We start from the raw sequence: 104,225 nt of genomic DNA on the forward strand, positions 1-104,225 counted from the left end.
ACAGGTGCTTAAATCTTTAGTTTGTGGATGCTGAGGATATTTGACTTGCAGTGCATAACTCATTTGTACCAACACTAGATGAAAACCTTTGTAAATATTACAAAATGCTACTATGACATTAAATGTAAAGAGACAATATAATATACCAGTCCCAGGAGTTAACATTTCAACAAAAATGTAATGGTTTGGTTGATAAATAATTGAGAGTCATTGATTTTTGCAAATGCCCTTTGAAAGCTTTGGACCTACTGCAGTGTTTTTTCCCACATCAATTGCAAATTAGTAAAAATGGTACCTTTACAAATAATTGCTATTGCTACAATATATATAGTCAATTGTCCTATGCCCGTGGGAATAGTGAGTGCATGTGATTTCCTAGTTCCCTTTTCAGTCACTTGGTTTGTCTATTCGCACTTCCATTTGCACAAAGATATTTTGCAAAGCAAAGCAACAAATGGGAGGATACACATGCTTGTTTTGATGAATTATGCAACCACATACAGTTCTGTTTTTTTTTTTTTTTTAATCAGCAAAGTCACTTACATACTAAAATTTTCATGTTTTTATGGAATTTTTCAGGTCTGCAATCTCAGTAATGTGTTGAATTTAACATTTAAACAATTTCATTTTAAAGAATTGAATAAAAAAAAGTATTATTTGCAGTTTCAAATCCATCTCACCACACAGATGTAGCTCCCACAAGAAAACTAGCACTCATTACAAGGTCTGTATGAACTGCAAGGACTAGAAATCATGTACAGCAGTTAAGATGTTTTACTACAGATGACTTCAAGTGGTCAGTATATTTTCTGCAGTGGAAATGCTGAAATATGGAAATATGAGAAGTAAGGTAACACAGACATTTAGGTATACTTGAGCATACCAACATGAGCATAACTTTGGTGTTCAGTTCATTTCCACAGAAATAAATTTAAGGTTTCCAGACACCATCTGCTCCTTTGTATTTCCATGGCTCAATTGAGTGTTCATCTATTTTTCTTCCATCTTTTTCATCTCTTATCATTACTGTATGTCCTTTCATATATTTAACATTACATTTATAGTTTAGTCCCCCAACATCTGCCCACCTCTTTGCCCATATACCACTTTAAATAACTTTACCTTCCTGGTTAAGTAAGACATACAACAAATACTGATTTCTTTTTACTGGAGGGAAAGGTGAAGCCATTGTGAATATTAACACAGTACAGCCGAGGTGTAAATTCAGAGAAATGCCTCTTCAAAAGTCTGCATTAAATATCAAAAGGCACATAAAATCAGCATGAACACAAAAGTCTCCCTGAATGATCAAATCAGAGGAATACATTAAAATATGCTGCCAAAAAGTTACCTGTAGTCAAATATGTTTAAACAAGTAGTTTGCAATTTAGTCCTCTGTAAATCACACTAGCTAAAAGTGTGAGAACAGCTTCTAATATTCTTACTGAAAATGCTTTTTGGAAATTTCCCATATATAGATTTCACTTTCCATATATATTTTGTATTCCATGATTATGCAGAAATCATGTTCAAGTCATATATACATTTATTGCATGGGATATGAAACCTATAAAACACCAAAGCACACATCAAAAAGATTCAAATATCTTTAAAATCAAACTCCACAGCTCGTAAAGAAAATCTGCTGCATGCAAATCAGAAAAGTAAACAAAGTTTGTGAGCTGTGTATTCAGAACTATGACAAATCAAAAACATTTTATCTTACAGTTGATACTTTCTTCTGTATTGTGCACTGCACATGCATGTGTTTGCATATGTTTGTGTGTGTTGTGTGTGAGGTAATATTATAAACACTCAAGACAAGCTAGATAACATGAGCATGTTCTAGACTGAACCAGTTTTACACTGGTTCACACATTTAATCATGTGTAATGTAAAGATTATTATGAGGTTAATGGTTATTGAAGTTATTTCAATAAAATCAAATGATATTTTGCCATATTTCTTTAATTTAAGGGAGAGAATACACTTGCACCAGTGAGTGTTTTCCACCTCAAGTTTTAAAATTATTTGAAAGTTAATGAAAGATTACAATACTAGGATCACAAAAAAATACCCTGAATAAATAAAAATTTAAATATTAAATGATGACTGAAATAGTGGTATGAAAACCATTTTAGTCAAAATCAAATCTAAGATCAGCACAGATACTGTGTGTGTGTGTGTGTGTGTGTGTGTGTGTGTGTGTGTGTGTGTGGGTGTGTGTGTGTGTGTGTGTGTGTGTGTGTGTCTGTGATTTCAGTGCTCTTTTTAATGAAGTTATATGCACATCTGTGATATGACAGTTCAGGCTCTTGAATCAAGCAGTCCAGGACTCCTTTAGTGCCAGTTCATATGGGTTTCTTGCAGCATTTCGGTCTTTCAGAATACCAGTCTGCTAATGGTATTGAAGCCCCCCCCTCCTCCTCCTCCTCCACCAGATGGACCACAGCTCCCTGGTGGGTTATTGTCATCTGAACCGTTGGGCCTGAATGAGCAGGAAGATGAAGGAGCCTGGAGAGCCTGGGTCCGAGCATTCAGCTCCTGTTCCTATTGACATTATGAAGGAAAGAGAAATGTTTTAATGTCAGTTTATTTCTAACTGTTAAAGTAGGAGTGTGAAACATATACAATAACAACAATGTCATGCAAAAGATTTGATACAGCATGTGACTGACAGGACATCAGTGCTGTCACTTCACACTATTACAGCTCCCTCTAGAGGTGATTTACTTTAGTTACTTATACAAGCGTGGTGGAATGTCAACCTAACACAGCACAGTCCAATGACTCGTGAAATTACACCTCATGTCTTATAACAGGACAGTTCAGATTACAGTTCAAGTGCAGTCAAAAAAGTCCCATACCCTGCAGGCTCTTAGTTATCTGTAAAAGTACGCTCTGTTTTCTCTCAGCCATTTTCCACCTCAGAGAATCTTGCACAGTCCTCGACTTTCATAATAACCTCACACTTAGGAGGTTTACTGGTAATGACATTATACGTCAAATGCACGTAAAACATGAAAAATAAGCACAATTTCAGCCAGAATATCCAATGAAACTCTTCGCAGCAGATTAAATACCTTCCCTAATGTGTCTCACCTCACAATTAGTCTGTATTTACTGGTATGAGTTTTAGGCACTGATAAATTAAATGTGTACCACAATGCCTACAAGTGGGAGAAGTATGTTTTCTTTTGTTCACCTTCACTTACCTGTAAATACAGCTTGTTGTCCTTGATAATTGCATCAAGCAATTCTTTCTGCAGGGGAGGTTCAGCATTCAGTCTCATTCCATTTGCCATCAGTCCCCCATTTATGTCCTGCCCTAGTAGCTCCTGTTTTCTGTACATAAGCACATAAGCTGTGTCCTTGGGAAAGCGATTAGTAATGTTTTGCACCGATTGGAAGGATGTGAATGTCACTCTGCTGTCGTTGAACAGCAGCCAATCTCTTGCCTCCTGGACACTATTAGGGACTGTGTCTCCTTGTTCGGGTGGAATTGAGAGAGCTGAGCAAGTGGAGAGGCTACACTCGGCCTGGCCGTTCCCCAAATCCTCCTTGAGGGCAAAGTGATTGGCTGGATGCTGTGTTCCATCTGCTCCGTTGATGTTATGGCCGTAAGAGTAGTAGTGGCCGCTCTCGGATGATATACCAGAATGCATCACCACTGAGCTGAGAACATAGGGCACTGACAGGACAGACATTTCTCCTCCTCCAGTTATCTGCTCTTTTCCATCTATCCTCTCCTTCTCCTCTTCCTCCTCATCTTTTTGAGATGGTTTGAGTTTCTTGGCCAGATTCTCACTGCTCTCAGGAGAATCCACTTGCAGGTTAGAAGAGGTAGAAGAGGAACATTGTACAGGCATTGAAGGGGCATGTACTGGAAGTCTCATTAGTGGTGGGATGGTGACATTTTCCAGAATCTTCCTCCGGACATGGCATTTGGCATCATATGAGAATCTCAGCAGGGTGAGGATCAAGTACTCAGGTGCTGACACCACTTTCATGGTCTTCTCTGCCCGCTGGAGGGAGCTGCACTTCTCGCAGAAATAAGCATTGTCTTCATCCAGGATCTCTGGAGCCAGAAAATAGTTCACCAGGTCAGGCACAGAGAGAGGAGGCTCATTTGTCACTGGCACAAAATGGACATTGCTAGCTGGGGCTTTGGCTGCGCCTGGATCAGGAATTTCACTGCCACCATTGACAGATCCCTGACAGAGAACCTTGGGCTCCTCTGATGGCCCCTCAGGCTGAGGGCGATACTGAGAGGTGGCAGAAGGACAGAAGGCCAAAGAGAGGTCTGTAAAAGGCTCCTCTTTCTCAGAGATGCAGTTGCACTGCATGCAGCGAATTCCTGTGATCAGTTTCCCACCAAACATCCTTTCTATCAAAGTCTTCCCATCATTCCCAGGTTTGGTTTCTGCAGGAGTCAAAGACGACTCTTCACCTTGCTCTGGAGAAGTCTGACCTGTTGGGTCTTTGCTGCTTGGGTCAACAACCTTTGGCTTAGCTGATTCCAGGACCTGAAGGGTTCTCTCCTCTTCATGTAACCTTGAGATCAGGAGACAAGGACAATCAACATGAGGACAAAATACTACTGTGTACTTATTATAATTTGTGCCACTGCTGTGATAGTGTACCAAATCCATTCTTTCTTTACATAGTTACAATAGAAAGTCATATTATTCAGTTCTAAAGAAAACACACAACACATTAGTAAGCTCCAATCATGCACATTCAACACTATCAATGTTTTAAATGCTTTCTGTTCTTAATAGCAATAGCTTTTATATTAACACTTTTTTACATTCTGCATTTAGTGATGCACAAATGATGCACCCACAGTGTATTATTGTCATTCATTTGGGATGGGAGAACAAAACAAGAAAAAACATTTTCTTACTTAAACAAACTTGACACAATCTTACTACACCTGATTCATCCAGTCTGCTTGGAGTGCTACAGTACCTGTCTAGAAGAAACCTGAGGTACTCAGAACAGTCCTGCTGAGAGCCCACATTGAACCAGGGAGGCCGAGATGCTTCCAAGAAGTTTCTGGGAGCATATGCTGCCCTCTATAGGACACAGAAAAACACACATGCATGACACACACACACACACACACACACACACACACACACCACACACACACACACACACACACACACACACACACACACACACACACACACACACACACACACACACACACACACACACACACACACACACACACACACACACACACACACACACACACACACACATACAGCATCATGGTCACCAATTTTTGCATTTCTTGTATCAATATTTTGTGTTATCACAGTTACACAGAACAACACTAACCTGAGTGTGCGCAAGGAAAGCAAAAAGCAGCTGAAGCTTTTTCATTAGTGTGTTGGAACCATTTAGTTGTAATGATAAAACATGCCTTCTGAAACTGGAAGAAATAGTTTGTATTTAATACTCATGTTTCACAAGAACATTTCACACAAATGCAACAACATGTGTATATGTGTGTGTGTGTGTGTGTGTGTGTGTGTGTGTGTGTGTGTGTGTGTGTGTGTGTGTGTGTGTAACTGACTCACTCTGTGGCCATGAAGAGGGTCTGGATGATGCTATTCATGTAACAGGTATTGCCCAGGTTAATCAGGCCTGTCTTGCCTGTCTCAGACTTCCCAGCTTGCCTCAGTAGACCAGACACAAATGAGTTGGACTGAGATGTCCAGGCACTTTGATTCAACACCAGTTTTATCTTTTCCTCTCCAGGTTTTGGAAGATCCTGACAGGACATATTAAAATAATTTAATCAGACGACATGGCAAAAAGTTTACATGCAAAATCAACATCAACTCTTGATAGGTTTTGGTTATTTATTCAGTGTTAAAAATGCACCCAGTTTGCCAGAAAGGACATTTCTAGCATGAGGTGTCCTGCACTTTTACCTTGATGGCCTCTAGTATGTGGTCATAGAGGTCAGGGAAGCCAGAGTACTGGTACATCATGCATTGTATGAGCTCGGTGAACTGCAACAAGAAAGCTTTACTGGTAGGGAGACCATCTGTCCTTAAGGATTGGACTAGGTCCACCACATGTGGAACAACCTGAGACGGTGAGGGAAGAAGAGAAGAAAAGAAAAATGATAAAGACAATGTGGTGCTGAAAAAACTGGAAGGTACTGCTAATATTGATCATACAAATCTGCAAGTCGGTCAGCCAGAGGGTAGCTGCACATAAGGAACCCCACAGAGGGTTCAGACTCATTTGCTGAGTATATTTGAGCCTATTCATGTTTTTAGATACTAATGAAATTGGCCAACTCAAGGGCCATTGCTCGGCATTTAAGTACTTCACACATCATTAGTGGGAGAGCGTTGCCGAGCCGGGGGTTCTGGGAGAAGAAGTCTATGCTTTGAAGTAATTTAAGCCAGAGGAGAAGAAAATGAGAAAACCAATAAAGTGGCCATATGAGAGGGAAATGGGCTGTGAGGAGACAGGGGACCCCTTACCAAATGGAAGGCCTCAGGAGAGTGCTGGAAACTCAGCAGCATATGAGACAGCACAGCTAGCGCCCCCTGCCGCACTATGGGGTACCACAGACGACTGAAAACCTGTGGGTTAAAAAATAAATCTTTATGCCATAAATACATTTATTTAAACTGGGGAAATGCCTCAATAATTCAAGTAAGTCTTTTTACCAACCTCAGGTATATTATCTTTGAGATGAATTGCAAGCAGTCTAGCTTAATTATTAGTGTAGTTTAACATCTGTGTAGATTTAGAAGATGCATACAATTTCTCATTCCTGAGATCAATAGTAATTAAAATAAGGAGTTCTCAGTACAAACCAGTTCAATCTTGAGCAGAGTGACATCAATAAGGATAGTGAACTTCTGAACTGCAGCAAGTCCTTTCAGTAAAGCGATGACCCAGGTATCAACATGCTGGGCCAGAGGCCAAGAAAGCCAGTCAATCATCCTAGACAGACAGAAAAAGGCCATGTGGAATGTAAATAATGTGTAGCAATATTGGCATTAAATAGATCTACAAACTGAATATACATTTAGGGCCAATGTGAAAAGAATTTAGACATGCGTACCTCCAGCTTATATATTTTATAGATGTAAGAAACATGAGTACATACAGACTGTAATTTGTCTAATTTAATTATCTGATTTATTTACAAAGAATTGAAGAAAAGACTCTGGCCCAGTCATTTATCTCAAAATACTGAATGTGTGAGGTAACCTGCAGAGTGCTTTAGTCATGCTTGCGTCTTTAACATTCTGGTCTGTGGTCAGGCTCTTGATAAGCACTGTGATCATCTGGATGGGGATGTGCTGGACCAGGCTGGCAAGGGCGATGGATGGGTCAAAGGCGGGGTCTGCGAGATGTCAATCACAATCAAAGTGGAATATAATTACACAACTGTCAATTTTTTACAACAACAACGATGAACATTTTAGACGTACTCTCTGATATAATGCAGTGCAACACCAACACAAACTCAAAACTTAAGACAACACTGTTGGTTTGAAATATCTCAAGCTTCACAAGTTTGTGTTCATCACAAGGCTGGTTATGTTATATTTTAAGTAGTTCCTGTTGCTAAGCCATTTGAAAATTCTTTCACTCTGGATGTCTTAATCAGGTTTTTAGCCCCCCCAGTCCAGTTCTTTAATACTGAGTGTTGAGTATCTGCCAATATTGAGTGAGAGTACAATGTTTATTTCTTCATACATAATACAGCTGCAGAGAGTACACTTAAGGTATTTAAATTGCTTTCACAGCTGCGCAACTCTGCACTTACAAAATATCTTGCATCACAGCTTTCTTTTGATATTTTCTTATAATATTTTGTATATATAATATAGTTTTTGGTATCTGTGAAGAAGAGTGTAGAGATGTGGATTTTTTTTTGTTTGAACAGGAGTCTGACAACATACCTACATACATCCCTACCACAAACAAAATACTGAAGCTACAGCACTTTAGAAGTGCAGTTCATCTGAAAAATGTCACTGAAATAGAGGCAGAGTGACCTTTTAACCCACTGAGGCTCTGCTCACATCGCTGCTCACTCACACACGCTGTGACTATTTAATTGAAACTGAAGCCTGCTGTTTGTTTATTTTGTGCTGATCCGCAGTTCAGTCACCAGCAACACAGCACAGTAGGCTCAGGACAACTCTGAAATTTACCATCAACAAAAGAACTGAAGCTTTGACTTCAGCTGAAGTACTGTATTCTGAACTCAACTACATCTTCACAGCAAATACTTTTCAGTATTTGTCCTAGAAGAAAATGCACTCCTTGAATCAGTGGATTTGAAGGTAATTGCGATAAGCAATTACAAGTGTGTAAAATGAGGTTACTACACTAAAATGAAAATAATGAGTGTGTCAATAATGGTGATGATTATTGTTTTACATCCAAAGAAGAAAAAAGGTGACTGTTCGTGGGTGCTTAATATTGTGCTAACAACCCTGCCAAGATTTATGGTGGAGGGGTTTTAAGTCATGGGTCTATGCTGCCAAATGCTAATACCCTTTTCTATTACTCATAGGCACATGAGTTCATATTCAATTCTTAGCCCTATTAAACCTACAGAAAAATAAAGACACTCTCGTGTCTAGAATGAAATAAGATTTTTTTTGTTGCGCTAAATTGTATTCCCCTGTATTATAGCCATTTTGGAGGGAAGGTGTCTCACCTGTTGAAGAGATGATGGCAAAGACTTCCTGCAGTGAGGGAAGGAGTGTGGCAGGCTCAGCCTTCCAGATGTTCTGCAGCAGTGTGCTAACCTTAGTCACCTGACGTACATACTCTTTTAGCTCCAGCTCTTGGCTAGAAAAGCAGTGGAAGTAACTGATGGTCCTGACCAGCTGCTGGCAGAACAAGACGCCCGACTTATCTCTTGGGATGCACTGCACAAAGTCAGACAGCAGAGTGCTCAGACGGGCACAAACAGCAGGCTCCGGACGTTCACACACCATCCTTAAAACCTCCACCTGGATCACACTGAAGATCTCCAACACTGAGGGGCAGCTGATGAGAAGCCGCAGGCAGCAGTGAATGTAGTCTATTATGGCTGGGTCTTTGCGGTCCAGCTGGCTGTAGCCCTGCTGGAGAAGACTGAGGACAAAGTCTTTACTGAAGAAACGCTCAAACTCTGGGCGGTGGTAGCGTGCATAGGCTTCCAAAACCTGGAAGCCAATCTGCTTCTGGAAGGCATCTTCACCGAGCAAGATGAGCCGGGTGGTGAGAGTAAACAGTGCCTGACACTGCTCCTCTGTCACCTCTTTCTCTGCTGCTTCCACTACCTTCTTCACAATGGCCCTCTTCACTGGAACAGAGTGATCGGAGCTCACGAGGCCCTCCAAAATCTTGTCCATGATGATGGTCTGTAGAGGGTAATTCAGGAAAGAATGAGTTGACACTAAAATAAAGGTGCATGTCACTTTTGTGATATCACAAATTGTCTATATTGTTTAAATCATATTGAACACATGGGAGAGATTTGTCCCATTGGTGTGCAGAGCTCTTTTCACTCCCAACTCTCGGAGTACACCAATTGTCTGCAATCAGTGGGTGAACACTGTCAGCATACAAACATAGAACATGTTTACTCAGCTGAACAGGCAGCGACAGGGACTGTTGAGTCGAAAATAGGCATTTTACACGTTTGACAAATACGCCAAAGTATTACACAAACACACAACATGATAGAAAACATCAAATAAAAGTGTTTTTGAGCAATGAATTTAAATTATGGACATTACTATTAATTATTTTCATACTTGACTAATATATTGATTTTATTTGTCTAATTATTTTTGATAAACATTCAAGAATGTGGAACCAGCAACTGTGGAACATTTTTGCTTGAAAAATTACTAGAAAGAGTTAAATGATTTTAGAAATTGTGTCAGATTAATTTTCTCTTATCTACTAATATTTTCAAAACCAATTCAAATGTATTAATGGAAAAAATGTAACGCAAAATAACATGTTTATTAAACAGTGATTATATTTCTATAGACTGAGCCTTAGACGCCAATTTAATCTATACACTGTTGACATTTAATTTTTAATCAAACATACATGTACAACATGTCAAGGTAGTTTAATCTGTCACAGAACTTTTGTCTCAGTTTTGGCCATAATTTTCTCTATGGAGATTTTTGTTGGGTTACTATAACTAAGAGTTTCTGCAGGTTTCACCAAATTAAATTTAAGGTTTTTTGATAAATTTTTAATACCACGTAGAACACAATTTAATGCCTGTTTCTTGGTCATACTGGTCATTGCATGAAAAATATAGGTGAATCATGTACTTAGCAAGTAATTCTACTTCTAGTTAAGTGCAATGAAGTTATCGCAATTTATATCACATTTCTGTCAGCAGTTGCAAGCAGAATAACAATAATTAATAATAATATAATTCATCATCAAACAAGACATGTACCTTGATAAGCAGCTGAAAATGGATGGATAGATAGATGACTTGAATAATCAATTAAAAAAATAACTTATATAAGGTCCACTTATGAATTGTATATAAATTCAGATGTCTGTAACAATACTAGTGGGGATTTAACAACCAATTTTAGCTACAGATCACATACTAAAACATTGGATTAGTAACATTGATGTCAACAGCAGGCTAGAAAAAAACATTAGAAATTAAATAAGACTTTTTAATACCTGCTAAGGCTTTTTCAAGGAACTAAAATCAGCTGTTCTGTATCAGATTAATCTGATATTTCATTGTTTGTGTGGCTCTCTCTCACTCTTCATATATTATAGTATAGTTCTAATATCTTATATTGCCACAAATGTACAGTGAATATTCAGCATAGTATAGTATGGGTCTGCCTTTATTATCAGAAACGTATATATTTTTTTAATACTTTATTTAGTCCATTTAGTTACTGTATATAATTCAGCCTTTATGCACTGTTTGTTACTTACCTTATTGTTTTTGAGATTTAAGTGAACACTGCAATTTCCCTTTGGACTTAATAAAGTACTTTATTTATCTATCCATCGATCTATGACCTGAAGAGTGCAAATTATGTGGTGTTTTTGTACAACTTTTTTAATTTTATTTCTTCACTCCAACATAATGACTCATCTATTAGTTATCTGCCTCAACAACGTCTAATCCTAGCAAAAAAAAGTATTATTTGGTTACCTGTATTTAACACCATTTACATGTTTTTTTTAACTCGACACCTGAGAACAGCGACGGTGCCGTAATAACGACCCCCACCGTGAAAAGCACCGGCTGCTGTCTGTGATTGTGTAGAAACAGGCGGCTAGCTTATGCTAACGCTAGCTGTAATGTTAAAGGAAATCTGTACGTCCGACAGTTAAAAACGTGGCACGGATGCTAAATACAACTATAAGCCCCTGGAAACAGTTCTCCCGTTCCATAGAGATAGCTGTTATTAACATTCTATAACAACAAAAATGAACAAAGCAACCAAACAGGCCTGACACTAGCCGAGTAACGTTAGGAGCCACTGACTTAGCATAAATACCGCTTATATATACATTAGCGCGATGCTGAGGCTTTATAGTGCGTGCTTACCCAAATAAAGCATGTCAACAGTATCCGACTTGAATATCCTCAACTGTCGGTCGGAGTTTAACGACTTTTAACAGATAAAACCGTGTTATTTTGGTCCATTTGTTCGCTCACAATCAGCTGATTAACCCTCCTCTAGCGTCATTCCTATGGACGGAGATGATGGTAGGACCCCTGAGCGAAGCAATCTTCGTCTTAACATTGCCTGTTTACGCAGTTGTTTAATTTTAAATAACAAAGTCAGAGGTCTTCTGTGATCAACGTTTCTGAACGTTTCTGAATGACAAGATTTAAATGCAGTCAAACCGCCGTTGAGATATTTAAGAACTTCTGAGAAGTTTGTGTACAGTCGATGTGCTGCATTCAAGTACTCCTCGTGTATCACCTCTTCAGTGGTACTAAGTACTAATACCACACGGTAAAAATGCTTTATCACAAGAAAAAACCCTGCATTCAAAATCGTACATAATTAAAAGTAGTAATAATATAATTAGGAAAATGTGCTTAAAGGATTAAAAGTAAAAGTACACAATGCAAAATTCGATAATACATACTGTATGTAAATATGTACATTTGTAAAGGCTGCATGCAGAGTGTGCACTGTTAAAACAAAAGTGGATGTGGAATTTTAGTGGAAGTATATTTCAGCTTTTTAAGATATCAAATCAAGTCAAGTCAATGTATTCATGAAGCATATTAAAAAACAACAAACGTTAACCAAAGTGCTTTACAGAGAGATTTTATTATGCAATTTGATTAATGATTACAGCCAAACAAAAACATAGGAATTGTCAAATAAAAACACAGACATAAATGAGAAGATAGCAAGTAAAAATGTAAGTAAAATAATATAAGTGTAGAACATCTGGATAAAATAACATAAACAGCATTGCACTAACAACAAATAAAATACAATCAATTAAAAGATCAAATTTAATCAGGAAAGAAGACACAATTTTAAAAAAAAATACAATTTGAATGTCAATGTTCATTTTTAAGACAGTTTATTAAATGAAGCACAGTGTGGAACTTATAACCAGGGGAGACAGGTATTGAGATACTAAAGAAAGGCTCTTTCCTGGAAAAATAATTTTGTCATTATGGATGACCAAAACTGGTGAGAAAGTGTTTCAATGCTGGTTTCACAGAAGGTGTCAATATACTTTTAGCATTTAAGAGGAACTGATTTTCTGTTTCTTCATTATCATCCCAGTATGAGACTACTGTAGGAACAGTGACAATATCATGTTGAAAAAGAGCTTTAATCTTCTTCTTCAAGGATCAGGGGAAGGAATGACAGTAAAATGAACATTAATGTCTTTCAACAACATAACAGCTTCGAGGGAATTAATTTCATCAAAAACAAGGAAGAAGTCTTTGTGTTGTTGAAACGGATGAATGAAAACATTTCCAACAGTCTCTGAAGGCAGCATCGCCAAGTCTCGCGATACAGTGCGCACACCGGGTAACGTTAGCGTCGTGTAAACGCGGGTGCCCGAGAAAAACCTTGCTAGCGCGGATGTGCTCTCTGTGACCAACCGGTGTGTCTTTCATTAAAAACAAGAGGGTAGTTGGCATTTACCGTGACAACGTTCGGGAAATCTTCAACTGCTGGTACACGGGATCACATTAGGCACCTGATAACGGACGGTATATCTGAATCGAAGAGGAAATTCGATTAAAAATGTCCGAAAGCGCAAACTGCGTGGAACAGCGGGAAGAGCAAACTGAACTTGAAGAAGCTGGAGGAGCAGAGGTAAGATGGTTTAAAATGAGCATTGTCTCCTTTGAACACCGTGTACATTCCTTCCAAACCTGTCGCATACGTCCATAACTTTGACCCCCACTCGTCTCTTAACTACGGGTTTCTCGAGTTCAGTTGTGTGAAACTTTCTCTTTGTCAAATCTAATGTGGGTTGTTTTAGCTAGTTAGCTAGCTGCGGCGGTGCTATCATTAGCTCTCGACAGTAGCAGCTATGTCCTGGAGACTCGGGACTGAAGCTAACGTTACAGCACGGAGCAGCAACTAAGCTAACCCGTTTCATAAGCGCTTATAGTACTACCCTAGCCCCGCTAGCTACCCATTGACCATGGCGTTAAAAGTCACGGAGTTCTTTTTGTTTACCGCCGAGCGAGCTTTTCCCGGTGAGTTGTTCGTAACTGCGATGTGGCTTTTGGGAAGCCTCGTGAAGAGTAGTAAAGAGCAGCACCCCGCTTAGCTGTCCCATCTGCTTCTTTGTTTTCAAGGGGGACAGTGCAATGGCTGTTGTTACTGAAGAGGGATGCTACTGAAGTGTTTCCTGTCTGCAACTTGGCTTTTGTTGTTTTTGGTGCCGGGTTTTTTACTAAGATGTAGTAATAATAATAATAATAATAACAGTAATGGATCATATCTAGACAAACAGTAGGATTTCATTTATCTTTGAAGGTCAAACGTTTAGACAAGGCAAACATTACTGATTCAGCTCAGACATACTAGACAGCATAGTATAAATTCTAGCATATAATGAATTAATGACTTTAATGAAACTCGAAGACAACACTGAGTATATTATCTACTAAACAAATTTGATGCATGAAAAGCAAAATTGAAAGTACTAAATACTGTAAACACCAACATAAATAATAACTATAAAGTGTATTAAGAGTAAAATAGAGACATATATGTTGTATAGAATACATGTAAACAAGCACCTTTTGCACTACTATTGGGTGGTGCTTAAAGTGTCCGCATAAAACATTAAAAGTAGTATTGACTGGACTTACTACAATAATGGCATCTAAAACTGTGTGTGTGTCTCATAATGCAAAGACAATAGCGCAAAAGCCAAACAACTGCTGAGCATGATTCACACTCGGTGGACACTTTTCAGGAAGGGTAAAGCACTTAAACAGAGCTGGTCTTCCATAACAGATTTTTTTTCCAGCAACAGCAGGCAGGAAAAAAAATTCAGAGAATAAATGAAACTTTCTGTTCAGGAGAAGTCAGACTCTTCAGATGCTGGAAAAGAGTCCTCCTCAGATGCTGGACAAGATGCATCCTCCTCCTCCTCATCCAAAACTAAAGATTCTGCTCCAGGTTATGAGGAGAAAGTGGTAAGGACACTGTATCTTGCATTGCATGGCACAACTCTCTGTTCTTGAGTAAATAAGTTAAAAAGTTTTTTGTCTTGTGTATGTGTGTAGCAAACTGACCGGACCAACAGATTTGAGTACCTGTTGAAGCAAACAGAGCTGTTTGCTCATTTCATCCAACCAGCCGCACAGAAGACCCCCACCTCCCCCTTGAAGATGAAACCAGGACGTCCTCGCATCAAGAAAGATGAGAAACAAAACCTACTGTCTGCTGGAGAGTGAGTACAAAATCACACAATACAGACTAATGAGATTTCATTAAGTCTGCTCCCTTTATGATGATGACATATTGTATAATTTCTTGGTATGACAGTAATCGCCATCGCCGCACAGAGCAAGAGGAGGACGAAGAGCTTCTGAACGAAAGCACCAAGACTACTAATGTCTGCGCTCGCTTTGATGAATCTCCCTCCTGTAAGCAGTAACCTGTTTTTATTTAAGCTTGAGTGGAAGGACCCTTTAGCACGTACATTTAGAAAATGTAGAAGTGATATTTATTTGTTTTCCTGTCTCTCGTCTAGATGTCAAAACAGGAAAAATGAGGGACTATCAGATCCGTGGCCTGAACTGGCTCATTTCTTTGTACGAAAATGGCATCAATGGGATCCTCGCTGATGAAATGGTCAGTACTTTCTCACAGTCAGAATTGTTACCTCTACATGTGGATATGTATGCCAGTTGTTTTCATTTTGTATGTTTATGTACTTTTCTGCCTCTCTTACACGCACTCTGTTTGCTGTTTTTAAGGGTTTGGGAAAGACTCTCCAAACTATTGCCCTGCTGGGTTATATGAAGCACTACAGAAACATCCCTGGTCCCCACATGGTGCTGGTGCCCAAGTCCACTCTGTACAACTGGATGAATGAGTTCAAGCGATGGGTGCCTTCTCTTCGTGCAGTCTGCCTGATCGGAGACAGAGATGAGAGGGTAGGCTTTGTCAAAATGTTGTGATTATCTGTAAAGCAAGATTTAATTGTGAGTTTTTATGTGTAGTATACATTACAAATGTATTTTTACTCAGTATGTGTCAAGGTGAGAAAGAAGAGTGAGAAGATGCTATAGATGTCAACAGCATGCACAAGATTCTCTTTGAGGCACTTAATCTGTCACTGAGTGCTATAGTTAACTTTAGCTTCACCAACGAAAAGTAACTCAATCACTCACTCTTATTTGGAAGTGATAATTATCTCTCCAAAACTGTACTTATGATTTGCGAGGCTAATGTGCAGAAGCTGCTGTGTGTAAATCTATGTAAGTATCACAGGTTACAAAACAAAATGCTTAACATTTTTGCTTCATCCTCAGACTGCCCTGATCAGAGATGTGCTGCTGCCAGGAGAGTGGGACGTGTGTGTCACATCCTACGAGATGCTCATCATTGAAAAGGCCGTGTTCAAGAAATTCAACTGGAGATACCTGGTTATTGATGAGGCCCACAGGATCAAGAATGAGAAATCCAAGGTCAAACAGCCACTGAAATAAAATTATTGTTTACATGCATCACAAGCACCATGTTTGACATGTAATGTTGCAAGATAGTCCAGAAAAGCTTAAGTTGCTCTTTGTTTTCCCGTAGCTTTCAGAAATTGTGCGAGAATTCAAGACCACCAATCGTTTACTGTTGACTGGAACGCCCCTGCAAAACAACCTCCATGAGCTGTGGGCTCTGCTCAACTTCCTGCTGCCTGACGTCTTTAACTCCTCAGAGGTGAGAATTCACAAGAAATGCACAAGATCAAGAGAGAATATTACTCGGATATATTGGCTCTCTGCTTTGAACTGAAAACATAACCTTCTTAGTTCCAGCTGTTTATTTAGCAGAGAGGTGTTTTTCCTTTCTGATACTAATTTAATCTTTCTTTTTTTTTTTTTTCCCTAAGGACTTTGACTCCTGGTTTGACACAAACAACTGCTTGGGTGACCAGAAGTTGGTTGAACGTCTTCACACTGTACGTATTGAATGTTCTTGATGGCATTCTGATATTAAATTATTCTTATTTGGATTAAAACACTCTTTTGACCTGCCTTTCTTTTCCCTTGGTGTAGGTTCTGCGTCCTTTCTTGCTCCGTCGTATAAAAGCTGATGTGGAAAAGACTCTGCTCCCTAAAAAAGAGATCAAGATGTATGTGGGCCTGAGCAAGATGCAGCGAGAGTGGTAAGCATCCTCAGTTGAGCTTTACTTGCTTAAAATTAGTCCTAAACGCCCCTTTTCTGCACATGGATACTGACATTAAATAGTTGGACAGAATTATATAATATTGACTCAACCCATCAGGTACACAAAGATTCTGATGAAGGACATTGACATTCTGAACTCGGCGGGTAAGATGGACAAGATGCGTCTGCTGAACGTTCTCATGCAGCTCAGGAAATGCTGCAACCACCCGTACCTGTTCGACGGAGCCGAGCCAGGTCCACCCTACACAACTGACCTCCACCTGGTGGTCAACAGCGGCAAGATTGCGGTGCTGGACAAGCTGCTACCCAAGATGAAGGCGCAGGGTATGTAGATCATCACTGGACTCTATGGGGTCTTTTTTTATTCTTTCATTCACTATCTTATTGAAAAAATGTTTATATCAGAATAGTGAGATATGATAGTTTGAGATTGTCTCCTTTGTTGAATCAAAAGGCGTTTCAGTGTATATTCTTTGCATCAGTTGAGACTTCAAGCGTATCCAGGGGTAATTAAGATATTCTATGCATTTAATTGACAGCCACTATCCATTCCTCCCAGGTTCCCGTGTGCTCATCTTCAGTCAGATGACCAGGATGCTGGACATCTTGGAGGACTACTGCATGTGGAGGAACTATGGATACTGTCGCCTGGATGGTCAGACACCTCACGAGGAAAGACAGGTGAGATGGTTACTTCTCAAACTGTATAAGCAGACAGGATTTATGAAAGAAAACTATTAATTCAGCCTAATAAGAGACACTTTAGTTTAATGTTTCTTTCTGTGTTTTCAGATCTCTATCAATGCATACAATGAGCCCAACAGCTCTAAGTTCATCTTCATGTTGAGCACCAGAGCTGGTGGGCTGGGTATCAACCTGGCTACAGCTGATGTTGTCATCCTCTACGACTCAGACTGGAACCCTCAAGTCGACCTGCAGGCCATGGTTAGTGCTCTGAAGCCTTGATCTCCTTGCTCCTTATGCAGTAGTAAAGGGATGGTTACTTGAACACTTTTCGTTTCAGAGGCAGGAAACATGACTAGTTTAATCTTTTCACTTCAGGACCGAGCTCACAGGATTGGTCAGCAGAAGCAGGTGCGCGTGTTTCGTTTCATCACCGAAAACACCGTGGAGGAGAGGATTGTAGAGAGGGCCGAGATGAAACTGCGCCTGGACTCCATTGTCATCCAGCAAGGTAATTCTTCTCACCTGTTGAGCTTTGTTTTAAGTCAGCCTAGCTGTTAAAGCATGTGTAGTATCCTTGTGCGCTGTTGCTGTTTCGGAGTGAAAGAACAGTTTGTACCTACTTTAATTAAAAGAAACTGATTTGATTAAGATTCAAAATGATGATCAAGAATTAGCAGCCACAGGTCACATTGTAGTACAGGATGGAAGACGGTGAATGTTTTAATGTATATGGTAAATAAAATAAGATAGGAGTTTTCCTTGTTTTTGTTTAACAGGAAGACTTGTGGATCCAAGCGCAAACAAGCTGGGAAAGGACGAGATGCTGTCCATCATCCGCCACGGTGCCACACATGTGTTTGCTTCCAAAGAGAGCGAGATCACAGATGATGACATTGATGAAATACTGGAGAGAGGTGAAAAGAAGGTGAGTTGGATGCATGAGATAAAAATCAATGAATGGCGATACTTTAGATCAGCTATTCCTAATAAATGAATATAAATGATAAAATAATAAAAAAAGATATAAAAAATATTGCCATAAAATTCACAATGATCTTGTCATTTTCTAGACTATGGAGATGAAGGAGAAGATGTCTTCCCTGGGTGAAAGCTCTCTGAGAAACTTCACCATGGATACAGAGAACAGCAGCGTGTACACATTTGAAGGAGAGGACTACAGAGAGAAGAAAAAGGTAGAGAGACTAACAGTGTCAGTATTTGGTTTGTAATTGCCTCATTCCAGCTACATGACCCTTAGAAGCTTTACCTTGTTCCCATCTTCTTTCTTCATTCAGGTCATTACCAACTGGATCGAGCCACCCAAGAGGGAAAGGAAAGCCAATTACGCTGTGGATGCCTACTTCAGAGAAGCCCTGCGAGTCAGTGAGCCCAAAGCACCCAAGGTATGGCCGAATCAGTCAAAAAACGCCCCCAGGATAACACACATTACTGCAACCGAATCTGTAACTACAATGTTCTTATGATGGATGGCATGTTAACCTGTTTGTGGCATGACATGTGTCTATTTGACTCCATTACCCAGGCTCCTCGTCCTCCCAAGCAACCAAATGTGCAGGACTTCCAGTTCTTCCCTCCGCGTCTCTTTGAGCTTCTAGAAAAGGAAATTCTTTTCTATAGGAAGACCATAGGCTACAAGGTACAAAGATATTATTCAGACGAGAGTGAGATTGTTATTAATGTCATTAGAAATGTCTCTAAGTCTGTCTGTGGCTTTGTCTTTTTAGGTTCCCCGTAATCCGGACATGCCGAACTCGGCTCAGGTGCAGAAAGAGGAACAGGCTAAGATTGATGAGGCCGAGGCGCTCGCAGAGGAAGAACTGGAGGAGAAGGAGAACTTGCTGCAACAGGTATGGATTATTCTCACTGTCAATTTATGGCTGAAATGCTGCAAATCCAAATCATTTTTTTACCTGGATTTCTATGGTGCATATTTTGATCAACTGTACCTTCATTGCAGGGATTTACCATTTGGAACAAACGCGACTTCAACCAGTTCATCAAAGCTAACGAGAAGTGGGGAAGAGATGATATTGAGAACATTGCCAGAGAAGTGGAGGGAAAAACTCCAGAAGAAGTCATGGAATATTCTGGTAATGATTCACTTTTCTTTTTCTCCTTTATCCAGAAAACAAACCCAAACTTTTGCCTTGCTTACATACTTAGTGATTTAATGTTTGTGTTCATTCTTGCAGCTGTATTTTGGGAGCGCTGCAATGAGCTGCAGGATATCGAGAAGATCATGGCCCAGATAGAGAGAGGAGAAGCCAGGATTCAGAGAAGGATAAGCATCAAGAAAGCACTTGACTCAAAGGTAGCTGACTGTCGGACATTTGGCTTTTCATTCTTGGTTTAAACTGCCTAATTAGCTACAGCTCATTAAATACTTTAACTTTAAATCTTGCCCTGATTCCTTAATTGTCTCTTCATCACATCTGTTCCTGATTAATTAACGGTCCAACAATGTGTTTCTCATCTTGTTGCTCAGATTGGTCGCTACAAGGCTCCCTTCCATCAGCTTCGCATCTCCTACGGCACCAACAAAGGCAAGAACTACACAGAGGAAGAGGACCGCTTCCTCATCTGTATGCTCCACAAGCTTGGCTTTGACAAGGAGAGCGTGTACGACGAGCTGCGTCAGTGCATCCGTAACTCGCCTCAGTTCCGCTTCGACTGGTTCCTCAAATCCAGGACTGCCATGGTGAAATTTGGCTTTTTTGCACCTTTTCTTGTTTTTTTTTTTCCCACGTGACGTTTTTAAGATGTTGCTTTATGATTAAAGTGATTTGTGATTTTGTTAAATAGGAGCTCCAAAGGCGATGTAATACCCTGATTACGCTGATAGAGAGAGAGAACATGGAGCTGGAGGAGAGGGAGAAGGCAGAGAAAAAGAAACGAGGCCCAAAGACTGGCTCGGTGAGTTAGGAATCCATTCTCATATTACAATGCGTCTGTCAATGCTACTAAAATTGTTTAAATTCAAAATAATTTTTGTCTAGAGCTGGGTATGTTGTCCAAGCACAAGCAGATGAACCTTGCCAAAATAACATTCATAATAAAATTTCGACGTGCAATCTAAAATTGGATACTAAATTCCAGCTCGTAAATCTTATCATTTTCTCCTTTCCCAGGCTCAGAAACGAAAGTCGGAGGGAACCCCAGATGGTCGTGGACGCAGGAAAAAGCTTAAGTTGTGAAGCTGTTCATAATCCACAATATCAGAATTCAAGAGCAGCAGCCAGCTCCGGTACCATTGGTTCTAGTGTCTGTGTTTGTTTTGCAGGCTGTGATAATGTACTGTGTAAAACTCCCTGATGGACTGATCTGGTTGTATTAGGTTTTAGGAAGTGCTCTCCTCTACAAGCCTGCCTTTGTTGTCACTGACCTAAACACTGCAGCTGTGCTGGTTTAGTTTTTTTGTTTGCTAGTCCTTTTTTACTAGTACTTAATTGAAATAAATGTATTTATGCCTGTTGTACTACATTCCATTGCTTGAAACAATATGTACCCCTTTTTTTAAGAAAGCATTTGTTCTTCCTATGTGAAGTAGAAAGTGTCTTTTTGAACGTCACAAATAAACGTCCCCTTTTTTAAAAAAAAAAAAAAAATGTGTGCACTCTGGTAAATTAAGACACTGTTTCAAAAAAGGACATTTATATTTGGCAGATGAAGTGTACAAACATCCAAACTCTTGAAATTGAAACAAATTAATAAGCCATAAGTCTCACAGTTGGCACATTAAAATATACTATCACCTGTAGAAGAATATTTAGAATTTGATACTGCACTTTTTTTTTTCAGAATCTGTTCTACAAACTAGAACGACGCATAGTTCATAATTTTTCAAGTTTCATCAGGTTGTAATAATACCTTTTTTCATAGTCCTGCATTGATATGTACACAGATTTTTTTGCATCTGATTTCATCCATATTAACCTGAAAAATATTAAAAAAGAAAAAAAAAGGTAATTCTGCATTCTCAAGACAAATGACGACATTTACAATCCCTTTCAGTGACACCATAGTGGTACTGGTAATTCAGCAGTGGGCAATTATACTGCAGGCTTTTTAAAGCACAACAGAAAAATACCAATAAAAATCATCTATCACATTATCATTCATTAAGGTCAGCTTCAACTAACATTCAGTCCATTTTGTGCTACTCTCCACAAAACAAAATAATGAACAGTGAATCACGGTAATAAAAAACGTAATTATCTTTAAAAGGAGGAACATAGGAAATTATTTCATGAAGTTTTAAAATGGTTGCCTTTTACTTGGTAAATAATTGCATTTTGGGATTTTCATGCATTTGCAAACATTGGATAAATGGATATTTTACAACTTGGCACCCAATGAAGCAGGTGAATATTTTAGGGGCCTCTACATACATCCATGATTCAGAATAGGCTGCAAAAAAGAAGAACCTATTGTACATTACAGCAAGAACTAACCATCATCAGAGATCAGTAAGCCTCAGAAAACTGGTGAATTCTCTGCATGTGGGCCCTAAGCACTGACTTGTGCTGTCCACAGGTTGTTCTGGGCTTCAGTGCTACAAGAGTTGGGCATTGAAGGCACAATGGTGGAGGAGACTATCAGTCTTTTTAGTAGGGGGCAGATGTTTGAGGTGGAGGCAGTCCACATCTAGACCTCAGAGCTGTCTGAACTGCTCCACATGCCCGCTGGACCTTGGCTGTAGCCACTGTAGGCAGTAGAGGAGGAGGTGGTGTAAGGAGGGAACTGGGTTTTCTTTTCCTTCTTACGCCGCAGCAGCAGAATGACGACGGTGGCGATGAGGCAGATGAGGAGGATCATACCTGCAAGGCCCACTAACATGGGCAGGGTGGAACTGTCAGCCGGCTGTCTGCCAGAACTCTCCAGCAGGGGGCGGTCCAGGAGAGGGTCACGGTTAGGGGACCAGGGTTGGCGCTGGCTGACCACCATGCGGTCTGCTCGGTCCAGAGCGATGTGCTGGATGTTGGTGCCTCTGTTGTTTTCGATACCGATGTCCTGGGTCAGAGTTGGAGAAGAGAAGACAGGGGCAGCACGGCGGTGGCGAGTGGCCATGTTAGAGATCTGGGGCTGCTCAACAGAGGATACACTGTGATGGAGGTACTCCAAACTGCGCTTGCCAATGTTGCGGTTGGCGTTTTCTCTGGAGCGGACAGTGTAGATAGTGTGGATGAACCATTCTCGACCAGCAGCCACCTGGAGAAGAAAGATATTTGAGCTCATTCCCTGTATGTTTATGTATTTATGCAATACATGAATATACTCTAATATGTATCAAGACCTGGAAAAGTGGAGATGAAGACAGCGTGAAGCCATCTGATCCTGGTTGTCTGACCAAAGGCAGGGCTCCAGCTGTGTCTTGGGCTAGTGTGGCCTTAAAAGCAACATCACCAAATGCTGAAGCTTGAGTCTCTGGCTGGGCCTTGTCCTGCAGAACCACACACACAAATCAGACATGAGCTCTACTTCCTTTCGCTTCATTACATACTACACTGAACAGTAATGTGTTTTACGTCTTACCAGGATCTTGAATCTGTAAAGCAGAGATGGAGCGTCTGCCAGGCATCCATACTCCTTGTTTGTGGGGTTGTATTTGGGAACATAACCATCTGCTCCTGTGCAGAGGAATACTTTCTCAATGCTGCAGGAGAAGGAGTCCCCCAGGTTCTGGACTGGGTCCACCATCACACGTCCATAGATCATGGAGCCTGAAGCAAAAGATGGATGAATAGTAAAGGGAACTGCAACATGGGCTTCATATAAGGTCATTGACCTCAGCTGCAATGTCACTTAAAACCACTAGATGGCAGTGTTGTAGTACCGTCTGAAAAAGCAGCATCAGTCCCCTCTCCAAAGCCCATGGAGCCATCTGACAACCACAACTCCTTCTTGGACAGCAGGAACATCTGAGTGTTGAGGCTGAACTCAGCTGCGACTGGGTCACTCACCTGGAGCACAGAAGAAGGGTTAACATACACAGAACAGATGGCAAAAAGTGTCCAACTTAACAAGTGATTTTGTAGTAAATGTATTTGTTAACACTGAAAATATGCCATTACGGTCAAGATAAGCTTGCCTTGATAAATGTAATAAACAGCCCCAAAAACAATAAAAGCATATTGATCTTATTTTAAAGTCTAAAAGATTGTTAATATGGTCTTTTTGCAAGTGTTCTTACTATTGTGAAAGAAATGAGTAATGCTAAGGCATTTTGTCAGGATATCCAGGCTAACCTGCTGGAAGCGAATGTCCATGTCAAAGGTAAGAGGTTCTCTTGGGTGGCAGACAGGAGGGATGCTGAACTCCCCATTGGGGGAGGCAATGCAGGGGCTGAGCTTCACTGTGTAGGTCCCAGAGTAGTCTCGCACCTACATGTCACACACAGACACACACACAGGAAAAATGTCAGTACTTTGTATTGAGTTTGTGAATTCTTTACTGCAGCAGGAAAGTTTTCATAGTATTTTCCCTATTAACTCACAGCAAAGTCTGAGACAAAACTCCACTGCTGCATGGGCTGGTTGTATGTAGGCTCAGTCCTGACCAGAGCGAGAGTGAACGTCAGCCCAGGGTGGTCGGCACACATCACCATGGATGACACGCTGGTTCCTGAAAACAAACGTGTGCAAAGTCATAAATCTTGAAAGCTGCATTTTGTCCAAACTGAAACTAGCGATGCTGTCCACCTTCTTATTTATAGAGTGACCTTTTTGTATTGTTTGTGCCACTTGCTTCCTAAGAGTAAACGCTGCAGGGTGATTTTGACATTTGCTGAAATGACCTCTGGCACTTTCACACAGGAAGGACCCCTAATGTGGAACTCCACAAATAGATGAAGAGAAGATATGGGCCACAGGGTAATCCAATAGGAGGCTGCTTGTATAGAATGGCCACACAGGATAGGTTGTGGGTGTGTGTGTCTGTCTGCATCTGGGCACCACTCTCTTACCTGGATGAGACATAACAAACTGTCCCCTGAAGCGAGCCTCGGTCTTGAAGTTGACAACCAGACGGCCCTCCTCATTTATACGCATGCTGGTGGGATACATGGCTCCTATGACAACAGAGAATAAAGTTTCACAGTACCTAGCAAATGAACGTACATTTTTTTTCTCGCTATGTCAGCACCAACAGGGAGCAGCATTGGTCCTAGAACGTACCTTGTAGCTCAGCTTCAGGAGGGCTGCCGATGCCGTCCTGCCACAGAATAGCTGTATCATACACAAAGGTGAGTTTGAGCTCCGACTGCAGGTCAAAGTGCTGCCAGCCTCCCACAGCCACAGGAGAGTGGAAGACGTAGGACACAAACAGTGGTACACGCAAGGTGACATAGGACTGGACGAGGTTCAGCACCTAAATGAGCAGGAAAGCAGATGTTGGAGGTGGTAAAATAAAAGCAGATGGTGCAACCCAACTAATAAGCTTCAATAATTTCCTCCATTTTTGATTCTCACTGTCAAGACAATTTTCTATTGGCAAAGCTCAATAAAGTTGAACACCACTGATCTCATGGATTCCATCCTTTATGTATGTACCTGTCCGTCGGTGCCTATGGAGCCTCCACAGTCATTCAGCAGCTCAGACATGTCGTAGTAGCTGGTGAACTCCCAGAGGCAGGCCTCTAAGTTGAGGTTCCTGTAAAAGCGCAGGGAGTTGGCTGAACGCATAATGGGACTATACTGGTAGGGTGAAGTCTCGCCAATGATTTCTGGGTTCTTTGTTGCATCAGTGATGAAGCCATAGCCAGTTTGGATCTCATTGAAGTCCAGTAAGTTGGAGCAGCGGTGGTTGCCCACACGTGTGCCGTCTGGGCTCAGGGTAAGCTCAAAGTTGGACATAGGTCTTGTGGAGATCACTGGTAACATGCCTGTCAAGAGGGGAAAGCTTGTTCTTATCACACAATATAAGGATTTAGTTGAGATGAATAAATAATAATGATCATTCATCAAAAGCTGTAAAAAGATTTACTGCTCACCATCCATGTGAGGCATGTTGACAGTCAGTTTGATTAGGTTGGGGAAGTCTGGGTCATCTGGGCCTGTGTAACGGATCTTAGCAGAGAAAGGTTCAGCTCCAACAGTACCTGCGATACGAGGCTGACACATACCTGCAAACAGTTAAAGTCACATAAACCAATTAGCTCCATACCAAGCATAAATCTGCACTAGTCACCCAATTCTCTTGTGCCTTCCACTCACCCTCCTCCTTGCTGATCACAACGATGGGACTGGACAGCTCCAGGCCCGCATCTCCATTGGCATTGAAGGCTCTTGCTGCACACTGAACCCTGGAGCCGGCTTGGAAGTAGATTGAATCTAAGGTGATGGACTTTGTGTTGGTGAAGAAAGTGTTAGTGTCCACCTCCCTCATGGGGCTGGTCACTCCATCTGACCCGGTGGGAGCGCTGACCAGCCAACGGTACTGGGTGAGGGTGTCGTTAATGTTTTCCATAGAGCAGATGGACCCAGTTTTATCAAAGTCGTGGTACTTCGGGTTGCAGGCCTGCCAGAGAGGGCAAATCAGATACTGAATGAAAATATCTTTCCACTTTATATTGCTTAAAAATACTGCCAATACCTTCTAAATGACAATCAGACGTGAAACAGACAAATGATTGGATTGGTTGGTAAAGCTTGAAAGCAGTGTGGAAAAAGAAGGATCCCACTCACCGTCACACACACAACAGGGTATCCATTGGGTGGGTGGGGCTTGTCTTTGGTCTTGGCAGTATCGTCATACATGAGCAGGGAAACCACCTGGGGGACTGCAGGGAAGGTAACGTCTGCCACACTGTCCATCTCCTCAATGTACACAATGGCCTTGTTCATCTAGCAAGAAGAAGAAGGAAGGCACCGTTAGCTGGTTGTCAACTTAAAAAACTGACCAACATTTAAAATGAATCTCGTTATGTAAATTAATTCATTAGCTCTTCGTGTGAGGTTACATTTTTGTTCCTGTCCAATTCTTTGAATGCCTTGGTTCAAGACACATCTATAACTATAACATCCTCTTCAATAATCCCTTAACACATTGCATTGATATACTGTACCATTTTTTGAGATTGGCAGCCAGTACATTAATGCCATAACTTTTCAGGGCATTATTATACAGGCCATTAATGTTATTATTATTATTACATTATTGTAAAGCTAAATCTACATGCAATATATACTCTGCACAATGCTGCAAAATTTGATGATATTTCACATATACTGTACACTGCATATGTAGTGCTGCAGCAACACGATCAATTTACAAAGCTGTAACTATGCGGTCAAACTTAAAATTTTGCTACTTCTTGTACAAAACCCTCATATTCCCTGACTGGATTTAGGTATTCTCCAAAACATCAGCCCGATTATCAATCCCAAAGTCTCTTCTGGTTCAGATGAAGATGAAACACTTATAAACATTTTCTGTTATTATAATAACTAGTTATGAGGAATCTGCAGCCTTGCTGATGGGATGCCCACTCTGAGCACTTTCTCAGTCGATTGGTCATTCTTTCATCCACAGTAAAAGCACGAAACAGTTTAGTCAGAGTCAACTTATTACTGTCACGTGAACAGTACATGCCTGATGCGGAGTATATGGGTAGAATGCAACAGTTCTGTTTATAGGTTCGTCTACTGCTTGGCTTTGCTGGGACATTCCCCTCAGCATCTCATTCCACACGGAAAAGCTTTTTATAAGACTCTGTGGTTCAGGCGTGCTGACAGCAATGCCAGCTGCTGCCTGGCTATTTTAACACAGGCTGACATGACAGGGCGCATGCTCACGTGTGTAGATATGAAGTACTGTACGTGTGCGCGCACACAGGACCTTCTACTGGTTTATATTTGATTGTGTGTGTGTGTCTGCTTGTGTGTGTTTTGTGGCCTTCGTCTCACCTGTATTTCAGCTACCATGTTGTCGTCAGGCTTCATGTGTACAGTAAAGGCCTCTCTCATCTCTCTCTGACCGTCATATAGGATCTCAATCTCCACAGAGTGTTCCTTCTCGCCCTCCTTGAACTCAACATCTAAGAAACCCCAGATAATGAGGTGAGGAACAATCAAAAACATACAAATCTCAGACATAAATTTGTATCAGGAGGCATCATCCAAGCTACTGTATCACTTCCAACCAGGTTCTTACCCTCTGACAGCGGGTTGTAGTCCTCTCCAGAGGTTGCAGAGCCATCTTTGGTGTGCACTCTCACCACCGAGACCTTTGAGGCGTCTCCAGTACGCAGGATAGGAATCTTCACTATTGCCACATCTCCTTTGACCTGGGGTTCACGAACACTGTACTTGATCTCAGAGAAACGGATGATGGGCTCTGGAACAGGAAACAAAGTGAACTCATGAGCAAAAACACCATCAATATTATGCAAATCAGGATACTTTCACTTTTAAACCGAACAGAAGAACAGAATAAATAACAAAACAAAGTGGTTTGCTTGCTTCTGTGAATATGAAAATATGGTAAAGTAACAGAGTTTCCTGTTGTTCCTTGTTGTCAGATGCAATAAAATATCTTAACTTAGTCAGATTCCTCAGTTTCTATGATGCACAGATCCAGTATCCTGCCTGACATTTTTAGCCTACTTGGTGTAAAGACACGCTCCCCTTACTGGTTCAGCTGAAGCAGTTATGCATGAAATGCTTTGCTCAAGAGAACCTCAGCATTAGTTCTTAAAAAGAGGTGAGAGCAATTTAATCTTCCTTTCCACATAAGTGAAACCCTTTGCTGTTATTTATATGTTATTGCTCTAACACCTTTTAATGAATTTCGGTTACAGTTTCGTAAAATAATTTTTTAATGCTGATTAAGCACTTACTGTCTTTCTCATCTGTGACTGTGACCACTGCTTCCTTCTGCTCCCCGATAGAGGCTCCGTATGGAGACTTGCTCTTTGGAGTCCCCAGGACCAAGCGGAACTCCTCGTCCTCTTCATGGACAGAGTCGTCCATCAGGTTGACCACACACTCCTTTTCAGACTCACCTACAGAAGGAATTTTAACAGACTTAGTTAAGTGCTGCAGGATATAATGGAACAGATAGATTAACGTGGAGAAAGGTATGTCTCACCTGGCAGGAAGGTGATGACTGATGCATCAGTGTTGGGCCTCTCACTGTAGTCCATCATGACCTGAGCAGACCCCTGGCGAGTGTAACAGCGCACTGTGGACCTGAGGCTGATGTCTCCACTACGGTACACTGTGGCTTTAAACTCACCATCAGACTCTTCCACCTTGTAGCTGCCGTCCTTAAACTGAACCTTTGGCACTGTAAGGACAAGAATTGGCATGTTACGAGAGTCTCATTGAATTTGAGTGAAGCTGGTGATGGTAGCACTTTATGTCAGTTATACTCCTCTAAATTTAACCTGTGTAAGCACCTGTATATAAACAATAACACATACTGTATAACACCACAGTGTTATTGTAAGCAGATATAAGGACATTTCAAAGTGTGTAATAATGTATTTGTCGACAAATATAAACACTATTAATCATCCTGCATGGATTACGCAGCATAACACACTGGTATTTGTAATGAAGTGTCACCTGTGAATGATTATGAAGGGTTAAAACAGTAAATAAATGTTAGTCAATATGTAAATGTCTTGGTGTTTGTTATCTATAAATGTAAAGTGCTAATTACTGTATGTAAAAAAATATCTATATGCGATATATGTGATCTTACAACTACATAATAGTGTATTATAATGACCATGTATTAATTGTTTATATACTGCTTATGAATGCTAAATGCTATATATATATATATATATATATATATATATATATGTTTAGTTTCTCTATTTGAAACTCACAGTCAGTGATGGTATCATTGATGGTGATGGTGGTCTTGCTTGGTTCTCCTAAGACAGCATTCATGGGCATCCGCAATACAAGGTCAAAGGTCTCCGGCCCCTCTAGCTCTGGCTGACCCAGATCGTCCAGGATGGTCACTCTAAATGTCTGCATCGTCACTCCGGGAGCAAAGTCTAGATTGCGACTGATGCCAACATAGTCTAGTCCGGCTGCCAGATGCAGAGGAAGCCATGAATCAACACTGCAAAGCAAAATCATGACTGAGTGCTGGTGATTCTGTCAAACTGCTGATCTTACCTTCTGCAGAGACGGGATCACTCTTCCTGGAGCGGACAGTGACAGTGGCTGTCTTGGACAGATCAGTTCCTGTCCTCCAAACCTTCACCTCAACGTAGCCTGAACTCTCATCCACAACATACTCAGGTTCCTCAAAGTACAAGGAGGGCTCTGTGGGATTTGGGAAAAATAGAAAAGTACAATGGGTTTGTCAACAAAGGGACAAAGCAACATAAACTGTCAGTCGACCCTGGACATTTACATATTTGTGAGTCATTTCGGAGTATCGTTCGACTATATATCTCGTGGCTTTGTGATCAGGTTCAGCAACAGACTGACATGAATAGCTGAGCAAACTCCCTCATTTTTGACTCAGCACGGGAAGAGAGCTGTCATCCCTCTTATCCTGTCCTCTTTCCACCTTCCTCCTTCCATCTTCCTCCCCATTTATCTAAATCCAGACAACTCTGTCTGAACTCAACGCCAAAGGGTTGAAGCTACACCTGAAGAATGAAAGGTCTGTGCTTGTGTGTGCACACAGAATGATGCATGAGTGAAGGGATGTTCTGATGATAGAGCAGCTGATAAGCACAATGGAGAGGTGAGGTGGCAGAGACAAAGAAGCAAGGCAACCTTCCACTTTGCAGAGGGAGAGGGCAAGAATTCAGACCCCTGGAACACACTGTCAATTTATCTCTCTTCACTATGGCATAAAGCTGGTTTTCATCACAGTCTGTCCAGTCAGTGCTCTTAAAGATCAACTGATAGAGGTGGCGATTTGGGCCTTCAGCTTTTCTGGGTTATAAACAAAAGCAGAGAGCAGAGAAAGAGAAGGTAGAGACAGAGAAATTTGCAGTGTAAATTACAGTACCAATCTCAAATAAAGGGCTTGTGAATAGTAACTTTGGGTGTTATTAATGCTTTCTAGACAAGAACAAGATTTGGGTTGCCAGGTTGTGAAAAATCCCTTTGTTTTAGATCATAAGGCAGGATTACATCTTGGTAATCTATTGATAAATGCTCAGGGATTCTGTCTTCTAATCATGTCTGCATCTTCTATAAATGGATATTTGCAATAATTCACCCTGATGAATTTGAAAGTGTGGGGTAAGCATGGGATCTATTGCATAAATTGGAACCCCAAGAGGTGTCCACATCATGGCCTTTTAACTAATTTCATCAATCAAAGCATTAGTAAATGATACATTAACCACTACTAAAGACATTTGTTATAATAAAATTACACAGGGTGCCTTAGTAGCAAGTGGTGCCTAAATTACTTCACTTGGTGCCAGGGAGATAATCCAGAAGGTCAAAACTGAAACTTGAAGTATTGAGATCAACGTTATTAATGAAGTGGGACTACCAATATGGATGATTTTAATTAGGAAATAACACATCTTTCCTATTACAACTGAAAAGTTTAAATCATAAGCAATACAACGCACCCTTGGTTAATAACTTGGTTTTGCTGCTACAGCCTTTTCTTGGTCTGTATTGACCAGTCAATTATAGTGGTAATATTAGCAAGTATTAGCAAACTTTAGATAGTTAATGTCTATCTCGTGTGCCGTTATAGGGTCCCTTTGCTGATTTCATGACTCATCTTTACTTGTGGCGTTGTTACATCAAATTATTTTTAGCATTATCCTCTAAGTGTCACTTAGGGCAGCAATGGCCATTGTTCAGCAAAAGTTACATAGGCTTTCTGTAAAAATTATGCCTTCATAAGGGTCAGCAACAGCTGAAAAACATTAATCTTATACATTAATCTTAAACATTTAAACAACTACGGCAGGGGGATGTTTGCACCGTAGATCACATGAAGCCATGAATGACCAATCAAATATAGACATATTTCATTTTGTCTATTTAAATGTTCTTTGAAAGTGTTGTTTGATGACCATGATGAAGCCCATATGCCAAGTTTTCACAATAAAGTTGCCCTCACTTATTGGTGCTTGAGTAGCATTGGCAGATCTTGGGTTTATTTAGAAGTCGACTGATACTGCAACAAAAAACTGATGCTGTGAAGGGTTTCTGGCTCACTTTCAATGCCTTTCACCCTCCAAGCTCCAGCTATTTAGTACCAGAGGGGTTGTATGGGGAACAGAGTGCCAACATGGCAACCTTAAAGATCAGTGGAAGGAAGAGCCAGACAAATACTGTAACAATAGAGGCTTGATGCTGGCGAGAGTCCAAACCACAAGTTTACTCAGACAGGCAGATGGTTTTACACACACACACACACACACACACACACACACACACACACACACACACACACACACACACACACACACACACACACACACACACACACACACACACACACACACACACACACACACACACACACACACACACACACACACACACACACACACACACACACACACAGATTTATGGTGGGGTGTTACTTCAGGACCCACCAAGATGTGGAACCACAATAGAGGTTTACTCTGAGGCGTCCTCTCTTGTCTCTTCACATGTCTGGGAATGCATGCTGATTATTTATACATGAACTGTGATTGTACTTCTGTTACAAATTGCATGGGAGGGATGCTTGTTCCGTGAGCAGGTCTGTCACTACAAGGCAAGGCAAGTGCAGGAAATTAGCCTTGGTGAAAGGTGGGAGAGACAGACAGGAAATGTGAGGAAGACAAAATGAGTCTGGTATTACTGGTTGCAGTAGAAAGACAAGAAGGACTAGGGGCTACTGACAAATTTGTGATCTATAACTTTAAAAAACTGCATTCTTTCTCAAGCTGACAATGAAATTGCAGCCAGTCCAATATCTTTTGCACAAAAAGGCAGAATTGCTCTGAAAACCATCAAACAGAGGAGCAGTGTAAAAACATGCCAGTCATTTGGATTCCCTGCACAATAGTCCCTCTCTCTCCACCACCTGCCTTTTGGTCCCTGCAGACAAAGGGATGCCCTGTGTTTCCCCCTGAGCTCCTCTGAATGCCAATTAGGACGGGGGTCGCTCGAGGAACACAGCAAGGTTTAAAGTCCTTTTATCTGTCAGACAGGCAGATGTAGCATAACATCCACCGTGGCTGCCTTTCTCCGTCTCGACACCTGTCTATTGTTGTCTTGTTTCAAACCCTCAGTCAGACAGACGGAGTATGGTGGATGAATGAAGCAGAGTATGTAAACAGAGAACTTACCTTTTCAGGCATGTAAAAGGTAATGGACCTTAAAATACTGTAAAGCCATTGAGGCAAGTACAGTATCCACTGCTTTTGTTTTGGCAACTGTGGTTATGGTGCTGGCGGTGCACCTTTGGTGGGTTAATGGCTACCACGACCCTCTGTAGCACTGTAACTAGACTACAACACATGATGCCATGACGTCTAAAGTTCCACTCACCATCATCGCTGTCTGCCAAGATGGTGACTTTGGTACTTGGGAAGTTGGCACCCACTTGGCCGCCCATGGGCATGCTGAGGCTGACATTGAAGGTCTCTTCCTCCTCATACAGGGAGTCATCGATGATAATGATGCGACAGAGTTTCTCACGCTCATCCTTATCAAAACGCAGAACGCTGGTGTGGTCCTCAGGCCGAGTGATGTAATCAGAGTAGGACAATACAGTGCTGGGTATGGTGCCAGCGGCCGTAGCTGAGGAATTATGGGAACAGAGAGAGGATATCGGATGAAAGGTAACTGTTCCTTGGAGGGATACTGAGTCATTAAAAAATCAGGTAAACTGTATTAGTAACTATTAAAATAGCAAAAGCCCAATAAAGACTATAAAGAACAATTAAACTGTTGCAAACATGGAAACATAGGAAAAGTAGCTTTCTACATTTGCTACGTTAACTACTGTATATTTACATTATCCTTATTGAAAGCTGCACTGTTTGATCTCAGAATTTCTGACGTGTGATACTTATTTCTTCCCAATCGCCATTTGGCCCATTTGGCTGTTTTTGTGCCAATTCTTCTCACCTTGTTGAGTGTAACAAACAACCATGAGTTCCTGGCTGGCATCTCCTGAGCGCCGTACTGGCACTAACAGCTCTCCAATATCCTCCTCAATCTTGAACTCTGCTTGAGGAATGAACACTGTCGATTCTGTTTCAGAAGAGAAAGAATGAAGATGAGTACTGATGTGTAAATTCACTCACTAATACAACATATTCAAGATTATTCAAGTCAATTTTTTTTTGCTTTTTTTAACTGAAATATCAGATTCTTACCATCTCCAGGATCCACAATCTCCACTGTTGCAATGTCTGGAAACTCCAGCACCGCCATGACTGGGTCTGACAGTTGTATCTCAAAGGTCTCTGAGGTCTCAAACTCCTGGTCTGTGAAGATCTTCACCTTCCAGGTAGCTGTGGTCTGGCCAGGGTTGAACTGGACCTGTTTTTGGGCTTTACCACGGAAGTCCTTATCTTTCTCGGCTGTGCCATCCTTAGTGGCAATACCTGAGGGAGAGGGATGTACACGTTTTGAGACACAAGGCAAAGGAAGATGTAAGTGCTGATTTAAGTACCTGTGAGATCTCTTACAGCACAGTTTTCTGGCCTGTGCTGACAATGTAATAGCAGCTAGCAGATTCTATATGTTGTCTGAAACCTCAAAATCACGTGTGCTTCTTGGTTGTATTTTGTAGATTCGGTTTCATACTGGGTTAAAATCAGTATCTGCCATGTTTATATGTATTGCCTTGTTTGTTCCTTTGCATGCCCCTTGTGTCTTCAAAGACAGAGAGGCAACATATGTTGTTATAAATCTGTAGCATGCAAGTGTCAGTGATAAACATGTTGACATTTCCATGTGACCTTTTCTCGAAAAGATCATATGTGCTCTCAATCACACCTCTCTCACAGACAAGAGAGGAAAGGGAGCACCAGTAAAACAAAAAGACAAAAGATTTCCACAGTTTAGGACGAGACTAGGTTGTTGATTTGTAAGTTTTCTTTGGTTTAACTGTGGGAATAAACTGACGACACCCTGCAGCCTTGAAGGAGTCTGCACATAAGTGGGTTATATTGATGTTTTATAGCAGGAGTGGCCTTTGAAATGACACATAAATTACATGATGCAGTCTCAGGGAACAGTAAAAGGGGTGATAATTCTTTGTAAAATTGTCAGTTTAATAAGGGCATGTTATCTAGTACCACCACCCTTCATATCAATCTATTAGTGACACAAATGCTACAGAAAGTCCAGCTCTGTTGGAAAACAAAAAGGAAAAATAAGAGAAAAATTATCTCTTCTTGATCAAAAACTCCACAGATATAATAATTATATTTCTCTGACTTTAGCTAAAGTCACTGCAAATAATCCATAAATATATACAACATACAAATATAGTAGTTAGTCATTGAATTAAAAAATATAAAGTTAATTTATTCAGTCCAAAGACAAGAAACTCTATTTCAAAGTTGACGTATCAGGATAGATGTTTAAAAAATGACAGTCAACACTTACTGATGAAGGAGGTTTCCCCCAGGTAGCCTCTGCGTTTCAGAGTCACCTCCAGGAATTTGGCGTCCTCATCTACCAAGTAGTATTCCCTCTCCAGGGATATCCAGGCCCAGTTGAGCCGGAAAGGCTGAGGCTTTAGTTTGTTTCCACCTAAAGAGAGAGAGAGAGAGAAAAAAAAAAGCTTATGTCTCAGTACTTAATTTGAAAGACCTCCTCAAATGCACAGTACAATAAGGAAACAATCTGTTTTGTTCATATTAGGAGCCAGTGAGGCATATAAACCGCAATCTGCTTCGGGCTAAAGGATAAAAGGAATCAGAGGGGCATTTTAATTTTGGAAGGGAAACATGATAACTTAATACCAGGGCTTCCCTAAACCTCACTTCACAGGGCTTCAAGAAGAGTTGCTTTGCTTCTTATTTCCTCCTCTGCTTAACGCTCTCTCATATTGTCAACCCTCAATAGAGCATGTACAAACATGAACATACTGTACATCATCTGATTATAGAAAAATTCTGTCATAGTTTATCTTATTTCATTAATGAGCTGGCCTCTTGTGAATCAGCTTCACCCCATCATGTCTGTGCTCTGTTGCTCTCCCACTCCGACAAGGTAAAGTTTAAGTGTGAGCAGCAGTGAGGCTTCTTTTTGCTCCGTCAGTGACCTCAAAGGGTGACTGCCAAGACATACTTCTGGTTTTACATTATTCCCCTTTCTTAAACTAATACCACCTTATCTTACCACAGTTATATTCACAGTATTGGTCCTGAATCAATTCATGTGGATGTAAAACACTTAATGACCTTCGTTTGGTTCCTCTTTATTATCTGTGAGAGGCCATGCTCTTATAACACACATCTGAACAAAACACTCGAAATGAATCATCCAAAGCTCAGAGTCACCTGCCACTGATCAGCAACAATAGGCCCAATCTTGTCCTTAATCCACACTATCTCATGACTCAAGTAATCCCTCAAACTGTCAGCTCAGTTTTGCTCATGGACTTGATTCTGACTGCTTCAGAGATATTTAAGATTATAGGTTCTGCTGCATTATGTGAATGTTTTTTTAACAACAGTGGTGAAACGCCGTTATGTCTTATCCTTCAGAGAGATGAGCTTGGTGACCTGTGACTTCGGAGATGTGAAATGGGTCAGGATCAATGGACTCTTTGAATCAGGGAGGTTAGAGAGCCTAGTCTCTCTTTAGTCTTGCACGGCTGGTCACACTGACAGCGGCCCTGTTGACCTAAGTCTGTTAAGGACACTTAGAGGAGTGAGGGAACCTCACTGGTTCAGAGGATGCAGTCAGCAGGCTGGTTAAAAATAAAAATGTGTCATTTGGTGTGATATATGTCTCGGAAATGATAGAACACAAAGGTGGACATGAGGAGCATGAATAAAACTATGTGCAGAGATACTGGAAAGGAGCTTCTGCCTGTCCACACAATAAACCAGCATTGAACTCAGTTTTGCCTCATTGAAGAAGAAAGAGGCGGCAGTCTTTATGCTATGTGAATAGGGAGAATGAAAACAGTGTGTGTGTGTGTGTGTGTGGTGTGTGTGTGTGTGTGTGTGTGTGTGTGTGTGTGTGTGTGTGTGGTAGTGGTGGTGGGGGGGTCAACACTGAACACATGTCAACACTGGAGCCAAACCAGCCTGTGTCACAAGAGGGTTGTGTTCAGATGGTAGATGTTATCAGCTGATAATGGTAAGTGCTTTTTCTGGAATAATGATAACATTGGATCATGTCTCTGCTGTAGTTAATTACCTGGAAAATGTGGTGATGAGACAGTAAACATGAAGTCTGTTTTACATTTCTTCTCACAGACAAAATAGAATACAGTAAGTTCAAATAATGAGAGCAGCTCTTATTCTGCCTATATTGTCCACTCTGTCCATCTACCACACACAAACAGACATATGAATGGACACATGAATCCCCTGGTTAAGCCCACACTGGTGAAGGAGAGGCGACATGGAGCAGCAGGGCCCAGTGGGCACAGCCACCCTCGACCATGCTCGATGCTCAGGTTTCCAATAGTTGTGGCTAAAAATACAGGAAACATGTATCATGTCTGTTTTTGCTCGCCCCGAATTCCTCAAGTGTTGATTCAGTACATGCATAAAGTAAGTTTATTAAACATATGCTTTTGTTGCATTCTGTAAGGAAACTATAGAGTTCAGGCATTCTGCTCAATGAATAAACTTCTGATGGAATAAACTTTGTCTCAAGCTGCAACCAAAAAAAAAATCAAGTTTTCGTCTCCGTGAGAAAAACACCCTCATTTCAACCTGATGTAAAGTTAAAAAATAAGAAGGTCCTTGACAAGCTTCAGTTATCAGATTGTTTCTATGAAAGTGTGTCCTGGCAACTGGCCCTACTTGGAGCTCATATGAAAAGATTATCCAGCGGCAATCATAGAGGATTATCAAATAAACAGCCAAAACCAAAAGCTGCCTCTGTTTTGACATCGAGCAATCCGTCAGTTTTAGGTTTCTGCATTTCGACAAGGAGTAAAACAGTGGAGTTTTTATGAATCAGACCAGAGCACAGCTGGTATTTCATAGGCTGCTAGACGTATATTGTGCTGAATAAGAGACACCTGTAGTACAAAAACAATGTATTTGTTTTGGATTTTTAAAAAATGCTGAAAAATTAAATTTTGCAGCAGTCTTCTATTGCACTTCTTGAGGTATAAATTCTGTGCTATACCTACAGTATATCAAAAGATATATTTGAATAGATAAAGAGTCAAAAAATAATAAATAGGCACTGACTAAACTGACTCATGAATATTCTTCTACTAAACAGTAGTAAGGTGTTGACTTCCTGACTAGAGAAATGGTGAAAACAGACAAGCTTAGCAGTGACTGATGGGAAAAAAGAGCTGATGAAATGTGTTGCCTTTCCATGTCTGTCACAGAGCTACCTGATATGTACGTGTGAACTGGAGGCACAGGTGTAACATAACATATGTGAAATGACGCAAGTGGATTGCGTGTTTTGTCAAGATGGTCATCATATGGCAACTTGTTTATTAGCCTGTAATTTATCTGTAATCAAATCAGAATTTGCTTATTCTTAGATTCGTAATAAAATATTACATTTCTTTTTTCTTTTTTTTTTTTTTTACTTGGTTTGATAGTTTGCTCATCTTGGGCTAAGAATTGTTTGTCATAACCTTGAGAAAGGCATAATTGCTCCCACCACTTGTAGTCAAAAGGACTGAAGAGATGTGAATAAGTGACATCTGCCATTTCCCTTGGCCTGTTCAGTGACTTTATAACACTGTGTGGTCAACAGGTGCTTTTCTTTTGCTGTACAAGCAAAATTCTGTCCAACATTACTTCTGTCAGTGCTGTTCAAAATGCCAGTGTCACATCTCTTTTTGCTAGCGCTTTCTCGGCTCGTCATTCTCATTCACTGTTGAGTCGCATAATAATATAACGACTGAGAGAGGAAAGATAACCATTTTCTGGCTGGGTTCAAGATCATCAAAGCAGAGATCTCTCTGTCTTTGTCCGTCCGTCTGTCTGTCTTTGTTCTGCAAAACCCTCCTTCCCGCCAGACTCCCATATTATGTGGAGCAGAGTGACAGCTGTACTCCACACCGCCTCCTCCCCCTCCAAGTTCCCCTTCCTCCCTGTGTCGGCTTTGTTCGCTCAGGGGATGAACAACTGAGAGGGACAGCAGGCCACAGTCTGGGTGGGCCAGATCTACCACTATGGCATCTCCCTGCCTGCCTCCACATTGTTCACACCAGTGTAAGACTGGCGAATCTCCCTTTCTCTGACTTCTATTGTACATGCTGTCAGACACTGAGGCTGGAGTTGGCATGAGTCTCAACAAATCAAGAAATAATCAAGATGCAAGACTTCCCAAGATAACACAGACATAGTACTTCAGAGGGAGATGAAAACGGTTCACCTTTGCCTAAACAGAAAATGACAAATTAAAGACCTGGGAGAAAAATAGCTGCAAACATAGAAGTCCATTAGCTGCTCTTATATGAATTTAAACATGATTCATGGTCTTATTTATTACAATTTTTATGACACGCATACTATATTAGACTGGCCATCAAATTCAATACACACAGTAGCTGCCTGGCTCAGCTCACATTTCCATTAGCTTTTCAAACTGACAATCATCATCATTTCTGCTGGGATGAAAAGTTTATTGGCCGCACACATTTCTAAAAATATCCCTGTTAGCAGCTATTTAATAAATTAGCTTCAGTATGATTGATGCTAATCACTGACATGGGCAGGGAAATAATATTAAGGAAGTGTGACAATGTTTTTTTGTTTTAGGACATTAGTGAGATGAAGGGGATCCTCTGCAACCCCTCATTAAAAGCTGCTAGACTTATTTTAGTGCTGAAAGTCACATAGTAGCTTCCTAAAAAGAGGCTCATGTAGGTTCTTTTGGTACAGAATTTAATTAAAATTCGTCAATATCAAAAAAGCTGTGAAAACTATGAAACAATTTTGATGAGGGTACAGAAGGGCAGAATGACTCAGCGAAAAGAGTGCTCTTGATATAATCCAATAAGTATCCAATAAACTGTGCCAGCAAAGCATCATCAAAACATATACATGACATTACAGCCTCAGATATTCCCTGCACCGGTGTCCTTGGACAGCGCATTCTTCGTCAGCTCATATTTACACAGCCCTGCTGCCTGCGCCATACATAGCTGCAGTGGGATAGTGGGTCAGGCCGGAGATATCATTGGAAAGGAAGGTCAATATGGAGCTCTGACGTTCACCAACATGATGCAAGGAAGAGCAACCTTCTAAGAATATCCTCATCAAGTGACAAGCATTGCCATTATTGCATTTCCTCATTAATCATCCTGTTGGTATAAATACTGAGGACGTTCCAGTCAGCTATGATTGGTATTTAAGTATCAGAGCATTTTTCAGAGTATGTTCCATTAAATCATGGACATGTCAAAAGTTCATCTTTATTTTGATTCTTGTACATTTGTATAAGTTCAGAGATTTTTCAATTAAGCTTAGCTTAGCTTCCCCTCTCTGATCCGAAGAATTCATATGTTAGGAATGCTGCATGATTAAATGTATTAATAACTGTAATCATTCCTTCCGGACAGTGGCAGTATGTGCTGTAAATCGACACATTACAGTGGCTAGATCGCTGCTTCAGTGAAGTGATCTCTGGAGGATGTTGCAAATCATAACTTGACAGGGCCTGAGAGCTACATCCTCTTTGGCCCTTGCTTGCTACACTCAGCATGGTGACACAGATATTTGCAACACTTTGGAGAAATCTACTAAGAAATGTGGTACTGACAAGCATTACCTTTCACCAAACTATTATGATCAAGGATGAGAGGAAAGTGGACAGTGTCCAGATGTCAAGTCATGTATCCTGCTAAAAAAATATAGTTATATAGAAACAAAACAGGGCTATAATGTTTAGGATGGTCACTATTGTAGTGAATCCTTTTAGCATGCTAACATCTGCTGAGTAACTCTTAACAAAGTACAGCGGATTCGAATGTCTTGGTCATAAACTAAAGAACTGGACATAAACACTAGATGACGATGGCATGATACAGGAAGTTAAAGGATGATCATAGTTGTTACATTTCATCTTAAGGAGAAAATGAATGTGTGCAGCAATAGTTTTTGGTGTATTTGACTCAAAACCACAAATGACAACCTCATGGTGCTAGAGTAAAAAGGTCACTAAAAACAGGAAGATACATCCCATGTATGTTTTTACCAACTCTAATGGCAATCCATTCAAAAGTTGTCATGTGGACCAAAGCGGTGAACCGATCAACAGAACTACATTGCCATCAGTAAAGCCACACTGCTACTGTGGCTAAAAAGAAAAGGACAAGGAAAGCAGTATGAGTAACTCAATGACAGCTTGGCTTAGGGCAGCAACAGCTTTGCCATATGAGAGCAGATAAGAATAACCGCTGTAGCCATACATCATAACTCTCCACCCCAGCAGTCCTCAAAACACCATAAATCAATGCTGGAGAAAAAAAGACAAAAAGAGAAAGACAGACAGAGAATGAGGTGATACCATGGTTCATTGAAAGGGATAGGAGAAAAACCTGCGAGGAAGGAGAAGGGAAAGAAATTGAGATGAGGTAAAGAGATGAACACACTAAAGAAAAAGAATAGCGATACCAGAAGGGGTCATAGAGGAAGGGAAGGACGGAGAGTGAGAACACAGAGTGGGGTGTGGTGGAGGGGGACTGAGAGGCCTCAGCTTCTTCTAGTCACAGGGGACCCTGACTGTGGCACCATTAGCCAGTAAATCTCTTGGTGACTGTTGACACGGGTGACATGTAAGATCCCAAAACACAGTTAGGAAGTGGGGGTGTAACATGGCTCTGTCAATCAGCATGCAGTCCTACTGTACAGGAGAATACACCCACTGTATTGAAGAAAAATGGCTAAAGTCTAACTATAGTACACACAGTCAAATTCACATTTTGCAGCTCTGTTTTATTCCTTTTCTCTTTATTGGTATTATTGCACCCCGTGGGGAAATGCCCCTCCAGAGTGGGTACCTCCGCAGTGGAAGTCTGGGGGTTATCGGGCTATCTGAGAATGGGTTGGATTTCTGCAGAGCTTGGAGTGGGGTGACGGATGGCTTTGAAAGGGGATCCCCCCTTTAGCCTTCCTTCTCACATACACACCTGTCTGCTCGGGATACCACTGCACTTCCAGGCCCTGCTCTGTCTGTGGCCCTGGAGTCTGGAGTCTCCAAGGAAGTGCATTCCTCTCACGGCTCTGAATGATCACATAACACTCAGCCCACTGGGGTCTATGATCCCTCTCCAGAGCTGGAAGACTATAGTGTTGCTATTGGAAAAAGAGACTGATTCGACTTATCTGAATGCGGAGGCTCTGTTCTTTTTCGTCTCATTTCTTTATCAGGAGAGTTTGATTAGTGTTGCAATGTAATCTAAGACTATCTTGCACCTAAGACTGGCAAGAATAGGCAGACCAATACACTCAAAAGTCTAAAGATCTGACATATACATATCGCACCAGTCCCTAGACTTAGACACAAACATAAAGCTACAGATGTCCCAACACGTCTGACAGTAAGTAAAGTAAGGGTTTCTTCTCTTAGCCTGTGGCTCACTGGGCCCATGCCTGTTGGACAAGGATATACGAAAGCTGTGTATCCACTTGTAAAAACAAGTATTTATTGCCTCAGTGTCCCACACTTTGAATGGCTGTAGGGAGTTTCTGACCTGGTCACTTGCACACAGGTTATTGCTTTTCCCATAGAAATTCCCAGCAGACAGCAAGAATGACCCAAGTTGAACTACAGTTTGTTTTTGAGGTCACTGCCACATCATTACTGGAGGTTTAAGTTTGTTATTCTACTATTTTTGCGAGAATTCATAAGTCATTCTAAATAATAAAGTAGATGACCACACCTGTTGGATGTAATGTGATTTCATTTTGTTTTTTAGCAGTTTGCCAGATGCCCTAATTTTCTCTGTATTTAGGGCTGTATATAGACTCATATTTTCCAGACTGGGAGTACCCACTTAGTTTGACTTCATTAATTTCTTTAGCTGAACACAATCCCAAGAACACCACATTATTCTAAATTGCAGCTTCCACAGGTTTATCCATTGTTGGGTTTTTCTTTATCTTATGTCATACTATATCTGATCATTCTGTTTTGCATATTTCTGCTGTTAAGGATTTATGCATGTCTGACACATTTCTGCAAAGAGGTGAGAAGTTTAAAAGACTGATTGATGTGTCCTGACTCGTCAGAACTCACTTTCTTCTCCAGAGTTTGGAATTTAACAACTGACCAGCAAGTCCACACTGAGACTCCCGGCATTAAACTAAATGTCCACTCCTGACCTCTTACTGAGACACACTTGTTACACAATTACGACAGCCACACTTCAGCTGTGCCTGGCCACACACAAGCTGTTCTTGCCTCACACTTGGCACCTTAAAATCTCTGATTAAGATCTTAATGTCCTGTATCTGCAGTTACACACATGCATGCTGGCAACATTTGAGCCTGAAAGATTTATAAATTATGCCACACTAATCCATGAGGATATGTTAATGATTTGTGTGTGTATGTGTGTGTGTGTGTGTGTGTGTGTGTGTGTTGTGTGTGTGTGTGTGTGTAAGTGTGTAAAGAAGCCTCAGTGCAGTACATGTAGTGGCAGGTACCTTTTAAAGGCTACTAAGACCCTTAAGCAGCTGACCATATCAGTGCATCTGAGGAGTATGCCCTGACGTGAGATCACACTCAAGCTGTGTTTGACATACCAACTTAAGTAAATTGTTATAGAATGCTACGTCTAGGAAACACAATGATTAAACTTAATTCAGGGCAAAAATAACAAAAAACACTACTGTTTACAAAGGAGGTTTACAGCCCATTATATCATTGTGATCAGTTCTCCTTTAGGAAGAGACCTCTGTTTCGATCTAATACCAGTTTACTTTTTTGTTTCTGTCTCTCTTTGTCAGACCAACTAAACTAAACTAGTATGTAAACTAGTTAGTATGCCTAACAGAGGTAGTGGAATTAGGAGCAAATTACTTCTGACCTAGAGATTTCCTTCCCGCATAAATAGCTCACCTACTTAGATCTATAAGCAGATAGGTTGACCATCAGCATCCTCCCCACCTACATGTCCCTACATGTCCAGGATAATTCCACCTCCCCTCCCAGCAGTCACCTCTTCAAAACTTCACATTAGTGATTCACCGGTTGGCTCATCCCACTTTTATCTGCTATTTGATCTTTTTTCCAGATGTGTGTGTGTGTGTGTGTGTGTGTGTGTGTGTGTGTGTGTGTGTGTGTGTGTGTGTGTGTGTGTGTGTGTGTGTGTCCGTCTGTCTATGTATATGTGTGATCCTGAGTGTATAACCAGTTTATCTGTTCTGTGGAATAATATATGCAGATGCTATTAATTACATATACTGTATACAGTGGTGTGAGCTGAAGGCCTTGTCTGTGCCCTTTACATGTGAACCGTGGTCACGCAGAAACATGGTTTTGTTTTGTGTCCAAGCTTGCCCCACTGCACCTGGTTCAGCTGAGTTGGCTGGAAGCTTAGACAAAGTGGCAAAGCAAACAGAAAAAGGACTGTTGAGCTAATTGAAGCCCTTGTTCTCTTCCTGTGGTTAAACCTTTACTTAGAGACAGGAATGCCAACCAGCTTTGCTTAAGGCAGATTAATCGGTCACAAATGTAAGGTAAAGAAATATTAATAAGGATATTGGTGAACATTATAGATTAATAATGGCTATTCCAAGAAATTCCAGAACTGCTGACCCTCAATAAAAATTAATTATCACCTGCTTCACTTACAGTTTGGGGAAGGAGTTAATTTGTAGGCGTGCAGTTGAGGCTAAAATGTGGCTTCACTTTACTGACAAAAGACAGTAATTTGGTAAAAGCTCACATCTTCCTGGTCCTGCCTTCTCACTGATGGTAATGGTGGTATTAGCTTTAACATGACCCCCGATCCAACATAATTATAGACTAAACTTTCCTTCTTCCATTGATTGCCTTTTCCAAATGTTATTTGGTATTTAATAGCTGATGCTAAAAGAGCAAAGGACACCTGTTGCATTTTATTGCTTTGCATTTGCTATATTTGTAATACTGTTCGAGTAAATCTACGGAAGAGTCAGCGGTGACAAGCTGCAGAGCTTATACATTATACTGTAACTCATCGCCATGTACCATGCAAACGTTGTTCATTTAAGAGAATTCTTTATGATAAAGAATTAGAAAGAGATGCAGATATTTTAAAATGAGCAAACCACCAGATTTTCATGTTAAACCAGTAGATATTAATAATATTTTAAAAGTGAGGCTCATATGACAGCGGGCCATAAGGAAATTTAATCTTCAGTAAAAACACAGAGTTAAAATGTAAGCTGAGAAAGAAAGGTATGATCTTATCTGTAATGTAGAGGACCATACTGGATGTTGATCATAAATTTTGAATCTCTTTGATATCTCTTCCTCAAATATCATTGACCAGGTTTCCGTAGAAATATCCAGAATTGTTTAAATCATGACAGTCGCAAAATATCATCCCTTTTCAGTTTTTACGCACTTGCAGGCAATGATATTTACGCAGCCAAACCAAAACATATTTTTTGTTATTGTGAGAATGATTCCAAGAAGAAAGTATAAATGGAACCTCTTATCATGAAAACCTTTACACATTTCACAGTGTCACTTCAAACCGACAATGAAAGGGGACATTTGGAAGCTCTGAGAAGCACCCTGAGGGAATGGGCCCTATTGTTCATTAACAATAAAGTTTAGAGCATGTGGTAGTCCCATCTCTTTCACTTTTACCAGCCAACAGTCAGTGTTTGGCTTAAGTCTCATTTGACCTCTTTCCTTTAAACCTGCTACCCTTTCCAGTGGGGTGAAAAGAGTTGGCGGCTCTGTACTGGGTGTCAGTCATGGCCAACTGCCTTAAGTCTTTGTGATGCAAACACTTGGGTGATTGACAGAGAGCAGGAAGTTTCAATTTTAAGAAGCCATTAAAAAAGACAGATAAAGTCTGTGGAAAGCCTTCGGGCAAATGATTCCTTGGTAATGGGCCCCAGTTTGGTGTCAGTGCACAGAAGTATGAAATTTGAAAGGGTTCTTACCATTGTCTTCAACTGTGAAGTAGAAGATATCACTTGTGGCGTTGCTCCCATCCAACAGCACATAACAGATCTTCATGTCATTGATATCAGCTGTTGGTATGACAAATATAGAGAGATTGAGTGGTAGCTGAAAACCTTTGGTAAGATAACTGTGACGACTAAGCCACTTTAACAAGGTTTTAGTTACAGCCCTTAAGCTGCAAAGAAATATGGGCCACAGAGGACATTTGATACAAAGCATTCAGGATTGTTTTAGGCAAAGTCTAAAAGTTTTATCAGTTAGTAAAATCCTATTACAAATATCCTAACCTATCCTGCAGTTAATGATGATGATGATTATTATTACTATTAGTTGCAGCCATATTAGTGTCACTAATATAAGTATTTTTAGTATAATTATATAATAAATAAATTCATTATATATGCATGGCATCTTAATGCAGTATCTTAACTTTTTTATTATATACATCCACAACTAATCATTATTCGTCACACATTTCTTATCTTTGATACCAATAAGAAAGGTCTTATTTTGTTCATCAATAATTCATAATTTTCTATTATGGCAGAAAAAACTCACTTCGTGTCAGTGTTGCATGATAATGATCCTTAAGACGATATTATTATATGATATTATCATCTAATAAAGCTGATATGATTAATACAGCTTAAATGTTCAAAACCCTGTTAAAAGATTAATACTGTGATATAAGCTTACCTTGTGAGAAGGTTTTGATGCTGTCATTGCCCAGGGCAGTGTTCATGATGAAACCATGTAGAGGAGCCTCAGCCACGATGTATTTCAGGGCCTTCTGGGGACTGTCACGATCCTCTGATCGAAGGGCCTTGCTGGTGATCACAAAGCCCAGGTGGCCTGTTTGGAGGACCTTCAGTGAGGGTGCAGCTTTATTGACCACAATCTGGGGCACACCATTGTCCACTGTGTTGATGTGAATGGTCATCATCTGGGGTTTGCGTGTCTCATACAAAGTGTCAGGAAAGACATAAAAATCTGTATGTGTGCCATCAGTGACAGTGAAGGAGAAGCTGTCTTCATTGGTCTCAGTGCCATCGTGCTTATAGCTGATAAGGTTCTCATTCAGGTCCTGCTTGGTAAAGGTTGAGATTGGTTGGGTATTGTTGAAAAGCAGCTGTCCGTGCACTGGTACCTGGGTGACTATGAAGCGCAACAGGTTGTCTGGGGTGTCTGAATCCTCAGCTGTCAATTCAAACGGTGTGATGAGCTTGGTTTCTCCCTCTTCCACAACCAGCCTGTTTATAGTCAGGACAGGCTTCTTATTATCTACATCAGTGATGGACACTCTGAAGGTTCGGAAGACAGGATTGTAACCATCTGTTACTTCGAACTCAAAGCTGTCCATTTTCATCTCATCATCAGAAGTGTGGATGTAGTAGATCTTGTTGCCAGCAAGCTGCAGTTGCGTGAAGGTGGAAATGGGAACATCTGGGTGGTCAGTGCTCTCTAAGTGGCCTTTGCTAGGTGCTCTTGTGATGCTAAAGATGAGGTATTCATCAGGACTGTTGATATCAGTGGTGCTGAGGAGGTCAGTGGTGAGAGTGACTTTCCCTCCTTCCTTGAGAGTCACACCTTTGTTGATAACATCTGGGAAGACCATGTCAATGCTTCCGATGTTGATGTAAAAGTAACGGTCAATAAGGGGATTGATACCATCTGTTACATCAAATTTCAGCAGGTCACGGATTCCCTCCTGGCCTGTGTGTACATATTGAATGAGCTGTTTGTCTATTTCGTCCTGTGTGAAGTTCATCCCCAGGGTGATGTTACCTAAAACGTCACCAAACTTGCTGATTCGCTGGAGGTACCCTTGGCCAGGGCCATAGCGCACAACATACGTTAGGTCTTTGTCTTCAGAGTCAAGATCTGTGGCCTGTAAAATCCTATTGCTGATGACTTTTGTCTCTCCAATCTCCACATCAAGGCCATCGTTTATAGCCATCCTTGGTGTCTCATCATCAACAGGAATAACCATGATAAGAACTGTTTTTTCAACTTTATGTTTTCCATCTGAGAGTCTGACTTCAAAGCTATCTTCTTTGGTCTCGGAGTCATCGTGTTCATAGACAATGTTGGATGTCTCTTTGATTTGTTCCAAGTTGAATTTATCCACAGGAATGGTGCCAGTGCTGAGCTGCTGAACTATTGTACCATGCTTGGGGTTTTTGATAATCTCAAAGTGCAGCTCATCCCCAGGGATGTCAGCATCAGCTGCATTCAGAATTGGTGTATCAATTACCAGACTCATGCCCTCCATTACCACAAACTCACGAATAAAAATTTCAGGCTTCTCATCATTGGCTGGTATGATGACTATAGGGAAGAAGTGGCGTTCGGAGAAGTTAATACCATCTGAACAACGGAAGGTGTAACGATCTTCCAATGGTTCAACACCTTTGTGGATGCTTTGGACATAGTGGATATGACCGAGGGCAATATCTTTAATGCTAAAGGCAGTTATGGCTGTCCCTGCCCTGGATTTCTCAGAACCTGTGGCTGGGGAGATGTTTTCCACATAACCAGATGTTGGTTGGACAATGATGGTGCATAGGATATCGTCATTGTCTGTGTCAATATCTTCAGCTTGAATGTGGTCCAGAGTTATGACATTTTTCTCCCCTTCCACGACAACAAACTGCTCTCCAACACTTACAATAGGTGGAATGCTGTCAACAGGAAGGATGGTGACGTGGACTGTCACACCCTGGACATTATTGCCACCAACGACCCACTGATCTGACAAATCAGATAGAGTTAGGTTAAAGGAGTCATGTTTTCTGACCGGTCCAATTTCGCCAGATGTATGAGCATACACGACCACCCCGTTAATTATGTCCTCCTGGGTAAATCTCTCAGCGGGAGCACCGTTAACCAGGATTTCACCCAGCCTGGGAGGTTCTTCTACAATAAAAGTGAGCATGAGGTCATCTGTGTCTTCATCATGGCCCTGAATGACGTTGCTTGTAATCTCTGTTGCTCCATTCTCCAGTACATCGATGGATGCTCCGAGCAGACCAGCTGGGAGCATAATTGTGGGGGTTTCATCATCGACGGGCTCAATGGTGATTTTGATGGTGATTGGTATGTCATGGTAACCATCACTGACGTCAAGCTTGATAACATCACTGAGGGATTCTTCTCCACCATGTATGTAACTTAAGCGGCCATTTGCGATGTCCTCAAGCACAAACGTTTCACCATTTGACATGTCGATACCCAAGTACTGCAAATGCCCATACCGAGGAATCTGGGTCACAGTAAAGATTATATTTTCATCATCTGTATCTGTGTCAGTGGCATGTAGCTCCATCCTAGTAATGATGTATGTACTTCTTTCCATAACAGTGAAACCTGTGTTGGTAATAAGTGGGGGCTTGTTGTCAACTGGCTGTAGGAAAATGGTGAATAGTCCATCTGCTGTGTTACCAGCTGTGTCTTCCACAATGAATGTGAACTGAGCCACTTTTGGAGTGATGCCCAGCTCCTGGTCTGGAGGCTTGTAAGCTACTTTGTGGTGATTAACCTGGGCCTGTGTGAACTCTATAATTACAGTGTCAGGGCTGTCAGTCAGTACAATTTCACCTAAGGGGGCTGGATTGTTCTCATCTGTGTCAGTTGGGGACTTAGTGATGGTATACTTGAGGTCCCTGTCATCTGAATCTAAATCACTATAACACAAGAATTTCTTCTTGAAACTTGTCAGCTCATACTCCTGGACTGTCATGTGAAGGGTGGTGCCTGGACAAAGCTCTGGGGGAAGGTCATCAACAGGGAGGATTTTGATAGTGAACATGTGCTCACCTGATTGATTAGGTGGGTCATTATCATCTTGAACACGAAACACAAACTGATCAATGACAGTGGTAGTGCTATGGGGTCCGATGTGATGATAGAAAAGCTTTCCATCGAGAATATCCTGCTGAAACCACTCAGTCACCACCTGCTCAAACATCTCATCTGTCTCACTGAACTTCCAGAGAGATGGGTCAGATGGAAGCTCAACTTGCCTTAGTAGTAGCTCCCCAACAGTGGAGTAGGGTGCCTCTAAGATAAACTTTATGGTGGAGTCTTCTGAATCGATATCTGTTGCACTCAGGATGAAAGGAGAGATCTGCATGACTTCATTCTTGAAAAGCACCAGACCAGTGTTAGCATTGATAATAGGGGGCTCGTCATCAGTGGGAGCAATAGTGATAGGGAACAAAAACTCCACTTCATTACTGCCATCACTCATTCTAAAAATAATGTTGTCGCTATAAGTATCGCTGCCATCATGCTGGTACACCACAATGCCGGCATCTAGATCGGCAGGTGTAAAGAATTTCCTGCGAGCTCCGAGCACGGTCAGGTCTCCATGCTTTAAGCCATCGACAACAGTGATTCTGACATCTTCTAGGTTATCCTCATCACTAATCTCTAAATTCTGGGAGCTGGAGAGTGCTCGGGATTGTCCTTCAAACAATAGCTGCCCTGTATTTTTGGTTGCTACAGGAGCCATGGTATTCATAGGCTTCACCACAATCATAAAAGCAAATGTATCGGACACAGCACCATCAGTGTCTACGATTTCAAACTCTAGCTGGAAAATCCTCTCTACTTCTGAGTCCTCTGAGGGTGGTTTATAGGCTATTTTAAGATCTTTGATGTCTCTCTGATAGAAGGAGGTGATGGGCAGGTTCTGATCGTCTGTACTGATGATATAACCCTGCTGAGGGCTCAGAGGTGAAGTAATGTTGAAGATTAAATCATCTGGGTCAGATTCAACATCTTCAGCAGCCAGCATGTCGCTTGTAATAGCCGTCATCACAAACTGATCAACCTCCATCATCATCATGGCTACAAAGCTGGGTTTAGGAGCAGTATTCTCTGAACCCTCTCTGATTCTAACCATCATTTGGAAATGCTCTTGCATTATAGTGTTGCCTTCATTATCTTGCAGCTCCACCATCATTGGAATATAGTCTCTGTTTGGTGAGTTTGTTTTAGCAGTGTGCTTGTAGCGAATACCCTGTTTCACAAACTCATCACAGTCAATCATTTGGCCATTGGTGGGGTTATTTAAAAGAGTGCCATACCTGGGAAGACCTCCAGCGCCGACCAGAGTGGTGATCTTACACTGTGTGACACCGTCCTCAAAGGAAAACTCCAGAGCTTTTTTGTCAATAGGGGTACTGTCACCATTGAGCTTTTCTACATTAAGAGGCATATTCCTGGTGAGGATCTCAAGCTGCTGGAAAACCACCTCCACCTCCAGCATGAAAGGGATAATAACTGTGTCCGTTTGGGAGTCGTAACGAAGCTGCAGCTTCACACGATCCTTGCTGGGGCTCCGAGATCCAAAATGAGTGTATTTCACTTCATCCAGTCCAAATGAGCAGGGGAACTTTTTAGGGCTCAGCATCCCAGGTTTCTGGGCCAATGGGTCATTGTCCAAAACTGTGATGTGGCAGCGGTCACCGGGCTGCACCTCTGTTACCAGGTCATTCACAGGGTCCAGATACACAGACCTCCCAAAGGGCACTCTGATCCCATTGTTAGCAATGATGATGTTGTCTTCATTAGGTCCAGATCTGTGGTGATAGAGGTGAGCTGGGTCAAATGGCTCTGCATCTACTGAGGCAAGAGAAAAGCTGAGAGAAAACGTCACAAGCAGGCATCTCAAATATGCCCACTTTTTACAAAGCTGGCAACTTTGCAGACAACCGGCCATGTCCACTGCTAGTTGCCTTGCAATTTCTTTTACAAGTCAGCAGTAGCAGACAGATTACTCTCCCAAGTTGGGAAAAAGCATCAAAGAAGAAACTTCTTTCTGATGGTTTGGGCCTTGGAGTCTGTCCCCTCTGTCTCTCTCTGTTTCTGTGTGGTCACACAGACACACAAGTGTGGTGAATGCTGCAGGGCTCTGCAGGTAATAATGAAACAGTAGACAGTGACAGGCGCAGGCTCCTCCTTCTGTCAGCACAGGGAGGGAGCTTCCTGCCCCCATAGCTAATTTAAGAAAGACCATTGGACAAGACTGTGAAAGTGCTACCCCAGCCAACACCCACCCTTCTCCCCTTGGTTCAAAGAAAATAAATTGGGGAGTAAAAGTCTGTGCAAAAACTTATTTAACCTAATTTAGTGAAATCTGTGCTAAGTAAATAGAGTAAATAGATATGCTTTAGTGGTCTTCATATTATTTATAAAATGAATTTAGAAGTATGACAACTGATCATTCCTTGATCTTTTCAAGATTTAATTTAGAAAATTACTGTGTAAATTAACTTAAAGCGTTTTTGAGTGCATGGGCCCTCTAATAGGTAAATATATGAATAAAGATATGTTTGACCCTGCTGTGCATTCAAGTCGAATGAATTAAGCAATTACCAACAATTCTTCTGGATAATATCAAATGCTTCGATGGAGATGGAGGGTTCTTCAAGGGTGGGAACTATGTGAATGAAAAAGACAGCCCTTATTACAGTTCCATCAGTCTCCCTGTCAAGGTCAAAGCTGGCAACTCGGCACTCCTTTACTAACCCAGTGTGTAACTCTTACAGTTATCAGTTAAAAAATGAAATGTAGAAATGTACTATGATCATGATAGATATCTTCAATTTGTGGTATTAGAGAGAATCTAGATTAAATATATTTTATTAAATACTCTTACCTAGACCTAGGAGTTACTAACAATTAACAAAAAAATTAAAGATGATTATTGTTATCAGCAAAATAAGACAATACACATGAAAGAGCTTTTGTGCTGTGTTCACGAGTCAGGCTGCCTGAGGTCGTGTGAGAGGGACACCTCGGCACCGGAGTGGCAATTAGTCACACACTGAGGGACAATAACCTGGCATCAGCTGGCAGGACAGGTGTATGGACACTGTTTGGTCTCTCACAAGCAGAGAAAAAACAACACAGGCAAAAATTCTGCTCAAGTGCCCATGTCAAGTGAGTGCTCTTTAAGTTGTAGTTGCTGAGCTCATATTAGTTGCTGGCTAGGATTTAAAACATGTGCTATCAACCACTGAAATCCCCTTTCAGTTGTGTCAGTGTGCAATTCAAGATATTTAATGCAGGATGCTGTGCTTTTTTTTCATAAGCTAATATAGAAAATTTAAAATGTAGTTATAACAACACATCAAGTTTTATCTTGTAAGAATAAAATACTTTGATACTGACAAAGCGCAGCATGGAGACATCAAGCCGTCATACTGGATGCAGTGAGAATGTGAGAATGTGTACTCAGTATGGTGCACAAGGTCATGTTAAGATAAAAATACCTAGTAGCCTTTTATGGGTCATCTTTTGAGTTGGGCCTGACACTCGATGAAGCGATCTGTGCGCATTGCTCAAACATTTTCACAGTTGTTTCTCCTGCAGAGCTTGAAATTTCTGACATTTTTACATTTTACTGCCAACGATGTAATGATGGTATATTGCTACATATAAGGACAAATCTTATCAAGTTGAGCGCGGTTTTAAAAAAGTGCCTATGATCAATGAATCTCTCTCTAAACTTGAGTTATTATTCTGAAAGAGTTCCTCTCTTTACTGGACATGATAATGCTTTTAGGACAACACTATGAACCTCTCAGCAACCTTTCCCTAAGTGTGGGCCAAATAGCAGACATGCCATTTGCATCCAGGCATTCTGTATCACACTTTTCATTACATCCTCTAAATAAATCTTGCCCTCCTCACTTGACCAGCCAAGAATAAAAAGGGGGCACACACCACAGGGTGTAACTATAGAAACAAACACAGCAGTCTTTTTATACTTTGTTATTCTTGGATTTCACTCACATTCCTCCCATGGTGAAGAAGTGTCCTGCAAAATATCAAGACAAAAATTTATCATTTGTGTTTGGACACAAATTCTTTTAAACCATAGAAAATTCTGATATCATTTCCCGGGCCATGAAAGATGAGAAATGAAACTGCTTCTCCAGCACTACTGCATAAGTTAGTGGAAAACAGCTTCTAAATGTGTCTGTTCTTGAGCTGCAGTCATGACATTCATTAATCCGTTAGCTTGCCTTTGTCCAGATTAGACATTAAAGACATGACATGACTTAGCTTCTAAAAGGTAAACAGAGAGAGACGCTGGGTTGAGGCCAGCCCTGCTGCCCAGGATCAAGTCTTCACCAGGGGGCAGCTCATGATGACAGGAGGCACTAATGGCCTCATGATAGATGGAAAACAAAGCACAAGTAGATCCCATACCTGTATCCTTAACAGCCACCCTGAGAGAAGATGGGATTTGCCTTCTTTCCTCTCCGTGCAGTTGTTCCATATGTCTGTGTGCAGAGCCAAATCTCCTTCATTGTTGTAAAGCTCTGGCAAAACACGTTTTCCTTAAATAACACAGAATGCAGAGTTCTTAGGTAAACACCTGTGTTTTTGTTGTCTTTTTTTAATCACACACTTGTCATAATGTGTCGTGGTGGACTGCCATGAAATTTTATACCAATATTCATGGTTAGCAGTAGAGAATGATAAAGCACTATCACGAGAGGGAGTAATGTTGTACTGCCTTCGGTACGAGGCCGCACCGAATCACAGCCTGATATTCAGTACAACAGCACGACCTCGATTGTGATACTGCGTTTATACAACAAAAGCAGCGAGCGCCATATTAGTTAAATAGGAAAACAACAGATTGTGATTTGTTTGTTTATTTCATAATTTATTCAGCAACGCCAACCCAAACAGTTCCGCAACTGGACTGGTACTGGACTTCTGAGCGACAATATAAACATTTTCCTGACCTGCACAGTGCACACTAGCTTGCTACTTTGTCTACACGTTACCTCAGGTGTATGCTGAACTATCCAGGCTTCTTCCCTTCATCCTCTTCTGACGACCAGACACCATTTAATTTAAATGTTATTTCTGGAAATATTTTCATCTTTGCAAAGTTTGTCACAATGTAAGATAGATAACGACCGTTGATGTAACGCTGATTAGTGGTTGATAGAACACCTGTGAAGCGGAGTGATACATGTAGTTAAAAGTCCCAGTGCTGTTGTACTTTATATCAGCTCGCATGGAATACCTCTCGTCCAATCAAATTACTTGGTCGGAACTAACTGTTGTATAAATCCTAATGACGTTGCTGATTCACTGACTAAGATGCAGAATATTTTAGATTTAAATTATATCACATATATGATGATTTGTTAACTTTGTTGATCTTAAAGCGGATGTAACAGATTTTCTTTTTAAACACTGTCTATCAAACAACAATGCAAAAACAATTTCACAATATGAATGGGGTCGTTCTTATCGATGAACCTACAGAGAATTATCAGTCTGAGTCTGTATCTTGCGGAGCTTTATAGTAAGTTTCAGGTCATTGTTTAGCTGCAACTCTACCGTTTTTGTTCATTGTCATATGCTCCTTCGGCCACTACAGGAAGATGTATCCAGAGAAAACGCTCTAAAAACCCACTGTACTGTACCGTCTCACCACCGAACAGCCGACGGACACTGTTAGCCGCTAGCTAGCTGGTGAATATGATGTATATTATATATAATAATGCAGCATTTACAGCTAAAGAGCTACGTATTTTCCTCAGGAATTAGTAAAAACCAAAAAGATAAAGTAAAATTGAAGTGAATATTAGACTTACATTCACCGGTTATGTTCACAACTGGTTTCTACTGTCCCTAAGTTGCCGAAAGATATCGTTTTTGTAGGTTTATCCTCCTCGAGCACCATCAACACTTTTCTTTTAGATCTGGTTTGTACCCATCAGCCAAAATACAGCTATTTTGTGTTAAGTAGTGAATGTAAGCGTGCTAACATGTTAAACTAAGAGGGTGACATGGAAAATATCACACCTGTTAAACATCAGCATGATTGTCATTGTGAGCATGTTAGCATGCTAACTTTAGCATTAATCTCGAAGCATCAGTATGTTTAAGTACAGGAGCTGCTAGCATAAATGAAGATTCTTGGTCTCATTTTTCTTTTGGCTGGGACCACAAAATTGAAATGCAGCACAAAACCAAACCAACCAAGAACCATGGAAACAATCAGTTATTAAAGTCACAACAGTTTTTTCAGGCAGATTCTGTACAAATACTGTATCTGTCATGATTTTTTTTTTTTTAAATATGATGAACTTGTGATGTAATGAAGGACCACAGTCTATATACTAAGAGTATAGGTCTAAAATTAACACAAAAAGAAAATTGAATATAAAATGTATTATTTTAATTGAGACAATATAGTTGATTTAGTGGTGTCAAAAATAGGCCAGGAAATAATAGACTTAAATCATTATAACATTCCACAGCGTAGCCCGCTGACAGAAGTGTTAATGGATGTTTTCCCTCTACAGAAGTTTTAGTTTTAGTGATCATTCTTCACATTCTGAGCGTGTCCTTAACATTTATCACTCGAGAACATCTCAACCATTCATGCAGCTGATGAACAGCTATGAACAGCACATCATTGTGCCTAGAGACAATACAGAAGGTCAACTACAGGTAAAGGTCTAACTGAAGCATAAGAGTCACCTTCCTGCTCAGACACACTGCTCCTGCTTTACTGCTCTTACATACATTTCATTCAGTGAATACAGAAATTCCAGTGCACTGAGGAGAATATAATATCTGCAGAATACATTAAAAAATAAGTCAAATGAACACACTCAAAAATAAATCACTTCTCTATCTCTCTTATCTAGTAAACACAAAATACGACTCCCTGCATCAAGCGTTTCAGCCACGTAATAACTTTATGTTTTTCAAAATAGAGTTAATAATTTCCACTTACTTGCATTATATAATTGCAAAACAATATTGAAAATCTAATCCCACTAGGTGATTTCCAACTATTAACCAAGAACATATTGTTTATGTGTGTTATGTGTGACTGAACAATGTTTATTGGTTGTTTTTGCTGTACTGTATTTTCCTGCTTTACTCAAACCCACTGAGATTGCCTGATTAAATAAAGGTTATAAAGACACATTTTAAAAGATCACCCGCAGAGTGTGTGGAGTCACTCAGGAAAGTAGCTTTGACAGATTCTTTGAGAGAGTTGGTTGACCCCTAATAAACTCGTTGTCTCCTCAGAATAGCTGAAGAAGATTGCCCCTACATTCTCTTTGCTCTAGCGCTACTCGCTAGCATCCTAATCATTCGGTCTGTTGTAAATATACACAGCGTATAAATAGAGGATACTGAGACCTGAGACATTTGGATCCAGTTCCGAGGAGGAAGAGGTTTGTGTTCTGCTGTACTGGGTGGTTTGGTGCAGGGTGTCCATGACTGTGGTCAGGTTTGAGGGGGTACGCGCACAAATTTTAGAACCGCTCCTGCCGTCACTGCTGCACCACAGGCTCAGTGCACAATTTCATCTGCTTAATGGTGGATTAAAGCATCCTGTGGGCAGATTGATATAGGCTGGTGCTATCACTTCTCTTTAAAGGAGAGCAGAAGCCCATGGAAACAGGCTGGATATAGCAGCTGGATCAGACCCAAACACTGGGCAACACATCACTGTAGATGGAAATAATAAAAATATTATATGCCTAAGGAAATTAAACAGGACTCTAAAGCCATATATATATATATGCGTTTCCTTTAGTTATTAGCTCAAACCCTGCACAGTAGTAAATTGAACTTAATTGTCTATTAAATAGAAAAATGTATATTCTATCTTACTCACGGTGACATATTTGATATATAGTATCATAAAAACATAATTCTTACTCCATCCAAGTCCCTGTTTAAGGTTTAATTAACACCAATAATGATGTAACTATACATTTCCTCCTAGACAACACTGGTTCCAAAAAGAGAAATGCGGCTACTGACCCAGGAATGTGTGCAGCACAATGTTGGGGGATTCCTGTCTTTTAACACTGTCACTTTGAACTATATGTGTTTGCACCTGGACCTCATGTTTGCACATACAGTAGAACAAGCCAGGGGCTTTCTGAAGAACAGTTTGTAGCAGTCAGTGAGGGACCAGCAGAGATACAGTATGATGTACCTAACAAATGGTAATTGACCTATTAATTATTTTCTCAGAGAAAAGAAGCAAAAAAGGGAAATGGTGCCCTGTCACTTTCCTTCTGTCCGTCTTCTTTCTGTTGGACATATAAAGTATTCTTAACTCTCACTCATGTCAGCAAGACAAGAGAGGAGAAATATCAAGTCTTACATCTACCAAAGGCTGTTTAGGGTCATATAACAAGCTGCTGGTTAAATTTTAGGAATTTACTTAGTTGTGTTTCCAAGATTGATCAAAGTGACCATACAAACTTTAAAAAAAAAAGTAACTGCCCTCTAATGGAAGATAATGCCAAAACATTTGGGACAAAGTTAGAAATTACATGCACATCACAGCAATTTTTCAGCATAATGGAAACTTTAATACTACTGAATGGGAAGAGCACGGAGAAGCAAAATGCGGCATCTACAAAAATAATATCGCATCATAAATTTATACATGAACATTGATTTAAATCTGACAATCATATAATGTCTCGCTTATTTATATATTAATTCTTATTATACTTTACAAATGCATACTGAAAATACTTTCATGTGGGAAAAAAAACCTTATGACACATTTTGTCATGAGTGCAAAGAGTGTGTAAAGAGTTGTCGTAGCTTACCAGGTTGCAAGCCCGCATTTGAGTATATCTTGAGGACGTGAATATAGACTGCCAATGCTTGTATTTACAGTTATATTGCAAAATAACAACACATTTATTTACATTATATATTCACCATCAATACAATAATTTAAAAAACTTTTATAGGTCTACCTTATTGCAAAATTGAACCAAAAAAATTTACCTTTAGTCTATAAATCCAGCAAATCTTCACTTGAACACTCTTGATCACACTTTTCAATACACACAAATTCTGTTATCAATAAAATGAGTAAAAAGCCGAGCTCAGCTGACATTTAATTTGGAAAAAGCTGCTGTGTTACAACACATTAGTTTCCAACAGGAAGGCAACATCCAATTAATATCTCACACAGTTTGAAGAGAAGTGTCCTTCGGGCGTGTTTTCTTCAATCTGAGAGAGAGAAAGAAAAAAGGAACAGATGAAATAAGACAATGTATTTTGTTCCACAGTCATGTGTCCTGCAATCACCTGCTTTTTTCAACTTGTAGCTTTTGCTTTGGCCAAGTTTATGTGGCCTTTACCATGACCTTTGACCTCTATGGAGAAACATCTGTTTGAGGGAAAGGATAGCTGACATAATCCCACTCCACATCTATTGATGTGATTTACGCTTAACCATTAAGCAGCTGCAAAAAACCACTGTATTGCCCAAGGGTGATGTGACGACAGAACTGGGAGGGTTCATCTTTGGATGTTTCCAAATATTTGTCTAAATAAAGATGTAGTTATCTAGTTCTGTTAATGGTGTCTTTACAACAACTACTAGAAGACAGTGGCTGATGCTTTCAACCGGGTTTACTCACTTACTGACAGTCATTCAAACTCAAATCGTATCTGTCAAAGATGTGTTTTTTTCTCAAAACCCCCACAAATCTCAAATTTGACCTGAGTTAATCTGAACTGCATCCAATATAAAGGAGTTTGGTTTTAGACCAGTCATGTGACTACTGGGGCTCAGGTTGCAGGTGAGGCTTCACATTGATCTTACTGCTTTGCTGAGCTGAGCCACAGGGGCAGATAGGGATCTGTGGAGACCAGCTATAGTGAAACCTGACTGCTGAAAGACTGGGCATTCCTGGGGGGATTTAGGAGTGTGGAGGAGAATTCTCAACTGAATCCCTTGCAAGGATGTTCATCCTTCGCAGTCACACACAAAAGGAAAACCCACAAATGTGATTCAGGTAAAATAAAGTGAGTTTGTGAAAGCTGTTTTTGAGGTCAAGTAAGCTCTTTTTCTTCTGTTTTCTACTTAATTTGCATCTGAAGCAAGTATGAAGTCTGTAATAGCCCTTTGTGGAGACTAAAAACATCGATAAGAAATTGAAATCTTCACTGGTAACACTGATGATTACATTACCGACATTACCGCACAGCTAAACACAACTTAATTACATCACACGTCACTGAATTGATCTTGTATGTATTTTGTGAAGTGATGAATGTCTTTATTGGGGCTACTGACATGACAAGGGGTGTGCACAAAAACAGAAGTTGTAACAACTGGAGCGATAAAGTGCATCAGACCTGATGGATTGATTACTCCAAGGTTAAGTTTCCTGCACTAGAATGTAAAGGGATGTTTTTCACAGTTAAACAGTATGCTGATTTATGGCTCAGCCGTGAATAACAAAAATATTAAGGAAAATATGTAAGAAACTCTTTTTGTGTTAAATGATGTACAATCCTGAGAACAAAAGTCGGGTAAATAGCTGGTGACTGACTGATACTAGTTCAAAGCTGGCTAGTGTGTTATCAGTTAGCCCACCAGCTGCAGTTAGCTTCTAAGCTTCAAGTATCTATCACCACCTATTTAGAGAGGACATACTGATAAAGTGACCAAGCTTTAAGGTTAGAGAGTATTGACATCGGGTTGTTCACTTACATTGCCATCCTCTACCTTCTATTCATTATTACCGGTGGTGTAACATATTGTGGAGCATACACATCGGGCTTGATACTGAGATTTCACAACAATTCTTGGTTGCTTCCACATTCATATTTCAACATGTCCACGCATCAACTCGCAGCACATGAAAGGAAACTAAAGCTTTAACATTTTTAGAAACTTTCATTCAACATCATCTAAGATTCCACCCGAGTTCACTTTAAACTGTGCGTGAATGATGAGAGGCAGAGATGTAATAAAGCCTCGGTGCGACTCTGACAGTTTGACACTGCCTGAGGAATGTGGAGGCGATGCCAGAGGCAATACCAGCAGGTGAATCAACGCCTGTCTGTCAGTAGGCCTCCCAATCACAGCAGCCCTGCCAACTGCACAAAGCCAGGCCAGGAATGTCTAAACCAGCCTGGAGAGGACAATGGGAGAGGACAAGGCTGGCTCTGGGGATCATTTGGTCCACTATTTTGCACCAGACTTAAATATAATGACAACTATGGGATAGATTGCCATAACATTTGGTACTGACATTCATGATTCCCAGACGATGTATTCTCCTGACTTTTCCATGTTTTGTTTAGACTACAATGTCTCAACAACTTCTGGAGGGATTGCAATTTGGTTCAAACATTCACGTCCCCAGGATGAATTGTAATAACTTTCATGATCTTTAGACTTTTCATCCAGCGCCATCATCTGGCCACAACCTCAGCCGTCGTTTGTGTTTGATAGCAGTTAGCGAAAGTTAGCCTGTTAACGCACTAAACTAAGCTAGGTAAGCTGGTAAACTTTACCCTCTAAACATCAGTATATTAACACTGCCAGTATGAGCATGCCAACATTTATCATTGCAGCTAAGAACAGCCTTACACAGTTGCTAGCGTGGCTGTAGACTCTTAGTCTTTTGGGTGATTTATGAAGTCTAGAATTTCAATCCTTCCTCAGAGATTGTTAATACACGTCTAAGCTTACAACCTGATTTATTTTACAAATGAAGCTATATGTTGCTGTTTTGTTACGGAGCTCACACATACATTTTTGGGTGAGGTCACAACAGGAGATCAGTGATTTCTTCATTCTCTGCAACAATATATAAACATTTACCTAATCCTGTCCCCGGGGAACCAGCAACGCAAACAAAACCCCTGCTCCTCAGTGATCATGACAGATTTCTAAACTGCAGTCAGTTGTCATTACCTCAACATAAACTGGACAGCTGTTTCCTCTTTACAGAAGGTGCAACAAAAAAAGAACAAAGCATTAGTGATCATTAGTAACTAGGCAGAGTAGAGGCAACTCGGTCAATAGATCACAAAATGTCAAAAGTGTGATTGTTCACAACTAACCCACTGTGAGTCCACATTATACGACTGGAGTGCTGACTCTATTTCTGTGTTCTCTGCAAATTGTTTTCACCATGTTCCTCCCCCTCCTCTTTTCCTTTGTTGAGAGACGTGCAGCTTGGTGTAAAAGTGAAACACACACTGCTAAACTAAGCCCTATAAATGTTTTGCAGGCCACCTGCCAAAGTATGGACTGAAGTTGTAAAATGTCTAAGGTGTAAATAGTGAAGGTCAAGGCCTCGCATACATGCACATCTCTTAAAATAAAAAGACGTATGTTGGGGCATCAGGGAAAATAGAGGTGAGAAGTATTTTAAGAGACAACTTTCTTTTATCTTGAGTAGTTATTAGTACTAATTCCTAATAACTCATCCATTCATTTATAAATGTATTTATAAATTTAATAAATTGGCTTTATTAATTGTAAATTAATAAGCTACTAATGATTTATGGAGCAGTATAAACAATTAATTAGAACAACTTTTGACCAAGTTGTGGCTTAACAACTTATTAAGATTAATTAATGTCTCATAACTGAAGTAACTGAGTAAAGCTTGAATTAAATTATTTATTCAGCATTAACAAAGCTATTAGTTACAACTGATAAAAACCTTTATAAAAGATGCCTTATCAGAAAGTGTTACCCTTGCTTCTGAACATGCTTTTTCCCATCACTTTAAATCATTAGTTGTGTGTTTCCTGTTGGCTGTTTGAATTGGAGCTGTGAAGGAGAAATGAGGCCCTGCTATAGGGTGACACTAAGACCAGCCAGTGAACAGTTTTTCATGTCTCCATCTATTTTTCTCACAAATATTGTTTGTAATTTAGTTCAGGTTCTGTCATGTGCAGTGGTCTTGTTGAAATGTATCCCGGTTTGGTTTTCACATCACAGCAGCCGACATACATCCTATTCTGCAGAGACTTGCTCAATGACAGGCCAAGAATGTGAGCCAGTTGACTCTGACATTGAGGCCACATTATTCTCCTGCAGTCACTGTGAACCCTTTAATTAGGATTGTCTGACATATGACCTTTGGAAAGGACAACCCCAGAACTTCTTCAGGTCAAGGAGCCAAAGAGGGAAAAGGACAAACCCCATGGTTTTGATAAAGAGGCATAACACAGGAAACTAACATGTGAGACACGAAGGAAGGTATCGATCTGCTGTACATGTGTAATGACAGCACCCGGAAAGGTTCTGCATTGGTTTCAGTTGACCTCATTTGTCAGTGTCTCACTTCTTTCAACAAAAGCAAACCACGACCTCATAAAGGGCTCAGTTTCAAAACAAACTCACCTGAATAGTTTGGGAAACAATCAGCTTGTCCCTTTGCTCCATTTTGTTTGGTGCACAATTCCTAATATGTTGACAGGGCGTTAAAGGGGATGGCATCCTCAAAACACCACTGACAGATTTATTATCCTTATATTTTGTCCAAGAAGGGACAATTGTATTCCTGGAGTGACTAGTAAATATTTTTCACTCATCAATTAGACTGTACTTGTACTGATATGAGAGCGCTATTGATCTTCTTACATATCTCTTGGCAAGAAAGTGAATAAGCATGTTTCCTAAAATGTTAAAATATTTATTTTAAAGTTTGAACTTCAGCTATATATTATTATTAAAAAAATTTTGTTCCTTGTTTGAGATATTCCAAAGAAAAATATACGGTCTTTAGAATAAAGCCCTTCATAAAATGCTTGGAAAATGATTTGAATGATCGGCACTGACACTAGTGATCCAGTCTAGTCCAGTCCATCATATTACAAAGCTGTGTAGGTTAACGCTGATAAATCAAACCAAATGCCCACATTTTTATAAATGCCTGCTGGTGTGTGTTTGCCAGGATGACGGTGTATTTGAGGATAATTCCCAAAACACTGCCAAGAATGAATCAAACCTCTCAGTGGTAACATTTCTTTCTAGCTATATGAAGCTAGTGATTATCCAATTATTGAACATTCTTATTTGCTTTAAAAAAGTGAGGCTCTGAATCATTACTAACTATATTTACACAAGAGTATTTCTTAGGAAAACACTTAGTCTGTGACCAATCCTTCTACCTAATGCCGAATGACACTGACTTATTGTTGAGTCACGGGAAAGAAGTGGTGACACACCATCGTCCGCCTTAAAAACTGCATGTGCAGCAGGGGCAGCCCTTTAAGCCCTGTAATAATGCAAGTCTAATTGCTATCTTCACCACTTTGCAACTGCAAGTTTTAGTTTTTAATTTTTTCTTACCAAAATAAAGTTTGTGGTAGGACGTGTAGGGAGGAAGGGGCAGAACCAGCCTCCACCAGCTGTTTTCTTCTTGAGTGTGAGGGGAGTGTCAGTCTGGGCTTTCCGACAGTCCCTCCCTCCTTTAAAGCTGCCCAGGTGTAATGGTCTAACTGCCAATCTGAACCACATCAAAACTCACGAGCAGGAAGCGTCCGCTCACTGTTATTACTGAGATAAAGATCCTGCGTTCACCACATACGCTATTGTCATTCTGCCCACCATAAATCACCTGCAATGTTTACACCTGCAATATAGCCAAAGAAAATTACCTCTGCTGTAAGGGTAAAGAGGGAGAAAGAGGCAAAAGGCTTTAAAGTAAAATTAATATATATGCTTTTTCATACCTTTTATTCCCCTGAAGTTAAGCACAAAGGCTCATGAGAGATTAACTACCCTCTTCAGGCTCAGATCCTTGACCCTCCTCGTCTTTGTGAACTGTCTCTGAACCAGCAGCAGCAGCTCCTTCAAATAAGAGCCTCTGCGAATAAAAACAAGTTGCTTCTAGCTGACTACTAGCCTTGTCTCACACAGTTAAATCTCAGTCTGTCACTCTCTTTCACTTGCCTCCTCCTCTCTGTGAAATATTCATCCCAGGCGGTACAGACAATTTACACCAACATTAGCCATCAAACATGAAAGCCCAGCTCTGACTGGAAAATAACACTGTGAAGTCCCAGGTCTAATTATGCTGGTTTAGTTTATGACCTGTCAGTTCATATCCATTATCCACCGGCACAGAATGGCAAACAGCCTTTCAACTTCAGTTTCCAGCTTGCTCATCATTTCCCAACCCAGGTGGGAACAAGTAAAGACTTCACTTTTTCTTTTCTCTCCTGTTTTCCCCAAATTGTGTTATTCACTGTTTTACAACACGTGTTCATTGTGTTATTTTAGAGGGCCGGCTCATACGCCACAGAACAGTTTCTCACAGTCTGAAAAGATCCAGCTGTCAGCTGTTATCTTTTATATGAGGTTTAAAAATCACTATTGATCCAAAAATCTCTTTACATTTAATCTAAATGAGTGAGTTTTTAATGTAACTTTTTGTATTTCAGGTGGTTCCAGTGACACTGGCATTATTCAGTTGGGGGCTCAAAGATAAATTACATGCTGTTACATGTGTGGGTATTATTATTATAAATCACAAATAACCGAGAGTAAGATAAAAAAAATTACTGCGTTCCATAACCTTGGATTGTGTTTTGATTTTTTATTTGATTCAATATCACTCCTGGACCAACTTAAGGCAAGTGGACAACTTCTGATTTTCTTTCAGTTTCAGTACATGTTACACCATAAACCTGATTCTAATTCTGATCTAAAAAAGATGTGTTAAACATATCTACATAGGGAGTGGGCCCTTTTCCACAGAGCTTGCCATGTTGCATGCCCATGTTTCTACAGTAGCCCAGAACGGACAAACCAAACGCATTTTTGCGTCACCTGAAGGCCACCGTAGATTCTCCTCCAAGCTTGAAAAGTGAGGAGTGGGGGAGGGGTATTTAATTTGTTTCAATCTGTAACCTCACCGCAAGATTACACTAAATCTCACACACTGGTCCGTCACACATATTCTTGATGTGAAAAATGACTTATTGGGACAGAGTCGTCATTAATGTTTCTAGCAAAACCTGTGTTTTTCACATATCACATATGGTAGATTCCACAGTTCTCTTTATTCTCTCCATTTATGGTTGAAGTTTTCCTCTCACTATGTGAACAGGTATTTCGTGCTGCAGTACGTACTAGAACTGACCACCTTTGCTGAAATGGAGATGCTTGGAATTTCTGAAGCTGGTGTTTTTGTGGGAGCGCAGATGATCCGTGACTGCTAACACAGAGCTTCTGAGCAGTTAGCTTCTAAGATGTGAGCTTATCATCAGCTGTTAAGAGCTGTGTGAATTCCTCGGGCCTCAGGCTTCGGCCCTGAGTGTTTCTGAGCAGATAGGAAGAGAGGGGGAGTGCAGGTGCAGATGTGGGCCTTACGTCCAGAAGCACGTGATGATTAGACTGAGAGGGCCAATGTTACTTCCCGTGTGACAAGAATCTCATCTGTGAGCGGAAGATGGAGCAGGAGTGAAGCCAAGCATGGTTTATAGTTAGCATAAATAGGGTGATTTTGATAGAAAATAAGTGGTTTTGATAAATTAAAGCAAAAGAGCAACTACTTTTTCATAATTATTTAGAGCATATAGGCCTATAAATGAGCATGCACGTTCTTTATGACCCTAGAAATACCTGTACTGGCTACTGGCGTTTTCCCCTGTCAGTGCATTGACTTTGCTCAGTTGTCATCACATGTTATTGCCTAAGTGTGGATCCTTGTTCACATGATAATGATGACAGAGACTGTGAAATGAAGTTGATAGCTCCGGAAAAAACAAGTATGTGGATTTAGAGTTAAAAGTTAAAAGTTTTGTCTGCAGACCTACAGCTACTTAACACATACAAATCTATTAAAAATAATCAAAAAGGAAAGCAAAGGTAAAGGTAAAAGCAAACAGTTTGAAATAATGATATACTATATGTTGTGATACTATCTCTTGCAGTGAGGCTCAGCTTTGGATGCAGCTTCCATAATGTGTATTTATAAACCACTGGACACCAAGCTATCAGTGTGATTTACAATTCTGGGGACGAGCACATTTTATAATTTTAGATTTAATGGATATGACTCCTAACTATCTATTTTTAATAATTTAGGACGAGAAGCTGTAACACAGGACTCCCAGTGGTCGTATGCGATCTGTTGACCTGAACTCTGGGGTGGGGGTTTTCCCTTTACTAACATCTGAACTGGCTGAGCAGTGTGGCAGCTGCAGCAGAGCATTCGTCCGCTGTGTCCTTACCAAGTTTTTGAGTAACAGGACAGGAGCAGCGAGGCAATAATTTCACACTGGACTGTCGAGGGCAATGTCCCAGAAGATCTTGCTCGACTCCAGATCTGTTGAAAAGACAAAGAAGTGCATTATGATGTTAAACTCAAAAACAATTAGTTTGTTGGTCAAATGTAGGAGGATAACAGTAAATACTTAAAAATCTATTTTTAAATGTGACAGGACTTTGACACTTATACTTGATGCAGTTAGTAAAAAAAAAATCAGCGGAATTAACTCTCCACTTTTTCTCTTCTTACTTACACGGATAATGTATAAGACTACTATTACAAGTGGGATGTGTTCTGATTATTTCAAGTCTATCTTAACAACTACTACAGCACATATGTAGGAATCTATTGAAAGAGTTCATCATTGTAACTGCTCCTCATGTTAAGTGATCACATCCCTTCCTAGGTCCTACTCCACTGTAAGAGATGGGATTTATAGAAGTGTTTACATTTCAGATAGTAGAGGGAATTACAATGACTATTTGCAGGGGACACATATTTTAAATACCAACCTGTAATCTGAATGAAGTTAGCATTGTTGCTGTTGTTGTCATTTGTCTCCTTCAGCGATTCCACTGAGGTCTTGTTGGAGACGGCGCCTTCATCATCAGTTTTCTCCTCCATGCTTGGCTGCACTGGAGCAGGAGGACTCTGCTCAACAACGTCCTCTTTGGGTTTGTCCTCAGAGCCAGAGACGTCTGGAGAAGGAGCTGGAGCTGCAGACTCAGCGGCGGTGGGATCAACGACAGATTTATCAGCCTCAGCTGTGAAGGACAAAAAGCAAACCATAAAGCTTTTTCAGTGGTTCTCAAAAGCATTAATGCTGTTTTTTTATTTTGCATCTAGTTAGCATAACAAATGTAAATGAAAACATATGGATGACTACAAACAACACACAGCCTGAGTCATATTGAAATACATTGGAAAGACCCAACATTCATCATGTCTTGCTATTTTAATAGGAAGTTAAACTGTTGCAATAGATTAATTGTGTAATGTTATTGAGACATTTTAAACTTCTATTCTTCTATCTCTGTGTTTAGCTGCCACATAATAACAGTATTTCCACTCATAGCCTGAAGTGGTTTTGCCCTCTCTGACAGTCGGGGTGGGGTGGGGGGGGTTTCTCCTGGGCAAAGGCATTTGGGGAGGCCACCATGTTGGTAATGAGGCGGCTGATTACTGACCAGTTCCTAATGAGCTACAGCCATGCAGCTGTTGGAGGCTGTGGGAAAGTAGGGTGGCCCCATCATTATCTGACCCAGGGTTAGGTGGAGGGAAAGCGGAGATGAAGGGGAGAGGAAGGTGACCATCGTGCTACACATAATTCTGCCTTGACTAAGATGGCTCCTCAGGCGTCATTCCAACCTTAAGAGAATCATCATGTCTGTCTGGTTTACTGTGGATGACTAGACTCTTTATTACAGGTGGACTGTTGACCTGACTGTCAGCTTAGCATTCTCATTTGACATACTGACACAGGAAATGTGCTCTGCAGGCTAATTGGTATTATGTTAAAATATATTGGTTAAAATGCAATATTTAAATAAGATAAACATTTTGGTAAATAAGTTGATTTTCTTCCAGGGGTTACATAAATACTCTCACGTCTGTGCGTTAAGCACTGAGCTAGAGCCAGGAGGAAGTTAGCTTAGCATAAAGACTACTCGGTATATGGATAAACTGTTGTTCATACAGAAACACCATGTAACTCTGTCTAAAATACCTCAAGAACTATCAGATGGAGAGTCAAGATATTTGGAACAGATATCGAAGAAGGGTGATCCCAATTTTAGCCGATATCTACCACCACCATCAGGTCAAAATGTCTGTTTATTTGCTTATAATATCCCAAATCAACCTGAGCTGTAGTTTGTGTTTAATGCTAATTAATAAATGTTAACATGCTAACATGCTAAACTAAGAGAGAGATGCTAGCTGTTAGCATGCTGACTTTAGCATTTAGCTCAAAGCGCTGCTGTGCCTAAGTACAGCCTTACACAGACTTCCACAGCTAGCATGACTGTAGACTCTGTCTTGTTAGTTTGTGAGTTTAAAGCATCATTAAGGCCTAAGCTTCAAGCGAAATACTGTCGGATGGTTGAACAGCATCTCAAAGCCACTTGAGTGTATGTTACTTGCGCTTTAGCAGTACAGAGCCCAACAGTAGTGACGTCAACACGTGAAATGACGAAAATAGATTTGAAGAATAAGAATAATCTCCTTTGCGTTAACACATATATAGTGCGAATGAAACACAAACCTAAACGCTTAAATTCCTTTTCCTTAATTTCCTTCACATGCATGAGACTGACGACTGGAGAACTTATCTAAGACGTCTCTTGTGTTCAAATGTGCGCTGTTGCGTGAACATTTATCGTGTCTCAAGCACACCTTGACCTTAGACAAATAAGATACAACCATGTCTTATTGCTAATCTAAGATAATCACCAATAACTCTAGCTCAGTACCCCAGGTCCACCTGCACAGGTGATGTCACTTATTTCAGCTGATTAGACCATTACTCAGGGATGTGTGGGATGGTGGGCCCCTCCAATATTTTTGCTGGTTTCAGTACCTCTGTGTGCATCTTTATAGATAACTGCTACATCCTTCAGTGTGTCAGTGTGACCGTTTTCTTGGCGTCTTTATGTGGGCTGTCTCTATAGTTATAACACAATTATGCATCCTTGGCCAGTTCTGTAGAAAAAGCTTTAAATCGCAATAACACATTTCCCTATTAAGTAAAGGAAGATAAAGAAGAAGTATTGTACATAAGCACTCAACCCACAGGAAGTGATAATAAAAAAAATAAATGAAAATAATAAAAATCCTTATGAAACTTGATTAATAGTTGATTATTTTTTGCCTCTTTTGACACTTCAGTACCCTTGGGTATGAGAAATAACAAAGCGGCCATGGTGTACTTATGTACAGCTTGCAAATGTCACCTTACAAACTTTCAGTCTAAGTCAAATTTTCCAGTTACCTCATACATGTTGCTTAAGTTACTTTAGTCATACGTTTGCAGGATGATGTGTGTTTTCTGGTAACACTTTTTTTTCATGCTTATCTCATACTCCCATTCAAGTAGTTTCTTCCTCTCTCTTCTTCCTACTCTCTGTGATGAAAAATGACATTTTCTGTTAGAGCTACTGTCACAATAACCCAAACCCAACCTGTTTCCGAGGTGCCCTTAAGGATGGGGTTAGACTGTATGAGTGTTTCCATGAGGTCAAGGGTGTGGCTTTGTGTTAAGCAAAATTGTGGTTATTTTCTGTCTTATCTTGCATATGGACGTAGGTGCTGTAACAACAAGCCTTGGCGAAGCCAGAGGTTTTGTAATTGTGGAAACCATAATTTGCCAAGCGTCTGGCTGGTTTCTGCAGAGTTCCCTTTAGTGATTGAAACAAGTGAGCCTGAGTGCACTGGACAAGCAATCATCATCAGATCAATCTTTTTGCATTCAACTTGAACCAAGCAACAATTACAAAAACTGGCTCCCCACCTGCTCTGATTGCTGACAAAGTTTCATTATTTCCTTCCCACGAGTGGAAGTGAACCAATTGAGCTGCTTTTCAAAGCAGCCATCAGCACTGTCCGTTTTAAACAAAATGCGGCCCAAGGCAGAGAGACAGGCCCAGACATGACTGAACCTTTTACCTTTCAACATGGGGAGACCTCTGAGTAAAACAGGAACACAATCAGGACAAGAATAAGCAATTTCTTTTTCTTTTGGCTTGAGCGAATTGTACACTGGGGGACCAAATTTTTGGTTAAAAATGTAACATAAAATATACAACTCACAGAAGAAGAATTCCTCTTGAATTCACAATTATTTAATTAATGACTTGCTGCCTATGGATTTGGTATGCTTGTATCAGAATTTGAATTATACAGAATAACACTACATGTCAAAATGACAGGAGATATTGGATATCAGCTGTAGTCATGGCAAACTGCATTGGCTTGTAATTTATTAACTTGGCTTCCATTTCCATCAAGTGGTGGTCTTTAGTACTGCAGGACACATATCTTTTTTTTTTTCTCCCTTCCAACTAAGGAACTGTTGTTTAGTTGTGCGCACACTTTCCGTCACAAACATTTCAAAATTTTCAGTGAGTCCTTAACTGATCTTATCTTTGCACAAGCTCTTTTTTATGCTCCATGTGAGTCAGGTGTTCTTGCGTAACGTCAAATGTCCCTTTCTATGAAACCAACTGTGGTGATAGACACACTGTGGTATCATATTTTACAAAGTTGTATAATGTGCACTAAAAATCTAACATTGTTTTATTGGGCTGTTAAATCTGTTAAATCAATCCTCCCCATTTTCTGCTCAGGTTTAAATATTCAGTTTGCTTTCCCTACAGGCATCTGGACGTTCAAACTACCTCACTTGATGTTAGCGTTAGTAAATATAGTGCGGAGTGCTGTCACGAACCATACTTCCTTCTGCTAAGTTTAACTGATCTTACAAAAGAGGAAAGAAAGTAGCGCACATACCACATTTAAACTCACAGCTAAAACAAATGGTCTCCTTTGTTTCTCTGAACTCCATTGATAACAAGCAACAAACAAAATACTTATCAGTCACAGACTAGCTCTCACTTTTCTGCTCCTCTTGCACTTCTGGTGGTGCTGCTGATTCTTGTGACTCTTTTGTGGTAGTTTCTAGACTTTCAAAAGTTTGCAGACCTGAAAAATGTACAAGGATCAGGATTCATTTTTGTGCAACAACAGAGCAACACAACCCCTTTCAAATTTGGAAGAACTGTTTTTTTAATCTATTCTCATAGATATTGTTCTTCATATACTTTGACTGACCATTTTGAGCAACGGCATCAGCAGGGTCCACAGGCTCCACAGTGCTGAGAGGGATGTTGGCTTCATCTGGTCTGGAGGTGAATTCAACAGAGTAGCGCTGAGGCGATTCAGAACACACACAGAAACACAAACATCAGTGCCACAACATTTAAGAAATGGTTCGATATTTTTGTAAATGGGAAGCTCGATACCACTCTCATGTGTGAGCAATGAAGCAAGAGCCTGCAGCCAGTTAACTTAGCTTAGCTCCAAAGATAAGAAAATCTGCCTTCCAGCAACCTCTAAAGCTCAATAATTAACCAATTAGATCTTGTTTCTTTAATCCATACAAAAAGTGAAATGTAATGATAACAAAGTCCTGGTTTTACAGAGTAATTTAAGTTGTGTAGCGCATGTAAGTGGTTTTTTGTATGGATTGAATTAACTAGATGTAATGTGTTGAACAGTGAGCTTCAGAGGTGTTAGTATGCACTTTTTTGGACAGTTTCACCCTGCTTCCAGTCTTCCGGCTAAGCTAAGCCAACCATCTGCTCACTGTGCTCTTAACCATACTACCAACTATAACTGTTCCTGTTTGGAAGTGGAAATGAAGAGCTAATAAACTTTACTTACTCTTGCTCTCTTCCGTGCGAGGAAGCAAGCGAGTCCAAATCCAACACTTACAATGATGATCACGACCAGGATGATAATACCTAAAGGAGCAACAGTTCATGTTTATAAAGAGGAAGACATTTCTACGCTTAGCGATGCAATGTGGATGCAGATAAATCTATTGTGTATGCTATGTGTATAGATACAACCCTAAAAAATACATAGTGATTTGATATCATTTTAGATTTTAAATTTAACTCACCAACATTGTCATTTGTGTTTTGTGCCTTGGGATTCGCTGTTGCTAGAAATACAAAAAAGTATATTAAAAGACAAAGGGTTTACTTGAAACAGTGCCAACAATTAAATGTTACCTTCTATTATCAGAAGATCATTGGGAAAGCTTTTGCTTTAGTCCATCCTTACTTACATATTCAACTGGTTCATGTATCTAAGATCATTATTCACTTTGGTCTCTACCAACTCCTGAGGGACACATCTGGATTTTAGCTGTTAAATGCTCCACTATGTTCTAAAGCTAGTCACCAACCTTTCAGTCAGCCCTTAATACTCGGCAGGTAGTGTACAGTGGGTTTATTAGAGCCTTTTCTCTAAAAGCAGCTGCCTAATGAGGCGGGAGGGTGATGACGGATTTGAGAATGAATTTAAACAGTAAAGCTGCATGCTGTAAAACTAAAACAACTGTAAGATACTAAAATTCTCTGTAGAGCTGAGGAAATCGGTGAGTTTGGTGAACATTTTCAGAGGCAATGCAAGCGTCAAATCCTCAAGCTAATCAGGGAACACCAAATTGTGGAATATAGTTAATTCATCAGCAATCTCAACTCACTTTTGGACGCTTTGGTAGTGGTGGCAGATGTTCTTTTAGGAACGATGGGTTTAGGTGTGGTCGAGAGTGTTGTGGGCCTTTGGGAGGCTCTGCCACCACCTGAATCAGAGAAACACAAGAAAACAGACAGGCACAGCCATAAAAGAAAGAAAACACAATGATGGATGGATTGGCTCTCAGGTCCAAAATCTCTGACGGAATTGGTTTCGGGTAATACAACATTTCTGGATACACACATTAGGCTATAAAAAGCTCAGATAATAGCTCTCACCTCTCTGCTTTGTTGTTGAGGGCATGATGGTGCTGCTGGTGCCGTTGATGTACATGTCGCTGGTTGACCTGGAGATACTGCTGTCGGTGTTTGGGTTGGTGGTGCTGATGGAAGGTACATTGTTGCGGTTACTGTCATCAGTGCTGAAGGTATGGGTGTTAAATTCAGTTGAAACTGTGGACGGCCATCTGCTTGTTGATTCTTCATTTGCTATGGCCGAAGCCACAACCAAACCTGCAGGAAAAAAAAAAAGACCAAAGTTTAAACATGAAACATTTGGGTCCTTCTTTTTCTGTTATCATCGAGTTAAGGTCCAACAAACCAGTAAATCCTCCAACCTGGACAAATAGGTCATTTGTCCCCACCATAGGAGCATCTCTTGACAAAGCACCCCTATGGAGGCATGGCATACTGGACCTCATGTTGTCATGGTTACAGTAGTAAACACATGGTTAAGCTTATGGAAAAGTAATAGTTTGGTTAGGTTTAGGATTTAGGTTTGGGAAAATATCGTGGTTTGGATTAAAATATGTGTTTTCATAAGGTTAGGTAACCTTTGTTGTCATGGTTACATTGATAAACACACAGTTAAGGCTGGGGAGTGGTCATGGTTAAAAGAAACAATGACGACTATTTGTTTCAAATGGTAAACGGGTAACCCGGTCCCGATGTTGAAGTCCTATGTTTTGTGGACCCATCCATCCACCCCGACCTCCTACTAACATGGACTTTGTCACTCTGTAAACCATGTCAACAATAAACGGTAACTATGCGTCACAATAAGCTGCTGGCATAGACGAAATATGGGCTTGTTTTTTTTTTATTTGCCGACCCTCACAGTAGTATTTTTTTAACTGAAAACCTTAAAGGGAACCAGTCATGCAAGTACTGTATTTCAAGGTGTGGCCCTGACGTTTTACTCATACAGTGTTCTGAGTACAGCATATAGCAGTCTGACTTGCTTGTATGTTTTTACTCATCAATAATTATCTTTAAATACTTTTTTCTTTGTTCTAATACATTATTACCATCTACAATAAATTACCTGAGCCCAGAAAGAACATTTGAGGATCAAGGCTTTCAGAAAGATATTGACAGCAGCACTTAACACTTTGTTAGTTATAAAATTAATGATTAATACAGTGATAAGCAAGATAAACACATAAGGAGCCTTACCCAGGATAAAGACAGAAGAACCAATCAATGGCATTGTAAGTTTGCTTGACGGCTGCAGTAAGGTGAAAAAATCTGCAAAGTCCAAATAAATCTTTGATCAAAGACTTATGCCCCCAAGTGATGCTTTCATACACTGTTTCTTCCTCAATGCCGCACAGCGTTGCTTACATCTTAAAGCACCAAAAAAGAGGATCAATGCCTCTGACCACAACAGGATGTACAACATTGCTTAAATGGTGTGAGATGAAATATGCTGATGGTACATTGCGTCAGAGCAATATGAGGTTGCAGATGTTTATTTGCTGAAATAGCCTATAATCTCTAATGGTTCACTGTTGATCTAAAGTTTAGTGAACAATACAGATTATTTGTATCAACTTTGAGAGAGCAAATATTTTATCTCATATTTACCTCTTAGTGTTCAAGGGATTGATTTGGCTGTTTAAGTCTTTGAATTAGTTTCCTCTTAGCAAAACTGTATGTAAAAGTTTGATTACCAAGAAACGGATAGTGTTACCAAATAGGTTACTTGGTACAATTTTTCCATTGCTGTCAGTACCAGTTTCTACTCACTAGATGTCGCTGTAACTATGGGGAAATATGCCAGACAGGCATAAGGCAGTTGCCTTCTTTTCTTGCTGAAGGTATGACAAACTGAAGGTATTTCTTGTATGATACACTGTGAAAGAAAAGAGGCACAAAAGCTTCACAAAATTAAACAATCATGTATAAGTTTAATGATCAAGATCAGTTACAACACTGGAGAAACAAAAGCAGACATTGTTATATATTTTGTGCTGTGGTGGCTAAGAAAAATATGACGATGGATGACTCAACAGATCAGTTGATAACTCAATCAACAGAAAATTGATGGCAACTATTTTGATAACTGATGAATAATTCAAAAAAATACCACATTTTCACAGGTTGCAGCTTCTCAAACATGATGATTTAACTTACCTTTCTTTGTATTATATAAATATCTTTGGGTTTTGGACCACTGGTTGAACAAATTATTATTCACACACATTTGAATACACCTCCTTGGAATCATGAGAAATATTTGTCACTATTTTTTCATTCTACAGACCAAACGATTAGATAATCAATCATGAAAATAACTGACAGATGAATCAATAATGGAAAGTCATCAGTTGAACCCCTGAAAACCATATTACAAATCTGTAATGCTACTACTTTTTGGATGTGTATGTATGTATGTATAACTGTACAAGTGTATCAGCATGAATTGTGTGGGTGGAGTTGTTGTAAGGGTGCATGTGTGCTGAGCCTTGTAGGTTCATTTATTACTGTTTATTTCCTCATGCCAGTGGTAATCAGCAGCAGGATTAGTGTTAACTGCCACCCAGTCACTGGCAGGCTCCACGTGGGCCACCTCAGGCCCCTCTGCCGAGTGGCCTGACCGGGTCTGCGCGGGACCTGCTCGCAGGAACTGGGAGTCCGCTAATCCTGAAGAAAGACCCCCGTCTGGCTTCCTCTCTGGGCCACCTATCACCACATCACAGAACCCAAGCACCAGCACTATGCCTGGCCCAGTGGATGAGCTAATGAGCACTGAGAGGAGAGGAGAGGAGAGGAGAGTAGAGTAGAGGAGAGGAGAGGAGAAGAGAGGAGAAGAGAGGAGAGGAGAGGAGAGGAGAGGAGAGGAGAGGAGAGGAGTGTGTTTCTATGTGTATGTGTGTGAGAGAGACACAGAGAGGGGAGAGAGCTGGACCACCCACCCAGAGGATTCAGAGGCACAGGATTCACAGCCCATTCTGTTGACCTGCCACACCGCCCCAGCTCTGGGCAAGGCCCTCCCCAATTGTTCCGCCTGCTAACATGAGGAGGGGGGTTAGACAAGGAGGAATGGGGGTGGACGAGCAGTAAACAGTGGGCTGAGCTTCTCTCCTTCAGCGCACAAAGGGGCTGAATTGTGTCGGGACTGGAGCACTTTTTAGAGTGGCCCTGCCATGGGGCCTGAATGAAACATCTGTGGAGGCTGAGCCCGAGGGAGAAAACGCTATTTTGCTGTTCAACCACACTGACAACCTGTTTTCTCTTTCTTCAAACCCCCCCCCCCCCAACACACACACACACACACACACACACACACCCACACACACACACACACACCACCACCACCACCCCTCACTGTTATTTCTCTCTTGGCCTTGTAAAACTATTCATACTGTATACTCACATTTGCCAAGCAAGTAACAGAGAAGCAACAGTAAATGAGGGAAAAAGCTGAAAGGTGACTTTAAAGTTTGTTTGAGGATGCAGTCAACTGCAAAACTGCAGATTTTTACACATGCTTATGAACCGGCACAAAACTTTTTTTCAATTCAGTTTAATTCAATTTACTGTATTTAATCCAAATATATTAAAAACAATCAATGTGAAAATTAGACTGAAACATATCAAACACTAGTAACAGTCAGCTGTATACTGGCGTCCTGATTTCAGCACATATGTGAAAGCCTCTAGATTCCCCGTGTACACTCCAAGTTTACTGTAATCGCTCTGGCACAGCTTAGAAAACAATGTTTAAATCACAAGGACAAATATTAAAAAAGGATAAATGTAGAGGCTTAATTGTTTAAATATATGAATTAACAAAAATTGCAAAAAAAAAAACCTGTTTAAAGGAAACTGCCAGTTTATTACAACTTGGGAGATGTTTTAGTAGTTTTTGCCATCACTTCTCTTATGTTATGATAACATTGTTCACATTCACCGAGTTAACTGCTGAGATCTGGCTTCACTGTGGTGTTAGTGATCCAAACCACTTTATTTGGAGTGGATCAGTGTTGATGGTTGATGATGATGATGATTACAGTCGGTTTAAAAGATTCTCATCAACTATAGTAAGGACAGTAGGTCAAAGTTGAAAGAAGGAGTCAGTGTATGACGTGATGGATGTTTACAGTATGTGAGTTGTAATTTTGCTGTTTGCCTACATTTTCTCCTATGTTTGGCTAATCTGAGGGCTTATTTAAAACTTGTGAGTTTGACTGCCTGCTTTTCTTTTCTTGCCCCATTGAACTTCTTTTAAGCAATGTTGCTGCCTTTCCAGACCTCGACAGTTAACTAATGATAGCGATGGCAGTGATGGTTAAAACAGAAGTCATAAACTGGATCTGTACTTTGTGCGAGTCCGCAGGCTGCAGGTGGCCGATGTGCTTTCTTCAGATGGATACAGTGAATACAGTAGCGTATGGAGGCTATCATGGAGTGTCAGCCTCTACGGAGAGCGCTGCAAGTCCATCCATCCATCAACATCACCTCTGTAAACTCCCCCCTCCCTCAGAGAACCCCCCACACTCTCAGCCCTCTTTCCCCACAGCCCTGTCCTCCTCCACCATATGCAGCTCAAAGAGAGAGACTACTGAGACATTTCAGTTTAATTGAAGGGGAAACAAAGATCCCTGCTTACTTCCTGGTCACCCATTTTCTTTAATCAATTTCCTCCCTTTGGTCCTATATCATCTGTAATTACTTTCCCTTTCCCGCCCCTTGTGGGTCCCTCCTGGAGCAAAGGTCCACACAGAGACACACACACACACACACACACACACACACACATAAAGACACACACACTTATTGCTAACCCCCTACCGTAAGCAGGCAATACCTTCAGCATCAATACTCGCTGCCCCCCTTTGGCTCCTCCAGCCTGAACAATGGAGAAGACCCACTGGCTCCAGAACCCCACCAAGCAACCCCTGACCCTGCCCACCTACTCTACTAAAGCCTTACACACACACACACACACACACACACACACACACACACACACACACACACACACACACACACACGCACACACACAGGTTCATGTGGTATGTACTCTTATATTCCAGTCGTAGACATTGTCACACATGCACACACAGCTCACACGAGCCTGCAGTGAATGGGGGGAGGGAGAAAAGGAGGGGAGGTGAGGACGGGGGGAGTAGGGCCACTTTAAATACCAGCTCAGCTTATAATCACTGGAGTTTGAACTTAGAAGACTTCTTATGCTAAGAGGTCAAGAAGCCAGAACACTCATTCGCTCTTTTCTTTCTTCCCGGCTGCCCTCTGTCACTCACTTCTCTCAATGGCTCTCTCTGATCCATAAGCTGGTTACGTACAGTGACACCAGCTGAGCTGCGCCAACGCTTAAATCTTCATGCAAAACAATGAGTGTGTTGTCTTCCCGGTATTTGCAACAAGTATATATAAGTATGACAAATTCAACTTTGACTTTCTCTGGTGCTTAAGCAGCACAAAGTGAATCTTTTGCCAAATGAAATTTTCTGGGGGATCTGAGCTTATTATTCTGAACATTTCCCAAGGGAATTCATTAAATTTAACTTACCTGCCAAAATGAATTATGAAGACAATGTCTGTAAATATAACATGTTGAACCCACTGCTTACCTCAGGACATTTTGTGTACATCTGGATGAAAATTCCCTCCAAATTATACACCTTTATTGGACTTCACATTTCCCAAATATGACCACCCAGAGAACACAGACCGTACCACCCACGCACTATTGAGTGGATTTATCTCTCAGCTGATGCTGGTGTGCCTCATGAATGAAAGCAGCTTACAGTATTGGCATTGTTACCTTGTTTGATGCGGAAGCGAAACGTCAGAAACCCTTATATAAATAGGTGTTAACCATGGGAATAAGAGAGGAAAGGTGTTGCCTGCAGGCAACAATCACAATCTAAATGCCAAGGAAAGTGCTGTTGCAATACTGTAAAAAAAAAAATAAAGAGCTAAGGTGGAAATGTGTGTGTGTGGTAAAGACAGATCTAAATTTGGCTCCCAGTTAGTCAGCAGTGTAGTGGGATTACACAGACAGGAGGTAAACAGTGGTATCAACCAGAGGATACAGATAGTGCAGCAGCTAATGATTATTTTCATTATCCCTCAGTCTTTTGATCATTTTTTTTAAATCAATCTGGCAATGATTTGGTCCAAAAATGTCAGAGATTTGTGGAAAAATGCTTTTCTTCACAATTTCCCAGACTCCAAGTTGACTTTGTCAAATAGCTTGTTGCTAGAAACATATTCAATTTACATCAGTATAAAACAGAGAAGAGCGAAACAAATCCTTTCATTTATCATTAATAAAGCAAAGATGTTCAACATTCACTGGTTATAGCGTCACAAATGTGAGTATTTGCTGCTTCCTTCTGTTTTATATGACTGTAAATCTTTGGGTTTTAATGGATGTTCAGACTGAAAACAGGCCTGTGTTAAAAATGCAAAGAGCTGTGTTGTTGGGGGCGTGCTGCTTCAAGTAGCAATGAAATGACAAAAGTCTGAACAGGCCCTAGACACCACCTTGGGCTCTTGTAAATTATCATGGGCATTCTTCACAGTTTTCTGATATTTTATAGACTAAACAATCAATCAATAAAAATAGGCAGATTAATCATTAATGAAAATAATCTTGAGCTGCAGCTCTGTAGTTACAGTGATGAGATACTTGTGTTCAGGACATGTGGATTCAAGATAAAGGCTACAGTCTCTCTGTCTGTCAGTGTCCATTTACCAACCAGCTGTTTTTAAATTCAGGCACACTGGCAGGACTCCAGCACTGTCAGCATACCATCATCTGTACTGTGCCACCTAGGCAGTAGATAAAACCAACTGGTATCTATCCTCTCACACACACACACACACACACACACACACACACACACACACACACACACACACATGCTTGACAGACCATTGATGTGGTCCTTCTTGTGTGGGATTAAAGAAAGAAGACAGCAGGAGGAAGAAGAGAAGGACAAGATGGATTTTGGCCCCAGAATTTCTGGACAGTTTTCAAGAGTCTAATGTGCAAATGATAACGGTTCATCCAAACCGTGTGTGTGGTCAGGTGATGACACACACGCAAGCGTGTTCACACACACAGCCGTGCCCACACACACACTGTATGCAAACACATCGACTCTGTGATTGGAGCCTTTGGTCTTCATCAGGTCAATCAGTGGAACCGTGAGACCTGGAGGCGGTGAGGCTGGATGTCCTTTTGCTTCCAGACTTCAATGTGGCCTGTTCCAGTAACTCCTGAGCAAATACAGACCATCAGTACTCACTGATGTGTGTGTGTGTGTGTGTGAGAGAGAGAGAGAGAGAAAGAGAGAGAGAGAGGGAGACAGAGAGAGAGAAAGAGAGAGAGAGTTAAAGAGAGGGAAAGAGAGTAGTAGTAGTTGAGTCTGGGAACAAGCTCTGTGTGGGGTACAAAATGAAAATTAGAGGGTATGACCTCATTGTCATTTACTGTAACACACATTGCACATTATCCATCCAGGTCATTAGCCCAACCATCAGCTCTGAGGCACCCATAATGCTCAGGGTCTGCTCGGACATCACATACAGGATGTGTAATGCAGTGATCAGTAGTTGGGAATATGCTCTGGATGGAATGTGTTCATTAAAGACTAATGGACGTTTGCTGTTGCTATCTCATTGGGGGCCCACCTGCGACTGCCTGTGAGCATGTGAGTGCACATGTATGTATTACATGTAGCTGCTTGCTTCATACACACACACACAGACACACACACACACACACACACACACACACACACACACACACACACACACACACACACACACACACACAAACACAAGTAAAGCCCACCACAGGCGGAGCCCACCACAGAAGGTGCACAGATGTGCCGCTGGCTACAAGCAGAGGTAGGTCTCGCATTCAGAAATGATAGCTCTCATATGGCATATGGCAGTAATAGTGAAATCTGACATCATTTCCATTCTGAAATATATGGCCAGGGAAAGAAGACAGATTGTAATGCTATGTAGTGTAAAAGGAATATTCATGACCTTTTCTTTTTCAAATGAGGTTATGTATGGACACTGATAAGAAAAACGTGTAATCATGGAGTTCCACTTCACTGGTGGTTGTGTGACAGCTGGTGATTGATTTTGTTTGTGTTGGGGATTTCTGAAAAATATATATGTTCAGCCTGAATTCAGAACCACATTAGTCGGAAGACCACCAGCTCCTTCCTCAACAGGAAGATTAACATATTTCTCTCCTCCTCACAAGCACACATCCAGAGCTTTGTGTTTGGATGTGCAAAAGAAAATGCAAAAAAGAAAAGCATTAACATCAATTCAAATACAATAACTGCAGTAACTCACCCCCCAAAAAATAAAATAAGTACAGCTAGTGTTATAGACAAATCCTCTCACCTAAATGACCATAGAGGTAATTTGTTGAAACCCACTGAAATAATGCTTGAGGGTAATGCATACTTTGTTGCTCAACAATAAAAGGTAACCATGGCTTGTAATAACCTGCTTGGACAGACGACCTAGGGTCTTTTCTTTCTTTTTTTTTTCTTACAGCAGAACAGTCTCTGCTCACAATGAAAAGCTAACATGCTGATGTTCAGCAGGTATAATGGTTGCCTTGTTCACTAGCTTAGCTTCGTGTGTTAGCATGCTTATGTTAGCTAACCGGCACTAAATTACAAATGTCAACCTCATGGTAGCACTGAAGAAAAAGTCAGAAGATAATTAATTGTCTGGAAATCATGAATGTACAAAATTTGTGCCAATATATATCTCTAAGATGTAGCCATATTTCACAGGATAAATGAAATAGCTGACCTACTGGTGACGCTAGATGAAGAGAATCATCAAAGTCATTAGCATTCATCCTCTGGAAACTATGAATACGTGTACCACATTTCATGGCAATGCCTGCAGTAGTTGTTGAGATATTTTAGTGAGGAGCAAAGCAAATGATGGACAGACCAATGGCGTTATGCTGCTGACGTGGCTAAAAATTCAGCAGCAGTAGCTTTGTTGTTACTACTCTGGACAATTCACAAAAAACACAGTTAATAGTTTTCTTTGGAACTCATTCTCCTGGTATAAAATAGTTCTTTGGTAGAAAGACATCACAAAAAAAAAGTGTTGTTTCTAGAAATGTTCTTTCATGACGAGCACCACACACGAATTAAGGATGGTGGTATAAATGAATCAATCCCCAATATCTTAAGACCAGGCCAAATAAAACCAAAACTATATGAATGGCAAGACACAACTAGATTAAATATGGGTTTTTTTGTGTGTAATTATTCTTTTTTGTGTTTCACAAACAAACAGCTCTGAGTGAATTCAAACCAAATGGCTTTCAAACATGATGAAGAAAAACATCCCTGCCCGGTGCCAAAATCATCTCTTTTTTCGAGAAAACCACAAATGTAGCAGATTAAAGCTACACCAGACCAGGCCTGCCAATACCAACCAGCTTCATCTGCCATTTAAAGACTTCTAATCCATCATTAGCAAGAAGTTAGGCCTGACGCTGACACAAGCTTTTCTCTTTTCACTGGGGTGCACCCACGAAATCTGCTCTGACTTGCTCCCACCAGGTTTGATACTTCCACTGAAACACATGCACGCGCACACACTAGAAAATTGTCTCACTTCCTGACAACAGCATGCCCTTCTCTCCACCTCGTAAAACTTGTTTATCTCATTTTAAGTTCCTTCAATAAAAATCATTTTTATAGAAAGTCTCCCTGCTTGTTTACTCCCAACAACTTCCTTTTGATCTCATCCCGCAACAAGTGCCACGCTGAGGGCACGGTGTCAGTCTTACTGTAAATCACCAACCAAGTTTTCCTAGCACCATGACACACGGTGCAACCAGTAATGACCATGGGGAGGGTCGTGGTGGAAATGTCGTGGGGGTGAAGTGGGAGCAGAGCAGGGGTGTCCAGCAATGCGTCACCGATCCCCCGAGCGCTTTCATCTCCTCTGATAAGTGCCATACCTAATCAGGTTAAAGCAGCGCATGCCACGGAAGGAGAGGAAATTCCGGCCAAAACGGTAACGTATCTGTTCCGCTCTCATGCGTCGCATTCCTCCAGCTAATTAGGAGTAAATATCTGACCCCGGAGAGAAAACGTCCACATTAGTCCAACCAGTCAGTCGGTGTGGTCCATCTGCACTCTCTCTTTTTGCCCCCCCCCCCCCCCCCCCCCCCCCAACCCCCACCACCCCTTCTCCCCTCTCACCCTAATTTGGCACACAGATGACAAAAAACATAGGGGAGCTCTCAGTAGGTTTCTTTCTTTCTTCTACGGCTCCCCTCCTTTTTCTTCTCCAGCATTAGGCCCCATCATTACTGACAGGCTATCAGTTGTTCTCATACCAGATTATCTACTGCCAATGACCTCTAGGTCATGGCACCGTGCTCTCTGCCACTTTCTCTCTTTGCTTTGCCTTTGTCTCGCCACAGATACACTTCAGTGAGTTTTTAGGCTTTGCTAACACCAAATCAAAGATGCTATTGATCATAGCGCCAGTTTAAGTTTCGGTAGTTTTAGTTAAAGGAGAAGCTTAACAGCATTGCATATTAGTCTAAATTTATCGATGAGATAAGATCGTCACAATATTAGCATTAATGTAATCAGACACTCAAAATGGTGCATTAATTGCACTACATAATACTTTTCTGCCTTATTTGACAAAGCGCTTTACAATTTGCCTCTAATTGAACCACTCACTCACACATAGATTGTGGTGGAGCTTCCATGAAATGCAGGGGCCTGCCCATCAGTAGATATTTCAGTGTCAGTGTCTTGCTCAAGGACATTTCAACATGTGGACAGGAGGCTCGAACCACCAGCCCTGCGGCTTGTGGACGACTTGTTCTATATTCTTTGCCACAGTTGCTCTGTGTGAAGTGGGTGTGAATGCCATTGTCAATGTTGGAAACATGTGGCAGGAATGGCTTTCCAAACCAATATGACCATCCGACAAGGAGGGAGATGGAATACATTGGTGCCTTTGGTAATGACTCAGATAATTCACAAAGTAAAATGGACTTGTCAGACTGAGAAACAATACTGAACTCCCGCTATGGCCTCATTCTCGCCTTACTCTTGTACCATCATTAAATAAATTTCTTGTTTTTACTTATTATCTTTTGGCATTTTGCCTTTATTTGACAGTCAGTGGAGACATAGACAGGAAACATAGGGCCAGATACAGGGATATGACCTGCAACAGGGGCCCCTCGGCTGGGTGTTGAACCGTGGACATTGTGGTTATGTTGCATATGCCTTAACCATTTAGCTACTCGGATGCCGCAAATGCTTAATTTTAGAAAGAAAACAAAAAATCACAACTCTAAAAGTTTTTTTTCTCTGTCGCATGGAATCAGGAATTAAGTAGCATGCAAAGTTTTACCTTCGTGCTTGGTTTCGTGTGAATATTTCACTCACTCTCACTCTCTCTTTCGTGTGAAATTCGGACTTGGTGTTGAAATACCTGTAGATGGCGCCCTTCACCACCATCATCAAAACACCAGCTGAGGGAATATTCATGCTACAGAGACTTCTAGACACTCGTAGTGACCCAGCACCTTACAAAGACATTTTATGTTGGTTTTTAATTTGGTGTCCATCTGTGCATACAGTATATAATTATAGTATCCCAGGTCAAAACAACACATACTCTCATTGAGTATGTTTCCTCGGCTGAAATTGGTGTGTGGTTTGTAACAAAGTGTGCCAAACATCACCGTTATTAGTTGACTTAGACTTTCATGCTTTTGATATAAAGAGGAAACAAGCAAGGATGAAATTCAATGAAGCCTGAAGTCCATTTATAACTGACACACACCAGCTTTTTCCTGTCAGAACTTTTGTGCTTTGTTGATTTCATCAGTCTGCAGGAAAAACATGGTGCAATACATGTTCACTCCTGGCGTCCATGTTCAAAGAAACAATAACTTATCCAAAAATGATTTTCATGTCATTGTCGGCTTCATGTCATAATCAATTTCTGCAAAATTTTCCACACCACACTCTGACAGTTAAATCAAAACAGTCCTTGGTAATTTGGCTGCTTCCATTCACAGCCCATGTATTTATAACTGTGCAAACAGACTCACTATGTCTCATCAGCTGACGTACGCAGCATGCCACACACATAGCAGCAGGAAGCAGCCCAGTGTAATACACTTGGAGTTGTTTAGATTACATTACAGAGAGAGGAAGGTGCTCGGGAGGCACATCATCATCCTGACCCATGATCCTGACCTCTGCACAAGTGGATGTCAAACCGCAGTCCAAATGTTCCAAACTGGACTGCGGTCAAGAGCAACATTAGCAGGGGTTTGGCAAGAAACATCAAGATTGTGACTGAACTACAGTGGGCAGACATGCAAAGAATTTTAGAGACAGTGCAGGCAGTGTGAGTGTGTGTGCAGCACCGAGGGTCTGTCATCCACTACAAAACATGTCATACTCTCACTACAACCTTTATGTAACGCTGCACTTGCATGTCATGAAGCACAAAGTTAGGCGATGCTCTGTAACAGCAAAAAAGATGTTAAAAATGATATGGAACGTAAGACTGAGAAACGTTTCCAAGGCCAGTGACAGATCTCCGCGTGTACAGAAGCTGTCATGATCCTTGACTGTAGACAGTGTAAAGCACCAAAAAAGGCTGCATCAACTTCAGTGTGTTAAACAAGGCATTCGTCAACAAGAGGAGTAGTGATGATATTGCTGGGTTATGTCGCTGCAGCAGCAACGCTACAGTGTAGTAACCCACATAAAGAGCTCTCACACACACACACACACACACACGCAAACATACACACACACACACACACACACACACACTCACACACAGGACTTTAGATTATAAAACATCTGAAGACCACATTTGTGTGTAACAGCTAGCATTTACAGCAGGGTGGCTCGCAATGTTTTTTTTATTCATATTTACTTTGTGGAAGGTAATTAGCGAGCTGATCAGAAACCATATCTGTTCCCCTGTGGTCAACCACAGCTCTCTTTCCACTTTGAAGTGTTTGCTGAGCAAAAACAACAACATCTAAATGCTTCCAGATATTAAGACAAGAACTATTCTCAGCATGCTTTTAATCTACTTGTTCTTTTAAACGGGTGGAAATTATGGCTGACTGAAATAAAGTAATTCATATATACACATGTGCTATATGTGGACTACAATATGGACAGATACCATCTCTGTGGTGTTCCACTCCATTCATTTTTCTATACTCTTCCTAATTACCACCAATTATGGCTATAGCTGCTCATTATTTCAAACATTACTCAGTGTAGAAACATTTTAAATATTATGATTGAGTTGGGAGGAAATCGTCCCCACCTAATAAATGATTACACATTATATATATAAAAATGCTCTTTCTTAAGTTTTGGAACACCTCTGAGCAGCACTCGGATTTTCAGTCTTACTCTAAACCTGCAATCAATTATTTTTGGCATTTGGAAGCATCAGTAAGAGTTGCTTATTATACCTCCAGCATTAAAGGTCCCCTTCATCCAATTCTCTACCAACTCCCTTGGGAAGCTCTTCAGCTGCTAAATGCTCCACTATGTACACAAGCTAGTTGGTAATGTTGCCTTGTTGTTGTTTAGTGCTGAGCAGGTAATGTACAGTGGCTCGTTCTTTAGCCTGCTGTGACTCAAAAAACGACCCTATGAGAGCGGTGAGCAGTTCGGACAGCTGCAGTATACGGTGAGCTGAAACTCAATATAAAGCTCCATAAAAGCCCAGTTGAGCTGCAGATTGAGGTGATGATTGTCTGTAGGTCCAGCTCTATGAGTGACTCCTTTCACACTGTAATTACGCCTTCACGCCGGTGACAGCCAGGGCCAGTGGCATCATGTTTTCGGGTTGTCCGTCCGTCTGTTCTTACATCCGTCCGTCCCATTCTCTTGAACCCAATATCTCCGTAACACCTTGAGGGAACTTCTTCAAATTTTGCACAAACATTCATTTAAACTCAAGGATCAACTGATTAGATTTTGGTAGTCAAAGGTCAAAGTTCAAGGTCAATGTGACCTCACAAAACACTTTTTAGTCATAACTCAACACAGCAATTATGACAAAATTTCACACAAATGGTCAATACTAGATAAATAGGGATGTAACCTGAAACTAGTGTAAGCAATGTCACCTTAAGATCCAAGCTGTTCTGGAGCTTTCAATCATAGCGCATGATCTTTAGCAGAAATTTGAGTTTGTCCAGTGGTCGTGCTCATGGAATCGTAGGTGTTCAAATTTTGCTGGCTTAAACGTTAAGGTTCAAGGATCATTTTTGACCTTCGAAGCAGCAGCTGGCAACAACGAGGTCCCTTCAATCACTGGTCTGGAGTTTTTGGTCATATCACATAATTTTCATCAGTGGACTGAGTTTGAGTTTACTGTTACCAAAGTAAAGAATGTACTCTGACCATCAGTCTTAGTTACTGCTAACATTAGTAATTTTCTGTTATAAATATTGATATTTATTATTCTCTTAATCTAAAAAGATGTTCCTTCATCCATTCCATCAATTAAGCACAGAGCTAAAAAACATACTCATGTCAAACTAAAAGCAAAAGTTTACTGATTAATGGTAAAAATGAAAGCTTACATATAATCCACATATCACTCAAGTGCTGCTCAACACACACACACACACACACACACACACACACACACACACACACACACACACACACACGAACATGTGCACACGCTGGTCAGAGGTCTGTGGTTTGAGCCTTGTTGTAGTCAGACAGCATGATGAAGTGTGTAGAGACCAGAAGAGAAAGGAAAGTGCTTCCTGGGCAGTGATGTGTGACAGGAGATATCAGAGAACTGGTGCAGGGTCAACCGTCACTGACAGCCACCACACCTCTTGACATCCACCCGAGACCCTGGGAGTTGTGCTCAGCAGATATGGGTCAGTGGAGGCTGGAGACGTGTTGGTTCATCACCTCATTGTGTGTGTGATCATCATTTATTGTGTGTGTGTGTGTGTGTGTGTGTGAACTTTTCCTGTGTCTCTCTGCTTGTATCCACACTATCTGATTCCTCGAGGAGCAGCGTCGGCTACCCAGGTGGTCCCGAGTCGTGAGGAGAAGAGTCAGTGTATTCAGGCAGCAAGCAGGTAACCTAAACCTTTACACCCCCTGCCTGCAGCTGCCTGATCTCCTCCCTCAGGAACCCAGGCTTCTTTTACATGCTCTGCGCTTTGTTCCCCACCCTGCAGAACATTAGCACTACAATGACCTCTGCAGAGAAACCTGAGTCCATAAGAACCTAATGGAATAGGGCGAGGGAGGCACTGGCAGGCTGCGAGAAAAGGGTAGCTGATCAAAAGCTTATATTCCACTAAATTCTTGAAAAATGGTTGTTGATAGCACTCGGTTGGACCTCGTGGGGGGTTTTGTTTTTGAGTAGCGACTGTGGTTTTTTCGATATGGACTCAAGGATTTTTCAAAAGTATCCCCCTATCAGTGGTGAGGCAGGGGGAGAGCGAAGGGGACAGCCATGGCATGTAATAATGGCCTGTCATTTTTCATCAACATTCCCAACAATGCATGACCCAGACTGGAGCCAGAACACACACTTGCACTGAAATACATCACTTAGGTCAGAGGGTCGACCAGCGTCATGATTACTGGGACCAGGAGAGCCTGCGCATGTATGTGTGTGTGTGTGTGTGTGTGTGTGTTGAGTGGGGGGGTTATTCCTAAACGTCATGTCTGGGAGTTTTAGATCGGGGATTCCTCTGTAGTTTGTAGGAAAAAGAACAGAGCGGAGAAAGGACGTTGGTCTTCTCCCATTCATCTCCATTTCTGCATGTTCTTCTTGCACTTTGATTTGTTCCATCAGGATGTATTTCTTGAGAGAAAGTCAAGCACACAAGCCCTTGAGCTGAGAGCCCTCTGGGAGAGGATGGCTGCGCCACACAGACCCCCACACCCCGAACCCCACTCTTAGCCCCCTTCTCAAATTAGATCCCAGGTCTAATCAGAGACAGCTTGGCGTTGTGGGTGGAAACTAGCCACAAACCTCATCTTCAAATGACTCTTGGTTGCTGTGAGAGGCCCCCCTGTTCTGTTGACTGGGCAGGATGGAGCACTGTACGAGGCGCTCCCAATTCTCTTGACCACACAATGGAAAATGGGAGAGAGACCACACAACAATGAGTGATTTCCAACACAGCGGCTGACCTAAACCCAGTTACAAAGTGAAACTTTACCATTATAATACCCCAACAAGAACAATATTCAATACTGTACAGTGTAACATCTTTCTTTCTCTTGGATGGCAGGTTAAACAGCAAGGTAGAAGAAAAAGTAGAGTCAAGTTTGACAGGGAGAGAGATGGTGGAGGGATGTCTAAAAATCAACATAGATAGATAGATAGATATATAGATACATCTAGGAGGATGCTGAGGAACTTCCATGTGCCGTCAAACAGGTACGACGCAAGCCACACAACTTTCTCTTTACCATGAATAGCCGGAAAGACAAACACACAGGGCCAAACTCAAGGGCACCATTCACAGAGAGGGAGAGAATAGATAGATGGTTACAGCAGGTCATTTATGTACAAAAATAACACGAACCATTGGAAAACAAAACAAGTATCTTGAATCTTAACATTAAAAACTACAAATATAGTAACAGCCATTTGACCTTGGAAGACTCAGCAGTCGTCGACGTCAGCGCTGAATTAGACAGCAATCAGCCAGCTATGAGCCCTCCTAACCCACTGGGATAAAACACAGAAAAACAAAGCAGTAGTGGATTTCTGGCAGCATTTCTTTTGGCAAGCCTTCATGATTATCACTTTGTGTGGAAGCATTCATTTTGCTCTCAATTGTAAGACAGAAAAAAGTCAGCTCCCCTTATTACACGGGTAATGATAGATTGCTCTGGCTGAGAGCACATGTCCGGCCAGCCAGCCTGCTGCGTTGCTACCTACACCACTGATGCCAGAGCAAATGGGTCCTTATTTAAATCTTGTCAAGGGTAAAATTGGGGCCGTAGCTAGTCATTACAAAGTGGCGCATAAAGTCTAATTTGGGTAATGCTGTGGTGGCTTAAAAGCAGTGCGAGTAGTTTTTACTGCTCCCTATGTGTCTTTGTGAAAATGAAATAAATGTGCTTATTTCCATCAGTGACAAATGGAAACTTGTAATGGCAAGCACTCTCTCCCTAAGGATGTTTTTCTATTCTCCAACCAATAAACATTAAGAAACGGAGAACTCCCACCAGCCAGATGACTCCTGGTGGATGTGGATATTTTCATAACAGCAAATGAATTCTGTGAACAATAGCTAGATGTAGATGTGACGCTAACATTCACTCGAGCACCCTGTAGATCCCCCAGGCGTCTTCTATGGAGTAAATTCAGGTGTAAAACTTTACCTAAACCACAAAGAATAAGACAACTGAGCAAATATTAAAGTCTCAATTATTTTTCCATTAATGAAGACTCCATCTCTAGCCAATCTTCCTCTCTTCATGGTGAAGTTATTAATGTTGAGTGCTCATTACAGCTGTTCAAACACTGGATGGCCAAATGACCCATGCTCTAGGAAAACACCGCAATCTACTCTGGCAGCATGTGCTAGAATAATGTGAAAGGGAGCATAATAACGTTTGTCATAACTCATAGGACACGGAGGACCTGCAGAGAGAGGCCTTCAAACCCAAACACAGTTTGCATGAATGTTTGTGTGTTTGACACAAACCAAAACAGGCAGCTGTTCACACCAGACCAGCAAACAGAGCAGCGGGTCCAGGGACTGAGGCCCTCCTCAAAGGCCGCGTTTCATCTGTTGAGGAGGTCCAGAGATCAGAGGGACTTAGAGGGGTAGGCACAGAAGGGAAAGTGTCTTATGGGGCCGATGTCAGGGGCCAAAAATAGCGGAGAACGCCACACTCTCTGTGTCTCTCCCTCTGTGACTCATCGGGAGTGCGGTAATTAACAAGAGACGGTTCGCCACCATCGTGGCTGGAACCACACAGTGCATGGTGGTGACAAGGCCCAAAACAAACGCTCCTTAAAGAGGGACATGGTGGCAGGGGAGGGGGGTTAAAGAAGGGGAGGGTCAGAGAGCAGGAGCGTGAGGATATGTCACACTTGGAACTAATCGTTATTACCAAATTCTTCCAAGGAGCAGGAGGAAGCAAGAAGGAGGGAGCAGGAAACCAGAACGACAAGAGGTGAGACAGAGAAAAAGAGGAGACGAACAAGAGTTGTCTCATTGCCTGGATGTTCATCCCTTCAACATTTTTCCCCCTGAATTTTCCAGTTATAACTGAAATTACTTGAAAAGTGGAACTCCCTACTTTTTCCCCTACCTTTGCTGCATTTTCTCTCCATGACACGCAGTAATGGAGGTCTGTTCAGGAGCTAACCTACAAGAAATCCCCAGTTGACTATAATAGGCTGAACAGGCCCCTGGACATTAAATTACACTGCCTGCACATCAATTAATTCACCTCCATTTTCTCTGCAAACATAATGGTCCATTCACATATCATCACAGACCACACTGAGCAAATATATGCCTTCATCATCTCTGTATGTTTTGGGTCAATGTTTTCTTTGCATTTTGAGTCATATTGATTTATGTCTGGACCTGGTAGTGTGGGTGTGTGAGTGTGTGTGATGGAAATAAAGAGATACAGCAGACAGAGACATGGGCATGCGTGTCTGTGTACATTTGTGTGTTTACTGTAGACCTTTGAGATGCTACTGGAAATAAGCCATTAAACCTTACATAGCTCACCATATAAAAACCACATAATATGTTTTGTGGGAGGGATTGTTGGGGATCAAAGACAGAGCAGCAGATATGAGTTTCTGTTCCTGGCTAGTCGAGGAGGGGGGTTGTCATACCAGACATGGTGAGCACATACATTTCCTTGGGCCCTGGGCGTGTGCTGAGGTTCTGCTGGGTGGACTCATTACTCACTGTGAGCCCTGAGCCTGGGGTTGACGGAGAAGCCTGTGTCACACCCACTATGCACTGACCGTTGTGTAATCCCTCCTGGGGTTGTGGAATGAGCTTGTAATGATGACTGGTTTGATACGGCTTCACCCTCTGACACACATGCAGAGACGCTTGCGAGGCACTCATGCAAACAGAGACTAAAACATGCTGTGATGTAAATGATGCTACCCCTCAAGAGCTTCTGTCCAGAACAGGAAGCACTTAAAGCAGAAATTTTGTTGCAAAATCAATTATTTCCAGTGGAACGCAGTGATCACTGTAAATCTGCGTGAATGTTTTGCGGTAGGTTCAACTTTGGTGAACCACTGACCAGAGAACCACTGGAGTCCAAAATGGATGAAGCTATCGTAGCTTATTAGCTGTGGGTCACCATCCACTTTTATTCAACGTCCTCTGTCGCCGGTCCACAAACAGGACGGTGATGAGACAAAAACCGAGCGAACAAATACACTTAGTCTTTTGAATAAATTGTTTGTTCTGTTAGCGACCCAGCTAGCAAACTTGTTAAGTTGATGTATGAATTCTCCCGTGCCCATTCCTCAAAAATTTTAGTTCTTAACAATGAATCAATGACTCCCCCGACGTCTCGGCATCCCTCACCTTTACATATTTTAAGCCTCTTTTAGCTGTTTGTTTTGGTTTAACTGCTTATATTTCAAGAAAACAAGCAGACAAGCTCTGATTTTGCCTGTAAAACAGAAGACAGGAAAATTTGCATGGAGATCACCCTGGAGCTAAAAGGACAGCAGATGTTGGACTTAAATTCGACAGGCGGATGTCTAAAGATGCATTGTTTGCTATTATATTTGCAATGACAACTTTATAAGGTGATAATACTTCCTCTGCCCCAAGTGGCCAAAAAAAAAAAAAGAAAAGAAAAAACGAAAGAAAATCAGTCAATGCTGCTTTTAACACAGTCCTCAAGCTGAGCTGAGTGAAGTGAGTGTTTAGTTTCACTGACCAAATAGACCTTTCTCATAGCCGTCATTTTGACTTGTCATAACAGGAAAAGCACAGGTGAAACAAATTCTGCTAACGATGGGTCCCAGTAAGCCACGCCTGTGAGCCAGCATGCCCATACACAGTACTGTGGAGCTGACTCACTCAAATGAGATACACTTGTTATTCACTGTATGTTATTAATTACACCCGTGAATTTGAATACATATTATATTATTTAAACCTTTGCTTTGCCTACTGTGACATGTCAGAATGTGTTCTGTGTAAAAGCCCTAGCAGCAGTCATTCATAAATTCCAGACGTAGCACTTTGCACAATCAGTTTCCCTAGAATGTTCCTGTTTCCAGATTCAGACGTTCATAATCTTTAAAAAATGTGAGAATAAAAAATCATTTTGAAACGGCAAGATGAACCAATCCATCCCGAGTCAGAAAGAGGAGTGGTATAGCTCTCTGACCTGTTCACACTCGGGCAGCATAATTAGGCTCGCCCCCGTGATTTTGTCTCTTTATCAAGAATGTTCACAAATCCCCGTGAATGACATCATCTTGTTCTGGGGAGTTGTAGCCAAACAGACAGAGAGAGAAGCAGCACCAAGCGTAGCATCCAGATCCAAGCCCTCAGCAGTCACTCTCTTGAGCCAGCAGACCTGGACACCAGCGGAGAAAAATATGCCAAATACCTCCCCCATCCAACCACCACCCCACCCCAACCTTGCCCCCCCCCTATTATTTCTGCCCCTCTCCCTGTTCTTGAAAGCTTGGTTACATCATCCTCAGTGTCCACATTTCAATAATGCCTCTGAAATCTCCCACTGGCTATAAGACTCAGGGGGAAGCTGGGATGGAGAGAGAAAAATAGCAGAATGTGTGATAAAGAATAACAACACGCATACAGGACTCACTGAGCAATTGTTGAAAGACGGGACTTTAAAACATTTGAAACATGCCAATCGGATGCAGCTTTTCTGTCTGTCTTCTTCTTCCCTCGTAATCCCTCCCAGTAGAAGTGTAGAAGTGTAGTGGTAAGCGTTTGAATTGACTCAGGCTGGTCAGCCGAGCTGTCTTTTCAACCCCCCCCCCCCCCCCACCCCCCCCACCCCCAATCCCTCCCCACCATTCAGCCAGTGGGGGGGCTCTGAGCTCCATGCAGGCCCAGCCATAGCAGACATTTTTGTGGTGAAATCATTAAACCCACGTGCAGCTCTCTCTCTGTGGTCACTGGGGGTCGTGCTCCTCTGCCTTTAGCTGAATAAATCATAAAGTTTGCCGGGGGACCACACAAGAAGCCAGCCCAGTGCAGCCAGCCCATCCAGCCTATGCAGCCAGCGCAAAACACATGCACACGCACAGCCCCAGACCTTGTTATTTTTCAGAAAAACACCAGCAGTGAGACAGAAACAGAGGGAATGAGACAGAGAGAGGCGAGGAGGCAAAACTGCAAAGGCACAAAAAATCAAAGGGAGAGAACATTGCATAGGAAATAATGTTAAAGTGATTGTAACATATATAAAGTTAACAGGGAAAAGCCTCCCTCTCAAACAGAAAAGAAATAAGTACACGGACAGCATGGTGGAAATAAACAGACAGAAAGGGAAAGATTGAAACAGAGTACAGTGAAGGAAAAACTGAAGCACAAAAAACACATTCAGAATCTGAAAAAGATGTCAACAACATTTGCTAGTAACATCAGATCGGATGGGACTGAAAAAACAACATTTTTCAGACCGGGCTCAGGAGCATCATAAAGGAGAGAGATCCTCTCTCCCGCTCTGTCTGGATGACCTCGCCAGACTGATCCTTCAGACAAGTCCTGACGACTAGAAGAGGAAGCACTGTCCTGTCTGAGGATCACATACTGTCTGGGGAACACTTAAACAGGGCCGGCTGAGAATGTGTGCATGTGTTTGTGTGAGTATGTATGTGTGTCAGTGTCCATATTTGTGCACCAATTAATACCATAAATTACTGGAACAGATCACTACTAAAACTGTCACTGTGAGCTTAGAGAGGTTAAAGCTTCTGTTCGTGGACACTTCAGAGTCGCGTTTTCATGTTAATTTGTACTCCAGAAAACAGCACCGGATATTGTGGTGGAGGAAATATTCAAATATTTTACTTAAATCAACTGCTGCTCAAATCAACGTTTTTATATCAAAAGTGGATCAAATGACTGCTTTTAATGTGAAAGGGGTAGCTCAGAGTGATGAACCCACAGATTGTTTTTTGATTTTAGTTCAAGGCCCACAGCTTTTTACTGTTTGGTGTACTCTCAGCACAAAGTTAGCAACATAGTGGAGCATATACCAGCTAAATAGAGATATTTTTCCTCAGGAGTTGGTGGAGACCAAAACAGAGCTAAAAGGAGAGTGAACATTTGACTTAGCTTACAGTACCCTCATCAGCTGGACAGAAACTCGACTTTAAATGAATGATAATGCTGCTCTGTGTCTGCTGCGTGTGTAAACAGGCAACTGTAACATGTTAACAACTCTTTAAGGTGTATAGCTTGTTGTGCTGCCCTCAAGTGGCCAAAATCAATTATTGCAGGATAAAGTAAAAGTAGTAAACAATTAATTGAAAATTTAAGTACATAAAGTACATATAGTACATAATTTGTATGACGCATTAACATGTAAGAAGCATTTTAATATTGTAGCTGGTCACGAGAGAGAGAAAGTTTACTACTTTATAGGTATTTATTACTCTCGGCTATTTAAACAGTGGCAATGGATATTTTATATGATGGCCATACATATCTGTATTAGATATCTAATTTCTTAATATGCAAAGTAATAGGTAACTATCAGTTAAATCTAGTGAGTAACTGATAGGCCTATATTATTTTCTCCAAAATATTGTTATGTAAAAGTATAAAATAGCATAAAGTAAGACCCCGCAGAGGTCCTTGAGGGTGGTTCCAGCGGGTCCCCAGCAAAAAGGGAAATGATTTATTTTCACTATAATTCCATCCATAAGAAACACAATGACAGAATGTATGACTATTTTGGTCATGGGTTTCAAACATTTTTTGTAATAACAAAATCTTGTCAAATGGGTGTCCGTGGTCTAATTTGTGTCAGTTTAAGGGTTCTTGATGTGAAAAAGAGAACCACTAGCATACCTCATAATTGTTCCTAAGTACATATATGAGTCATCGCACCACTGATTTTCTCCAAAAGGTAAGACGTGTCATTACATATGTGCACGATGCATTTACATCATTGCACCATCAATTTCTCCAAATCAAATTCAACTCATCAACAAATCTAAACCGCCAAACTGCTGCTATCTGATTCTGTTTTTTAACGCAGTGCTACCCTGCTCTGTTGTCTCCTCTTTCTTCGCCTCCATCAAGCCTCATGTCACCTGACTAAAAGGTGGGGGTCGTCACGCGTGTCACGGTGAGAAATGTAAGTGGCAGAGCAGCCTGGAGAAAGAGGAGAGGGTGAGGTTGGAGGTTGAAACTCTACCCTCACCGTTAACGGAGGCCATAACACCTCTCGACCTCAGGCCACACATTTCTGAGTGAACTTTGGCCCTATGACCACACCAGTGGTGCTGGGTACCTCCTTGATTCAGACATGCACACACACACACACACACACACACACACACACAAACAGTATATCCTCAGACACCCTCTGGCTTGCAGGCCGGCAGCCATTACCTGGAGATTGTATCAGTGTCAGTTTGTGGGGGATTCTTGCTCCCTGGGGTAAAGCACAGAGGGCAGGCGCCTGATCTCTCTGTGAAATGTTAATGTGGAACAAAACAGGCTGAACTCTGAGTGTAGCAATATGTGGAGCCCTGCTCATTGGTTAAGAAACTCTATCCCCTCTAGCATCAATTGGCATGTGACCAAGCCTGAAACAAATCAGACAGCTTTGAGTGCTTTGCAAAGCTTTTTAAGCACACATTGATGGTTCCACAGTTGGATCAGTGAAGCATGCTTTACAGTATATCTACAGTTCTCTGCCATCATTAAACTGAGACAAAAATCTCCTATTCAAGCTACAGTAAGAGTCTTCATTAGCACTGGTATTTCAATTCTGAAGACAGTAAATTGGCCAAGGAATGCAGCTCGCTCCTTATCAAAGTCTAGAAGCCAGGGATCTGGAAATGCCTTGCTTTGTTGAGCGTTTAGTTTATCTGTCCCGTAATTGCACATTGTAAAACTGTCTCTCTGGGCTTCTTGCTATCCCCAGTGGCCAATGTAACCATCTGGCCCTCGCAAAGATCTGAGCAGGAAGTTATGTGAGACGTCAGAGGATAGGAACTCTGATAATGGATATTTCGCCTCACATGAAGTTGGCTGATTCCTTGACATTCTCGTCATTGTCTGAAGTACCTGTCACTGCGTGTTTGGCCATGTTGCCAAAGTCGTCAATCTTAACGGTGCTTTTCTGCAGTAAGGTGCTGAGAAAAATTGGTGTACAGGTGGAACGCATGCAGACCACTATGTTACTCGACCTTTTATAAATGGTTCATTGAATCAGAAATTCTGGCATCTCTTTACATAAGTGCAGGTGGATGGAGCACACAGCCAAGTCTTTGTGCACACTAGCATTGCAGTTTCACTATGGGGAGCACCTGCTGTATTCCTGCACAAATATGTCTCTATTATGAGTTTATATATCAAGCGCATGACATGGTGAAGATCTTCTTTTTTTCTTCATTTTTTACCTTTATATCGCTGATCATTTCAGGGCTTGTAAGTTTATCAAGACACATGTTCTGTGTATATGTTAATCACCGGGGTCCCAACCATCAACAATAAATCACTCTGTTAACACGTATGAGCAGGTGGCTGGCAGCCTCTTACCAACCAAGTCACACAGTCCAACTGTATAGGATGAGAGTGTGCGTGTGATTACATCCTGCATCTCTACCTACCCAGAGGGTTGAAGTATTTCAGAAAGCTGGAGACAGACCCACTGATATTAAGACAAGGAGGTCTGAGCAGAGTCACCCCTTGCAGGGAACCCCCTCTGCACAGATCCCTCTTTATGCTCCTGTTTATTATGGTCCCAAGTAATCCATGCCTTGTGCACTACACCAGAGCTGCCATATGTCAACATCTTGCTGGTGGTTTGCAGGGTTCCAAACAACAGATAGGGTGCACTGAACCTACCATGTAAACTTTATAAAACACATTCGGCAGAACTATAATTATTTACAAAACCAGAGCATGGGAATATTTTTAGTCGGGGAGGGGTGATTTTTTTTTTTTTTTTTTTTTTTTTATATAACAGGAGTTTGTTGCCCATGGTATTTGTGGTAGAAACTTTATTGGGAATTATATTTTACGAGCAGCTTGTTATGATGGCACTTTCAAAGCCATCAAACAGGTTGAACTCAAAGAAGTTCTCATTGGCTGAAATGGCAGAGAAAGCTGCATTGTACATGTGTTTAATGTGCTCAGCTTTTCCCAGCATGGGTAACACACAGGTTTGTGTATGTCAACATTTCACCTTCAGTGTTTAGTGTCTTAACGGTCTAATGGAGTGTTCTGCAAAATTTAGTCTACCTTTCTGTGGAGCAGGCGTGGCAAAAAAAAAAGAAAAAAAAAGAAGAAAAAAAACGGGTGGGGAGAGGGGTTGTTGGTGAGGAGGAGAGGGGGGTTATTTTTGTGAGCACCCCTACAATGCTCCACCTGTGCCTCAGCCATACCCCAGAGGACCACCCACTTAGGGAGAGAGAGGGCAGTCGAGAATCCCTGTAACCTCTTTGGGTGGGCAATAAGGCCTTGTGCTGAAGTAGAGTGTGTCAGACAACTGAAACACTCAGGAGGAACGACTCTCAGCGAATACTATCACACCACCAGCGAAGAATAGCAAGTGCTGGTGTGAATTGTGAATGTGTGTGTGTGTGTGTGTGTGTGTGTGTGTGTGTGTGTGGTAGTAGTAGTGCATGCATATCAATATATGTGTGTGAAGTTAATCTAGAACTTGTGACTGGTCTCTGCCGTTATATAATGAAGTAAGAAAAAATGTTAACGTTAATTTCATCATGAAGCTCAATTCAGTCAGATAGCACCGTGCTACACATGATGCTATAAATAACAAACGTCTGCAAAAATTCTTCAGCGCTTCCTCACACTCGTCTCATCCCGCTCATCAACACTGTCAGAGTGAATTTCATGCGGATAACCATAAACATTAACAACTGTCAGTTATGATACCAGCATGAAACAGCTAACACCAGATGAGTAGCAGGCCTCCACAGAAGACACACTGAGGTCTCAAAGGTCAAAGACACACTTCACCATTACTGACATATGTAATGCTGAGCAGGTTTGGCGCAAATCCTTGTGGTAACACAAAACAACAGGGACAAAGAGGCAAATAAGCCCAGGTCATTATTGTTTTATCCCTGGACTCTGCTACATTGTGTTTTATTACCAAAATGATAAGTTCTCGCTTTCAAGTGTATTGTCTGCTCTGATTAGCCTGTGATGAGCAGACGATACAGATACAGATCTCTTTCCTTGTGTCTTGGTGAACTAATCATGCTTTGGAAACCGTTTTTCTTGGCAATATGCACTTGTTAATTTTTGCTATTTTCCTGAGTAGGCTAGATCTGGCTCTGAACATTAAAGGTGTGGCCCGATGTAAGAGAAATAACCCTCCTTATCTGCAAGCTTAACCGGAGGTCAGTCATTATTAAGGCCTTGATTTGACCCTGGGGCTCTAAGTATGCTTAAGCAGAAGAGCTTGTTGAATGGTTGAGCAGTTTAATTCTTCACACAATTACTTGTGTCACTTTTTGTATGTACCATTGAGTGCAATGCTATGAATGCCTTAGAGAAAAATGTGTGAAAGTTTACACCAGTATTCCAACTGGAACGATTACAGCATCTCGCCCCTCTCTATGATGGCAGGCTTTTCATCCGCCTTTTCGCGGAGCTGTTGTGAGCAACTATGAACATGTTTGCCTTCAAACTTGTTTGGATGATGCTCATATGAAATTGTTCATTGTGAGCTTACCCTTTTAGGCTTTTAGGGCTCATGAACAACAAAAAAAAGACTGTCTACTTTCAGCAAAGCAGAGAGAACATGTAAAGAAAATACACATTGGTCATTAGGAATAGCACATGCTGCATCAATCAGTTCCTGGGAACTACAGAACTGGCATGAATAATATACAGCATAGTGTAAATTACAAATTTTTTTTAATGTAGGCAATACTGGTAGAAAGTAAATGTAAATTATACATAATGGCGAGGTGAAAGGATGAGCGTCTGGTTGTGTTTGCTTGTATCTATCTTTGCTTATGTGTATATAAATGATTGATGGCTGAGGAAAGAGGTGAAGGCCTCCTCCCCGGTGGTCTGACTGGGCTCTTAGCCACTGTGCAATGACCGCTGCTGCTGCTATCCCTGACCCACATCACCACATCATTGACACTAAACCGACCGCCAATCTTCCGCTGGCCCATTGCCTTTGGCACCGTCTGCACTGGAACTGTTTGGATTATCACCCTGCTTCATAATGAAGCCCGAACAATAATGAAGAGGAACGCTGTATCCACAAACTACAAGATAAAGTTTGTTTGTCTATCATTATTATCAGACTGAATAATATTTTCCTCTTTTTTTTTTTTTTCAACGTGGTGCACAGAGCTGCACAGGCCAACACTGCGGTGCACGTGTTAAGTGGCAAACACAAGGAGGATAAAACAGCTCAGGAACACTATCCCATGTTCAAATAAACAGAGGTGTGTGGGGTCCGAAGAACAAACACACATTCATTAGGTGTCTCGGTGCCTCCAGACCCGTAGTGTTTGAGCAGTGATGCACACACACACACACACACACACACACACACACACACACACACACACACACACACACACACACACACACACACACACACACACACCCTTGCTTTACTATATTTGTGGGGACCAATCATTGACATAATGCATTCGCTAGCCCCTTACACTAACCTTAACGATCACAGCTGAATACCTAACCCCAAACCTAAATCCAAGTCCAAGTCTCAACCCTGAAACAACCATTTAAACATGTGGGATTCAACAGTTTGGTACCGCAAAGATGTCAGACCCCAAAACTCCCGATTTTTGGACCCCATGAAAATAGTAAAACTAGCCCCCCTGCACGCAGCAGTGATGCACACACACACACACACACACACACACCACACACACACACACACACACACACACACACACACACACAAACACACGCACACACACACACACACACACACACACACACACACAAACACATGCAGTTTCCCTTACTCTCTATATTTTTATCTCTCATTCTCAGTTTTTCTCAGACACACACACTCACACAGAGTCCAACCCCCAATTAGACAATCAAACAGCTCCATTGACCCTTAGCTTCTCTGGGATTTGGAGTTTACACCCTGACATGGGCCGCCCATTCCTGTTTACCCGAGAAACCTGACTGATGGATTGTATTGTTTGGCCTTTCGCTGCTATAATTGGCTCTGTTGTATAGGTTAAAGCTTGGGATATATTCCGCAGACCCCAAACATGCCACGTATGGCCTCTGGGTCAATAACACTCATATCAGTCCATGGCCCCCTAAATGGTAAAAGGGTCAGGAGCGAGCGTCATTGGCTTGCTAACGACATCAGTCGGTGGTGATGACTTCACCATCTCAACCTCCCCCCTCCATCTCTTTGCTCCTGAACCAGAGACACAAGCTCGGCCAAGTATGCCTCCTAACCCCCACAGCCCCCCACCCCAATGCCTGTAAATATTTAGCCAGGACTCCACAATATGACACACAGCCAGTCCAAACAACCTGCTAAACAATGATCATTGGCATATTCTGTATACTGCACTGCCTCCTTTATGTTATGTATGATATTTTGTTAACTTGAAATGTCAAATTGTACTGACAGTGCACTGACTATCAGTCTGACACCACAAAAGAAGGAAATCTACATATTCAAGCTGTAAAGTCAATGCTATAAATAATCTACAGCGGCTGGGTGTAGTGTGTTTCTGATCTCACCAGCAACATACCACAAACACAAAGTTGTATGTGCTTAAGACGGTCAATCTCAAAAATCAAAAACCAGGCCAGAAATAAGAAGGTGACTGCAAATACAGTCAGCCCAGAATATCAGAGTAGTGGTGCAGCATTTAGTGGCTGCTCTGGGCTAAGTAGTGAAACTGGCAGAGAAGCATCAGTGATGCATCAGTATTTTGAAGTTTTGCAATTCTTTAGCAGAAGGCAATTCTTCAGACATAGGTATGTTATGATGGAAAATAACTTAGTCGTGTGGATCTACAAGAGTCATAAATGGGTAACCTGCTGGTTGCTAAGCATTCAACAAAGACAGGTACAAACACATGACACCTCTCTGTTTGGCCACTGGAGAAGTTGTCACACTTGTGTATGCAAACATTTGCTAAAATATGGCTTCCTCTCCTCTGCTGCTTGCTAATGAGGCTGCAGGCACAGTGATTTAAGTTTGTTCAGCGTTTCGCAGTTGATCTTGGAGACCACGCCAATTCCAATAAATGAAATGATTTTCTTCAGTTTTTTATGCATTCACGTTTGTGTTACACTCTCAAGTTACATTTCCGTCTACGCCGGAGGTCTACAGCAGTTATGAATCAACATGGAGGTTACTGTAACTGAGCTGTATTCCAACAATTATAGAAGTTTGTATGCTGTGACTGTGGGTAACCATACTGCCAAATACTATTTTGGTCACCAGATAATGCTGTACTGTTCGTGGTAGCCAAAGTTAGCTAGATAGACAAAACTTTATGAGCTAGATGGTTTGAAATGAGACAAAGGAAAAGACTGGAGGAAAAAATGTTCTCACAACTCTGCTGCGAAAGAAAGGGAAACATTGTTGTTTGGTACATGTGCAAGATGGAAAGTAGCTTCTCCACATTAAAAGTACTCCTGCATTTTTTTAATCACAACATTCACTGAAGAGCAAAGTTTCATTGAGTGCAAATTGTTTGTATCCTGTGTTTTACCAAAACGCTCATGTACATGTATACATGTGCCATAAATACAGGGTATGTGCACATTGCTGACAGCTCAAGTAGCAGAAGAAGAAGAAGGAGAAAACAGGAAGTTGATGTAACTGATGCAGATTTTGAAAAACATTATGTGTTGCCAAATGCTGAAGTTGTGTGGTTAGTAACATCCAATAGTACTCATGTGGGTTAAGTGTGGCCCGTCATGAACTGACACTTCTCACTATCTGTTTTCTGCACCACTCCAACATCCTCCTTAAGTGTCAGATTTTTGATGCTGTTGATTTAATAGTCATAAATATGTTTTTTTTAATGGGTGATCAGCTCTCACAGCAGAATCCTCTTGCCTTTTCTAACAGTAAAATCATTTGCTATGAATGATCAATTCCTTGACCTAGGGGTATCTGACTGCAATGTATGTCAGGCCTTGTGGATGCACACAACATGTTTAATGGACTGCACTTATATAGTGCTTTTCTGGTCTTAACAACCACTCAAAGCACTTTACACCATGAGTCACGTTCACCCAATCACACACACATTCATACAACGATGGCACTTTGGGGGAAATTTGGGGTTCAGTATCTTTCCCAAGGACACTTTGAGTGAGGGATTGATCGACCAACCTTGTGATTAGAGGGCAACCCCCTCCTGAGCCACAGCTGCCCTGTTTGGCCTGTGTTTTGTTGTGAAATATAAAATGTAAACAAAATTCTGTTTGAGATTCTCTGTGTACTCTAAAGACAGGACTGCCAGTGACCTTTA

The 104,225-nt window shown here is 41.1% G+C and overlaps 4 protein-coding genes across 6 annotated transcripts; 1 reads left to right on the forward strand and 3 right to left on the reverse strand.

Annotated features, from left to right (window-relative positions):
• Positions 1 to 503: 503 nt before the first annotated feature.
• usp38 (ubiquitin specific peptidase 38) lies at positions 504 to 11,755 on the reverse strand. Its single transcript, XM_056372474.1, has 11 exons — positions 11,600 to 11,755; positions 8,717 to 9,407; positions 7,252 to 7,387; positions 6,852 to 6,981; positions 6,513 to 6,614; positions 5,949 to 6,107; positions 5,592 to 5,785; positions 5,350 to 5,443; positions 4,972 to 5,078; positions 3,216 to 4,554; positions 504 to 2,550 (listed from the first exon to the last, which is right to left on the reverse strand). The coding sequence occupies exons 2-11, from the start codon at positions 9,396 to 9,398 to the stop codon at positions 2,383 to 2,385; spliced, it is 3,111 nt and encodes a 1,036-aa protein (XP_056228449.1). The 5' UTR covers positions 9,399 to 9,407; positions 11,600 to 11,755; the 3' UTR covers positions 504 to 2,382.
• Positions 11,756 to 13,081: 1,326 nt separating this feature from the next.
• Positions 13,082 to 21,424, forward strand: smarca5 (SWI/SNF related, matrix associated, actin dependent regulator of chromatin, subfamily a, member 5). Of its 2 annotated transcripts, none has more exons than XM_056371979.1 (24): positions 13,082 to 13,352; positions 14,576 to 14,692; positions 14,783 to 14,949; positions 15,036 to 15,145; positions 15,253 to 15,353; positions 15,479 to 15,658; positions 16,037 to 16,192; positions 16,308 to 16,439; positions 16,612 to 16,680; positions 16,778 to 16,887; positions 17,008 to 17,234; positions 17,470 to 17,591; positions 17,703 to 17,855; positions 17,973 to 18,105; positions 18,374 to 18,522; positions 18,668 to 18,790; positions 18,893 to 19,000; positions 19,141 to 19,254; positions 19,343 to 19,465; positions 19,576 to 19,708; positions 19,811 to 19,929; positions 20,104 to 20,316; positions 20,421 to 20,531; positions 20,747 to 21,424. In XM_056371979.1, the coding sequence occupies exons 1-24, from the start codon at positions 13,281 to 13,283 to the stop codon at positions 20,810 to 20,812; spliced, it is 3,108 nt and encodes a 1,035-aa protein (XP_056227954.1). In that variant the 5' UTR covers positions 13,082 to 13,280; the 3' UTR covers positions 20,813 to 21,424. The 2 variants fall into 2 exon arrangements, with proteins under 2 accessions (XP_056227954.1, XP_056227955.1); XM_056371980.1 differs by having other exon boundaries at positions 13,083 to 13,352; positions 15,045 to 15,145.
• Positions 21,250 to 51,608, reverse strand: frem3 (Fras1 related extracellular matrix 3). Its single transcript, XM_056371978.1, has 24 exons — positions 46,556 to 51,608; positions 45,838 to 45,927; positions 35,177 to 35,323; positions 33,937 to 34,167; positions 33,686 to 33,811; positions 33,104 to 33,355; positions 29,750 to 29,899; positions 29,452 to 29,661; positions 28,704 to 28,901; positions 28,453 to 28,617; positions 27,768 to 27,950; positions 27,521 to 27,651; positions 26,300 to 26,458; positions 25,829 to 26,132; positions 25,606 to 25,737; positions 25,166 to 25,497; positions 24,791 to 24,983; positions 24,580 to 24,684; positions 24,112 to 24,239; positions 23,864 to 23,998; positions 23,452 to 23,578; positions 23,151 to 23,338; positions 22,912 to 23,058; positions 21,250 to 22,826 (listed from the first exon to the last, which is right to left on the reverse strand). The coding sequence occupies exons 1-24, from the start codon at positions 51,582 to 51,584 to the stop codon at positions 22,263 to 22,265; spliced, it is 9,426 nt and encodes a 3,141-aa protein (XP_056227953.1). The 5' UTR covers positions 51,585 to 51,608; the 3' UTR covers positions 21,250 to 22,262.
• Positions 51,609 to 58,243: 6,635 nt separating this feature from the next.
• Positions 58,244 to 74,818, reverse strand: si:dkey-27h10.2 (uncharacterized). Of its 2 annotated transcripts, none has more exons than XM_056372102.1 (10): positions 74,646 to 74,818; positions 73,470 to 73,703; positions 73,199 to 73,297; positions 72,611 to 72,652; positions 72,370 to 72,449; positions 71,758 to 71,854; positions 71,542 to 71,628; positions 67,443 to 67,694; positions 66,893 to 66,987; positions 58,244 to 58,906 (listed from the first exon to the last, which is right to left on the reverse strand). In XM_056372102.1, the coding sequence occupies exons 1-9, from the start codon at positions 74,677 to 74,679 to the stop codon at positions 66,935 to 66,937; spliced, it is 978 nt and encodes a 325-aa protein (XP_056228077.1). In that variant the 5' UTR covers positions 74,680 to 74,818; the 3' UTR covers positions 58,244 to 58,906; positions 66,893 to 66,934. The 2 variants fall into 2 exon arrangements, with proteins under 2 accessions (XP_056228077.1, XP_056228078.1); XM_056372103.1 differs by lacking the exon at positions 74,646 to 74,818 and adding an exon at positions 73,808 to 73,881.
• Positions 74,819 to 104,225: the final 29,407 nt, after the last annotated feature.

The sequence above is a fragment of the Seriola aureovittata genome, chromosome 3, assembly GCF_021018895.1.
Source record: "Seriola aureovittata isolate HTS-2021-v1 ecotype China chromosome 3, ASM2101889v1, whole genome shotgun sequence".
Classification (NCBI taxonomy): Eukaryota; Metazoa; Chordata; class Actinopteri; order Carangiformes; family Carangidae; genus Seriola; species Seriola aureovittata.

Coding starts and splice junctions, on each gene's coding strand:
- usp38 (XM_056372474.1), bottom strand. CDS start 9,398: ATGGACAAGATTTTGGAGGGCCTCGTGAGCTCCGATCACTCTGTTCCA. Junction 7,388..8,716: donor TGCCATCATCTCTTCAACAG/GTGAGACACCTT, acceptor GACATCTCGCAG/ACCCCGCCTTTGACCCATCC. Junction 2,551..3,215: donor ACAACAAGCTGTATTTACAG/GTAAGTGAAGGT, acceptor TAATGTCAATAG/GAACAGGAGCTGAATGCTCG.
- smarca5 (XM_056371979.1), top strand. CDS start 13,281: ATGTCCGAAAGCGCAAACTGCGTGGAACAGCGGGAAGAGCAAACTGAA. Junction 16,193..16,307: donor TCAAGAATGAGAAATCCAAG/GTCAAACAGCCA, acceptor GTTTTCCCGTAG/CTTTCAGAAATTGTGCGAGA. Junction 18,791..18,892: donor ACTACAGAGAGAAGAAAAAG/GTAGAGAGACTA, acceptor TTCTTCATTCAG/GTCATTACCAACTGGATCGA.
- frem3 (XM_056371978.1), bottom strand. CDS start 51,584: ATGGCCGGTTGTCTGCAAAGTTGCCAGCTTTGTAAAAAGTGGGCATAT. Junction 35,324..45,837: donor CTTCACAGTTGAAGACAATG/GTAAGAACCCTT, acceptor CTCTCTCTTTAG/GTGGAAACAAACTAAAGCCT. Junction 33,356..33,685: donor TGTTTGTTACACTCAACAAG/GTGAGAAGAATT, acceptor ATAATTCCTCAG/CTACGGCCGCTGGCACCATA.
- si:dkey-27h10.2 (XM_056372102.1), bottom strand. CDS start 74,679: ATGCCATTGATTGGTTCTTCTGTCTTTATCCTGG. Junction 73,298..73,469: donor CTCAACAACAAAGCAGAGAG/GTGAGAGCTATT, acceptor TCTCTGATTCAG/GTGGTGGCAGAGCCTCCCAA. Junction 67,695..71,541: donor AGTGCAAGAGGAGCAGAAAA/GTGAGAGCTAGT, acceptor TGTCCTTCACAG/CTGAGGCTGATAAATCTGTC.